This window comes from Juglans microcarpa x Juglans regia, chromosome 6S, assembly GCF_004785595.1.
Source record: "Juglans microcarpa x Juglans regia isolate MS1-56 chromosome 6S, Jm3101_v1.0, whole genome shotgun sequence".
Taxonomy (NCBI): Eukaryota; Viridiplantae; Streptophyta; class Magnoliopsida; order Fagales; family Juglandaceae; genus Juglans; species Juglans microcarpa x Juglans regia.
The window spans coordinates 10,981,425-11,100,275 of NC_054605.1; the positions used below are offsets into that span (position 1 = coordinate 10,981,425).

At 36.2% G+C, this 118,851-nt stretch overlaps 11 protein-coding genes and 1 long non-coding RNA gene across 22 annotated transcripts; 7 read left to right on the forward strand and 5 right to left on the reverse strand.

Moving 5' to 3' along the window:
* The first annotated feature begins 1,391 nt into the window (after positions 1 to 1,391).
* Positions 1,392 to 5,919, forward strand: LOC121237918 (putative disease resistance protein At4g19050). Its single transcript, XM_041134851.1, has one exon. The coding sequence runs from the start codon at positions 1,583 to 1,585 to the stop codon at positions 5,762 to 5,764; it is 4,182 nt and encodes a 1,393-aa protein (XP_040990785.1). The 5' UTR covers positions 1,392 to 1,582; the 3' UTR covers positions 5,765 to 5,919.
* Positions 5,920 to 9,221: 3,302 nt separating this feature from the next.
* LOC121237217 (putative disease resistance protein At4g19050) lies at positions 9,222 to 14,052 on the forward strand. The gene is given in 3 exon segments (XM_041133851.1): positions 9,222 to 9,377; positions 11,130 to 13,389; positions 13,392 to 14,052. Coding segments are annotated over 3 exon segments (2,601 nt in total). The 5' UTR covers positions 9,222 to 9,364; the 3' UTR covers positions 13,720 to 14,052.
* A 772-nt stretch (positions 14,053 to 14,824) lies between these two features.
* LOC121237216 (phosphoenolpyruvate/phosphate translocator 1, chloroplastic-like) lies at positions 14,825 to 19,861 on the reverse strand. Its single transcript, XM_041133850.1, has 9 exons — positions 19,261 to 19,861; positions 18,474 to 18,596; positions 18,067 to 18,219; positions 17,625 to 17,710; positions 17,444 to 17,528; positions 17,148 to 17,267; positions 16,952 to 17,020; positions 15,393 to 15,522; positions 14,825 to 15,268 (listed from the first exon to the last, which is right to left on the reverse strand). Exons 1-9 carry the CDS (start codon positions 19,657 to 19,659, stop codon positions 15,198 to 15,200), a joined length of 1,236 nt encoding a protein of 411 aa, XP_040989784.1. The 5' UTR covers positions 19,660 to 19,861; the 3' UTR covers positions 14,825 to 15,197.
* A 3,824-nt stretch (positions 19,862 to 23,685) lies between these two features.
* On the reverse strand, positions 23,686 to 44,488 carry LOC121237171 (E3 ubiquitin-protein ligase BOI-like). 2 transcript variants are annotated; one of them, XM_041133785.1, is made up of 5 exons: positions 44,469 to 44,488; positions 26,418 to 26,506; positions 25,639 to 25,748; positions 24,533 to 24,894; positions 23,686 to 24,305 (listed from the first exon to the last, which is right to left on the reverse strand). In XM_041133785.1, exons 3-5 carry the CDS (start codon positions 25,742 to 25,744, stop codon positions 23,772 to 23,774), a joined length of 1,002 nt encoding a protein of 333 aa, XP_040989719.1. In that variant the 5' UTR covers positions 25,745 to 25,748; positions 26,418 to 26,506; positions 44,469 to 44,488; the 3' UTR covers positions 23,686 to 23,771. The 2 variants fall into 2 exon arrangements, with proteins under 2 accessions (XP_040989719.1, XP_040989718.1); XM_041133784.1 differs by having other exon boundaries at positions 26,418 to 26,516; positions 44,468 to 44,484.
* On the forward strand, positions 26,265 to 45,176 carry LOC121237173. The gene is made up of 3 exons (XR_005934874.1): positions 26,265 to 26,486; positions 44,471 to 44,481; positions 45,134 to 45,176. It is a non-coding gene; the product is annotated as an uncharacterized LOC121237173 (long non-coding RNA).
* Positions 34,177 to 39,204, forward strand: LOC121237172. The gene is made up of 6 exons (XM_041133786.1): positions 34,177 to 34,679; positions 34,867 to 34,980; positions 36,455 to 36,535; positions 37,723 to 37,895; positions 38,043 to 38,139; positions 38,803 to 39,204. The coding sequence occupies exons 1-6, from the start codon at positions 34,383 to 34,385 to the stop codon at positions 38,917 to 38,919; spliced, it is 879 nt and encodes a 292-aa protein (XP_040989720.1). The 5' UTR covers positions 34,177 to 34,382; the 3' UTR covers positions 38,920 to 39,204.
* Positions 45,177 to 63,522: 18,346 nt separating the features above from the next.
* On the forward strand, positions 63,523 to 89,255 carry LOC121237168 (APO protein 3, mitochondrial). 2 transcript variants are annotated; one of them, XM_041133780.1, is made up of 5 exons: positions 63,523 to 63,671; positions 65,187 to 65,672; positions 66,738 to 67,806; positions 74,757 to 74,767; positions 89,193 to 89,255. In XM_041133780.1, exons 2-3 carry the CDS (start codon positions 65,299 to 65,301, stop codon positions 67,627 to 67,629), a joined length of 1,266 nt encoding a protein of 421 aa, XP_040989714.1. In that variant the 5' UTR covers positions 63,523 to 63,671; positions 65,187 to 65,298; the 3' UTR covers positions 67,630 to 67,806; positions 74,757 to 74,767; positions 89,193 to 89,255. The 2 variants fall into 2 exon arrangements, with proteins under 2 accessions (XP_040989714.1, XP_040989715.1); XM_041133781.1 differs by lacking the exon at positions 63,523 to 63,671 and having other exon boundaries at positions 64,747 to 65,672.
* On the forward strand, positions 63,524 to 71,438 carry LOC121237167 (pentatricopeptide repeat-containing protein At4g33990). 3 transcript variants are annotated; one of them, XM_041133778.1, is made up of 3 exons: positions 63,524 to 63,671; positions 68,483 to 68,545; positions 68,837 to 71,438. In XM_041133778.1, exon 3 carries the CDS (start codon positions 68,912 to 68,914, stop codon positions 71,372 to 71,374), a length of 2,463 nt encoding a protein of 820 aa, XP_040989712.1. In that variant the 5' UTR covers positions 63,524 to 63,671; positions 68,483 to 68,545; positions 68,837 to 68,911; the 3' UTR covers positions 71,375 to 71,438. The 3 variants fall into 3 exon arrangements, with proteins under 3 accessions (XP_040989712.1, XP_040989713.1, XP_040989711.1); XM_041133779.1 differs by lacking the exon at positions 63,524 to 63,671 and adding an exon at positions 67,815 to 67,828; XM_041133777.1 differs by lacking the exon at positions 63,524 to 63,671 and adding an exon at positions 67,821 to 68,312.
* Positions 74,006 to 86,551, forward strand: LOC121237169 (anthranilate phosphoribosyltransferase, chloroplastic-like). Of its 2 annotated transcripts, none has more exons than XM_041133782.1 (10): positions 74,006 to 74,068; positions 81,173 to 81,486; positions 81,559 to 81,702; positions 82,000 to 82,161; positions 82,283 to 82,366; positions 82,986 to 83,174; positions 85,098 to 85,188; positions 85,315 to 85,374; positions 85,469 to 85,587; positions 86,028 to 86,551. In XM_041133782.1, exons 2-10 carry the CDS (start codon positions 81,286 to 81,288, stop codon positions 86,181 to 86,183), a joined length of 1,206 nt encoding a protein of 401 aa, XP_040989716.1. In that variant the 5' UTR covers positions 74,006 to 74,068; positions 81,173 to 81,285; the 3' UTR covers positions 86,184 to 86,551. The 2 variants fall into 2 exon arrangements, with proteins under 2 accessions (XP_040989716.1, XP_040989717.1); XM_041133783.1 differs by having other exon boundaries at positions 74,008 to 74,068; positions 81,179 to 81,486.
* Positions 79,629 to 80,090, reverse strand: LOC121236615. The gene has a single exon (XM_041133059.1). It carries the CDS (start codon positions 80,088 to 80,090, stop codon positions 79,629 to 79,631), a length of 462 nt encoding a protein of 153 aa, XP_040988993.1.
* LOC121237166 lies at positions 87,604 to 95,791 on the reverse strand. 2 transcript variants are annotated; one of them, XM_041133775.1, is made up of 13 exons: positions 95,264 to 95,791; positions 94,579 to 94,714; positions 93,968 to 94,104; positions 93,280 to 93,481; positions 92,584 to 92,822; positions 92,022 to 92,133; positions 91,679 to 91,823; positions 91,293 to 91,435; positions 90,998 to 91,164; positions 90,397 to 90,705; positions 90,249 to 90,304; positions 89,614 to 89,825; positions 87,604 to 89,003 (listed from the first exon to the last, which is right to left on the reverse strand). In XM_041133775.1, exons 1-13 carry the CDS (start codon positions 95,462 to 95,464, stop codon positions 87,841 to 87,843), a joined length of 3,222 nt encoding a protein of 1,073 aa, XP_040989709.1. In that variant the 5' UTR covers positions 95,465 to 95,791; the 3' UTR covers positions 87,604 to 87,840. The 2 variants fall into 2 exon arrangements, with proteins under 2 accessions (XP_040989709.1, XP_040989710.1); XM_041133776.1 differs by having other exon boundaries at positions 94,634 to 94,714; positions 95,264 to 95,324.
* Positions 95,792 to 98,331: 2,540 nt separating this feature from the next.
* On the reverse strand, positions 98,332 to 109,474 carry LOC121236917. 5 transcript variants are annotated; one of them, XR_005934842.1, is made up of 6 exons: positions 109,103 to 109,474; positions 108,202 to 108,265; positions 107,538 to 107,936; positions 106,169 to 106,512; positions 105,619 to 105,904; positions 98,332 to 98,615 (listed from the first exon to the last, which is right to left on the reverse strand). XR_005934842.1 is itself a non-coding variant. In XM_041133427.1 (5 exons), the coding sequence occupies exons 1-5, from the start codon at positions 109,181 to 109,183 to the stop codon at positions 105,689 to 105,691; spliced, it is 1,104 nt and encodes a 367-aa protein (XP_040989361.1). In that variant the 5' UTR covers positions 109,184 to 109,473; the 3' UTR covers positions 105,353 to 105,688. The 5 variants fall into 5 exon arrangements, 1 of the variants encoding a protein (XP_040989361.1); XR_005934840.1 differs by having other exon boundaries at positions 98,332 to 98,627; XR_005934839.1 differs by lacking the exon at positions 98,332 to 98,615 and adding an exon at positions 98,772 to 99,347.
* Positions 109,475 to 118,851: the final 9,377 nt, after the last annotated feature.

Sequence of the window (118,851 nt, forward strand, 5' to 3'; positions counted from 1 at the left end):
TTTCATTACTATTTACAACAAGTCATCTTATTACTATTCATAAAGTTCTCAACTCGGGAATCATTTGCCAAAAATTAAAATATCTCAATACAAAAATAGGCATGCGTAGGAAAAAAAACATAAAAAATGCAAGATATATATGAAAGCTAAACTACAAATACAACTTTCTGAATATTTAAGAAATATATAAAAGATATAAATATATAAAAATTCAAAACTAATAGAATATTAATATTTTAATAGAATGATTCTATTATTATTTAATTCAAGTACTCTCGTAATAAACATATGTGATTCATTAACAAAAGAGTAATTTATTTCCAAGTCGTTTTGTAAAGTATATTATTTACGTTATTTAAATTATAAGATTTGATTTGTAAGATTTAAATTTTAAAATTTATTTTTTAAATCAAATTACATCATACAAAAAATGTGCAATGTAGAAGCTTTAAAATGATAGTATAGTCTTAATAAATAGAACAAAAGGACGAAAAATATTTTTTATTGAAATAATAGAGTTTCTTAAAAAAGTAGTTCCAACGAGTTTCTTTTTTAATTTATAACTTTTACCATTTATATTTTCAATATTTTAAATTCTGTTTTTAGATTTTCTATAATTTTCTATTTTTTAAAATTCTAATTTCTTTCCAGGGCATTTATGTGAGACTTTTTTTTTATGGAGGGATACCCTGAAAGTTTTTGGTAGTTTGGAGGGATGGCTGCCAAATTGAATTAATAATTTAGGGGAGTCATTATGAATTATCGAGTGATAGTTTAAAGAGGGTTTGTGCATTTTATCTCAGCATTTTAATACTACGTACATTACAAGAAATTTGTTTATTTGCTATTAGTTATTTCTTAAGAAAATTACTATTTTCTTTTGAAATGAGTCTATCATTGTCACTGATAGTCGTTTTCATTGCAAATAGTTTGTTATAAATGATTATTCCATTCTATCTCTATTTTAGTTTGATATGACATGCGTATAACTTGTAATTAGTCATGATCATCCAGATCAGTAACAACTCGACTGTAATCACGTTTGTCATATTACCATTCAACAATGCCATTGAAAATCGAGGTCATCATCAACTTTTATATGCAACTCATTCTGTTATTAATTCAGTATTGGTTTTAATTAATTTGTTGCATCAAGTTCAAGAATAGTTAGTTTGAAGAAGGATTCAAACGATCTCCTGATCAAGTGATTGTCTTAATTATTATAATTTTTTTAAATTTTCAAACAAAAAATTATATTATTTTTTTAAATTTTGAAACAAAAATAATATTCTAACAATATTTTAATTTTCTAATAATTTTTTTCTCTCTTCTTTTTCAAAATTCAATAAAATATCTTAATTTAAATGATTTCACTGGTATTCAAATAACTCTTGAGTCTCATTGTCCAAGCATCACAGTATTAGAATTAGATGGAGATTTTTAATGATTTCCATAACACAAGAATATTAATCATGAAATATAGGTTTTCAGCTCCTATATTTGGGAACTCTATTTTCTTTTTATCCTAAATTATGTTGTTTTTTTTTTTTTTTTTTTTATTGCATCAGCCATTATTCCCTCGATGAGTAAAGAACAACTAGAAAAAGAGTTCGAGAATATAATGAAGTTGTTTGAGAAGGAAAATGTGGAAACTATTGCCCTGGCGGGGGATGCAGGAGTAGGGAAAACATGGATGGCTAGAAAGATCAATGATTTTATCATCAATTCTGAGAGCTGCTTTTATGGGAATCTTTGGATATCTATGAACAAAAAGCACGACAAAAGGTTCCTTTATGATGTCCTTGCCCATCAGTTGTCCCTACAAGCAAGTACCGAGGATTATCAAGAAGGTAATGACGGAAAGAAATCGGAAGAGTTGGTAAGCAACATAACTACGAAGCTTGAGCAAAGGGGAATCAAGAAATCGGAAGTGTTTGAGATAACTAAGATGCTCACGAAAATGGAACTCAAAAAATTGGAAGAGTTGGTAAGAGAGATACCTAAGAAGCTCAGTAGAATAGAAAGCTATAGGTCGGAAGCGTTGGAGATAACTGAGATGGTCAGGGAAATGGAAAGCAAGAAATCGGATGAGTTAGAAAGGGAGATAACTAAGAAGCTCAGGGAAATGGAAAAGGAGAAGCTCCAGGAATTGGGGCTAATTACAGATGAGAAATCTGGAGGATCAGATAGACTTTCTGATGACAAAGCATTTCCGCGTAATGATCGACGGGAAGATCAGAGCAAGCAGCCAGCTAAGAAGTCGGGGAAAACAGGGAAAAAGAAGATCAAGGAAATGACAACAAAAACAAAGACCGTGGAAATGATTGATAAGAAATCTGGAGGAGATGCATCATCTTCTAAAGTTGAACTATTTCTTTTAGTAATTCTGGATGATATTCGCAGTGACAGTACTTATGAAGAGGAAACTAGGGCTGAATTGAAAAGGTTGCTGCCAAAGCAATCAAAAACTATGCTCAAGTTTTTAGTCACAATAAGGTCGGACGAAGGGAGAATTGAGAAGATATTGGAGAATAAGCAAGTGATCATTGAGATTAAGTCCTTGCAGGAAAAAGAGTCAGGGACTCTATTTAAGAAACTTCTCAAAACTTCAATTCCCAATGAGGAAAGTTTTGCAACAAGCATTGAGGAAATTGCCAAAAAGAGCAATGGTCTGCCAATTGGAGTAGTCGTACTGGTAGCAGAAGCCTTAAATCTATCAGGAGCAGATGATTTAGAGCTTTCGAAATCAGAAAATGCTCTGAAAGAAGTAGCTAATAATGAAGCAGATAAATGCATGACTTTGCTCCTGTGCTTTGCAATTGACATGTTGCATGGAGGTGATCATGGGTCTTGGAGTACCCCAGGAAACGACACTTTGGTCAATTGCTATTGGCATAGCCGGGAATTCGTAAGCAGACATGGTGCAATAGATTACAATGTGTTGATATTCAGCTGGATATTGGAAGGATATTTTGGTTCTGCTGATCATATTAAGCAGACATATGAAGAAGGGCATTGCGTGCTAATGAAACTAATAGGATGTGGGTTGCTGAAAATGCTAGAAGATAATCTTGTTATGATGGAAGAATTGGTTCTTCCCATTCCAGATTGTCGTCGTGTTGGATATGAGCAGAGATCAGTCTTGGGATTGGCTCGTGTTCTTGACGAAAGCATTTGGAAAGGATTTGGGATACTTGCACCTTCAGATTATATGATGAAGACACCGACAAGAGGCTCAAAACAAGATAAATATATTTCCACTCTCCTCATTCATGGAAGTCGTCTCTGTAGGGAAAACCCAGATTTATACTTCAAGGAGAAGCTGGGACTCCAAAATCTTGCCATTTTCAATCCCAGGTTCGAGTCATTCCCTCCATTATTGTCTAAAATGGAAGAGCTTTGTGTGTTGGTTCTCAGAGGTTGTGATCAATTGCAAGAGATCGATGACATCAAACACCTGAAATCACTGACAGTTCTGGAGATATCTGATGCTGACTTCTTAGAAAGGATCACAGACGATCTTTTTAAGGAAATGACTAATCTTCAGACCCTCAACTTTTGTGCAGTCTCCATCAAAACGCTTCCTTCCTCTCTTTCCAACCTTAGCCAACTACGTTGGCTCATCCTCAGGAGGTGCCCTTTTTTGGAAATCTTGCCAAATCTAAAAGCACATACAAATCTTGAGGTGCTTGATCTTTCTGGTTCTACATCTTTGCTAAAGATTACAGACAAAAACTTCTCTCATCTTAAGAAAATCCAATTCCTTGATTTTTCCCATACCTCGATTAAAAGATTTCCAATCCTTTGCAACCCTGGCAAGCTTGAAAATCTCACTCGACTCTTGCTGCGCGACTGTAAGTTAACCAGATTGCCTTCCTTTAAAGCCTTACCTGCTCTTCAATATCTTGATATTTCAGCTTCTAATATTTTAAAGGAAATCAATGGAGACTTTTCTGAAAATAAGGATAAACTCAAGATCCTTGATTTGTCCAAGACTGAAATCAAACGTTTGCCTTCCAATTTTGGCAACTTTCCAAATCTTGAGCTGCTTGATCTTTCTGATGCCTCCAACTTGGTTGAAATCCCAGAAAATGCCTTCAAAAACATGGGTTGCCTCCGTCATCTGAACCTCTCAAACACTAAACTTGAAAGTCTACCGAAAATCTCCAACCTTGTTAACCTTCGACACCTCTTTCTGAAAAATTGCCCACTACATAAATTGCCAACAATGGAAGGAGTTACAAGACTTGAGGAGCTTCATCTTTCTAATGCTTCGAGTCTGGTTGAGATTGAAGATGAATCATTTGATCATCTGAGCCATATTCGTCATCTTGATTTCTCACATACCAAAATTAAAACTCTTCCATCACTGGCCAACCTCAATAACCTTCATTCTCTCAACCTTTCAGGAACAGGACTTACATTACCTTCCATTTCAGATCTCACCAACCTCACTCAGCTTTCACTTCGAGGTTGTTCAGTCCCAGATCAATCAGAGCCAAGTTTTGGAAAACTTAGAAATCTCGAAGTTTTGGATCTGTCGGAGACAGGAATCACGTCTCTACCATCATTGAAAAATCTTACCAGTCTCCGGGAGCTCAAGTTAAGAGGCTGTTCGAAGTTGGAGCAGCTTCAACATTTGGAATTGCTTGCTCATTTAGAGGTTCTTGATTTGTGGGAGACGGGAATCAAAAATTTTCCCAACGAGATCTATAAGTTGAGTCATTTAAAGCACCTGGATCTGCCAAAGGGTATTCAAGAATTTGACTTGCAGAAGATGGAGCGCCTGTCGGAGGTGCTAAACTGGAATGAATGCTGCAGCTTAGAGAAATGGGAAAACATGCGTTGCATATCAGTTACAGGTACGAAGTTTTTGAAAGATTTGAAGGAAAAATCTGGGTTATGGGAACAAGAGTTCAAAGAATTTCACTTTTCTGTTTGCCCTGAGCAAGGCAGAGCTGGAGACATCCATTGGCACAAATTTAATGCTTTCTTCAGAAGAATCTACTTCAACACTCTATCTTTCGATTCTTTCCGTGATCAGGTGTGTCGCTTTCGCCAGTATTTGGAAATCGTTGGGTTTGATTCTTTTCCTGCTGGGGTTGAGGATGCCCTCAAGAAAGCTGCGTATGTATCTTTGATTGAAAATAAGTTCATCACACGATTATCAGATCTTGGTGTCGAAAATATGGATGCAATGAAAGGTTGTTGGCTACAGAGGTGCACGGAAATGGAGAAAATATCTTTGGGAGAAGAAACAGAAGCCAAAATGGAGGGAAATCTAGAGATTTTGTGGGCATCAAACCTTCCCAAATTGAAGCATGTATGCAGCGGGATACAGCCAGCAGGCGGGGGCTTTAAAAATCTTACAGAAATGTATCTAGACTGTTGCCCATTGATTAAATATGTCTTTCATGTATCCCAATTCCCAGAAAAGCTTAAGATCCTCCAGATCAAATTCTGTGAGGATCTAGAAGAACTGTTTGACTGGAATGTCTTGGATGCTGATAAAAAATGGGGTTTACAGAAACTGCATCTGGTGGAACTGCCCAAGTTGACTGGGATGGGGGTGCCAAAGTCGAAGAAGGTTCGTGATGTATTTCCATCGCTGCTAGCATTCAAAGTCAAGGAATGCCCAATGTTGGAGATCACGTTGGAACAAATAGAGGAGGCAGGTGGACGTGTTGAAAATAGTAACAACGTTGAAGAACATTGGTACGAGAAAACTCCAACTAGGTCCGTTTATGGGCAATGTTCTTCTTAATTAATTGCTACTTCTGGCTATCTCATGGATTGGAAGAGTTACAGAAGATTTTGATTTTCGTTTTCCTTTTCTTTTTTTTTTTTTTTTGGTTGTTGGAGAATTTCCTTTTTCTGTATTAATTGTGAGTGAGATTTGAATAATCACTACTCTCTTGTAGTCTATGTTTTGATTAATATATATATATCTATATATATATTTCTTCTATATTTGTCTCTGTCATTGGATATAAACTTTCTTACATCTTAAAGCTTTGTATTTTTGTGTGATTATTGAATTTTTTTTTTCTTTCATATATTCCTGTGCCTGGATTTTGCTTCAAATCTGCAGCTCTGATGCACTAATAGGATTTCAAGTTTCTCAAATTCACTGAATTATTCCCTATCTTACAACAAATTCGTTCCAAATATTCTCTTCGGCTCATCCCCAAAGCACAAGTTTGAGTCACATTGCATCGCAGCTAGGTTTTAACCAGCTCAAAACGTCTGGGCCCCTTTAAACAAAACCCTAATTTTCAAATTCAACTTGGTGATTCTCTCTACGAATGCTTTTATTTAAATGGGTTTTTTATTTCTATGATTCAGAGTTCCCGAGCTGGTCAATAGGTGCCTAAACGAGCAACTGCAAGCGTGATGACGAGTGCTTGAGCTTTAAAAGAGACACAGAATTCCTTAGATTTTCAGACCAAGATTCTCATCCCATTTTCATTTAGGATCCGGGCCGCCAGCACTTACCGCTGGTTATAAATTTTTTTTTCTTTTTCTTTTGATTTTTTGAAGTGTTTTTTTAACATTCTTAATCATTAAATTTTTTTTAAAAAAATACACAATTTTATTAATAATTATTTCCTTGACTATTAAATAAAAAATTAAAATACATAAACGGTAAAATTAAACAGTAAATTTAAATAGCTCCACTAACATTTTCCTTTCATTTAATTTCATAAAATTTCCCCCTCCCATTTTCGTATCCCTCCTCCAACCTCTAATTTAGCAAAACCAAAACGCACCGTTTCCTTTTGTGGGTGGCATGCCAGGTAGATGGGGGTGTGCAAGGGGTGCACAAACTCGATTGCATTTAGAGTTTTCCTTTAAAAAATGAGAAAGAAGATAATAAAAAAAATTAAAAAATTATTTGAATATAATTTTTTAATATAATTTTTATTTTAAAATTTGAAAAAAAATTATTTTTTATATTTGTTTTGGATATTTGGAAAATTTTAATGATTTAGTACTAATTAGATGAAAAAATTGAAGATTTAAAATTAAAAAATATTTTATATTTGAGTAATATTTAAAAATAAAATATTTAATAATACATGAGAACATTTGTGTTCCCGAACAAGTCATAAATCTCAAAAGTCTTTCTATTTCAGATTCTCAACTTATCATTTAATCATTATTTGATTATTACTCAAACACAAAAACAATATTTACAATTTTCAAAACAAAAAATAATCTTAAAAAATAGTACTCCAACAACTTTTCAAGTTTATCTATCAACTTTTCCAGATTTCAAATACAATACTTATTTTTAAAATAATTTTTATTCAAAATTTTCTCACTTTTCAAAACTCAACCTCAAACAAATTCTCAAATATTTCCAACATTTTTTTTAACCAAACATGCTCATGCTAATGAATGTCATATTTCGTTGTTGGATTATTTGGAGGTACTTCTCTTCGTGATTGGGCCCATCAAGCACTAATAATAATGAAAACATACTTTGATATTTTATTTTAACTCTTGCTAAGAATATTTAAAATATTTATAAATAATAGTGAAATAATTTTAAAATAATAGTAAAATACTCAACTTAATAAAATATCTTAACTTAACCTGAAAAAAATGTTTGGTATTTTAGACTAGCGAAAATAAAATACTCGAGAAAACATCCAAACACAAATGAAACAGAACCCGTTTCAATTATAACACACTTGTGGAATAATAAAGGAAGATTATTAGGTAGTTCGAAAGTATAGATGGTATTACACTTTCATCCTATTATGAGATGTTATGTCATTAAAATTACATATATGAGTAGTGCTAGGTTGCCGTCTAACTTTAACCGATGGACTACTGCCTAGCAGAAATGTGAATTTTTATTTTTTATCTCATTTTTCTTTTCATGTTTTTTAACAAATTTAAATATGTTTAAAAAGTAAAAAAAAAAATATCAATACACTAAAAATTACTTTCTTAATCATTAAGTAAAAAAAAATTAAATACACGAGCGGTCAAAATGAAGGAACAAACTAGCATTTTCCTTCAAACGACTCTTTACTTGGTTGAGCACAAAGACATAATCTAATTAGGTTCTCTTTGGATATAGAAATGGTTTCATCTCATTTCATCTCATTTTTACAATTTTTTTAAATTCTCACACAAAATATAATAAATAATTCAACTTTTTCAAATTACAAAATAATAATAATATTAAAAGATAATATTTTAATAATATTTTATTTAATTTTTAACTTTCATTTAAAAATATCTCATCTCATTGTCGAATCGGAACTTTAGTATGTTGTTGCATATGGAAGTTGGAACACTTTCTTTGAGCGGAAGGCATTCCCTTAATTCCTTGTAGAAAGGAGAAGTTTGGATTCTCAGGATTTCTTTCTTTAAACTGCAGCAACTGAACATAAACATAGTGAAAAACAGTACTTGTCCTGCTGGTTGGGTTGTCTTCTTTGTGCTGTTCATTTCCTTTCATTTCCTTTTTCAGAACAATTCTTTAATATTGTGCTGGCCGGTTGATTCCTTGCTCGTCCGATTTATTTCTGCGTCTTCTCTATTCTTGTTCTAAATCAGCCGTCTTCATAATTTCCCACTAATTATCTTTTTCTTTAATAATGGGCGTCTACTGTCTACTTAGACATAGGAAATTAGAGATGTATGGATATTATTATTATTATTATTATTATTATTTGATTATGGTATTGCATGCCATTAAAACATGGTTAGAAGTATAGTTTTGCACTTCCGGGAAATTGTAAATTCGACTCGAAAATAGTCTTTCAAGTTTTTGTCTGAACTTGAAGATCTCAATTGAGAGAAAATTATTGTTCATTTAATCTGTTTAAAATATTTATACGAGCAACAATAAATATTGTAGGGCTAATTAATTCATGTGTCACTCTCTTTCCCACTTAATCGAACTTGGAAAACCTACACTCCGTCATTCATTTCCTTAATTTTATGCATTATTACAACAAATTCATACTATTATCATTTCAAATAATTAATAGTAAACAACTGACAATCTCTAATTAAACATAATTTTCCTTAATTTTCTGACAGAAAGTTGGAACGTCACTTAATTCCTTTGAACGGAAGGCATTCCCTTGAAAAAGCATAATTCACATGCATGGGCTCTACACGAGTTCTATAAAGGGGTGGCAATTGTAAAGATAATCAAGTCTTATGTGATAAGATTTTTGGCATTAAAGTTCATAATTTCAGATCTAATGCTAGTTGTAACGCCTATTTAAGGAGGAGAGTTAACCCAAGATATATAGGATGTGCATGCATATTGCATTCCATCTACTAAACTCTTACTCATCATCATTCAAAGCTTGCCAACTTCTTCCCTTAATTTCAAATGGAGCCAAAAGGTATGTAGGTTTTTCGAGACTTGTATTGATCGTTGTGATAGAGATAGATACATAAAGTAGATCACACAATATTATATATTGTTACTGTCATTTTAGTTTTTGGCACTTTTTATAAGTTTTATAATATATATTCTTTGGATTTTTATTTTGAAACTTTGTTTCTTTTTATTATATTGTGTCTTATCTTTTATATTTTTTAAAACTATTGCTTTGTTTTAATTATTTTTGATGAATTCCTAAATTATTTAGCACAACTTGGCAATATGCTGATCAGATGGCATAACTCTCATTGTTTGTTCAGACAAAATTGTTAAAGGAGGGACTATTTTTTTAAAAACCCAAAAGGAGAGGGACTGTTTCTCAATTTATATCATTCATGCATGCATATAAGTCTTGGCGGAGTTGATAGCTAGAATCTATAGTATCCGAGACCTAAAAATCACGATCAAATGAAATAAATCCACGATTAGATAAAGATAAGACATAAACCCGTCACAAAGTACTACTCAATTTGCTATCAACCCTAAACTTTTTCATGATTTTTTCAATTTTTAATTTCTTTTAGTTTTTAAGGGGTATTTATTTCAAATTATTTTATGGAGGAGGGTACATTTAAACTTTTTAGTAGTTTTGAGGGTTGATTGCCAAAATTAATAGTTTAGAGGAGTGATTATAAATTGAGTGATACTTTGATTTTTTTTTTTATATATATATATATACATGGGGAGGAGAGATTCGATCATTGGTTCTCTTAGTGAGAAATCAAGGTATTGCCAATTGAACCAAAGGATCTTGGCGATACTTTGATATTTTACCCAAAAAGTTTATACTACTTTAATTCATATGTTGTGGGTCAGGTTACTCCATGTGGTTTCATTTTTTGAACTAATCACTCCCCAAACTTATGCCATTTTGTTTCTCAACTCATTAACTGTGTTATAGCTTGTCCTTGTTACTTCAATTCAATTATATTTTTGAAGAATGTTTCATGGTTAGAATTGAAAAGTTCAAGAATATGTAGTTAGTTGTAGGAGGATCATGACCTCTTCGAGGTCGTGTCCATACAATATTTATTTTTTATTGGAAAATGATAGACATGCAACATTTTTTACAACTTTTTGTATAACTATATTTTAAATGAAGGACATTTTCCTAAAGTAACTTATAAAAAAAATCACTTTACATAAATTCTCTCATTTTAAAACATAGTTGTATAAAAGATCGTAAAAAGAGTTGTACACCATTACTCTTTATTATTTGACAGGTATAAATCTCGCTAGTAAAAATAAATATTGTAAACATTCATTTTACGTTTTTATTTCTCTTCCATACATTACTCCCAACTCCAAAAAACCCTAATCCTTGGTACTAAACGATATCAGTATTTATTTTAGTTATCTATTAGTAATTTGTTTTCATTTTTGCTTTTGGGCAGGCTTTTGTGGCAGGGAAAATCCTACTCTTACCGTTCGTAGCTCTCGCTGGGGGCTACCGTAGGCTTTTTTTTTTTAATTTAAGTATTAAGTAAATATTTTTTAATAATATTGTGAATTTTTTTAAAAAAAAAAATAAAAGTGTTTAAAAAATACATGTAAACGAAAAAAAAAAAAAAAAGTAAAATCAACTATTGGTAGATTTCTTTCTGGTTGGCTAACTTCATGCGACTCTTTTTACAAAGTAGAACCTCTGTTTCTTTTTCTTACCTGAATTATTTTTTTATTATTTTTTTATTATTATTATTTATTGTATCAGCCACAGCTTCGATGACAATGCAACAAGAACAACAATTCAAGAAAATAGTGAATCTGTTAGAGGACAAAAAGGCAAAAAGTACCATTGCCCTTGTGGGGAATGCAGGAGTAGGGAAAACTTGGATGGCTAGTGAGATCAAGGATTATTACATCAATGAATCTATCAATGGCAGCTGTTTTTATGGTACTCTTTGGTTCTCTATGAACAAAAAGTATGACGAGAGGTCCCTTTATGAAGTCATTGCCCGTCAGTTGTCTGTACATTCAAGTCTCGAGGAGAATGAAGGTAATGTCGAAAACAAGATGACTGAGAAAGAGACGCTCAAAGGGTTGGAAAACAAGATTACTGAGAAACTCATGGAAATGATAGATGAGAAGTTTGGAGGAGATAGAACTTCTGAAGATAAAGCATTTCTTCTACTGATTCTAGATGATGTTTGTTGTGAGAGTTATGAAGAGGAAACTGTGTCCAAATTGGAAAAGCTGCTGCCAAAGGAACCAAAAACTGCACTGAAGTTTTTAGTCACTAGAAGGAACAAAGCTCGCAGCAATGAGACTGAGAATGAGGAAGTGATTGAGATTAAACCCTTGTCAAATGAAGAGTCAGGGACTCTATTGAAGAAACTTATAAGAATCTCAGTTCCCAACAAGGAAGGTTTTGGAGAAAGCATTGGGAATATTGCAGAAAAGAGCAAAGGTCTGCCAGCTGCAGTAGTCAAACTGGTAGCAGAATCCTTAAATCAATCCGGAGAACATGATTCAGGGCTTTTGAAGTTGGAAAGTGCTCTGAAAGAAGCAGGTAGTTATGAGGAACTAGACAAATGCATAAGGCCGCTCCTGTGCTATGCGATTGACATGCTGCAGGGTGGAGGGACCGATGCAGTTGAGGCTTTGGTTAACTGCTATTGGCATAGCTGGGAATTCTTCAGCGCACATGTTCATGGTGCAATAGATTACAATGAGTTGATATTGAGCTGGATATTGGAGGGATATTTTGGTTCTGCTGATCATGTCAAGGAGGCATATGAAGAGGGTTATCGTGTGCTGATGAAGCTTATTGAACGTGGGGTGATGAAAATGCAAGAAGGTAAACTTGTTATGATGGAAGAATTGGTTCTTACGGTTCCTGATTGTCGTCGTGTTGGATATGAGCAGAGATCAATCCTGGGATTGGCTCGTGTTCTTGACGAAAGCATTTGGGAAGGTTTTAGAAAAGTTGCACCTTCAGATGATATGATAATGACACCGAGAATTCACCCAAGACAGAGTAATGTTTCCACTCTTATCATTCATGGAAGTCGTCTAAGCGGGGCAGAACCAGAAACATTCTTTAAGCCGATGCAGGGACTCCAAAATCTTGCCATCATCAATCCCAGGTTCAAGTCATTGCCTCCATCACTGTCTGAAATCGAGAAGCTTCAGATGCTGGTTCTCAGAGGCTGTGATCAGTTGCAAAACATCGATGACATCCAACAACTGAAATCATTGATAGTTTTGGAGATATCCGATGCTTGCTTCTTAGAAAACATCAGAGATGATCTTTTTGAGCAAATGACTAATCTTCGGAGCCTCAACTTTTGTGGAGTCTCCATCAAAACGCTGCCTTCCTCTCTTTCCAAACTGAGCCAATTGCATTGGCTCATCCTTAGAGGGTGCTCTTTTCTGGAAAGCTTGCCAAGTCTAAAAGCACATTCAAATCTCGAGGTGCTTGATCTTTCTGGTTCTACATCTTTGCTAAAGATTACAGACAAAACATTCTCCTATCTTAAGAAACTCCATTTCCTTGACTTTTCCCATACCTCAATTAAAAGATTGCCAATCCTTGGCAAGCTTGAAAATCTCACTCGACTCTTACTGCGCGGCTGTAAGTTAACTAGATTACCTTCCTTTAAAGCCTTATCTGCTCTTCAGTACCTTGAGCTTTCAGGTTCTAATATGTTGAAGGAAATCGGTGGAGATTTTTCTGAAAATAAGGATAAGCTCCTGATCCTTGATTTGTCTAAGACTGAAATCAAATGTCTGCCTTCCAATTTCGGCAACTTTCCAAATCTTAAGTTGCTTAATCTTTCTGATGCCTCTAAATTGGTTGAAATCCCAGAAAGAGCCTTCAAAGAAATGGTTTGCCTCAGTCATCTCAACCTCTCAAATACCAAACTTGAACATCTACCACACATATCCATCCTTGTTAACCTTCGTCAGCTCTTTCTAAAAGGTTGCCCATTACAAGAATTTCCAAGAATGGAAGGGGGGTTCCAAGACTTGAGGTTCTGGATCTGTCGGAGACAGCAATCACGTCTCTATCATTAAACAATCTTGGCAGTCTCCGGGAGCTCAAGTTAAGAGGCTGTTCAAAGTTGGAGCAGCTTCAACATTTGGAATCGCTTGTTCATTTAGAGGTTCTTGATTTCAGGGAGACGGGAATCAACAAATTTCCTCACGAGATCTATGAGTTGACTCAGTTGAAGCACCTTGATCTGCCAAAGGGTATTCAAGAACTTGACTTGCGGAAGATGAAGCACCTGCCAGAGGAGCTAAACTGGGATGAATGCGGCATCTCCGAGGTGGGAAAACATGCCTTGCATATCGGTTAGAGGTATGGAGATATCCATTGGCACAAAGTTGATCCTAGATTTAGAAGAATTTACTTAAAAGATTGGCTTTTCCTGAGGTGTGTTCCGTTGCCAATATTTGGAAATTGTTGGATTTGATTGTTTTCCTCGTGAATGGTATGCGTACATGTGTGATGTGTCTTTGACCGGAAATAAGTTCATCGGACTGTTATCACCTACGAACTCTATTTATTTACCTGTTCTAATTTGTTGGTTTGGTTTTCCTTTTGAGGTTGATTAACATGTAATAGTCTATGTGCTACGTATTTGTATATCCAAATCCATTTTGTTATAGATGGTATATAGATTTAGTAATTAGTTATTTGTTTAGTTTATATGTTGCATAGTTTTATGTGATTGGACTTAAAAAATAGGAAAGCAATAAGATAAGTCCCGTAGGAAGAAAATTAGTCATATCCGATGGTACTGACGATGTGTGTGGCAAACATGCCAATAGGGGAGAGGCGTATAGGTGGTCGATTTAGAAATATAATATCTCGGCCGGAAGGTTGAACTAAGAATTCAACCTCGGCATCACATGAGATTCACGCGCCTCTCTTGGGTCAATGCTCATCGAGTACTTTGGGGGAAAGAGTAGCTTGAAGACTTGGAAATGATGCTAATGCACTTCTGGTATGGCAAATATCGTCCTTTAAGTGTGCATCAAGGGGTGTAGCATTGGTGGATTTGAACAGCAAAGTTTCAAATATGTTGTGGAGGGTAACGCAGACGTTCCTTCCATCTAAGTCCGTTCTTCCTAATGATATATAGTCAAACACAACTTGTCATTGTTCCAATTAGTTCTCAAGCATATCAACATGACAAACTTAATGGGAACCCGTCACCAAATGGAAATCTTCTGCACAAGATCTGTCTCATGCGGCCATTTCTGATCTCCCTTGTACTGGGGTGGGGTTAACCGAACTTGGCCTGTTGTAAGAAATTATGGAAGCTTAGAACCTCCCCTATATTGGTTATATGGACATAAAACGCTGCTTGCGTGCTTCTAACATTTGTAATTCCGTCTTGAAGTACTACTCTTTTTCCAATCAACCTTGTTCCAGAATAGAAATGAATAGACTTAAAATAAAAGCTGAACACTTCCTAGATCAGACATGTTCCTGCCTATCTATCTTCATGCACCATGCACCTTGTCAGAGTATTTAGAACCCTACTAACCAAAATTTGATATAGCATGTTCTAATTTCAAATTATTGAAACAATAGAAAGTAGAAAGGAATTTGAGGAAAACCCAAGATGGGAACAAGAGGATGGGTTTCTGGGATTAGAGCATCAGTTGCTCCTGGTCCACGAAAGAATTGAAGTTCTGCCAAAATCAGCTGCATACCATAAAAGAACCAAATTACAGACTCTTACTTCCCAGCCTGACCTAAAAAGAAATTCTTGAACGGATGAAGCTTAACGACCCAAATATGCGAGCAAAAATTTCACAACAAAGCTTAAGCTTTCTTTGGCTTAATGCTCTTCACCCGTGAATACAAGAAGACTCCGGCAAGAGCAACTCCAGTTCCTGCATCAAATCCAAGACAAAGGTATCTCTATGACTGGATAGGAAGGGGTGTAGTAAACTAATACTAACATCAATAAGTCTGACCTCACTTTTCCGGCTACTATAGATCACACAAGTAACTTACCAAGAGAGTTGATAGGTGAGACCACCGTTTTGAAAAAGAGGACAGAGCTGACTATGACCACCACTCGCTTCACACAATTTCCAACGGAGTGGGTAACAGGCGATACCCTCTGCAATATCATGTAGGAAACCTGCACAGTTCAATCCATTGAGTCAGCAATTCCTAGTAAGGAACAAGGTATTAAAAAAAAGAGTAATGCTAGATACAGTCCTTGAGTGTGCAAGCCCCGCACACTCCCTTTAAAAAAAAAGTGGGATCCACCATTAAAAAAATAATTTTTTCATGTGGGTTCTAGATTTACCCACTTTTTTTAAAGGGAGTGGGCAGGGCTTGCATACCCTGAGACTGCAAATATCATTTATCTAAAAAAATGATGCACCCATTTAAACATTTACCGCCGGTGATTTTCACCTCCTATTTTTTTCCTTCAGAGCATTAGTATTGGCTTCTCTATATGCAAATGCAAAATCACATGTTTGGGAGATTGTTTTTGTCATTCAAGAAAAAATCTCACATTGGATTATACATCTTTGAGTCAAAATAATAATAAAATATTATTTTTTTTTATTATTATTAATTTTTTTTGTAAAATTAGTTTTTTTTATATATATTTTGCAATTAGCACCCACTACATACATTTGGCATTAATAATACAAATATAATAATAAAAATGTAATTTTTTTATATATTATATTAAAAATATAATAAAATGATAAAAAAAATATAATATATTATAATAATAAAATGAAGGTGAAGGTGAAGGTTCTGTTGTGTTGTTGAGGGAGGGAGAAGAGGAAAAGGTTGTGAGAGAGTGTGGGAGGAGAGAAAATTAATAAAATAGCATTTGAGTGAATAGTGCATCTCCAAAGATGTATTGACCCTATTCATAGCTATGGAAATATTTCCATATGCATAATCCAATGAAGTCAATTTAATGGTCTAGTTATGCAAATATGTATTTGCATTTGCATATAGATAAACCAATACCAATGCTCTATTTAAGTAAAACTAGTCAGATATTGCTAACATTGGTTTTTTGCCCTTGGAAATGCAATGTGGACAACAAAATTATTGAATTTACCCCTCCTCTCTCTAGTGCACAAGAATGTTTAACTCAATAAAACATGCCACCGCTGAATTTGTAAGAACTCATACATTATAGTACTAAGGGACTGCACTTGTATCACTAAACTGGCACGCTTAGGTATTACTCTTGTATATGTCCTGTATACTAGGACTCTTGCCTATGCTTGTGATCAATAAAATCATGTTAACCGATAAATAAAAAAAGGACTGCAGAATGGATCCTTGGGAGCACAGACAGAAAGGAATGTAGGGTCAATAGTTCAAAAAATCAGAGCATTGTACAAAGCAGTCTGAAAAAGGCTTTACAAGAACCACTAAAGAAACATTTTCCAGTCAATTTGGCCAGTTAAAAAAAAAAAAAAAATACCCCTTTGGACAAGCACGGGAATCTAGATAGGTCATAATTAACATATAAGAAACAAATTAATTTGGAAAAAGAAACAAGAAAAACCAGAGTATGGAAAACGTCTCACCTGCTGATAGGCGTGGAAGCAGAGTGCAGCCAAAAGAGACCTGGTGTATAGTTGTTTAACATTTAATCCCTGGAAAGTAATATGATATATGTTAATCAACTAGATAGACCCATATATTAAAGATGAGTCTGTCTTGAGTGACATCAAGACCGTATGGAATTTGTATCAGCAATTTATCTCTTAAGAATTTACTCACAGCTGATTGGAGATATGCAGGAGTAAACTTGACACCTTCCATGAAGATAGCCACAGGAGCCAACAAGAAAAAGGACATTACTGTTATTATTGAGAAGAGAGTAATGTTGTCCAAAGATTCCTGCAAAGGATAAAGTAATGGTGATGTGCAAATTCCAAAAAGAAAACTAAAAAGCCCATGGCAGAGTGCAGTATGACAGACCAACTGCATGCAACTATTGTATGTTACACTCTTTCATGATCAAGATATAAAAGCAACAGGATTAAGAAGAGATGCATCGCAAAAATGTAGATTACCTCTTTCTTAACCATGAATTTTTTGCTAAGGACATTACGAGATTGATTTGTCAAATTGGAAGCCATTGCACTCGAGAATCCAGCCCTTCTCCAAAGTACAACAATAAGATCATATATCATCTTTGGAAACAACTTGAGTAATACTGAATCCTAAACAATATCATACGCAGACATATCATACCAATTAAAAGATGTCTCTGTGACTGATGCCAGTGCCACTCCACCAACAATTGGTATAAGGGAAGCAACCACCCATGGAGTGGGAATCTGTGTGATCATGAAGACACCAGTTAGAGTTGGAACCACTTGATGATTGATGCTCGTGTACATAATCATAAACAATTCTTGCAAGTTATAAATTCCACCAATTTCTAAAAACCATTTTCATAAAATTTAAGAACAAAAAAGGTTAATTTAATGGATGCTACAGATTTTTTTTATTGATAAACAAAATTTTATTGAGCATAAAATAGGCAAAGGCCCGAGTGTACAGACATATACAAGGATGCTACAGATTTCAATGTTATAATTTGTAGAATAATATAGGCAGTCAGTTTAATTTCTACCCAGGACATCTTGGTGATCCAAATAATTAAAATGGGGCGAGATGCATAAATCCTCACCTCCCCTAGAAACATTGCAGAGAGGATAACTGAGAAGAAGGGCTCCATAGCTTTAATCGTATGAGTAAATGACACTGCAACTTTTCCAAGACTCATATTAGTGAAAAGGTTCCCTAGGGTGTGCACCACTGCCAATGGAAATATAGCTGCAAGCTGTCAAGAGGTTGCATACAGATAAGTAACGCCAACATAAATCCATTACTCTTTTATTAGATACTAATTGAGTTATTCTATTCTCAAGCTGGTATGTAGAGCATGCCATCCACATCACTTAAATGGTAAAATTCAAATTTTAAAATTTTTCTTTCAAATCAAATTATGCCATGTAAGCACCTTATTAAATGTGCCATCCACACCGGCTTATATATAGAATTTTTCATACCAAAATACCACATAATATGAAATACCTGTGAACCACTAATTTTCGGCCTTTTGTAGAGATTAAGACCCCACATCAGCGAAACAAGTACAGTCCCAACAGCAAACTGAACCGCTGTGACAGTGACAGGGTATGGGTACACCTTCAAAACCTGTGAACAAGAAGTATCACAAATCGTGCTCCATGTTCTTTCTTTCTTTCTGAATACCACCATGCAATAAGCTTTACTGGTCAAATGTATGCCAAATTGAATTGAAGTATCTCACCATGCATGCAACGTCTTGATGTGAACGTCTGAACTCAAAGGACCCAACTAGAACTTAATCATGATTTTCCGAGAAATAAATAAATAAACCTCTTAAGGTCCTAGCGATGAAAAAGAAAAGATCTTCCACCAAAAGGGAGTGTTAAGAAAAAAAAAAGTTGCAGGATATTTCGCACCCGGTCCCATCACTTGCAACAACAAAAAAAGTTCATGTTTTTTGTTAAAGACAAAATCGTCATCGCGTTTTCTGGCATCTTTGGCTAGGCGATCTAACTCTACCACTCTAAAAACCATACATTTCCACAAATGTCAATATTCAAAGTTCACAGAGTAAGAGCAAGTCATTCTCTCGAATCCAAATCAAAACCACACTCGAATCAAACGAAATCCACAACCACAGCCTGAAATTTCAAGCACCATCGTTGTTACATAAAGTAGTGGCAACACATTCGGTGAACAGACGAAACAAAATGAAGTCCGCAATCAAATCATCCAATCCAAAACAATCCCAAATTTCAAAAAGAGACACAGAGAGACTAGAACCCCGAACCTGCTTGTTGTAGATATTGAAATAGATGTTGAAGAGGTACCAGAGGCCAAATAAGGCTCCGAGCTCCACCGTCTTCCACATGCTGCTGGACTCTGCGCTCTCAGGCACCGAGGTGGCCTTAAGCTCAAAATTACTCGCTCGGGCATCGGAATCAGGCGCGGGAACAGACGTCCAGGGCCTGAGCTTGAACGAGGAAGACGAGGAGGAAAGAGACCAGGATCGATTAGGGAAGTGAGCAGAGAAGGACCCATTGACGGATGGGGAGAGATGGCGGGGCTTGGAAGAGGAAGAGGCGCGGAAGGGGTCGAATCTAGTGTCGAAGGTCGGGTTCAAAGGGCTTCTTCGGGTCTTGGGGAGTGGGAGAAGCGAGGGCGAATGAGTAAACGCCGTGCTCTGCATTGTCGAGGCCAAAGCTTGAGATCTCACACACACAGAGAGAGAGATAGAGATAGACAGAGAAAGGGGGGTGGCTTTGGGAAGTCCGCAGGGGAAGCGAGGAGGTTGAATTGGGTTGGTGAAGCAGTGAGATTGCGTGCGCCGAGTGAAGAGAACGGAGGGGAGAGGGGGAAAATAATGAATAAAGAACGGGACTTTGGATCTTCCTAACGTTTGACTGTCGTTTCCAACAACCCGCAATTGATCAGCAACACCTAATCGTGATTCTGCTAATTAACACTTGGAAAGATTCTCTCATTATTCCAGCTAATTAACATCTGCTTTTATTTTTTATTTTTTATTTTTATATTTTTTTTCTTAATAAATATATAGTATAAAGATGATAGAGTAAAAAAATTCAATTAATTTAACAAAAATTAAAAAATTAAAACAGATATGATATACGATATAGGCGACTGGATAGCAAAACTCTTACCAGATAATCCCTTATAAATATAGGTTATCAAATGTTATCAATCTCCCAAGTCTTAATTCTTTATTTGGTGGAATTATTTAGAAGCCTGGAAATGTGATGGTGATGAATTCTAGGTGCTTGCAATTCCAGCTTTGACAGATTCACCAACTCATTTGAGCCATCTGGTCTTGTCCTGTCTACTAATGTTATCTCCACACGGCCAAGGCCAGTGGTTCAGCGAGAGCAGGCGAGAGATCATTTGTTGGGTAGTGAAGGGTTACTATTCTATTATTAGTAGTAAGGTACTAACCTATTTGTTGGGAAAGTGTTTGGTTTGATTTATAAATTCATCTCAATTTATTATTAAAATTTTTTTAAATTTTAATATAAAATATAATAAACAATTCAACTTTTTAAATTATTTATTTTCAATTTTTTTAACTTTTTTGTATCAATTCTGCTACAGGTACCCGTCCTCGGGTACCCGTTGAGGTATCGCTGACGTGGCAGCCACGTCAGCTTTATATTGTATTAAAAAAAAAAAGAGAGGGAAAGGAGCCGATTTCAGAGCACCAAATTGATTTCTGATCTTAGATTTCAGAAACCAGAGCAAAAACAAACCAGAAACCCAGAAATTCATGCGAGTTCATCGTTCTCCATCTATCGTTTGTTCCGAAACCCAGAAACCATTTATCCTATGGGTTCGTCGTTCTCCATCTATGGTTTGTTCCGAAACCCAGAAACCCACCTCCTCCTTTGTTTTCCCTCACCCGATTGAATCCTTCAGTTTCACCTCAACAAGGTACACGGGCATGGAACCCCGCACGAAACACAGCAAGCTTCCCAAAAGGGGCGACTTTTTGCTCTCTTATTAAAAATCGAAATTCTCCGGATTCCCTACCTGTACCGACGTGCTCACCTTGATGCGTGTCGGCTGTCCCTCTTCACTTTCGCCTCTCCTCTCTCTGCAAGTCTTTGCCTTTTTTGTTCCACATATCCTGTAGCTTACAGGTGAAATTTAAAGTTGTCATTTTCCTTGGTTTAGTCAAAATCTTATACCAAACCACGTTGTTCACTTCCAAAAGAGTGGCCTATTTATGTACAACTATGTTTGTTGGACGCCTTCACTACTTGGGTTTCACTTTGGCCCTCAAAGTTTGAATTTTTGAAGCTGGTTTGTGTTTGTAGTTTTGGACTGGAAGTGGGTTTTGTGTTGTTGTCTGGAACTGAGTTTGGTATAACCAACGTAAGGTTAGTCTCTTCGTTTTTGTTTTCATTTCGTTTATTTCTGTTTGGTTTCCGGGGAAACTATGGGAAAAGGAAAGGGGATAAAGCCAAGAGAGCAGTATCAATCTCTCAGCTCAGTCTAATACATTAACTTTTCAGTTTTGCATAAGAATTTTCTTTTACTTTACCTCAGTTTTCTCAGCAATTAAACGCCAAACGCACCGTTTCACTTAAGCTGACGTGGAACCATGAGTATGCGGACGGTACCCCTCCCGTATGCAAATAGAATTTTTGTTTTTGTATTCAGCCAACATAGCAAATGATAGAGTGATGGGCCCACTTCATAGAGTCCGAAGTTGCAGTCGGTATCTGAATCTTTCTGACATACTTTTACCAATCATAAGTGCTATTTTACTTTTTACATGCTCATACATATATCTAAAATGTCAAAAAAAAAACTTCTAATTAGAACATTGTTAATGGTCTAATCAAATGCTAATTCAAATCTAAATTTTAGCTAGATGTGAAAAAAAGTTTTCACATTGGATTAGCCAAAGGTCCAAAGCTTAAAACTTGAACTACAATAAATCTTGAGTCCTCTGCAAACATGACGAGTTACTGTTCACAATAGAAAGTAATATTTTATTATTTCATCTACCTCCATCTCTCTTTCCCTCGTTCTTTTCTCTTTCTTCATCCCGAATAGCCCCATTTCCCTCGTCTTTCCTTTCTTCTCCCGAAAGCTCCCAACACGTTGATCCTTCAGCTTCATCTTCTTCAACCCGCCGAATCGCACCCTCGCCGAATCGCACCATTTCTTTCTTTTTCTCTTCCTTTTCTCTCACGCCGAATCGCACCCTCTTGTTTCTCCCTCCCATTTTCGTCTTCTCTTTGCACCATCGCCGAATCGCACCCTCTCTCTGCCAATGCAAGTCCAAATTTTTTTCCGTTCCGCTCATAGAACCCATTTGCAGACCAACCCACGCCTTTTTCGTTCCCTCCCTCCAGATTTTTTTCCTTTCCATTTGCAGAGAACTCATCGAAGGCATCAGCAACACAGAGATTTAGACTTCTCTCCAGCCATGATTTTTGCCCTAGATTGTCGAGATCAACAACGTTATATTCCCTCGATGAACTCAGGTATTTCACAAGGGTATTTCATGGCTACAGTATCTATATTATTGACGGGTTATTGCTTTCAATTTCTTGAATCTGTATTTTGTGACTGGTATTCTGTGATTCGAACTTTTGTGATTGTGATTAGTCTTAGGTAGTAGTCTTAAGAGTGTGTGATTGGTATTCTTAAGAGTGTGTGATTGGTATTCTGTAATTGTGATTGTGGAACTCAAACGAGGAAGAGGAGCAGCCTCATGCCATGTTGATACCATTGGAGTACTTCCTTATGGGATACGGCTTGTATAGACCTATAAAAACACGAATTTCTCTACAAGTATGAAATTAGAAAGATCAAAAGGAGTTGAGGAAAAAAAATTTTGTAATCTATTATATCATAGGGGTTTGCATCTTCTCTTTTATTCGTTGGGGTTGATAAGTGAGAGGGTAACCATGTTGTTGTATAGATAGAGGTCAAGAAAAGGAAAGATGTACTGTGGAGGGGTGGGGATAAAAAGAAAGCATATATTTTCATTCTTTAATTTGTAGCCATCATTGTTAGTTGAGACTAACGAATGATAATTTTCATCAATGAGACTAATGAATGATAATAATAACAATAACAAGCCTTGGATATGACTTATTAAATTAAATTATAATTTTAAGCTTTGGGAAACAATAATTTTAAGTAAAAATTAAATTATTAATTAATATATAGTGTATTTATAAAATATTAAAAGAATTTTTTTTTGTAAAATATTTACAAAATATTAAAAGAATTTTTTTTGTAAAATATTATTAAAATATATAATATTATATTATTATTTTTAATATCAAAAGTTGATATTATAGCTAAAAGTTAAGATTCTAGATAAATTTTGGACTTGGGAATGCCAATGCTCTAACCCCCTATATTTGTGTTACTGTTCGTGATTATTCATCTCAGTTGATGTCAATATCAAAATCAAAATTATTAGAAGACCCCTGATATCAACATCCATTCTCTTCTTTTACACTTTTCTTTTCTTGTCTGTGAGATCAGGAATTCAGGATTCTTTGCTTCCAGTGCCAAAATAACAATGTCTTTTACATATCGATTCAAGTTGTATCCATCACAGTAATATAAGATACCCATGGCATGAGAAAACAAATGGGCTTTGTTAAGGGGGAAAAACAACAAAAGCCCTGGAATAACAGAAGCTCAATTCCACAACCCATAAATCCAGCAGCCATGGTGAAATTAATAAATTAAATTTGTTGCACTCAGGGTAATGATGAATTCAACAAGTGTGCAGATATATGCCTGCATACCATTACACTGCTAAGACATGTATACTTGAACACTTGCAGTCTTCATGACCCGGCAGATAGGACAAACATCAATAAACCCTGCACAATCCTTACAGAGACACAGATGCCTACATGGTAACAACAATACACAGACTTCCCTGACTTTACAAGCCCTGCAATTCATCTGTTTCTTCATGAAGACTGGATTTCCAAAACCATTTACAATGCCCGGGTGATCCAGGTTAGTATAAGAGGCTGCATCATCTACCTCACTGTCTCCATATCCTTCCTTCCCATGGAGTGCACCTTGTGCCATGACTTGCTGCAAATTACTTTTTAAGATGCTTACAACAGACTCATTGTACTTTGCTTTATAGTGCCAGGACTGAACTTCTATGGCAACCTGCTTTATCCTCTCCATTAGTTCCTTGTTCTTGCGGTTCATATTCTCTATTTCAAGCTCCTTTTCAAGTAATTTTCGGTCAACTCCATTTTCTATGGCACTCAGAAAGGAAACTGTGTGTCTTTGCTTCAGTTCCCTGACATCCTTGAGGAAGTTTTCTTCCTGTTTCAAACATACCAGGAAGGAACTGGTTTTAAAAGCCAAGTTTAAAGAGAAGTATCAAGTCTACAGCAAACTAATTTGTAGGACTGCCTCCTAAGTGGCACAACAGTGATAACAGAGGATAAAACATTACTTCTTACTTTTTCACCTTGAACAAAAACGGAGGTATTGTTAAGATGATAGATGTTGACAGCACCACAAGCTGATTGCTAGATTAAGGATATTACCTGAAGCCTAATATAATGATCAAGGTCTTCTTTCTGCCTATCAATTTCAAGCTTCAGATTATCACCCAGGGACAAAATAACAGGGAGAACAGCTGTCATGCTTTCACTTGCAGAAGTAACAGAAGAGTTGTGTTCATCCTCTTCATACGAAAGTTTCAGCCCAGTTGATACAGGGTTAGGATTCAGAATGCTTCCAGACTGACCAGCTTTATCGTGAGAGAAGTTTTTGTTTATAGATAAAAGACGCATTGGTTGTCTCGAAACAGATTCTGCTTCCATGGCTCTTTTAATTGGCTGCTCCATAGCAGTTGTATGGTCATTTCCCCTGTAGTTCAAAGGGCCAAGACTGCATCCAACTGGGACTGTGACAGATTGCAGTTCACTTCATGAAATTAACCACAAGATGCTGAAGATATTTTAAAATGAAAAAAAAAAAAAAAGGCAGGTAATGATAACCAAATAAAATTAAGGCAAGCAAGGAGAGCAACAGAAAGCAACTTAAAGTTCAATTGGTCCATCAATCACTTTCGCAGACTCTTATTGATGAGAACTAAACAGCCACGTCTAATTCCAAGGAGTCATTTCAGTTGCCCAAACTAGATGATCAGTCCAGTTGCGCAAATGGGAGAATATTTACTTTCATCATCTCATCAGTTTTCTGTTATAAATTTTGAAAAATGTAAATAATTCTGATGCCCAAACCATTGCTGGTTTAGGATCTACAGAGTTGGCCACTTCCAAGAGATTCACAAACTCGGTAATGTTGAAAAAGCAAGACTTATCTTTACACATTGGATTCAATATTTACCTAGACTTTCAAACATATTTGATCTAAATAATCACATGATGTGTTGCGAGTATGGCACGGAGACAAGGTCATTCTAATTTATCACAGGTTCAAAACATAAATAGACCATGCATGTAACAATGATCCAGAAAAGCAATTGACAGGACAAGGCAATAAGAAGAGCAACTATCGACATGAATAACGACGATGAAACATTTTGGGACAATGAAACACATATACGACAGTATTAGAAAGTTTGAATCATCCATAATCGGGAGGGTGACAAAATCATAAGTTACAAGTTCGAGGAAAAACTCACAATCCCCAAATAACTGCAGTTGTGGCAATCCACCGGTGACATATTGAAACCGACTTTCCTCAGGGAAAGTGGGAAACATGGGATTGTTACCATCTCCTCCAAACATGTTCCTGTTAGAAACCAAGACAGGCCATCATCATCCCATAAACTAACTAAAATTACGAAGGCTTAACCACATATTAAGAACATAAGCTCATGAATCCCATATTAAAAAAAAAAAAAAAACCATCATGCACAATTAAGCAGCTCAAAATAATAATGGTAATGAGGGGCAATGGATGATCGAGCAAACAAAGTATACCTGAAAAGTTTTTAAGGAAAAAACAACTTCAATGAATGAATAATAGAAAATCACAGACATTCACATCCCAAAGATATGATTTCCACATCTATTTATATACATAATAGATGTAAAGGAAAATCAACTGCCTAAAATACTGATCGATCAATTCAGAGAACCTCAACAGACCCCAAAAAAATCTAACACAAATGGCATATATTCTAATAAAACCAACATGGAAAAGACCAAACAATAACAACAACCTTAGTATAACAATAACCGTCCCTATATTTCTTCAAATCAAACCGTAACAAGGGAAAAAACGCCTACAGAAAAAGCCCTTACTTAAGAAAAAAAGTTAAAAAACTGATAAAACTTGGATCTGTCATCTCAAGAGACTTCCCCATAAAGATCAAACTTCAGTTTCTTATAACTGGCAGCATTTTCTCGGGACCCAAAACGTAACATAACCGGAGACAGACAAAATCAGAATGGGTACCTGAAATCGTGGTTGGGGGAGTTGGGCAGGGTCCGATCGGGACGGAGAAAATGCGAGAGAGAGAGAGAGGTGTGCTAGGAGAGAAAGAGGAGGAAGAGAAGCATAATTATTGTTGTAGGTGGGAGAGAGGGAGGAGAGGCAGTAGTGGCTTGGCTTTGTGGAAAAAGAAAGGAGGGAGCGAGTAGTTGAGATTAAGAAAACCGACGATTCCATTTGTACGGAGAATTCTTGGCATTGGCGTTGGCGTCGTAGTTGTGGGAACAGTAATCTTCACCGTCATCATCGTCATCGCCTCCATAGACTTTCTTAATTTCTTTATTACCACCTTTTTTTTTCTAATATGAATTAAATCATTGAATTCATTCCTTCTTATTCAAACGTCTTTTTTTAATATAAAATTTTAAATATGATATTTTATTGAATTGCAACAAAATTCCATAGACATGATAATTAGAGAAATTACTTGCATTTTGTCAAGATCTTTATTTTTTGTAATTTTTAGGGGAAAAGAATTATCAATAGGCTCTAATCATAAATTTTATTGAAAAAGAAAAAATTATATTCATAAGCAAGTATAGTGTATACGCGTAAGATATTACTTATGTGACAGAATTTAATTTGTAAGAAAATTTTATAGATTTAAATTTTGCAAATCAAATCCTGTAACATCAATAATATCAAGAAAAATTCTATTCAACAGTCTACGCCACATATTTGCTGACTAAAAAAATATAAAATACAAACACACGACAGTAGGTGTGTGATTTAAAACTGTCGAGTAAAAGAACTCTAATATAAATAATGTATTATTCATATCGACTTGTATAGAATAGTTTCAAGAATAAATTCTCGAACCTACTTGCATGAAATTAGCCCACCATCAATCAACGGTTACAAGCTCAAGTTATGATACATACATACATTCATATATATATATATATATATAAGTAAGAAATAAAAACTTATTATGAAGAGAAAAACATATATATTTTTTTTATTTTAAAAACCCAAAGTTTTTAATTTTGGGGGGTGAAAAATTGAGTGGGTGGGTGGATGGGACCGGTAGTGGTCGGTCCGAGGCTAACAGGTGAGCTTAACGAGACGGACAAAACTTATTAATTATTGCTAATAAAAATTTAAAAAAGAAAGCATAAAAGGCGGGAGAATTTAATACTGTTTTAAGTACCGTTCCTAATCTGGAATATTGGGCCCCACCATCCACATGGGTCCCGCCTTTTTTTTTTTTTTTTTTTTTCCGGCGGGTGTGGCTCACGTTTTGCCTGTTGTACTGGAAATGCGGACCGAGTGACGGCCCCCGTAACTCACGGACGGTCTCCCAAAATATATTAATTTATTGTGTTTAATATTAACGTGATAATTAATGATTTTCTCCAATAATTATTAACAGTGATTAAGATCTTCTAGGTTTTTTTAAAATATTTAGGGCTTTAAGAATATATATAAATAGTAATAAAATAATTTATTGAATTGTAATGAATAATTCATAAATAATAATAAACTAGTTTAAAAATATTAAAATATAATTATATTTCCAAATACAAGTTCAAATACAAGTGTCAAAATACAAGTTCTTGGTGATTAAAGATACCAACAAGAAATTCAAATACAAGTTCTTGAAAAATGTAAAAGGTTAACTAAAGTGTCAAAATTTTATTGCACACATTATTGTTAAAAAATATTTTTTTCATTAGTCACTATTCACTACTTCAGATCCTACACTTTATAAAAAAAAAAACTATAATTGTGAAGATATAAAAATGAATAGTAGTTAATGGATAAAATTCTTCATTGCTTAATGGGTTGCCACCAATAATTTAATGGAAAAGTCTATTCTGCCGCTCTCATATAACCGCTCAAGTGTACCGCTTGGAAAAAAATTTTTATTTTTTATTTTTACTTAATGATTAAGGAAGTGATTTTAAATGTATTGATGTATTTTTTTATTTTTTAAAAATATTTAAAAATATTTAAAATATATTAAAAAAATAAAAAAAAAATAAAAACTCAAAAATAACTGTAGGATAAGAACGAGCGGGCAGAGTAGCCGACTCTAATTTAATTGATTGCGTCTCAACATATACCATTCCCAATCAATTAAAATTTTGTACCTGAACCTGCCTTTATTGCCCTCCTATTCTGTTATGTACGTTTGCCGAATTAATATCCACGAATGACATGGACATTAAAGGTGAGAAATAAAGAGGTCTGTGACTCTGTATAAGACCCACCTACTGGGGGTCCACCGACTCATACACTTCACTTTCTTTCTCTCCAAACCCTAATTTTCCTCTCAATATTTATTATCATTTGAGTAGCTCAATCACAAGAAAATTCAATATATTTGGGAATATATATCATTGTTTGTTTATTAGACATAATTTTAAAATGTGTAAATTTTATGTATTTCTTTTATCATATTTTTTAATAAAAATATATAAAATTTACTAATTCTAAAATTATAAATATTATTTATATATATATTTAATACTTTTTTTATCGTACAAATAAAATAATTTATATCAACTCACGTCAAATCTGAGAACGGCCTCGTAGCACAAAAAGGCCTAAAAAAAGAATAAATGAATATAAACATGCCCACGTCAAAATACGTAAAAATGACCTCAGGTTAGAATCATAAAAGCTGGAATATTGGAAACCAGAAAAAATAAATAAATCAAAGCAGTCAAGCCACGTATGTAACTTTATAGACTAAGAGCTGCATGTACGAAGTAAAATAGAGGAATGTCACACCATATGGTGTGTGGTATGTAAGAATGATAAATAGAATTAAAGATAAATTTATATTAATGGTTGCGAGGGCAATTGCTTCTCAAAAATTTTTAAAAACATGTTTTAGTCATTACAAAAAAATTGTTTATTTGTAATCAGTTAATTCTAATAAAATGATTATTTATAACTAAAATTAGTTACGAATAATCTTTTAGTTATAATAAATTCGTCACAAAAGTCCGTTTTTCTTGTAGTGAGTATGTAGTTTTTTTTAAAATATCCCAATATAAAGACAATTTATCTAAAATATTTTCAAAAATCTTATTTAGTACTTAATTGTCTAGGTTTCTTTTAGTTTTTTAATAATTTTTTCATACTTATGCTTATTTTTTGTCATTAATAAAATCTCACATTCTCATTTTTTTTACATCTCATAAGAGGCAAGAAAATATCTTGATCTCTTTTATATGCTATTTAGTAAATTTACAACCTCATTTTTCTTATTTATTTACACTTCCTTTCAAGTCTTCTACTAGCTAGCTTGTTTGGATTAGTTTTGTTCGTAAGCACATATATACTACCATCAAGTTAACAATTATGAGTAAATGCAACAAATCTCACATAGTTATTTCTATCTATATTATAGAGATTTTACCATATTCAATCTTAGATTCAACAAAAACGTTTGTCTTTGTTTACTTATTCTTATCATTTGCTTAAAAAAATCTTACATGGTTATTTATATCTTAATTTTTATTGTTCACTTGAGTCTAATGGAGCACAAGCGAGAGGTTTAGATGGGTGGCTTTAATAATTTAGTTTGTCCATAGATAACAACCTTATATTGCTAATATTAAATGCCAGTGACACACTTTATTTCCTTAAATGTTGGTTACTGTTTACCCTTACATACAATACACTTTACTAATCACCCCTACACATCAAATTCTAATTCCACTACTGAGTAGAATTATTCATAATATATATATGATATGTGAGTATAATAAGTAGAATTATTCATAATAGGAAGACACCTTACCAATTTAGGAAGCTTAGAATGTACTCGGCTTCATCTAATCCAGTCCTCAGCCCGTCGGTCACTCGTTTGGATAATGAGAAGTGTTGAGAACCCAAATGTCTATTCTCTCTCTCTCAAGTGATCCCGTACATCTTCAAAACCAAAGGGCCTAAAATTAACAAAAAAAAAAAAAATCTTAAAAATCTAAGAATTGACAATTGCCAGCAGATTAAACAATGAATTTTGAACTTCAAACAACAGCTCTATTCTAATGGTTTGTTGTAAAGGCTTGCAGTTCGACACATAATGGTTGAAAGATTTGTAGTGTTCAGAGATTAAGGACATTTTGACCCAATGATTATAGCAGCGTGCATTGTAGAAGCAGAATGGACTGGATTAGATGATATCAGTTGCATTCTAAATTTTTTAAATTAATGACGTGTCATCGATTCATTGGAGGGTGTAAACCCCACCTAACACTGCATCCTATTTGAAGTTAAACTCTTCGAATATGTCATTCAATATTGGAAAAATCTTCCTTGATTAATTAGGTGATCAACAGAGGTCAAATCGCTTTCTTTAGTGGTGTGTGACGGTTGTGATGTAGGGCATGGTGAATTTGCTATGCTCTCAAAAACAAAATGAGGATCTTGTTGGATTTGTGGAGTCTGATTTATTCTTATGACGACCCAATTTGATGATTCGACCCAACAATAATTCATTACGGTTTTTTGGTGGATTTTCAACGAGACTTGTGCCATAGAGCAGGCTTGGGCCAATAGGCCCAAGCCAAAGCGACTTGTGGGGGTCCGGAGGGCAACGCCCATGAGAAAGTTTTTTGGCACTGTTTGTGACTTGAGAATCGCTAAGCAGAGAGTTCGTACAATAGGTCACTCGACAAGTTACTTAAATGAACATTAGATAGAGAGTTTGCTAGAGGTGAGTGTCACTCAACATCTCACTCGAGCGAATAACTCAGAAATTGTGAAATTAAGAATTTTGTCGTACAACCCTATATATATGTTTATTATGAACAGTATGACCGTTTTAAGCATTGTAATTTCGTCTCACAGTGTACTTTGACATTTTTTAAAATAATAAAATCCTCTACAATTTTGTAGACATAAACACGTATTCGAGTTACATAAATTTTGTATCATAATTGTTTCTTGTTTGTTTGCTTTTATTTTTTTGTCAATCATTTTCACAACAAAACGAGTAGAGGGAGTTAAGTGTAAGCATAGAGGAGAAATTAATAGCTCACATTTGCAATCTGCGTGGACCATAAAAGTGGCTGAGATCGCATGCTCCCACCCATGTGTGGAGCATGCGTGTTGCAACCTTGTGTGAATTGAACGTTGGTGGGAGCATGCGTGTCTCATGTGTGGAATGTGGATTGTAAACCTAACAAAAATATCAGATAGTTTAGTACAAAGCTAGTGTTGCAACCAGAAGATGCCTGCACTGGTGTTGCGGTGTGGATTGAAGGTAGCAAATTTGGGACAAAAGTGGAAAGAAAAGTGAAGAAGAAAATGGAATAAATAAAAGGAAAAAAAGAGATGAGAGGAAAGAGAAAACCATATATAAAAAGGAAAAGGAAAATGATTCATACAGTCTGAAAATATAGAAGTTCCGTCTACTCCATTTAAGAAAAATGAATAAATTTAAGATCCATATAAAAAAATTAGTTTTTTTAATGTAGATCTCATTCTTTTTCAATGAGAATATACGAGACTTGTATACTCTAAAACTATATATAATATAACTCTTGATTTTTTTAAATAATAAGTGATGATTTAAGGATATTGGAAAATCTCATATTACACAATGTAGAAAATAAAATATAGAAAAGAGAATGGGAAGGGAGAAGGAGAGAGATACTTTTAGGGATACATCTTTGTTATATTGAATTGTTTGAATCAGTGTTTTAAATTTCGTACCGTACCAGCCGGTACGGTCGAAATTTTTCGTTTCGGCCGTCTTGCCGTACCGGTTATACCGGCCTCAATTTCGGCCTGTACCGGCCGATATTTCAGCCTGTATTTTTTTTTTTTTTCGTTTTTTCAAACTACAAACTTATTTTTTAACCTCCAATTCATACTAGACTATTTATAATTTATATATATATGTATTTATATATAATTTATTTATAGATCGACTATCCCGAAATGTTATCCCGAAACGCTATTCCGAAACGATACCGGTACCGAAATATTTTGTTCCAGTGCCTTGACCGGTACGGCGTCCGGTACGGTATTCAAAATATTGATTTGAATACATAACATATGTCTCTATTTATAAGAGAATGAGACTAGAGAAATAATAAAAATACAATCAATCAGTTATATTAATTGATATTAATTGATTTATACAATAAACTGCCCTGGTTGGATTTAGAAATAAGTTGAGATGATTTTAGATGAATTGGATCAAATATTGTTAAAATATTATTTTTAATATTATTATTATTTTGAGATTTGAAAAAGTTGAATTGTTTATTATATTTTATGTGAGAATTTAAAAAAATTACAATAATTAGATGTAATGAGTTGATATGAATTCTGAATACAAACAAAACTTGATGATAGAGAATATGAAAAGTGAAATAGAAATGCAGTATATAGCATTGCTAGATTACAATTTTGGGGGGGGGGGAGGTAACACTCTGCTCCAATGTACATGTTGATTTTGTTATAATGATTATGGATAAATAGTTGTAGAGCGGTGCTACTCTCACTGCTGGGAGCTCTCGCTGGTGATCCTGCTAGGACTTTTGGAAGTTTTTTTTTTTTTTTTTTTTTTTGTATTTTTTTAACACATTTAAATATATTTAAAAAAATAAAAAAATTCATAATATTATTAAAAAATACTTACTTAATCATTAAGTAAAAATAAAAAATAAAAAATAAATAAAAAACTCACAACAGTATAAACTAGCGGTAGTAACTAGCGATAAGAATAGTATTATCCATAATTGTACGATACAATCAAACAATATCTAGCAAAATATAAGCAACATTAATTGAGGTCAAAATATAAACAAAAATCTGCTTCAAATGCGACACGTGTAACCCTCTCTTCCAAGAAAAAATATCTGGTACGGTACCCCTCGGTGACTGGTGTGGATCAGAACACCAACCACATGGACAGCTAAAAGACCCCAAATTTCATATGGTACCAATCTTTTGAGGTATTAAATTAAATTATTAATCCATTTTATGTGATCACTGGTACTTCTGCTTTCAAGCTAATGCATGGAGTAATTAATATCTCTTTCGTGCTATTGTCGTTATAGAACTTAATTTATAAGATATTTAATTTAGTTAATTACTGACATGTGGGTATGGAGAACGCACTCTATACTGTTGACGTGACAGACTTTAATTTGCATATAACGTAAGTGATACAGTGGTTTTGAAAAAAAAAATCTTTTATTAAAATTTAAAAATTTTTTATGTAAATTTCGTATTTGTTTATTTATTTTAAATAATTACTAATGCTTAGACATGAGTGAGGTTATTATGCCGCTCACTCTTAATAGGTGTACCATCTAGTAGTTTTTTTTTTTTCATATTTTTTAATATATTTAAATATTTTTAAAAAATAAAAATAAATATCAATATACTTAAAATTACTTCTTTAATAATCACTAAGTAAAAATAAAAAATAATTTTTTTTTTAAAAAACGGTCAAATAGAACGATAAAAATAAAGAGGTATACTAAGATTTTGGTTACTTTCAGAAAATATTTCATCTCATCTCATTTAATCATTATAACTTTCTTAACTTTTAATACAAAATAAAATAAACAATTCAACTTTTTCAAATCTCAAAATAAAAATAATATTAAAAATTATATTTTAACAATATTTTATTTAATTTTTTAATTTTAATTTCAACTCATCTCACCTCACTTCATTTCATCTTCAAAAGACAAACTAACAAATCTTCTCATTTTGGGAAACAGTTCTACTTAAACCGTACCTTTCCACTATAGATTTTGAAGCAGTGACAAAGGACGTACGTGTACCGAGGCTCCAGAGCTGAAGCCAGAGCGCGAAGTATTCTCCGGCAGTATCGAAGCTTGATCGATGGATGGCAAAATTCTCGGGGAGAATTTCATGCGCTGATTAAGGAAAGCGACGAGAGAATTTCATTATTATTATTATTTCAATTATTATAATTAGTCGAGGAAAATGCAGTCGTTAAGCATTAAGGTTTCCACGGATTTGAATACGGGGATGTGGAAGGAATGGTTGCGGGGCCAAGGAAGCTCTGGACTAGCGGAACTCGAGGCCTCCACAAGGAGGCGATGGTTGAATTGCAGATATTTTGCTCGGAATTGTAGGATTGTAGCGTGTGCTTCTCAGAGGAATAGTGATGGCGGTGGCGGAGCGGGTCAGAGTTCCAGTTCGAGTCCGAGTTCGTTCTTGTCTCAGAGCCAAACGTACGCTCTCTTAAAGCAACAAATGGAGGTTGCCGCCAAATCTGAGGTTACTCTCTCCCACATCTCAGAAAATTTGAACAACCAAATCAATCGAATATTGGCATTCTTAGCAAATGATATGGATTTTGTCCGTTGTCTCAGCAACGAGGCACCTATTACCGTTTTAGGCTTTCTAATGTGGTCGTTGCGGTTGAATGTTACTAATCATTCCCTTTGTTTGTTTTGATTTACAGGATTACAAAGAAGCTGCAAGGATACGTGATTCGTTGAGACTATTCGAGGAAGAAGAGCCGGCTTTGCGTCTGCGTAGATTGATGAAGGAGGCAGTTGCTGATGAGAGGTTTGAGGTATTCAGATTTTTCGTTTCTCTTTCGGATTGATATCTGAACCTTTTAAATTTCTTAGTCTTATTCTGCAATATGAATGCACTTATAAATCAGAATCTTAGGATTATTGTAGTTAATGTGGGCATTTGGTTTATATTGGCATTTGGCTTAGTTCAAGATGGGTAAAATTATATTCTAGTCAATGCCGCAAGCATGCGTCTTTCATAAGTCCATGATTGGCTGGCTGCTGTGTAGTGTTTCGTTGTCCTCTTAGCATAGAGAGGCAAAATGAATAATTAATCCTTAGTGAATATTTTACTATCCAAGTGTCCTAATAGATGTGTTGCGATTTTGTTGCCGGGACTCAGAGGGGTGACCTTAAAAATATCTTGGTACTATGTGTAGATATAGTGTAAAGTTATTGAGTATTTATAGGTGAGTGAAGCCGCCAAGAGAAAAATGGCTATCATTGGGTCAATGTTGAGAGAGAGCTGCCATGGATGTTGGCTGCAGAGTGTTAATGGTATGCCATGATCTAAGTGTCCCGCATGGCTTGTGTAAGTTTAACCATGTGTATGTTCTATCCAATTTTGTTTATTTAATGTTATGTGGAGAGTTTACCAAGGGCAGTAGAAAGAATTCAAAATGGGGCATGAGGTGTTGTCAAGATGTAGCTGAGACAAGAGAACATGCTCGCATGGGATGCACTGCTTTCACTGGCTTCATGCAATAAGAATAAAGTGGCGTGGAAATCAAAATTAAAAAATGTAGAAGATTTATTTTTATGTATTTAAATTATTATTGATGGGTTGATTCTTTAAGATAACTATACGAATAACATAGTTATCAGATTATTTTAGTCTTTATTTAAGTGATGAAGATTGATAAGAAAGACCCTGATGCTTGTGACTATTCAATATATTCACGTTTGAAATTGGGAGCTCTAGAAACCCTTGAAATGTTCTGCCAAATGAGACCCAAAGCTTCTTGAATTACCCAAATCCGTTACACGTTTGATTAGTTATTAGTTAGGCATGTAACATAATATGTTCTCATACAATTGTTATGTTCTAACGTTCCAATGAACAGTGTTTTAGTCTCAATCATTGATATGATCTTCGAGACTTGTAAGTAATATGTCCTTATTAGAATATTAATTAAATATTCGAATTCATCTCTTTCAATCAGCTTAGGGTTTTGGAATGAGTGGTGATGTAACATAATATTATTCATCTTTTAAATAATGCTTGCTTATGCTTTATGTTTAGAATGATAAGAACTGCTGCTGTTGATAACTTAATGCCAATCCCATAGTTACTATCCTAACTCAGTTTGGCCCTTCACTGAATATGTCAAAAAGTCTACCATAATGATCTTTGGTTATAAGCTTTCAATTTTTACCATTTCTTTGTAAGTATGATGCACATTCATCTTAAGCAATTCCATGTACTGATATTCCAATGATTTTGTTTTTGGGGAACTTCTTTTTTGTCAGGATGCAGCCAAATATCGTGATGAGTTGAAGGAAATTGCACCACACTCTCTCCTAACATGTTCCAGTGATGCAACAACCTTTGTATGTCAAGAACTTGATCTTTAATTTTTGAGTCGAAGTTTTGTAAGTTAAAATTTTCATATTTGTGGGTCTATTCATGTCAAGTTTTGTTAAATGAACCCCTAGGGGTTGGCTCAAGTGGTAAAGGCTTTGGGCTTGGGGGTATGCTCCCCCAGGTCTAAGGTTCAAATCCCCTTGGGTGCAAACAATCTTTAGGGGCCATCAGACTGGGAGATTTTTCCCTTAAATTACCCGAGGAACACTTCCGGAAAACTCCTTATTGAGGGCCTGTGCACCCCCGGGATTAGTTGGGACACAGTTTCTGGACACCTGGTGCCAATCAAAAAGTTTTGTTAATTGCATTTGCTTCAATGTAAAATAAGGAAAAGGGAAAAATAGTTTTGGGAAAACCAGGAGTTTAGCATCATTTGTGGATATCTGAAAAATTATTGAAAATATTATGTGGTGTTTGGCTGGGATGAAAATCATTTGTACTTTATGAACACCCATCAGCCCAAGACCCCTGTTCTATCACCCCTATATCCCAGATTGCTGTTGATGCCTGTTCAAGTCAGAAGAAATACAACATGGAGTTGTTGGGGGTGGTGGTTGTGCAAAGGAGCAGCCACGTGGTAAGGGGATTTCTAAAGCAGTCGCTGGAATAGGATTACTAGTGTGTCAAGGTGAGGGTGATGGGGAATTCTGGGATGTAGTGGGGGTGAGGCACCTGGGGGATGGTAGGCAATAGGTAGAGAGGGTGGCATCAGGGGTAAGGGGGCATCTGGTTTTGCTCCATAGGAGTGGGTGGTGTTGTGGTTCACTTGGGGGGGGGGGGGGGGGGGGGGGGGGGGGGGGGGGGGGGGGGGGGGGGGGGGGGGGGGGGGTTTGCTGTTGACCAGGAAACCATTTCCCTATGAACAATATTGAAACGTTTTCTATATAGAGTTCTAGGATGAAACAAAGATGGTTGTGGTTTTGTTTGGTATTCTTCGGTCTATTTAGATTTTTTTAACTTTCTTAAAATCATTTAAAAATGTCAAGCCCCTCCATTTTGGTTTTGTAAGCCCCTCTTAAAGGAATGGGGTATGCTGTTTAAACATTGAAATATTCCTATATCATTGTTCTGATTGGTAAAGTATGGACTGTATATAACAAAAGTGAAAGAAAGATTACGATTAGTGGTAAGTTTAAAATAATTTTTTTCCCAGGGAATCAGGGTTCAAGTCCGAAGTGTTTACATAGAGGGCCGCAGTCAACCTTTGAAGGGGCTGTTCTTCTTTGCATATAGAATAAGAATTACTAATAATTCAGATCGCCCGGTTCAACTTCTCCGAAGACATTGGATTATTACTGATGGCAATGGAAAAGTTGAGAATTTCTGGTGGGTAGATTATTCTAATCTTTACTATCTATGATTTCTAAAGTCATCCTAGATACTTTATTTACTTATATAATATCTGTATTAAACCTTCTTGATTTGTATGCTTGAAAAAAATAAATACATTATGATCATTATCCCTTCATGCAGGGGAATTGGAGTTATTGGTGAACAGCCTGTTATACTTCCTCAGACAGGCTTTGAATACTCATCGGCATGCCCCTTAAACACTCCCAATGGCAGAATGGTAAGATGTGATGGTTTTGCTTTATTCCTTTATGTTTTCCATGGAAAGTTATGAAGTTGGATTCATTGATGTGTTCTTAATTTAAAAATCAGGGGAAGAAATGTTGTCAGTTCATAGAGGTTTGCACCATTATGATGTAGTTATTGGTGAATGGATGGTGTAAGAATTCTGTGTATGAAGCTGCAATGTAATGCGTAATTGAACTTCCAGAAATGAAAAAGCTTTCATATTCATTGTCTCAAAGACCGTTTAAATTGCTCCCATAATTGGAGTTCTGAAAACTTTCCACCAACTTTATTTTTCTATTATTTAAAACAGAAGAACCCAAGATTTTTCCTTACGCATCATGGAGTTTGGATTCTATGACTTGCATTCACACTGCATTACTAGAATGCTCGTGGGGCATGTGGTTTGCTCATGGTTTTCCTGTATTTTTCCTCTGATATAAGCATTTCTGCCTTTGTTATAGAGCTCTGGTGCATAAATTTTGTAAGCAACATCAACAAGAAATGTATTTTAGATTGAAAAGGAAAAGTCCTTTAAACTTATGTAACTAACACATTAACATTCATGCTAAGCTAATCATCCAGTACTAGTTGTTTTTACTTTTTTGAGAATGCTGGATTATCTTATCTAAATTTCTTTGGCTTTATATAAATGCAGGAAGGTGATTTTGAGATGAAACACATCGACAGTGTAGGCTCGGAGCCATTTAATGTGGCTATTGCTCCATTTTCTCTTTCAATATTAGAAGACGAATTGATGCTCTATGAGAAATGAGCTGTGGGCTTGACTTTGGAGAATTGGAAGAATTGCATCAGTAAGATGCATCCATATGTCAAGTTGAAGGGTTGAAAAACTACTTTACTCATATTTTGCAATGCAAAGTTTAAAAATCTGTGTATTTTTCGTGAGTGTAAGGAGCATCTCTATTGTTCTTCTACATTCTAATCCTCATCTTCTGTAGCAAACTTATTATGAAAGAAATGAATTGAAAGGATGAATGTATAGAATACTATCTGAGGTATTTCCTTTTTATCGAGGTATCGATACGTTTAAGTTGTAGTTTCTGGCTTTGTGCATGTTTAGTTTCTTCAATCGAGTTTGGATTAGCAGATATTTTCTTCAATCGAGTTCAGGTTGGAAATTAGGCGGAACCTTTTCAGTTTGGAAATAGTTGTCTTTGAGTAGTAAGGTATTCTGTGAATAATAATGAAAAAATAATGATAGAATATTGAATAATAATGAAAAAATAATAGTAGAATATTGAATAGTAGTAAATAATAATGAAAAATAGATGAAAAGTAATAATAAAATAATAAATATTAGTGAGATATTCTGAGAATACCTAAAAATACTTGATTACCCAAGCTAGGTTGAAAGTAAAATTTTGGCCTTGCTCGGATCCGGGGAACAGTCTTGAGCACAGTGAGCAAAGGGGACCACATGAAGGAAAATATATATATATATATATATATATATATATATACACACACTAGTAAGGCTGCCCAATTGACCAATTTTGTCATGTTTCAAATTTTTAATTATAAACAAACATAATTTTGTCTATATTTTAGAACTTTTTTTCTGTTTAGAACACATTATACATATGATTTGTATAATATTTATAACTATAATACAACGACTTACAAAAATCAAGTCACAACTATATACAAATATTTTAAAAGTATATATTACAAAAGCGACAAGTTTTAAAGGAGATATTTAAAACATTCAATTTGCTGTCTCACGAACGACATTAACAAATAGCACATTCAGTTTGTTTTGGCACAAATTTATAATCATATTAATCAAATTATTAAATTTGTTTAATTATAAGGGATTTTACGAATAAGAACATCAACATCGTTATTAATATCAAATTTATTACTAATATATTAATTGATATTTATTAATTGACATGAGGTGTCTAAAATAATTTCTTTATTATTAAATTATATTAAATAACCTTACATCAAACATATTAAGTGATTTCTTTGGTAAACGTATATCAATTTCTCTTTGAGGTTTTTTCATTTAAATTTTTAAAATGTTTTTTATAGGGAAATTTACATAAGAGTTAATAATGATGATATTTGAAAAATCTAAGTATAATTTTTTATGTTAACAATATCATTTCACCAAATCTCGTTTTCTACGGTAAATTATTGATGTTGCACGAATTTAACAATAAAATATAAGAATTAAATAACAACGTATCAAACATACAGATATACATGCATACATACAATAATATAAACATAGATGATATGGTAAATATTTATATTTAAATCAAGAAAATGAAAGATTTATTTAAAAAAAAAGTCTCTAAACAGGACATTAAATAATTTAAATTAACTAATCTAAATGTGCCATATGAATAAACAGAATAAATATTACAAAAAAATAAAATAAAAAATATACTTCAAGTAAAAGTGATAAAAAAAATACCAAAAAGTAGAGGAGAAATAAATGAACAGTAAAAATAGAGCAGATGAACAGCTATTCCATGACAAAGAACATATCAAGAAACAAAATATAGTTAAATTACAGTTTTATTTATTGAATGACGCTATAATAACAAATTAAGAATGAAAACAAACATAATGAACAAGACAAGCATTTATAAAATTGAAAATTGAAAATTGAACAGAATATAATATTGTAGCAGAAAGAATTACATATAAGAAAATAGAGGACAAATAAAAGAACTGTCCAAATAGAAGAGACCAACATTAGGTAGAATGAGGAAGAGCAAAATAAAGACAGGCTAGAGATCTGTTAAAAAAAAAAACATATTAGATAGAGAAATAAAACACAATAATTATGTAGTCGTATTTGTTAAGCAACACTATATTAATATATTAAGAATAAGAACATATATAATAAATAAATTTAATATTTATAGAATTTAAAACTAAACAGAATAAAAGACTGAAGGAAATGAAATTTCTTATTAACAATGTTATTAATAACAATATTAATAGTATTGTCAATATCACTATCTCTACCGCTTCCACTGTAGGTGGGAATCATAGGCGAGACTTACTACCATCCTTACCGCGTGCACCGTAGGTGGAAATCACGGGCAGAACTCTACTATCGTCTTTGCTTACCATCATCCCTACAGTTTCTTTTCATTTTTCTTTTTCCTTTCAATCCATTCATTTCAAATATACCAAAAACTCATATCTCACATGAAAACCTAGTTTTCATTCACGACACATGAGCATGCATGAAATGATGCAATAAATGTCATGATGCCAAACACAACATAAATGCACGCAACCAACCCCTATACTCCTCGGACTCAAAGTACGGCATAGCCAACCAGACTGCAGAAAATTTGTTAGTGCAAAAATATATTCAAATCTCACAAAGTTCTTTGAAAAATTACTTACAGTAATGAAACATAATTTTTGAATGATTAAGGAAGTGCAAGAGGTGGCGGCACAACAACGTAACAGTGTATTTTGGACTATGGTTGTGTAACGCCCATCCTTGTGGTGGGTCTTTTTATAAAATATTTTGAGAAAGGACGACGGGAATTACCATCTGATTTAAAACTTTTTGCTTCTTCGCAGGGTGCAAGACTTTACGTTTATAAAATAAAAATGTGATTTTACAATAAAAGAGGTTCACAGCGGAAGACATCAATTTTAATAATAAAATGCCTCTTTTACATTTAAACCTCGTGCCTAGACTTCCGTGCTCTTCCCCATGGGCCGTGTCCGTCCTGATGCGTACTTCATTTCCTTCCCTGTGGGGGGAAGGGACATGCATAAAAACTAAAATGAGTCGAAGACTCGTAAGCATTACTTCATGCAGTTAAAATATAATAACATAGGTTTTCATTCATGCATTCATCATTCGTACATACTATACTTACATACATGTGTGCATACGTGCGTTCATTTGAAAACGTCACTGGACAGGATTTTCCTTTCTTTTCGTAAAACGTGTCACCCGTCAGTGCCTTCATTTCTTAAAGTGCATTCGTGCATTCATGCGTACATACATACATTCAGGGGCAGAACTACCTTAGGCAAAGCCCCCCCAAATTTTTTAAAATTTGATGAAAATCAAGTTTTAGAAGGTGTTTTTTAGAGTAGATTATATAAAAATTAGTATCTAGCCCCCATAAAATTATTTTTTCTTAACTTAGTCCCCCAAACTAGATTTTCTAGTTCCGCCCCTGCATACATTCTTTCTTTTCACTTTCATAGGTCGGTACACACTGTTACGCCCCGTGTGTTGGGGTTAGCGGCCCTATAACCAATGGATTCGCCCGTGGCCACGGGTTGGAATCTCATTTCGTTAGGGTGCACTACCAGTACTACTGCCCGGCATTGCAATCTGCCCATTCATTGGTACCCTTTCATTCATTCATGTGGCCGTTACGTATCTTCATACATTTCATGCTTTCATTTCATTCTTTCATTCATGCCAGCTCTAAAGAGCTGGAACTTTCATTCAGTTCTTTCTTTCATTTAACATGAGAAAACATTTCTTTTCATGAGAAAACGTCATTTCGTGAGCATGGGCTTGAACGTCCTCTTTCATGACGTCCACAAGCATCACCTCGCGACATTCACAAAAGTGTCAGTTCGCACCGTCCATAAAACATAAAGCACGGGCTCAAACATCGCTTTTCGCGGCATCCGTAAGCATCACCTTGAGCGTCGGCCTTTGCAGCATCCATGAGCATCACCTCGCGGCGCTCGCGATAACGTCAGTCCGTAGGATCCACGAAGGCGTCGGCTCAAGCTCGTCTTTCGTGCATTTTCATCAGTTCGTTTCTTTGAAAATACATACAATAGATACATTTTATAGTCATCCATTCGCATGCGTACATTTTATAGTCATCCATTTCTACATTAACTCTTCACCCATCGTAAGCCTGACTGTCAGGAACCACGTCACTTCGTGACGTTGCCCAGTCATGCTTCCGCTGCGTACTCTTACACTTATTCTACTACTACACCCATACTTCCAGCCGTAAGTCAATTACAGTGACACTTGTCACCTCAGACTACAGGCTACGCCATAACTACTTCGGGACATTGTTTCACAATTTTCGACATTATTCACCACGTTCTACGCCCATCAACTGCACAACCATCCTTATCTCTGCGACACACCACACGGAGTGTCGCTGCCTCGTGGAGTACACTCTACGTATACTCCCTTTCCACACGCTACAACCTATCGTCAATATGGCATACCAACCATACGATGCATCATTCCATCACATGGAGTACACTCCGCGTATACTCCATACACGTTAAGCCACATCACCATTACGGCATACCCGCCGTATGGTGCATCGCTCCACCATACGGAGTACATTCTACATGTACTCCCTTCATACACACCAAGCCACATCACCATTATGGCGTACCCGCCATATGGTGCGTCACTCCATTACATGGAGTACACTCCACGTGTACTCAAATCACACACCACGCCTTACAAAGTACACTCTACGTGTACTCTTCCCATTCCACAATACGCCAGGAGAGTATATTCTACATACACTCTCTTTATGTCACACTACGCCACACACAAAGTATACTCAGCGTGTATTGTTCCCACTCCACATGCCACGACACCAATACAACGCATAGTTCTCAACCACACTACACCGCACAGTCCACAACACTGCATAGCACAATTCCCAACTACGCTCCACACTTCACAGCACACTACACAGATAAGCCCAACACTTCATTATATAGAATGCCCAACACTTCACAGCACACTACACAATGAGCCCAACAATTCATATACACGGCACATCACATCACCACACTACATAGATATGCCCAACACTTCACAGGGCACTACACAGCGCATCTCCATACTACACCGTCATTCCCCTAATACTAATAGCACTGTCCACAACCTAGTCCACTAATCAATATCTAACATAATTAAAAGGGATAGAGAGTTATACCATCGACGGGATAACCCGTGCGTTGCTCCCTGATCGTCACAGTTGATGACGTCGGAGAGGTCGTACGTGGCGGCTAACCCATGTACGTTGACTGTTTGGGCGTTTGGATAGCTAAGTGTGGTCTTGGAAGGGCTCGTGAAGGCCTTGTGATGGTGGCAAGGAGCGTAACACGGTGGATCTAGCCGTGTACAGTGGCAGTCAGTCACACGCAGTGACTGTCCATCACGTGCAGTGATTACTCACCACATAAAGTGGTGGTTTGACCCTAGGGCTCGGCTAAGGGAGGTGCGGTGGAACTCGTGGTGGCGTCGAGGTGTCGCCACGGTGGCTCACGGCGGCAGATCTGGCCGCACGATGGAGGAGAAGCCGTGGGAGAGTGAGAGAGAGTGTGCGTGCATGGATGACAAATCGGGGCCGTGGGAGGTTGGGTTGGCTTGGTGGTGGCCTGAGGAGGCTTATGACGGTGGTTACCCACCGTGGGTCGTGGTGCACGGCGGTGGAGGAGTGCAAAGCCGTGCGTGTAAGGGGGAGGGAGGCTGTGTGTGGAGGAGAGGCTATGGGCCTCGGGTCCAAGGGAGGAGGAAGGGGAAGGTAAGGGGAGGCTCACGGTGGTGCCTGGTGGCCGTGGGAGTCGCGCACGGCGGCACTAGCAGCGTCGGTAACCTTGAAGCCGTGCGAAACCCATAAATGGGTTTCGTGCGTGCTTGCGACGGAGGGGGAATGGGGGAACTTCCCGTGGCTTGGGTTCCATGGGAGGGTTTCTCCGATGAGAGGGGAGGTTGTTGGTGGGGGTGGTGGCGCCGGTAGGTGGCGCACGGCGGTGCTAAGGACAGCAAGCCCATTCGGGCTTTGCACTTCCAACGGAGAGGAGGAGAGAGCGTGAGGGAGAGATACCGGGATGGGGGAGCTCGCCTGAGTGAGGTGGAGCTAGTGGTGCCGGCGGTGAGGGCTACCGATGCACGGCGGCACCGGGCTGAGGCATGGAGCATTCGGCGAGGGAGAGAGGCCGCATACAATGTACGCTTGAGGGACAGGGAGGAGAGAAAGAGGACTGGGGAAAAGTGAGGGAAAGAGAGAGGGGTCTGGGTATATAATCCAGTCCCTTCGTCTTGGGGGTCCTCAAAACGATCTAACGTTGAGATATTAAAATACTGATTAGAAAATGCGTAAACGTTAACTTAATTAAAAGCACTTAAAAGAATTAAGGTAAATATTATTTTAAACTAACTTTAGTTTATAAAATAATATTTCTTCATCATTAATAAATGATGAAGTTTTATTTAATATATTTAAAAGGATGCATTTAATTAATTAAAGCTTTCAACATAATTTAAATCCCTTAATATATTTTAAATAACTGGAATCATTTTAATAATTAATATTAAAATTATCTCCGACAATTATAATATTTTGGAGCTCCTCAAAATATTATAATTGTCTCATTTAAAAACAAGTTTAACTCAACGATATTGGAAATACCTCATATAAATATTTTCAGTACATTTTAAACACTGGGCGTACTTTAGAAGTCACCTAATATCTCGAGAGACACGTCGTCATGGTTCGGCACACATGACGATGCTCGCAGTCGCCAGAAAGAATGACAGACTATTGCATAATTCCGTCATCGGAATTTGCTTACGTCAGAAAAGGATGAGTCTTACGTAAGAAAGAGAGAAGCTTACGTAAGAAGAAATGAGCAGGGGTTACAGGTCGTGGGTCTCAAAATGTCAAATTTTGAATAGGAATAATTAAGACTTGGGATGGCTAGGAAAGCGCTTAGAGGTGTTAATGAAGCAAATGGTAGTGGTGGTTGGCTGCAGGTGGCAGTGTGGGCGGCGGTTGGGGGCCAAAATACTCAAATCGAAAAATGAGCTAGAGAGGCTTCAACAGTTGTGGATCGGAGCTAAGGATAGGTGGTTTAGGTGGCTGGAGGGCCGATGCTGGTATGGTGAAGAGATGGTGGCCAACGGCGGCACTGGAATGAAAAAGGGCAGCGATTTGGATTTCCTCATGGCAGTTAATGGCTGCACGAGAGGGGTTGAAATTGGAAGGAGAGGGACGCTGGCCAGAGGGGAAGAGAATGGGCAGAGTGGTGTTGGCCATGCCGGTGTATGGTAGCGCACTAGAGGGGACGAAGAAACTGACAGGCTGCAGCTTGGATTCCCTCGTGGCGGTTAACGGCGGCACGAGAGAGGCTGAGATTGGAAGGGGAGGGATGCTGACTGGAGGGGAAGAGAATGAGCGGGGCAGTGTCGGCCACGTTGGCGAGCGGCGGCGCACTACAGGAGACAAAAAAAAATGGATGGGGGAGAGGGGAGCTGGGGCTCGCGCGCGGGAGAAACCAGGGGCAAAATGGAAATTTGTGAATAAAAGCAGGGGCAAAATCGAAATTTGGGAATAGAAGTAGGGGCAAAATGGGAAAAAATTATTAGACGAAAACACTGTTCATCTCTATTCGCACTTATATATATATATTAGATAAATATATATATATATATATATATATATATTATATACTTTACACTCTCAAATTATCCAACCTTTGGCATTTTGTATCTCAAACCAGTAAGGCAATATATGTCATCTTCAAACTATTAAAAATTGGCACTTTACAATTTCTATTAAGATTGGAAATTTTATATTAAATAATTCTATTTAAATGTCTTTATATCATACACAATTCATGTGACATAACTTGATTTTAAAGATAAATTTTAAAATTTAAATTTTATAAATTAAATCATACCATTTGTATGGTTTATGGTGTAAAAGGTCTTCAAATACCATTCTCATATAAATCAAATAATTTATATTACATGTGTAACCTCACTTTTTTTTTTTTAATAAATCTAAAACTCATAATAATTTAAGGGTGAAATGTGCTTCAAAAACATCTAGAAATGCATTACTTATCTTGAGAAGAATTAAATTTAAAAATGATGGCTTGTTTATTTTCTTTTTCGTGGTGAGGCATTTGACACTTTAGTTTAGATCGACGAGATTTGTGGGTTCTTTCTTTTAAAAAAAAGAAAAACACCATTCAAGGTGTGAAATTTATGATTTCTTCCCGTTAACGAGGGCAAGTACCAGGTATAATTTTTATCTTATTTCATTTAATTATTATAATTTTTTAAAATTTTTAAAATTTAATTTTTTTAAATCTTAAAATTAAAATAAAATTAAAAAAATATATTCTAATAATATTTTATTTAACTTTTAACTCTAATCTCATCTCATATGTGAAATGACGCCGGTAGTTTAAGAATAAATTCTCAACTAATCCTAGAGGCGTATAAATTTTCGACAATAAATGTATTTCTAGGAATTTAAGCGAAAATTCTCCTGATTCAATAGACCCAAGACTGTATGTTTACCACTATAGTTTCTGAAAAATAATAAGGATAATTGTTTTTACAACTTCTTACAACTCACTTCAAATGAATAATATTTTTATAAAATAACGATATTAAGATACTTCAGCAACTTTATTTTATAAAACTAGGGATTAGAAAAATTTTGTTCCGGTAGGTGACATCAGTAGGTCAATCGTTCACAACAATAATAAAACAGTTGATCGATCCATCCATGTCAAATTCAGTACTCACAAGGCATGCTTCAGATCTGATACTGACTCTTTAGGTTTGATTTGAATACTAAAATCATCTCAATTTATTTCGTATAATTATTATAATTTTTTTAAATTTTTAAATAAAATATAATAAATAATTTAATTTTATCAAATTTTAAAACAAAAATAATATTATAAGATAATATTCTAATAATATTTTATTTAACTTTCATTTCATCTAAATTTTGAAACTTGCTTTTAAGAAAAACTCAAAATTTTGAAAATTTTGAAAACCTTTCATCTAATCATTACAACTTTCTTAAATTTTTACACAAAATAGAATAAATAATATAATTTTTTCAAATCTCAAAATAAAAATAATATTAAAAATAATATTTTAACAATATTTTATTTAACTTTAATTTTAACTCAACTTAGCTCATCTCATCTCATCTCTAAAAATAAACGAAGTCTTGGTATTTGCATCTGCATTGTGAACTTAATCACCTTGGGCCGTTGAGGGTACGTTTGTGGATAAATGAGAAATTCTTATATATATATATATATATATATATATATATATATATATTTTTTTTTTCAAACATCATTAAAATATAAAATATTTTTTAATTTTAAATCTTTAAAAAAATATAATATAAGAACAACTATATTATATTTTGTTTACAACTGAGTATAAATAAAATTATTATTTTATTTACTTTTGAAATACTGCAAGTATAAAAATTTTGAATTAAAGTAAAAATATTAATATTTTAATATATAATAGTAGTAGAATTGTAATTGATTGTTAGAAAAATTAGATCAGAATACATAATGGAAGCGATATTATCTCGTTGGAAATATCTCAGATCTAGTGTGGTTGTTCCACAGATTCTCCAATGTCATTGTTTGTCCACAATCTTCACATCGATGATAGAGTGTTCTACATGATAATACCAGAGCAACACTCACACGTTCCACAGCCTAGATGCCGTGACTAGAGAGAATCATTTGAGAGAGAGATTGTTCTTGATGCAAGTGTAACATACAAAGGGGAGAAGAGCTATTTACATAGCCCTCTAAGTGTAACCCCCAGCTGACCCTTAATGGCCAGTCATAAAGTCTCATGAAGTGGTTAAAGAACCACTTTATAACCACCAAGAGAAGATGAATGGGTGCCTACTATGGGTGTCCCTTTCTTACATCTCTCACTCACACATAGTAGATAAGACCTCAGGTCTACATCCTTTAATATGTTCTCAATCTTATTCATACTGGCAAATAGGCCGTGCGACCATCGAACAAAACTGTAAAAGAAAATGAGAGCATTATATCAAATCTCTCGAAGAGATGACCAGCATAGTAACATCCCTAAAAATGTCTCATTAGGCCCTGAATCATTTGGTCACATTAGATTAAGCATCCCTAATCCCTCTCGAGTCTGAATGACTCAGAGCAATGCTCAATCTCCATAAAACATAATGTACTCATAGCTATATCGTAACTTCCAAGAAGCAATATAACTTGTCAGCAGTGAGTACACACCATTATCGATTTGTTACCAAATAGTCTTCCTTTTGTGCTCATGTCATTTAGTTTCAGTCCAGCCGTTTTCCCATCAATGCCTCTTAAGACCGCATCATTTGTGGCCATAGATAACATGCCAAAGTAGCAGACACTAAAACATCAACCTCATGACATAGTCAAAGGTCTCCTAAGGGCATAACTAAATTAAGATCATCAATTATGACCTATAGGACTCACACAGTGAGGAAGCAGGGAACCATTCACTCACCTCTACTGTTGATCGCAAAAGTACATGTAGTATAAAATACATGTTACGGTGGAGTTCTCTTTTTGAAGAAAGAGTGTATATCTAATCTCAATACACTGTACATATCTTAATCTAGTTGTTATCTTAGTGCCTAACTCGAGTCCCTCCATTCTCTCACTATCCAAAGCGCCAAACAGAGTCTCGCATCTGGCTAAACCACAGGCTAAATGAATTGTGGGTAATCATGTACAGTTTTTTTTTTTTTTTAAATATGATGGACCTCATCTTAGCTTCCACTAAGGTGACATATCTTTTGTTACAACTTATCCTTCTCTGGACAAGTATCGAGTGACACATTTTCTTATCTTTACTTGCTACTTCATTGTAGCGCCAAAGGCGATCGCTCGTGTGTGTGAGCTGATCTAAGTCTGTCGATATACCTTTTTTTTACTATAACTTATAAATTTATGGTGAATGTGTGTGCTTACCAAAAAAATGATTCCAATCATGCCATATGATTATAGAACACATCAGTATCATGTGCACGACAAGCAATACCATGAGGTACGGAGAAATCACATAGTCAACAATAAATTATTAAACCACAACTCTCAAGTGGTGTTTGATGACCATTTCTCTCCATGTGCATTCTTATGTGTAGTAACTTTTCAAAACATGCTCCTACCAAGAGACTCAACTTTGACATGTAAAAGTCCTTTGCACAACTATGAAGTCAGCGATGACTCATTGCGAATCTCATTTAGTTCAAACTCACAATATAAACCTTAGATTCTAGTCAGCAAGTCCAACTGCAATTTTTAAGAATTTTCAAGGTGACCAAAAATGTCATTCAACAATCTTAATTTGTGACTTCAAAGTTTCATATAAATCTCTTGTACTCAACAAAAGTATGTGAAATAACCATAATTTATTTTTTATTAAGGTTAAAGCGATTAGGGCCTTTGCCTCGAAATACAATTATAATAGTCTAGTCATTACTTTTAACGACAATCGCATCACAAACTCATTTAATCAAGTAAGTCATATTTACTCTCTAACAAAATTTTAACTTCTAACTCTCATGAACAAACCATAATAGAAACACCAAATAGTATAGGAAAAACTAGATTTTTTAGTATTTTCTATCTCATTAATTGTCTATGGATTTTGATCAAGAGTTTTTGGAAATTGTTTTTCTCATAAACAGTCTTACAAGACATGAAGCTTGAGTTACTTTTCACAAACTCAGGTCTATCACCTCGTAGTAGGAAAACCTCTTATTAGGCAACAATTAATTATCTAAAACAACTAGTTCACAATATCTCTTAAGATGACACTTTTTTAAGATTGCCAACAGCGTTCAAAAAACCATATTTTATTCACTAGGTCGTTAATAAAAACGACTAGTTACATTGGGTATCTTTGAATAGATGGTTTATTTAGGCTACATGTAAATAACACTAGCAACATTCATTCGTTTTTTATACCAAAATAGTACTAGCAACAATCATGCGCTCAAAGTACTTCATGCATAAACATTACAAAAACTAACCATTTAATTCTCCTATGAGAAACAACTATTTAACTCTTTCAAGAAAAGTTTCAATAAATATGCAATCAATAGCTATCTAAAGGCAACTCAATTAGTGCCAAGAGATAGATTTATACCTCTATCAACTCCACTTTTCCTTTATCAATTAGATCAACAACCCCAGGTTGAATCATATAAGTGAAACGAACCTAAAATTCTATGTTGAGATTCCTACTATGTGAATTTAATACCTTTAGCGAAGCCATATTATAAATATTCTATTCTAATCTCTAAACAACTAGATAATATTGATATATTGCTTCCACACTATTTATAAGGATCCTTATATTCTATGAATTTTTGGAGTCACTATCACAAGTGGTACACCATCACTCAAATGTATACTCACACTAGTTGTTAAATTACTCATACTATTTTTGGCGATCTTTAAAATTTTTTTTGAAAAAATTAAGGTAATGTGGAATGAAACGTGATGAAAACATTCTTTTCAAAAAATAAGTATTACAAAAATCCACAATTCCTCACCCTTGTCGAAAATACGAGTAATTTTCTTGACTCAACCAAAAACTGATCAAGTTTAGATCCTCTCGATTTTTAATAAAATCCACGTTTGCACAAAATAGTCACTTAGCCTTTCTCAAAAGCGAATGAACTCGATCTAAGGACGACAAATAAGAATTACGGCCGCAACCCCATATTACATCAATCCAAGTGTGATGTAACAACTGATTTGTGCCATAACACCATTCTCAGCAAGTCAATAAACTGCGAGATAATTGTTCTCATCATATAACTCATACGATTGCGATTTTGAAAATATTTTAACTGAAAAATATATTTTCCTAAAATAATTTTTGGATCGCATTTATATGATGAAATAATATTTTTTTTTTATCTAAGTCCTTAGTGTGCATATATAGGAACTTTTACATAGAAAATGCTCATATTGCCTTTTCTCTTTGACTCTTCTAAATCAAGAAGAGAGATCTCATTAGTAAGAAAATCTTCAATTTCTCAAGCTTCACGCCCATCATTCTATGCTTTCATGACATATTTTAGTATATCATTTCCCTATCTGAGAAATAATATCACTGAGTCAATAAGTGAGCATCTAACTTCTAAACTGCTAGGAATTCTCACTATCACTACATTTTTCAATGTGTCTTAAATCAAATTAGGTATAGACTTCTTTATTATCGCATCAAAAGCACTAAAAATATCACTTTGTGCAACAAATGCAGTATGTGACGTTTTAGTCGCTAACTGGCGATATATCCCCATTTCTCGCTTACTCAATATTTTCATATTCTCCAATCCACTATAGGAGAGAAAAGAAAAACTTTACGAGAAATTATTTTAGCCTAAAACCTATCTTGCATCAATGCAATCACAAGTAAGATTTTTAGGCTTAATTTAAGTAATACCTAATTATTCAGACTTTTGCCACAATTACCATGCAAACCTTCGAGGTGCTTGGTATTACTCTCAATGGGTGCTCCTAAGTTCATATTTCTGCAAGAACCTATTTGTTCTTGCTAGAGAGAAATAAAACTTGAGCAATATTATTAGTACTAATACCACAGAGAGATACACTGATAAAACCTTAAAAATAAATATGCCAATCAAGAATATCCTCAACATGCTTGCACACTTAAATTTTAATATCCTTACTCGCCAGACATACTAGCAAGTTTTAGAGAGTATGTTCTTATCTGTGAGTAATCTAAGTTGCTTCAAGATTATAATGCTCAATCTCAAAATATAGGAGGAATTAACCTTTGCGTTACAAAAACAACGCGCAATTTCTACTATTTACCCACTAGATTCTTAAAGGCAAAATAGTGATTTAGCTCTATCTGATAGTTGATCCCATCAACTTCTATAAAAATTGTAGTGCATGCGTCCCATGCACACTTCCAATTTTATTTTAGACATTTCAGAAGTTTCACAATAATGATGGTCTAAGACTATCTGACACTCACAATAATCTTTATTCGTTTCCAACTACTGCTCATGGAGGAGATTAATGAGACAATTAAGTCGCATAAATAATCTCTAGGTTTTCTTCATGGTAATCTCAAAGTTACTAAACTATGCGCGTCAAATTGCACACACATCGAAGAAATTTGCTGTGTTAATCTAAGTCAGAACAAAAATAATTAATACACGTCGCAAGATTGAAAAATCACTAAGCTTCCTAATCATATCTTGCGCCTCAATGCTTAATTATTAATTTCTAAAAATAATGGACTATTGCAGTTTAAATACAAGAACATAGATGGGCTGGATTTAAAATAAAACTGTTTATTGACTAAAACATTTCAGCCCAAGCAAAAAACAAATTTCACACCAAAATGTTATTTTAAAACAAGCCCAAGTCAAGCCCACTGGTTTTTAGCTCAGACCCAAGTAAATAAAATATAACAACCCAATTTTTTTTTTTTTGAAACAAGCCCATAGCTTAAGCCCTATAGATGAAACACAAATAACTGTTCATCTTCTTCCTCAAACCGTAACCTACATATGGTTACTATTCATCCAAAAAAAAAAATCAGCCGCCGCCACTCCAGCTCCTAGCAAAAGCACCGGGCCGTAGCAGCACTTCCACACACGACATAGCATGCTGCACTACTTCTCCATCATCTGTGCTGCGGACTGCACCCAACTGGTGCCCGCACTGATGGATTGCCGCACCGCCGTTACAAGCGGCTCTGCATGCAACAGAGCTTTGATATGCGCATGGCATCAGAATGGTGCCCGCAGCTCAACGTAGTGGATTTGTGCATGAAATCGAAATGGTGACCGCAGCTTAGCGCAACACTGCCATGGTTCGCATTGCACTGCGTGCATCAGAGGACAGTGCCTCCGTGGAGGCGCTCGTAGCTCTGCATGTAGCAGAGGCGGCCATGCCACTCCTAGGTGCTTTAGAGCAGCTATTCATGGTGCATGACATGGCAGTGCCGCCCTTCGTCCGTGTGTTGGAGGGCTGTGCCTTTGCGTGCAGCAGAGGACATCGCCACACTCTGCGCCCGGCCGAGCTTTCTGCGTTGGCCTGTGGTGCAACTCTTCGCAGAGTAGATACAGGAGGTGCGATCTGAACCGTGACAATGTGGCATGCTTTGATGTGCATCGACGTTGCTCGTTGCACCATGTCGATGGGCTATAGTCCATCATGGCAGAAACTGCCGCTTAGCCTGGTGCACGACAGTGGTTGTCGTAGCACCCTGGGTAGTGCAACCCCCTCTGCAATGATTCATAGCAATCACTTTGGGTGTGCAGTGCACACTCGTCAGTACCTGTGGTGGTCACAGCACCGAGATGGTAAACACGCATGGCAATCGTGTGGCAGCACCCAAGCGGTGCGCGCTGCTACCTCCTACAACATAACGTCGAGATCTGCACCTACATATGGACGAGTCCTTGCTAATACGAGTGGCTGGTTGTAGCCATTCTTGAGCGGCGCTACCACTGTAATGGCCAACCTCAGCAGCCCTCGTCGTTGGTAAAAAAAATTTCATCGTGTAGAAAAATTTCAGTAAAATGAAATTATAATGCGCACGTCAAAAAAAAAAATCGAGAACAATCGAGTGGGCTTTGATACCAATGTTAGAAAAACTAAATCAGAATACATAGCAGAAGCGATATTACCTCATTGGAAATATCTCAAATGTAGTGCGGTTGTTTCATGGATTCCCCAATGTTGTTGTTTGTCCACAATCTTCACATCGATGGTAGAGTGTGCTACGTGGTAATACCAAAGCAATACTCACACGTTCCACAGCTTAGATGCCGTGACTAGAGAGAACCATTTGAGAGATAGATCGTTCTTGATGCAAGTGTAACATACAAAGGGGAGTCCCTCTAAGTGTAACCCCCGACTGGCCCCTAATGGCCGGTCATCAAGCCTCATAAAGTGGTTTAAAAACCACTTTATAACCACCAAGAGAAGGTGAAGGGTGCCCACTATGGTTGCCCCTTTCTTACGTTGATGTTTTTATCATTTATCATTTTTAAATTTTTTATCTAATCATTACTTAATTATTACAAATTTATAAACTTCAAAAACAAAATATAAAAATCAATATAAACTTTTCAAACTTCTTAATAAAAATAATATGAAATTATGAGAAATGATAGTTATAATCGTAAGAGCGCGAGTACCACACAAGCACTTTGAAAAAAGTGAATAAATACATGATCTACACACAAAAAATTAATTTTTTAATCATAGACCCACTCTTTTTCAAAAAAAACTGCACGACGCTTATGCACTCCATGACTAAATGTAGCATTATTCTTAAACTATTTGTCTCTCATTCCTCAAACATAATATTAAACTCTCCTATTTCTCAATTTTTTTTTAACTTTTCAAAATTTAATAAAACATATTAAATGAAATAATTTTATTTATTATTATTCACAAAATTATAAAATATTCTAAAACTGGTACTGCACTCTCGATGGATTCTTCATCTCATTCTTTAAAATATATCACTAAAATTCATTTTTTCTATTTTACATACTGACTTTTACAATATACCAAACATCAGTTTATCTATTTTTTCTTTATATCATTTAAATATTATATTTTTAAATATATTTTATTCATTTCAAATAAAGTATAGAGTATAAAGTATAAAGTAGATAAAAAAAATAATAAAAAGTAAAAAGTAGAGAGAGAAATGAATTAAATATTTATACAAGTGTAAATAGTATTTCATAGATGTAGAGATAATACTGTAGCAAATTAGATATTAGTTATAAGGGAAATGCTAGTCATCCCGCCCTTAAGTCTCGTTCTTTCATCCCGCTGGACGTGGCCTACACGTTTGCAAATAAAACACTTCACTTATTTTATAGTTAAAATACACGGAAGCAACATAATGCCCTTAAGCCCCGTGAGATACCTGCTGCTTCTCCTTTGCCCATCACACCCGTTCGGACCAGCCATCAACACCACTGCCTCCCTCCATCTCCGACCTCATCTCCCCTCCCTCCATCTCCGACCTCTCATCTCCAACCTCGACCACAGTTTTTCCTTTTTTTCCCTCCCCCAGACCCCACGCGCTCTCTGCTTCTCCCTCACCCATCTACCTCGTTCGGCGCAGCCATCTCGCCCATCGACCTCGTCTCCCCTCCTTCCATCTCAGACCTCGTCTCCCCTCCCTCCATCTCAGGCCACGGTTTTTTTCTTTTTCTTTTTCTTTTTCCCTCCCACCAATCCATCAACTTTGCCCTCCCCCAGACCCATTTCGCCGTCCTTAGCCCCACGAGTTCGAGCCCCACCAGTCTCTCTGCCATCTCTCCGACGGATCGGACCCAAGGTCTGTTGTTTTTGTTCCCCTTTCTTAGTTAGTTTCCCCTGCAATTGATGTCCGAATATTTTTTTTTTTTTTTGTGGTTTGGCTAGAATTTGTTTTTTCTTCTGAGCTATGTTGCAGTAGTGTTGTTATCATCTTTATTTATTGTACTAAGGAAGTGAAATAAAATGGAAAGATGGAGAAATTTGTGAAACAAGAAATTGCAATTGACATGTTTGTGAAAATGCTTGTGAAAACCGAAAATGGAAATGGAATGGGTAAATTAAGCTAGTGATTTTACTCATTTTTTTACTCTCCCATGTTCAATCTTATGTTTAATTGTTCAATCACTTTGCATCATATATCATGCTTTCTAGCTTGCTTCTTGCTTGAGATAGAGTCGGGTACAAGAGTCTTATGTAGTGGTTCTGTTTAGCATCAATGCATCTACAATCGACCTCCCATTTGAATTACAGGTGAATTGCCATATTTAATTAGTCTTATATAGTCCTTTATAGGAGAAAATACTTCCATTTGAGTTACATTTAGTTGGCAAGCAAACTTGATGGGAAGAAGGTACTATGAGGTGGGACAACCAGGTTGTCTTTCGAACATGTATGTAGGCAAACATGAATCTATTTCGAACTGATGTTAATTTATAAGCTAGTTTTCTTTTAATTTTATTATTTACTTAATTTATAAGCTAGATTTGTTGTCTATTAGCTGATGTTAATTCATGTTGCCAAAAAGATTCGGGTTTATTATTAGCTGATGTTAATTTATAAGCTAGATGTGTTGTCTACTATTTATTCAATTAATGAAGAAAAACATATCTGAACCCGAGGCTAGATACCTCTTCCTGCATGAGGCTAGATATTCTACAATGTCGGAAGCACATAGTAGCACTAGCAATATTTTACGCTCAAAGAACTCTTGCCAAAATGAATACCCAATATGATTTTGTAGTATTAAAGCATGCAGACGAACTGCGCATACGAAGGATATGTTAGGGACCCCAGTCTTGTCCCTAACACTAAGGTCCACTAGCTTGCCTTGGTGAAGATGATGACCGAGTGATCTTGCTATCTTGCTTGACTTTCACCAAAGAAATGGTGTTTGAGTAAGGGAATGATGAAGATGATGCACTTGGGTAGGTTAAGTGTTTAGGCTAAGACAAATCAATGTGGGTGGCTAGACTTGTTCTTGAGTGAGGTGCCAAGATGATGGAGGCTAGGGTTGAATGGAAGAGATGAGGTTAAGGTTTGTTCTTGGAGAGTGGCGCCAAGTTGATGGAGTGAGAGTGTTCTAAGAGTTGATTAGAGTTGTTTGATGCAATGTTGATGGCTTGGGGGTTGCCCTTGATGTTTGGGCCACTTGGATGGAGATTAGGGTTGGTATAGTGAAGTGTAGCTAGGGTTTTGTGGGGTGGCTAGGGTGGATTTCGAGATTTGGATGAGTTGGCTTAGGGTTGGAATTTAGGATGATGCTAGGGTTTGGGAATGAGATGGAAGAGTGAGGCTAGGGTTTGGTGGCTAAGGTGGGCGGATTGGGATTGACTTGGTCTTAAGAAGATTGGCTAGATTTGGTTGGTTTAGGAGTAAATATAAGAAGTTTGGAAGATGGAAGAAATCTTTGAGTGAAGAGGGAAATTTGAATTTGAATTAAGTTGACATGTCAATAGTTGACTTAGAGAGATTGTAGGAAGAGTGATTTACGGAATTGAAGAGGATTTGCAATTCCTTAAATTAAGGGATTTGAATGTGATTTGAATTTGAATTTGAATATGGTTTTGAATGTGAATTTGAATATGGTAAGATGATGGAGAGATTTTAGGAATGTGATTGAGATGAATCAACTTTTCTAAAATTAAGGAAGTTGACTCAAGAGGGACTCTTGATAGATGACTAGGTCAATAGATATGAGGGATGAAGGGCAATTATAGGAATGTGAACTATTATGAAAAGTAGGGCTACACTAGGGTTGGTCGAGTATGGTAAGTGGGGAATATGGCTAGGGTTTGATGGAGATGGTGGCTAGGTATTTCGGCTAGGGCAAGTTGGATGGTGGAAATGCTTTATGTAAAGTGTGTCAATGTATGGAAAGAATGACAAATAAGATGGTGGTCAAGTATGTGATATGGAATGGATCAAATGAGCAATGGAATGAATGAACACCAAGAACAAATGAAGAACACGATGAACAAGTGATAAATAATCAAGAACAAAGTGAACAAAAGATAGCCAATTCAACTATGATTCAAGTCTTGCACATAGATGAAATAAACCTCTTTATTGATGAACTTGGAAATAACAAAGAGAACAACAACTTGGATTCACGAATTGCACCAAGTTGCAAGAACAAGATAGATTGAACCACACGTATTCACGAATTGCAAGGTGTGATCCTCTCTTAGGGGATTCACGTATTGCACCCCAAAGAGCCCAAGTGCCTTAGCACCAAATGGTGATCTCAAAAATAAAATAGTCTACCCACTAGGGAATTTGCCAAAAGATGTGAATGCAAAGCCTAATGGTCCTATATATAAGGATTACAACTTAGAAATCTCCAATAGGTCCCTTGAAAAATAAATAATTAAATAAAAATAAATAATAAAAAATAATATAGTTGGCACGAGCCAAGTTGACCCATGGCATGCATGAGCCCATGGGTGGGCTAGGCTAGCCCATGGCATAGGCCATGGCCATGGCTAGCATGGCTGTTGGCATGGGGCTGACATGGCTAGTGGCTTGGCCATGGGCCACAACACATGGGTTCCTACCAGGATAATGACGGGCGCCGATTTTTCAGTTGTCAAAACTTTCAGGTATCTCAAATTTAAATCTTGTTTGCTATGAAGTGAATGGTAATCCTTGTTTCCTAATGTGTTGGCTGATTTTGTAGGCTGTACATTCTTGCGGATATTTTTGTTGGTATGACCCGAAAATACCACCATATGGCGAGAATAAAATCAACCGTTTAAAAACCGAAATTGAAAAGATACAACTAGCAATGGATGTCCAAACAACTTGACATTGACTAGAAATGGAGATTGAGAGGCGCAAGAGAAATGTTGAGAGAGTCATTGTAGTTTTAGTAATTTCAATGTCATGGGTACTTTGTTTAGGCTTATTTTTTGGAAAATTCTAAGACAATGTGTAATCTTTGAAGTTAATTTCAATGTCATGGATACTTTGTTTAGGCTTGTTTTGAAGTAATTTCAATGTCATGGGTATGATTATGCAATATTGCATCAACAAACTATTATGAAAATGACGATTACAAATGAATGTTCAATACAATTCCAAGATTACAATTAATGATCTAAACACGTCAATACAAAAACAGGTTCAATACAATCCCAAGATTACAATTAATGATCTAAACATGACAATACAAAAACAGGTTCAATAATATTCCAAGATTACAATTAATGATCTAAACACGTCAATACAAAAACATGTTCAATACAATCCCAAGATTACAATTAATGATCTAAACACGGCAATACAAAAACAGGTTCTATAATATCTCAAGATTACAATATAAAATCTCAAGTACAAATTTGTCTCATGGCATCTACCAATCAGAAAGCACTGAAGTCCTGATGGAAAGTCTCCGTAGTGTTGTCCTATAAAGGCATAAAAAATGTTATAAGTGGCAACACAATTCACTAAAAAGATTATCAAAATATTTTAGTTTTACATTACCTGTGAGTGATGAGCAGTCGAAGGAGTTGAAAAAAATTCTGGCACATGTGTCTAAACTTGACTTTGTTGATCCTAGTGTTAAAAGTATTAATTAAAAATAAATTAAATAAAAAACAACAAAAATATTGAAGACCAAGTGAATCGTAAATTTAGTATACAAAATTAATAAAAATGAACCTCAGCTTGGTTGTTGTGCAATCACTTTTTCGTACTAGATTTCTTAATACTTTTCTCAGCAGGGTGCAATTTTCTCTTAGACGGTGGTCTTCCCTTACTCCGAACTATCAAAGGACTAATAACTCTAGGGTTGAAGCTTCCATCGAAAGAGTTGTATCAACTGTGTTGCTAGTATCATGATCAGTGATACCAGGGTACTGTGTCTTCAATTGTTCTATCTGACTAATCAATTTAACACAACTGCTCTCAGCCTTTGAAGCATTGGAACACAGTTCATAGAAACAATTTTGGATCCTATCGTACCTTTGTGCATCGTCGATGCTAATAGTGTCATAACTACTTTTCACGAAGGTGTATTTTTGCTTAATATCTTTCCTCCACTGATCCAAGATGTATTTTTATGGTATTGTATATTGGCCCGTCTGAGTTAAGACACGGAGAGCGTGTCTGCACAAAATACCCCAAAACTCAAATAACTTACAACTGCATTTCACATCAAGGGGATCTTGATCAACTTTCACATTAAAGGTGACACGTTTTAATAAGTCATCACCAACTTAGACCTCATCCACAACAACGAACATATATCTACCATCCTCACACCCCATCTCCTTAGTAGTCAAATATAGAAATTCTCGCAATTCCTCTTGTACCTATTTGAATTTAGTAAGAGTATATGCACTTTGAAATTGCTTCTCAAGAGGATAGCGACTGATGCAAGGAATGTCCGTGTTAAAGGAATTGAAGTTAGCAATTGCTTCATTCTCTACCTTCCTCTTAAGGGCTGAATCATACTGGTCAACAAATTGCTTCAGAGTAGTTCTAGAGTAAACGTAGTTGTAAAAAAATGCATTCATTCCTTCACTTCGCTGTGTGGTTGTCATTCCTGCCCAGAATGTGTCTCTAACATAGGCCGGCACCCAATAATGTCGATCACTATACAATGATACTAACCATGCATTCTCATGCAAATCATATGTATTGAGCATACGACACCAATGTTCATCAAACTCATGCTGACTGAAAGAGTCATATACGCATCTATGTAGGGTACTCTTGATTTCCCCGTATCGACAATGTGAGCTAAATTTTTCAGGAAGTTTTTTCATTATATGCCACAAGCAGAATCGATGCCTAGAAGTTAGAAACACCCTCGATATTGCAATTTTCATGACCTTGTCTTGGTCTGTGATGATTGTATTTGGCGGTTGGTTATTCATACACTGCAACCATGACTGAAACAACCACTCGAATGTATCTGCGTCCTCATTAGAAATCAATCCGCAACCGAGTAGGATTGACTGCCCATGGTGGCTCACACCCACAAACGATGCAAAAAGCATTTTATACGCATTAGTGAGATATGTTGTATCAAATGTAATCACATTCCCGAATGATTCATACATAGCTCTACTTCGGGCGTTTGCCCAAAATACATTCTTTAACCGCATTTCATTGTCAACGTCAATCTTATAATAAAACTCTGGATTTCTTTTTTGCATATCTTTGAAATAGTTACATAGAGCTACACCACCACCAACCCCGAGGCGAAGTCATCGTGCTTTGTCAATGTAGTTTCGACACTCCTTCTTCCCGAATATTACATTCTCATAACCCCTCGCTTCAACAACCACAGACTTAAAAGTTTTAGACAACCTTATACATGCCTCGTCATTTATTTCAAGCCTCTTAGCGATACGAGCATCAACCTTCTTAAAGCATCTGAAATGTCTTGCCTTCCCCGGACTACAGGCGTGGGTGTGATCCAATATCATCTTAGATATAGTATATCCACCTTCAACATTTAATACCGCATTAATTCTAGCCTTACATCCCATATTTACTGTTTGTCTTGGTTTCATAACATTGGCAACCGTACTCTTCGATGTGCCTCCTCGCGCGCATGCCAAGCAAAACCATCATACTGTCCCATCGTCATCCTGTGTAATATTCCTTTTGGATGTCCCAAATCCTTTCTTCTTACCATACTTCATATAATAAGCATGCACTTCTTCCACAGATGAAAATTACATTCCAACCGTAGGTTCTTCAATTGTTTCATCACCTCCAATCTCCTTATCAATTTCTACCTCATCACATTCATTATTTGAAAATTCTATGTCGGCATCCATTGCAACGTTCAAATTCTCTGCAAATATACAACATGTGAATCAAGGATATTAAAATAAAGCATTTGGCATACAAAGATTAAGCAAAGGATTCATATGTATGTCATCGACTAAATTTTATAAAATGATCAGCTACCATCTATTCATGCAATTCCATAAGTCTTGAAATATTCATCAGCTAGCTTGAAGGGTTAACTTCTAGTTTATAACGCTGTGTACGGATCATCTATTCTCCACAACTTATTAAACTTGAATAAAATGGAAATATTACATTCAGCCAAGCTAGAAAGCATGATATATGATGCAAAATGATTGAACAATTAAACATAAGATTGAACATGGGATAGTCAAAAACTGAGTAAAATCACTAGCTTAATTTACCCATTCCATTTCCATTTTCGGTTTTCACAGACATTTTCACAAACATGTCAATTGCAATTTCTTGTTTCACAAATTTCTCTATCTTTTCATTTTATTTCCCTTCCTTAGTACAATAAATAAAGATGATAACAACACTACTGCAACATAGCTCAAAAGAAAAAAAAATTCCAGACAAACCACAAAAAAAAAACAACGTTCGGAGATTAATTGCAGGGGAAACTAACTGAGAAATGGGAACAAAAACAACAGACCTTGGGTCTGATCTGTCGGAGAGATGGCCGAGAGACTGGTAGGGGCGAGATGGCTGCGCCGAAAGGGGTAGATGGGCGAGGGAGAAGCAGAGAGCGCGCGGGATCTGGGGGAGGAACAAAAAAAAAGAAAAAAAGAAGGAAAAACTGTAGTCGAGGTTGGAGATGAGAGGTCGGAGATGGAGGGAGGCAGTGGTGTCGATGGCTGGTCCGAACGGGTGCGATGGGCGAAAGAGAAGCAGCAGGTATCGCACGGGGCTTAAGGGCGTTATGTTGTTTCCGTGTGTTTTAACTTTAAAATAAGTGAAGTGTTTTATTTGCAAACGTATAAGCCACGTCGAGCGGGATGAAAGAACGGGACTTAAGGGCGGGATGACTAGTATTTCCCTAGTTATAAAATACATAATCTAGATTATTATATGAGTTATATTGAATTATTTCCTTCAAATTTTATAAAAATATGATTTTACATATCCCATTAGAAATGCACTAACTCCAGTGCCACCGGTACCACAGGTGACGGAACAGAGACTCAAAATAGTTTATTTCTTTCTTTTTTGATAAAACTGACTCAAATAATTGCCCTTTCATTGCGAACACAAAAATTAAACCCTTGCATAGCCGTGCAGTTTCTCTTGTCTCTCTCAAACTTGCCGCGCTGCCTTCACCGCCGTGCATCTTTCTGGGAGTCACAGATTCTCAAAATCTTGTCGTCTTCTCTCCACATCACTACACAAGTACCCTTCTTTCTCAGTCTTTCTTTCTCGCTCACACTCATTTTCGATTGGCCCTCTATTTCTAGTTCTTCTCTTTAATTTTTTTACGGGCTTAGAAATTGTCAATTGATGAACCTTGTGTTTAAACTGTTCGGAACCGATCGGACTCCACTGACGTGGTGACCCTAGGCCCGCCGGCACGTCTAGTTGCAGGTGCTTGTGGCAGTGGGGCTTGAATCTGTTTTTTTTTTCTCTGATTGGCTTTGATACCAAGGGCCCTGATATTAATTAATCTATGCTACATGTAGGCTTTTATGTTTCTCTCTGGAAGAATTGCAGTTGGACTAGATGAGTGTTCTGTCATCTGTGGACATTTTTTTATAGGCATTGATAGTTTTTTTAATAAGTATTAAGATTTTCCTTAATTTGTTTTTATAGGCTCCTTAAAAAGTATAAAAGACGCAATCCAAGTATACAGATATATACAAAAGATACAAAAAAAAAAAAAAAAAAAATTATGGAAGTTGAGCCATTCAAGTCTAGGGGTGGCAATATGTAACACGACCCTTTAACTCAACACGAACACGACACGATAAAAGCGGGTTAGGGTTTACCCTTAACGGATTTGGGTCAAAACGGGTTGACCCGTTAAGACATGATAGTTTAACGGGTTGATAACGGGTCAACCCGTTATGACCTGTTAAGAAAGTTAAAGTTACAATTATACCCTTATACTTAAAAAATAAAATTGTTAGAATTTTAATTTCGATATTTTTATTGTTTGGATTGTAATTTTGAACTTGTAGTTAGTTTTATATTTTTTATAGATATTGTGATTTTAACATTCATATAAAATTATGCTAAACTTAACTAGATCAAAGGGGTTAATTTTGGGTCTGTTTCAATCCATTTACATAAACAGGTCAAAACGGGTTGATACGACACGACTCGTTATGTTAATAGGTCGTGTTAGGGTTTGAGATTTCGACACGATAAGCTTAACGGGTCGGGTTAGGGTTGACCTATATAGTATAATTTACATGTCTTGACACGACACGAACACGACCCGTTTACACGATTTGACACCCTATTCAAGTCTATAAAAGCTTTACCTTTTCATTAGGTATTGATGGTCATCATGGTCTTGGGTCCTGTTTTTGAATCCATCGATTCTATATTGTGGTTGTGGTTGGAGATTTGAGGTGAAAATTTACGTTTTTTTTCCTCTGGGTTTTGAGCCGTCACATTCTCTGTTATTGTAGCTTTAAACTTTTCTATAGATAGTTTTTCTTGGATTGAAACTGTTATAATTTTGCTTTGCTTTTATGGAAGTATACATTTTTCTTTTGCTATTTTCGGTTCTGTTCTTGGATCCTTCTAGGAGTCAGATTTTGGAACCTGGTCTTAGGACTATTACAATAGTTTTCCCCTATAGTTTTCTAAAATTGACCTATTAAATTGAATATGGATACTATAAACGCTTCATTGAAAAATTTGGAGAATTCTGATCAATTTACCATCGTGAATGGCACCCAGTCAAAATAGGCCCATGGCTCAAAAAAGTTACTCCTACAAAGGTATCTGAAAAGCAGAAGTAGAAAAAGGAAGTTGTTCCTTATATTTTTCCAAGAACCAAATAGAACAATATATGAAGCAGATGGTATTATCAGAAATTTGTAACTTGAAGAAGAGATTGCAGTTCCGACTGCATCAGAGATTGTATTTTGCATCAAAAGCAATCCTTCATGGCGATGATTCACTGTATGCTGACGTACCAAAGCCCCAACATAAAAAGGCAGAGAGGAAGCCATATCCAACGTCGATGAAGGTTCTGATTGCTAGGGCAAAAAAGGAGAGAGAAGCCCGAAAGGCTCAACCTTGTAGAATGCTCGAAGACCCACCTGACAATGGGTTATTGGTTCCTGAGCTCGTAGAGGTGGCGCACCATGTCTACCGTGCCCGACATTCCCTCCTCTTTGGCCTTTCAAAACTTGTCCAACTCATTCCTCTTCAACGCTGCAGGTACTATGGAACAACAACCTTTTGAGTTATTACACCATATGTTTCCTTCTTATTTATCATTGTTTTTCTTATTTTTTATTTTTTCCAATTCGCTTCATATGGATAAGAGCTGGTTTGCATATGGACCCCAACTGGTTTTTTGGTTGCTCACCCAGATTTACTTGCTATTATTTGAACTCTATGGTGCAGCTCAGTGGCTCTATTCGAAACTAGTGCCAAAAGTAATCACAATTTGGTGGCACTATTTGATACGACTGTGCTTGGGACAAGAGAGTATTTATTTGTTGTTAAGTTAAGCATGGTACTTCCATGTTGTCTTTGCATGGTAACAAAGATGGTCTAGTTGTTGTAGCTAGCCATACTCTGTGCCTTTAGTGCCCTATGAAAATAAGGTTCCTCAAGTGTGATACCCCATACTAATGACTAGTGTAGGTGGTATATGAGATCCCACATTGTTTAGGAGGGAATTGTCATTCTCTTTATACTGATTCCAATTGAGTTCCAATTGTACTATTGATTGGTCCTTTTGGAGTATGGCCTAGATGTGGCTAGGGCCTTCCTTTGGGGTGTTACAAATGGTATTAAAGCCTATCCTAACTAGAAGTGTGGGACTTGAGCCGTGCCACCTATGAATAGATGATCGAATGGCATGGTGAGAGAATTGGGAATTTATGGGGTGGAGGTTGTGATACCCCATACTAGTGATGAGTGTAGTTGGTGTATGATATCTAATATTGCTTGGGAGGGAGAATTTTTTGCTCTTAGATTCCAATGGAGCTCCAATTATAACATTGACTAGTCCTTTGGGGGTATGGCCTAGATGTGGCTTAGGCATTCCATTGGATGTAATGGAGGATGATAGGGTGATAACCTTGAAACTATGTTTTGGAAGACAATTGAACACTAAGCAGATTAAACTAAACACTTTTAACTAATTGAGGGCATGGATAAGAGTTAGAGCTACTTGTACACGGTTGTCCTCTATTGGTGTTACGAACTGAATCTTTGATATTTTTATCATTTGAATATTTCTCTATGCACTTAATTGAGTTTTTATTTCTTCAGGTACTGCTCTGAAGTACATGTTGGTTGTGTTGGCCATGAAATCCGAACCTGCACTGCTCCCAAGAGTGGTTTTCGAAATGCTACTCATGTTTGGAGAAAGGGTGGAGTCCATGACTTGATTTTTTTCCCCAAAAGCTTTCATCTTTATGACCGTGTTGGGAAACCAAGGGTTGTGCATGATGAGAGGTATAACGTACCGCGAATCCCAGCCATTGTAGAGCTTTGTATACAAGCTGGTCTTGACCTTGAAAAATACCCTACGAGGAGAAGAACGAAACCTGTGTATAGTATCGAAGGAAGAATTGTGGATTTCGAGTCAATGATAGAAAATGATGGACTGGGAAGAAATGTGTATTCTAAGGAAAATGATGTTGTGGTAGATTCCAATTTGAGGACCAACATAGGGGAAATGACAAAAAACTCAATGTCAGAGAATGCTAGTAATCTTCTGGATCAATTGTACGATGATGGGAAAAATTTAAAGGAGTTGAGCATCAGAACAATGGATTCATGGTTTGAGATGATATCGGGAGTGAAGATGATGATGGAGAGGTACAATGTAATGACTTGTGGATACTGTCCTGAGGTTCAGGTAGGTCCAAAAGGGCACAAAGTGAGGATTTGCAAGGCATCAAAGCACCAATCTCGTAATGGTTTGCATGCGTGGCAAGAAGCAACGATAGATGATCTTGTGGGTCCCAATTATGTTTGGCATGTTAGAGATCCAGATGGGCCTGACTTGGATAACAACTTGAAGAGGTATTATGGTAAAGCTCCAGCTGTGGTGGAGCTGTGTGTGCAAGCAGGTGCACCTGTTCCAGATCAGTATAGGAGTATGATGAGATTAGATGTGGTTCTGCCTGAGCGTGATGAGGTTGATCTTGTTGCTTGAGAAAGTGTTTTTTGATTCAGATGGTTTGCAAATGTTAATGGTGCTCGAGAAAGGTGTTTCTTTATACAGATGGTTTACAAATGTTGATGAATTTGCCCGCCTTTATGCATTTCTATATTCCACTTGTTTTACTATGGGTCCCTGCCCTGCAGTGATTTTCAATGCCCTCATAATTTGGTTTCTGGAGCTTTCCGCAGAGGTAAAATCGAGAGACAACAATGTAGTGCTTTCATATCAGTGTCACATGAAGGGATCAAGTGGCTGAGTTGAGCATCTTGTTGGAAGGCATATCTGTTGGTGTACAACCCTTTTCCAACCTGGTGCTTTAGTTCTAGTTACCTCCCCTCAGCTCCCCTCCCTTTTGAATAAATTGCAGTTTTTGTGGCTAAAGTATGAAATTCATATGGTTTAGCACAATGAATTTATGTGGTTTAATTGTTACAAAGAAAGAATAGAATAGCCGAATTTTTGGTGTGGTGAATTTTTTAGTTTTAGTTTTTTTTTTTAATGGCAAATAACTTGGATGAAAAAAAAAAAAAAAAAAAACTTGGGGGGTGGGGGTGGATGTTATGTTCTAGTATTCATCTGTGAACTGACCAATTTAACTTATGCAAAAGATCATGCCAAAGGATGGATACTAGGTTGAAGTTGAATTCAGGATAAAGGAACAAAAAGAAAACTTGGTGAGACTTGCTTGTTGAATAGCCTTGCATTATTAGTTTATCATGTTGTGGTTGTGCATTTCTGGACTTACAAGTTTGCAATTTACTTTTGCATGATATGTTGCTCTACTTTTTAACAGTTCTTTCTTCATATGTTTGCTTACTAATCATGGAGCCTCCATTTGTTGCAGTCTTTTCTGTATTTGGATTTTGGAATGGACGGTTTTGGACGGTTATCTTGAACTTAATATTTGGTAAGCACTCTGATCTAGAGCTTCCAAAATGCTCATGTACCACATATAATGCTTACGCGAACCTGCAACTTTTGGTCTTGGTCAATTTTTGAAGTTGTGAAAAACAATCGTAGAACTGGGTAAAATAGTAGTGTATTTGAATTTTTGCTTTGCTCTTCTACTTGGCAAGAAGCTATGAACCTAAACCCGAACTACTTATAAAAAAAAAAATAATGACCTAACCTGAACTGAGGTATATCATTTTTTTCTTCTTCCTTGTATGCTCAACATGTCTAGAAAATTTATTTTCAGGTTTATGACAATAGCAAGCAAGCTCTTTTTAAAGCACTCAGTGCCCATTGATATATTGGACTGAAAGCTACATTTATGTTCAGAGTGCTGCAAACCTGCAAAGGTGTGCATCCTCTTAGATTTTGGCCATTCCATCAAGCCCGTTGCACATTTTCTCCGGCTGCTACCACTTCTCTGCAATTCATATCGGATGGCTACGAAAACGAGAACAAAGACCTTGATTTCAAACTTTTATTCTCATCCTGCACAAACGTGCACCTTGCCAAGCGCCTTCATGCCCTTCTTGTTCTATCTGGGAAAGCTCAAGACATCTTTCTCTCTACCGGACTTGTCAATCTTTATGCCAACCTTGGTGATGTCTCATTTGCTCGGCATACGTTTGATCAGATTCAGAAAAAGAATATTTTTACTTGGAACTCAATGATATCTGCTTATGCTCATGTTCGACGTCATCATGAAGCTGTAAACTGTTTTTATCAGCTCTTGTTAACCTCTCGCCTTCAACCTGATTCCTACACTTTTCCACCTGTGTTAAAAGCTTGTGGAAATATGGTTGATGGGAAGAAGATGCATTGCTGGGTTCTAAAGTTGGGTTTCGAGTGGGATGTCTTTGTGGCTGCTTCTTTGGTCCATATGTATTCCCGCTTTGGCTTCTTGGGTGTCGCGCGTAAATTGTTCAATAACATGCCAGTTCGGGATATGGGTTCTTGGAATGCAATGATTTCTGGGTTTTGCCAGAATGGAAATGCTGCAGAGGCATTGGACCTTTTGGACGAGATGAGATTGGACGGCGTTAAGATGGATCCCATTACTGTTGTAAGTATACTTCCTGTTTGTGCGCTATCAGATGATATCTTAGTTGGAATTTTAGTTCATTTGTATTCCATAAAGCATGGACTGGAATCAGATGTATTTGTGTCCAACGCCTTGATTAACATGTATGCGAAATTTGGAAACTTAGGGCATGCACAAAGGGTTTTTGATCAGATGGAGGTAAGAGATTTGGTTTCATGGAACTCAATAATTGCTGCATATGAGCAGAATGAAGATCCAATCACTGCGCTTGGACTATTCAAAGAGATGCAACTAGTAAGGATTCAGCCTGATTTGTTGACAGCAGTGAGTTTGGCATCTATTGTTGCTCAATTAAGTGATCATCGAAATAGTCAGTCTGTTCATGGATTTGTTGTAAGGGGAGGTTGGCTTATGGAAGATGTTATCATTGGAAATGCTGTTGCAGATATGTATGCAAAAGCTGGTTCTGTAGATTCTGCTCGTAGAGTCTTTGAAGGACTTCCTGTCAAAGATGTGATTTCATGGAATACGTTAATCACCTGTTATGCTCAAAATGGTCTTGCAAGTGAGGCGATTGAATTTTACCATATGATGGTAGAACACAGAGAGATAATTCCTAACCAAGGTACTTGGGTGAGCATTCTACCAGCATATTCCCATGTAGGGGCCTTGCAACAAGGTATGAAAATTCATGGCCGTGTGATTAAGAACTGTCTCTACTTAGATGTCTTTGTGGGTACCTGCCTGATTGACATGTACGGAAAATGTGGAAGATTAGATGATGCAATGTCCTTATTTTATCAAGTGCCCAGGAAGAGTTCAGTTCCTTGGAATGCCATAATATCCTGTCATGGAATTCATGGGCATGGTGAGAAAGCTCTGAAGCTATTTAACGAAATGATAGACGACGGGGTAAAGCCAGATCATGTAACCTTTGTATCTTTATTAGCGGCTTGTAGCCATTCAGGTTTGGTTGATGAGGGTCAATGGTGCTTCAATGTGATGCAAGAAAAATATGGCATCAAGCCTAGTTTGAAGCACTATGGTAGCATGGTAGATTTGCTCGGGCGAGCTGGATGTTTAGACCTGGCATATAATTTGATACAAAACATGCCTATACAGCCTGATGCTTCTGTCTGGGGTGCTCTTCTTGGTGCTTGTAGAATACATGGAAATTTCGAGTTGGGTTCGATTGCTTCAGATCGCTTATTTGAAGTTGATTCAGAGAATGTTGGCTACTATGTTTTGCTGTCAAATATTTATGCCAATGTTGGGAAATGGGAGGGAGTGAATAAAGTGAGATCATTGGCCAGAGATAGGGGATTAAAGAAGACACCTGGATGGAGCTCAATTGAAGTGAACAACAAAGTTGATGTATTCTACACTGGAAACCAAACTCATCCTAAATGTGAAGAAATATACAATGAGCTCGAGGTTCTGACTGCGAAAATGAAGAACCTTGGTTATGTTCCAGACTATAGCTTTGTGCTGCAGGATGTTGAGGATGATGAGAAGGAGCATATACTCACAAGTCATAGTGAAAGATTGGCAATTGCATTTGGAATTATTACCACTCCTCCTAAAAGCACCATTCGTATTTTCAAGAATCTGCGGGTTTGTGGTGACTGCCATGAGGCGACTAAATTCATTTCTAGGATTACTGAAAGAGAGATCATTGTAAGGGATTCAAATCGTTTCCATCATTTCAAGAATGGAATTTGCTCTTGTGGCGATTATTGGTGACATGGATTAGATAATATGTTACTTGCAAACTTTTTAGTCACAATAAGAGAGTTGGTTTATCTCATTCATTATTGTAGAAAAGATTCATGTCAATAGTAGTAGGTTTCGTTCGGCAATACAATTATTCGCCGAACACAATTATTCTCGGATGAGTAATGGTATACCTACAAGTATGTTACAACTCATTTTCAAACAACCAAGGAAATCATGCCACTCTATTAAAATTAAATTTTAATATTACAAAACTACTTTCCGTTTTATGTAGAGTTGTAAAATAGTTATAAGGTTATTATTGTTTTTCCCAAATATCTCTCAAATATTAAATATTTTTCAATTTCAAATCTTCAACTTTTTTTTATCTAAATATAAAAAATAATACAACTTAAAATCTCAAAAAAAAAAAAAACATATTAAAAGGTTATATTCAACATATTAGGGCCCCTAATAATATTAAAAAATTAATTTATAATATTTTTATTAAATTTTCTCTCTTTCTCATTTTTCAAAACTCAATAAAAATCTTAATTCAATCATTTCATTACTATTTCCCTACCCAATAAGTATTAGGGGCCTAAGAATCCTAAGAATTTTTGGAAGTCTTTACGTTATAGAATTGCGTATGTTGTTACATCTAACATCACAAGTAAGATTTCAGGCCCCAATAGGTTATATGGCTGTTTTACCGAGTCTTGAAATTCCCAGATTGATTTGGATTTGGGGGAGATTTATTCGATTCGGACAATTCAATTTGTTGAATCGGGTGATTTATAACATGTTTGAATCTGAATCGGATACTTCGGTTTTAATAAAAGAAATATTAAAATTACCTATAATGCAATGCAAAAATTAAAATTATGTATAAAAGAATTTAAAATAAAGTAAATAACTACATGTCCTACTATGTTTTTTGTCATAGCCTAAAAATAGCACATGTCGGAATGAGAGAAAGAGTTATTCTCGATCCTCTGAAACTATTTGGGCATCGATTGATGTTGTATAGAGCTCCTATTGGTGGTCCAGTACAACTGTGCGGTGTTCGTGCTTGTTTCCATGGCAGTGAGCAGTACATAAAAAATAAAGAGTAGACGACATACAGATTTACGTGGTTCTGCGTAATGCCTACGTCTACAGGAGTTTTGGGGAGGAGAAAGTCCTCTATAATATAATTGTTTTACAATATCTCATAATCTCTCATCTTCGCTGTACAATGGAGATCGAAGCTCTATCTTCTGAGAAGATCTTGTCGCTAGAGTCCTTGTCATGAGGTTGAAAAAGTTGAAGGAGAAGTCGAAATCCCCCCAAAAAGTCATTTGGAAGTCCCTTTTATCCTTTGCTCCTTCCTTGTTTTATGTCACATCTTCTCTCATTTACGTCACATTTCTACTTTTCCTTTTGAAACCATTTTCTTTCTCAGCCTTTGCCCTCTCCTTCTCTTTTCTTCATATCTCTTTCTGTTGGTTTTTAGTGGGGGCTCGTTGATAGGTTGTACTTTTTATCTGGAACTGAGATATTTTATCCTCTCCAATTCTATCATATTTTTATACAAGAAAAAAAAATTCATTTCTTAAATACAATAAAAAATATAGTTTGAATAATCTGGAATAAGTTCAAAACTGATCTACAATTAGTTGAATGAATTGGTTTTATGAGCGCTTCAAAATATGCATCGAAATCTATTAAGTTTTCAACCATTTCAAGTTCAATTGGCTGAATTAATTGGAATTGAACCCTTTTTTTAGCCATAATTTTAACCATCATTTTTCCCTACTATTTCAAAAGAGAATAGAGGCAATTGGACTTTGGATGGCCCGTAGACCTCTACAAGTTTGGGCCGTTACCGGATCCAAAGCTACTCCAAGCCCAACCAAATACAATCGGCCCATATCTATTTTTGGAAAAACAACTTCTGTTGGAGAGTTCTGTGACAACGATCGAGAAAAACCAACGTCGGTAGAAGTCAAAACTCGTGCGAAAAGCCCAAGGAGGAAATGCCGCCCCCCTCTTGGATTCCATGATTCTGCTTCTTGAATCATCTCTTCCTGAATGGGTTCCAACCCAATGTGCTAAAGGGTGACATAGTATATATATAGCTTGTGGTTGAGCTTCTTCGCGTTGTTTCATACCTTTAACTACAAACAAAAGTTTTGGTGAGGCGCATACGATCGGTTTGTCGGATGTGAAGACAAGGAGTTGAAACTTTGCACTAGATTTTTGCCCCAAAACCCGGCATCTCCATTTCTATCTAAGCGACTCTCTTGTCTTCCAGATAGGATATGCAGTATGCATTCTTTGGTTTCGTTTACAAGCAGAGAAACTCAAAAATGCTGATTCTCCTCCTGCTTTTTTCTCTTTGTTGTTGCTGTTGTTATTCTTATTGAAATGACGAAATGAATCGCTGCTCATCGAGAACCTTCTCTCTCTTTTTTTGTTTTATTTATTGAAACAAATTGCACAAGAAGCAAAATGTGTTTTGGCTTCTTTTGAATCATTATAGCAGCTCGTCAACTTTATCATTCGGCCGCGTAGCAGGCTAGCAGCCCCTCGATTCTGGGCTTCCCTGTTTTTGTTGTTTGCTCCCTGTTCTTGATTCTTGTTTCCACGTATGTCTCATTTGAACATTTTGATTTTTCCTGTAGGATATAAAGCGATCTTAATTCCCACTTTCACTGTCGCGTCGCAATCTCGTCGACAGAAGTATGTTTTCATTTTCTTCAGAAGATTGCATTATTGCTGATAATCTCGTTAGATATAGGCAATAAGTGTATTGAAGATACATAATTCCATTGCGTTATTGTTGATAATATCGTGAGATATGGCCATTTGATTTTCCCGCATTGTTGTTTTCTTGGAAAAGCTGAAGTGTAAAAAAAATCAAATTATTTGTCTTGCACCTTGAGTCAATAAATTAATTTCACTTTGTGTTTGATTTACAGTACATTGTTATTGGTAATTTCGTGAGATATGGCCATTTGATTTTCCTACATTATTTCTGTTTTATTGGAAAAACAAAAACTGTTAGTGGGAAAAAAAATGTCACTCTAACCTAAACCCCACCTCGAACACCCTCCAGTTGCAAGAATACGACTAAATTGCAGTAGTTGCAACAAATCTCATGTAAATGTCTTTAGGTAAAATTCCATGTACAAGTACCACCATAAATACTTTATTGTGATTGAATTACCAACCATTATTAGATGTTGGGATTCACTCATATCAAGTAGGAACCTGCACAATAATATATGACACCATATTTTGTCAGAATGTTTTTTTTTTTTCCTTTTTTCAGTGGGTAATTTACAAATAGTGAACAAGCACAACTTAAGCTACTCTATACAACGATGATTTATGCAATATTATTTAGGTGGCCATGTTATTGTTGAAGGGGCAATCCTTGTTGGCTGGTAAAAACTATAATCTTCATATGTATATGTATATGTATATGTATATGTATATGTATATGTACCAGAGAAAACTTCTAGGGGTTGGGGGTATGGCGGTATGCTCCCCCAGGTCTAAGGTCCAAATCTTTGGGTTCAAAATATTTCTAGGGGGCAATATCTCATTGAAGAGAAGCCGATGTTTTATCAGGTCCATGTTATGTGGCTTTGTTACTATAAGGTAACAAGAAACGCAGTAGAGCAAGGAAGAAACAGAGAGCCAGTAATGGAGATGGAAAAGATTTCTGTCAATTCACCTTGTTCTTGAATATAGTGGCACAACTTATATACATAAAAGATTCTAACAAACTAACTGCAAGCACCATAGCTTAAATGACAGCCGTGATAAAATACAAATAAATGTAATGAATAAGAAATTATCTACGAAAACTTTGTACAAAATGCATTTAGACAATACGACTTGTAGCTTATCCTTTATCTTCTACGACCCCCTCGCAAGATGGAGAATAGAGGTTAACTATTCCCATCTTGGAGAAATGTGACTGTAAAAGGTAAGCTGGTAGAGCTTTAGGGGCTGTTTGGATTCGAAGGTGACTTCGAATATATGAGGATGACTTCGAATATGTGAGGATGATTTCGTACGGTAAAGTGGTCTGTCAAACCACACTCATCTCAGCAAACTCTCGCATAAGATAAATGTGATTTATGACCGTTGCTTTTCAGCTTTTCCACTTTTGACTGGGCAACTTGACTATTGTAATCCAAAAATTTCATTAGAAAAGACTATTGTAATCCAAAAATTTTTATTATTCACTTCATTAAAAAAAAAAAAAAGTACCTGGGTAATTTATAATTTATTATTACTTCTTTATGAATAATTTATAAATAACATTAATATAAAGTTAAAACCATATCAATTCATAAATAAATTAAAACTATTTATAAATTATTTCAACTCATCTCACTACTATTTATAACTCATCTCAACTCATCTCACTACTACTCAAAACTCATTTCAAATCATCTTAAATTATCTCAACTCATCTTCGAATCCAAACGACACCTTAGTGAAAGTGTCAGCCCATTGTGTTTGAGAGGAGACATGGACAGTCTTGATACTTCCATCTTGAATTTTATCTCTAATTAAGTGGCAATCGAGTTCAATGTGCTTAGTTCTCTCATGGAATATTGGATTTGCAACAATGTGGAGTGTGGCCTGGTTGTCACAAAAGAGAAGAGCAGCTTGTGGATGATGAATTCCAAGATCTTTGAGGAGATATCGAAGCCAAGTTAATTCTGAGCAAGTGGCAGCCATGGATCTATACTCAGTTTTAACAGAAGAATGTGAAACCATAGTTTGTTTCTTGGATTTCCAAGAAACCAATGAGTGTCCTAAAAGGATGCAGTAGCCTGTAGTTGAGCGACGGAAATCTGGACAAGAGGCCCAATTTGAATCACAATATGCTTGGAGCTGAGGTTGAGATGAAGAAGAGAGAAGAATGCCTTGCCCAGCAGCTGTTTTAATATCTCAAAATTCTGTATGCAGCAGCTAGATGAGTAGAACTAGGCTTATCCATAAACTGACTTAACAATTGGACAGCAAAACAAATATCTGGTCGAGTTATTGTGAGGTACAATAGCCTACCAATCAGCCTTCTAAAAATGCTTGGATCATGTAAAGGTGTTCCATCATCTTCGCTAAGCTTGAAATTCTGATCCATTGGAAGTTTTAGTGGCTTACATCCTAGCATGCCCGAATCTGCTAATATGTCTAAAGCATATTTTCTTTGACATATATGAAGTCCTTTAGAAGATCTAGCAATTTCTAAGCTCAAAAAATAACTTAGACAGCCAAGGTCTTTTATTTTGAACTTGTAATTGAGAAAAGTTCGAATAGAGGCATTAGAATTGCTAGCAACTAAAATATCATCTACATAGACTAATAAGGCAATGAAAGAGTCTTCTTCTTGTTTAGGTAACAAACTATAATCAGATTTGGATTGAATAAAATCAAATTCAAGAAGGGAGGATGTCAACTTGGAATTCCACTGCCTTGATGCTTGCTTAAGATCATAAAGGCTCTTAAGCAATTTACAAACTTGATGAGGTTTGCCCTTATTGTATCCAGGTGGTTTCTTCATGTAATTTTCTTCTGTCAAATCACCATTAAGGAAGATATTGTTTACATCAAATTGATGTAAATGTCATCCTTTAATTGCAGCAACACTAAGCAAACATCGAACAGTTACAAGCTTAGCTATTGGTGAGAAAGTCTCAACATGATCTATGCCCTCTTATTGTGTGTAACCTTTAACTACTAACCTAGCTTTTAGTCTTTCCCAAGTTCCATCTGAGTTGAATTTAACTTTATAGACATACTTGCAGTCTATTGCTGTTTTCCCTTAAGGTAAATCAGCAAGTATCCAAGTGTGGTTGGTTTCCAAAGTCTCAAGTTCAGCCTCCATAGCTTTGCACCAAGCAGGATCCTTTATGGCCTGCCTATAAGAGTTAGGCTCGGTTTGCAGTGAAATGGAAGAAGAAAAAGCTTGAAAAGCAGGTGCAAACTTATGGTATGACAAACAATTAGTTAAAGAAGAGGATTTACCATTTGAGACAGGAGCATTCTTGGAGACTGATTGCGTGGAGTGTGTAAGCTTAGTCTGTTGGCAGTGAAAGTCCTTGAGGTATTGAGGGGCTGTTCTAAGTCGAGTGGATCTTCTAAGTGCAGGTGTTGTGGACAAAGGAACAATGGGGTTGAGGAAAGTAGGAGGACATAAAGAGATGCAGTCAGGATTAGGTGAAGAGTTGTTATTAGGAAGAGAGACAAGGGGAACAGAATTGGGTGTGGGGTAGTAAGAGGAGGAGCAGGGGAAGAAGATTGAAACTGAGGTGGGTAAGGTAAGGAGGTGAAAAAAACAAGTAAGTTTTGTGAAGAAGGTAGTGAAGATGAAGGATTGTTTTGAAATGGGAAAACAAACTCGTGAAAAATAACATCTCTTGAGATGAAAATGGTGTTGTTGTGAAGGTCCAAAAGTTTGTACCCTTTAGTGCCAAAAGGATAGCCAATAACAACACACCTACGACCTTTAGGTTGAAACTTGGTTCTGCCATGTGAAAGGGTAGCTGCAAAGCATAAGGAACCAAAAATCCTCATATGAGCATAAGCAGGTTTTTGTTTGAAAAGTAGCTCATAAGGAGTTTTACTATTTAAAATTGGTGTGGGAAGCCTATTAATGATGTATGTGGCTGTCAAAACAGCTTCATTCCAGTAGGTTAATGGCAAACCAGATTGAAATAAAAGAGAGCGAGCCACATTAATCAAATGTTGGTGTTTCCTCTCAACAATGCCATTTTGTTGAGGGGTTTCCACACAAGTTGTATGATGAATAATTCCTTTTTGATTGAAAAATTTCTTCATTTGAAATTCAGCACCATTATCACTTAAGATTTTAATCTTCACTCCAAATTGTGTTTCAACAAGATTATAGAAAGATTCAAGACATTTTCGTGTTTCAGCTTTGGTCATAAGTAAGTAAAGCTATGTAGTCTTGAAAAATCATCTATAATTGTTAAGAAGTATTTTGAACCATTATGTGCAATTGTGGAGCAAGGACCCCAAATGTCACAATGAACAAGTTCAAAAATCCGAGAGGAAAGGTGACAACTATCAGAACAAGGTAGTCGATGAAACTTTGCTAAAGGACAAACAATGCAAGGTGTTTTATTAATGGAAGAGCCGTGAGTCATTACAATAGGACCAGAATTAGCTTGAGCTAGTAGAGGATAAATGACCAAGGCGATAATGCCATAGGTCAGAGGTGGTATCATGCTGTGCTGCAGAGGCAGAAAAGTGAAAATCTGTATGTTGTTTATGTAATGACGTGGGAAATGAGTTGACAAGATCTGTGGAAGAAACTTCTATGCAGAGGAGGTGGTATAGACCATGCTTAAGCTCACCCTTCCCAATCGTTGTCCAAGAGTGCAGGTCCTGAATGAAACAATAAGCTTAAAAAAAAAGGAAACAACAGTTAAGAGATTTGGTTAGTTTTGGTACTGAAATTAAGTTGAAAGAGAATGAAGGCACACAGAGAACTTATCTGAGAATGATGGATCTGGTCAATTGAATGGCACCAATGTGTGTAACAGAAGTTGAGCTTCCATTGGGAAGCTTGACAGAGTATGAAACACAAGAAGTAATTGATGTGAACAAGGAGGTGCTGCAGACCATATGGTCTGTAGCACCTGTGTTAATAACCCAGCTTGTATTAAAGGGATTAAGTGGACTTGGTGTGTGTGTGGAGAGGCAAGTAATTATACCAGTCATCTTGGAAGAAGAATATGGATGAAGAGATGGTTGAGCTGAATGGTTGGAGTGCAGAACAATTGTTGAAATGGGAGGATCCTGAGGTTGAAGCAAAGCTAACAGTTGCTGATATTGAGGCTTTGTCAGCCTCACCTTGTCATCACCAATATCTTCCAAGTCAGTAGCAATAGAAAAAGTAGATTGGTTAGCATGAAAACTATGTTGCTGCTTAGTGTGGAACTAGTTTGTAGCATTTCTCTGTTGTGTGTCCAGTCAAATTGCAATGGGAGCAAAGAGGTGGTTCGACATTGCCAAGTTTGAAGCAATTTTCCATAGTATGGCCTGAAATTTTGCAATGGCTGCAATAGGGTTGATCCTTCTTGGGTGGATGGGGAAATCTTGGAGTGAACTTGGAAGGGATGTGTGGTTTCTTAATAGCCAATGCCATGGTCTCAGAAGAAGGGGAATGAGAAGACATTTGATGGTGTCTCTCTTGCTGCTTAACAAGATAAAACACTTTGGAAACAGGTGGGATGGGGTCCATGAGCATAATCTAGTCACGGATAGAGGAGTAGGAATCATGCAAGCCCATTAAAAATTGGAGAACAGAATCACGTTGATATCTGTCCAGGAGGATTTTCATAGTGCCACAATTACAGACTGGGATAGGGTCGTATATAGCAAGTTCATCCCAAAGTGATTTCAGTTTTCCATAATAGATACTCACTGAATCATGGTCTTGGGAAAGGGCAGCTAAAGCCATTTTAAGTTGGAAAATTCTGGGTCCATTCTGCTGAGAAAAAGGCTCTTGAAGGTCCACCCATATATCCCGAGCATTATCAACAAAAATAACACTAGATTTGAGAGAGGGATTGATGGAATTTTGGATCCAGGAAACAACCATATCATTGCAACACTCCCAGAGGTCAAGTAATGGGTTGTCTGGATCAGTGGGTTGTGAGAGGGAGCCATTTATGAAATCGAGCTTGTTTTTGGCTCGAAGGGCATGACGCATGGCGCTGGACCAAGTAGCATAGTTGTCGGTGGTGAGAAGGTCAGCAACATGGGTGATGGCGGGGCTATCGCCGTGGTCTAGGCGGAAGGGGTTGGTTGGATCAGAGAGGTCTAGGTATCGGGACGAGGTGTTTGTGTTAATGTCTGAGTGAGTTTTAGGTGGGCTGGGTGGGGTTGATGGTTTAGGGTCTCCATGAATATGTGCTCTCAGAGGCTCTTGATACCATGTAAGGTAACAAGAAACACAGTAGAGCAAGGAAGAAACAAAGAGCCAGTAATGGAGATGGAAAAGATTAAGATTTCTGTCAATTCACCTTGTTCTTGAATACAGTGGCGCAACTTATATACAGAAAAGATTCTAACAAACTAACTGCAAGCACCATAGCCTAAATGACAGCTGTGATAAAATACAAATAAATGAAATGAATAAGAAATTATCTACGACAACTTTGTACAAAAAGCATTTAGACAGTACGACTTCTAGCTTATCCTTTATCTTCTAACAGTTACACTGATCTGGGATTTAATCGGGTAAAAGACAAATTGCGTTTGCACGGTCTTCTAGATTCATTGTCATATAAAAGTAAGCCAAAGAAGGTCAAGTTAATTAAAAATTACCAAACTGCTTTTGCAAGTTGGCAATCTTCAACTACAAGCTTGGACCCTTGTATTTTACGCTTCTGCAGCATAGTCTGACAGCAATGGATCCAAGTATACACGGTTTTCCAATTCAAATATCTTGTCCTGTACTGTATTTTTAACGGAAACATCAATTCCCAATAACAAACATAGAATGTAGGTAAGTCTGTCATCATATGAGAAGCTTGTATTGGGAAAAAAATATACGGTGAGGGTGGAGAGAGCTGGAAAGAGTTGAATATGGCAGCAAATCTTGTTGAAGAGTTGAATATGGCAACAACTCTTGTCAACAAACCTCCAATGTATTCAAAATTGTGCCCGCTGGTCATTTCCATTGAGTGATGGAATGTCATGAGGACCCAATATTCAAAATCTGTAATGCATATGTATTAATTGTTAGATACATTTTTATTCACCAATTTGATTCATGACTATATGGCTTAGTCACAGGATAGGGCGAATCAAACACGTGCCTTGCAGGGTCCCTTCACACTAGTGATAATACATTGGAGAACAGGTTCAATTTCATAGGTTCTTTTGGCTTTGTGGACCGTAAAATGGCAGTCACCTCCTACAAATCCCCCATCTCTTTCTCTTCTATAACTTACCATCACAAGCTTGATTCTCGAAATCGCTCTTTCACCCTGCCGATTCTTCACACAAAACAGCAAAGAAACTTGGCTCCAAGCACTCTGGTCACTGCTTTGCCAGTTACTGTTTCCAAGAGCTCAACCCCACCAACTACATCTTTCAATGAGGTACAGATTTGAGGGTAGTTTTTTTGTTTGTGAATTTTGGTTTTTAAACACGTGTTGTTTGTGGCTAAGCAGTTGGTTGAATCATTGATAAATCGAGTGGACTTATCAGAGTCTGAGGCTGAAGCTACTCTGGATTTTTTACTGAATGATCCCAGTGAGGCATTGATAAGTGCTTTTCTTGTGCTGCTAAGAGCCAAAGGAGAGACATATGAAGAAGTAAGAGTTCTCTTTCGTGGGGTCCAAATATAATTAATTTTTACTTGTCTTTAAATGGAATTTCTGAAAGTACATATTCCATTGAAATTGAATATCTGAGTTTAACCTACACAATATTATAATATTTGAGAAATTTTGAGTCCGTCCAGGTTTTCAAATTTTGAATGGCCTAAGTTCTTCGTTAAGAACTTATGTCTATGCAGTTTTTCTCTAATAGTTACAAAAAGCATGCTTAATGTTGAGACAAATGGAGACTTGGCATGAGTGAATAACTATGGGGTTGTACTGATCAAACAGGTTGTGGGATTAGCAAGGGCAATGCTCAAGCATAGTGTGAAGGTAGAAGGGTTGGTTGATGCGGTTGACATTGTTGGAACAGGTGGTGATGGAGCAAATACGGTGAACATATCCACAGGGGCTTCAATACTTGCTGCAGCTTGTGGTGCGAAAGTTGCAAAGGTTGGTATTCTTTATTATTTCAATTTATGCTGTTCTGATGTTTTGTGGAGTGATTCAAGTGAATCTTAAGTTCATATAAAGATCTATGAAACAGTGATTGTTTAAAGTATTTTGCTTTCAGCAAGGAAACAGGTCAAGTTCTTCTGCGTGTGGAAGTGCTGATGTATTAGAGGCGTTGGGAGTAGCTATTGACTTGGAGCCAGAGGTTAGTGCAATTAATTTGGTTTTCAAAGTTAAATTGAGGGTCCAATGGTACTCAGGTAGTGTGAGCTTCAGAGTAGCTTCTTGTGTGGTGAGAAGTACATGCATCATTAGAAGCTTATAAATCAGCTGCTTTAGGCTTTATAAACACTTTAGGAATGAACATAAGTGTATCGTTCCAATGGAAGGCCCAAACCACATGGCCTATACTCCAAAAGGAATAGTCAATGATACAATTGGAGCCCCATTGGAACATTATAAAGAGCAAGAACTTCCCCTTCCCAAGCAATGTGGGATCTCATACACTACCTATCTTATCCTCTTATCATATGGGGTATCACAATAAGTCTGTCAGTATCCGTAAAAGTTGCAATAATAGGATATTACCCCTTTCTTATGATAGAATTTTTGAGTTGTTAGTGCAAATGTAATTAGTTGCTCTTTCCATGGTATTGATTCCAAATCTAGACCCACTGAAACCGCACTACATATGTAGCAGAGAGCAAGAAAAAGAAATGAGATGCCATTTTGCGTTTGTGCTCAACTTATAGAATATGGAAAGAAAGAATTTAGAACAATTGATTTGTCTATACTAATTTGATTTCTTGTTTTTCTTGACTCAGGGGGTGACGAGGTGCGTGAATGAAAGTGGAATTGGATTTATGATGGCTCCAAAATATCACCCAGCAATGAAGATTGTCAGCCCTGTTAGGAAAACACTAAAAGTGAAAACTGTGTTCAACATATTGGGCCCAATGTTGAATCCAGCAAGAGTGTCTTTTGCTGTTGTAGGTGTTTACAAGGATGACTTGGTAAGTACTTGTACTAAGAAGAGTTGAAATAGTATAATTGTCATCTTTTCCTAGAATAGTATTTCCTGATCATTTCTTTTCATTTACCTCTTCTTTGCTTCTTTGAGTTCTATTAGCAATAAACTCTTGGTGGCAGTATGGGCTTTTGTATTTATGATTAATAATTGAAGCTTCATGGACTTGACTGCATGATTAGTATCCCTTAACAACACATTATTGGTATGATCCAACAGATGGTTGTCATTTTTTCTTTAACTACTGCCAAAGGCTAATAGATTTGAATTGTTTACATACTAAAACTGGTACCGGAAATAAGATTATCTCCAAGCAGGTACTAATTTGCCAAGATGGGGTCAGTATATCTTAGCTTTTAAACTACATAGATTCTTAATCATTAGAGTAATTTCCAGTTAGTTTCCAAAGTTTTTAATTTAATCTGGTCCTGCCCGAATTGTTTTACAGTTGACTGAAAACTGCTGAGCATTTTCTCTTGCTATAGGCTCACCATAGCTCTGGAGTATCTGGTACTATACTCAAATAGAGTGTTTTGCTGCCAGTAGAGCCTAGATGACTTTAAATAGCAAAATAGTAGTGTCAATAAGCGTTACTTAGTACATGGTTGTGGAGATATAACAAGGAACCAGAGGCCCTATGGAAAATGGTGATTGAGCACAAATATGGTGGTTTATGGGGGGATGGTGTACTAGAGAAGTTAGAGGGGCTTATGGAGTGGGCTTGTGGAAACACATAAGAAAAGGGTGCGGGGTCTTCAATTGACACTCTAGACTTCAGGTGGGTGTAGGGAACCAGGATTGGATTTTGGAGAGATGTTTGGTGTGGTAATAGTGCCCTACAAGAGCTATTTCCTTTACTTTTCCAGATTGCAAGTGCCAAAGATGTCACAGTGGCGGAAGTTATGGGGTTCTCGAGAGGGCGGATTCACTGGAATATTAACTTTAGTAGGGCGATACATGATTGGGAAATGAGCAGTTTTGTAGATTTTTATAGCCTAATATACTCCATACGACTGAACATGCAGCATGAAGATGGTATGTGGTGGATACCTACAAGGAAAGGAGTCTTTTCTGTTCGCTCCTTTTATAAGGCTCTCACACAAGAGCCTGATACTCAGTTTCCTTGGAGAAGGCTCTGGAGGCACAAGGCACCACCTAAAGCCTCATTTTTTGTGTGGACAGCTTCTCTAGGAAAGATTCTCACCACCAACAATCTGAGGAAAAGGAGGGTAATCATAACAGATTGGTGTTGCATATGTAGAAGAGAGGGTGAGTCGGTGGATCTTCTTTTACATTGCGAGATAGCAAAGGAACTCTGGAATGAGGTGTTTAGTAGACTGGATCTAGCATGGGTTATGTCGGAGACCGTGGTGGCAGCGATGGCGTGTTGGACAAATATCAGAGGTATGCAGCAGATCAAAGCAGTTTGGAAGATGATCTCTATATGCATCATGTGGTGCTTGTGGCAGGAGCGAAACGAGCGGACCTTCGAGGACAAGGAGAGATCGACGGAGGAGCTAAAAGTTTTATTTTTTAGAACTCTTTGTACTTGGGCTATCGCTGTGGACTTTAATGGCATAGACCTACATGATTTCCTTGCTTCTAATGCGCCTACTTAGCTAGGGCATAGGAGTTTTGTAATTGGCATTTTACCCATTCTTTTATTAATAAAATCTGTTTATTTATATAAAAAAAAAAGTAGTGTCGATAGTTTTTGTTTGTGAGCATGTAGAATCAAACTAAAACAACTATGTGTTGTATCTCTCATGTATGAGGATGCACAAATATATACTGTGGAGGGCTTGGGGTTTACTTTTCAAATCACTAGTTGACTACATGCCATTTGTCATTTTTTTTTTCCTCATATATGAGTGCCCAAGAAGAGTATGATATTCTCTCTGTTGGATAGGTCCTCAAAATGGCTAAAGCGCTCCGGCAATTTGGCATGAAAAGAGCATTAGTTGTTCACTCAGAGGGCTTAGATGAAATGAGCCCCCTTGGTAAGATCCTTCTTTTTTCAAATGCTAAAAAATGCTTATTGCAAAGTTAGAGGTTGATATGCTCAATTCTCTCAGAGAGGTATAATTAAATTTCTTCTTAGTCAAAAATAAACTATTTGAATGCAGGACCAGGGTTAATCCTTGATGTTACTCCAGAGAAGATTGAGAAGTTCTCATTTGATCCCCGTAAGAATCTTGTCCCTAACTTTTAATTTGTTATGATTAGTTGCTATGTGTCAATAGTTTCAAATGGAAAAAATATAATGTTCTTTCTGGACAGTGGAGTTTGGCATTGCTCGCTGCACTCTAGAAAGCTTGCGAGGTGGAGGTCCAAAGTACAACGCAGAGGTACTAAAGCGCGTATTTTCAGGGGAGAAAGGGCCCATTGCTGATGCCCTTGTAAGTACTTTGGCAATTTAGTGCCTGCTTGGTTTTGAGTTTGAGAGCTTGAAAAGTACTTTCAACAGTTTCTCTTATAAAAAAAAGTACTTTCAACAGTTTAAAAGCTCTTTTAAAGAAAAAAAATGATATGTTTGGTAAATTTATAAAAAGTGTTTTAAACACCTAGAAAAGCAAAAGCTCCAAATTGAAGTTTTTGTTGAAAAGTACTTCTAGAGAAAATACTGAAAACTAGCGTAACAACTTTAAAAGTACTTTAGGCGTAGGTTTACCAAGCGGTAAACAACTTTTTAATAATAAAACTTTTTAATAAAGCTCTACAATTCAAAGCTCTATTACCTATATCAATCCCAAACAGGCACTTAACTCATAAGGATGCTAATTTCTTAAGTTATTACTTGTGAATGAGAAATCTAATTGTCAACAAAAAAATTAATCAGGTATTAAATGCGGCAGCAGCTTTATTGGTCAGTGGCAATGTTAACACCTTGGGTGAAGGAGTAGCTTTGGCTCGTGAAACACAAGAATCTGGAAAAGCTCTTGAGAAGCTTGATTTGTGGATAGATATTTCCAATGCAAGTAAAACCTGTTTCTAAAGTTAAAAGCTTCATACTAATCATTTTCCTTGGAAGAGAACTTGGAGATTCAAGGTTCCTCCCAAGATCGCTTTCTTTGGTTGGATTGTGTCCCTTGGTAAAATTCTCACCATTGACAATCTGACGAAACTTGATCTTATCATTATGGATTGATGTTATTTATGTAAGAAAAATGGGGAAATGGTGGAACATTTATTGCTACATCGCGAGGTGGCCAGTTATTATGTTTTTTCTGTGGGATTTTATTCTCAGTCGAACTGGTTTGCCATGGGTTATGCCTGAAAGGCTAGTGTATAATTTTTAGTGTTAGAGAGGTCTTCGGGGTAACATTCATATTGCTGCTATATGGAAAATGATTCCTCATTGTATGATGTGGTGCCTCTAAATGGAGAGAAATGGTAGGTGTTTTGAAAACCGGGAGTGTCCCTTGGACGAGTTGAAGAGTTACTTCTTCAACACTATTTTCTTGGGCTTCTGTCATTGATTGTAAATAGGGCTAATTTTCATAATTTGCTTATATCCATTTCTAGTTATTTGCCGGTAGGCAGTACTTGAGGAATGCCTCTTTTCAATCGATAGAACTTTAGTAGAGCTTTATGCTTCAGGTAAAAACTTAAGGAGAGATTATTCTAGAGGATTTCCTCAAAGATGTAAGAGCTCTGCGGTATTTTTATTTTTTGAAATGGTTGATTTATTTTACACTGCAAACTCTATCACTTTCAAACGAGGAATGATCCTTGGGCTGGATAATTATCAGCCAACCTGTTAGGCTGTTAATACTGCCAGATACCTAAGTTTGTGGCAGAGATCATTCATCGTATAAGGAGTGGATCTATCTGCATGCCGTAAGGAAGTGGTCCTAGGACAGAAAAAAAAAAAAAAAAAAAAAAAAAAGGTTCATAGGCCAGACTACATGTGTAATAACAGTAAAATTATACAATAAAACCTTGATGCTTAAATGTTTGAGGTAATGGAATGAAATACATTCTCAGAGTTTACACAACTCCGCTGAGGATTCTTTTTACCTACTAATTTAAGATATTTTTTTATTAGTCATTATTCACTACTCCACACTCCACATCCTATGAAAAACATCCCTAAACTCTAGGAAAAAAAAAAAAAAAGCTATAGATGTGGGTTGTGAAAGTGACTAGTGGCTTATGTATTGAATTTCTCTTGATTTAAATAGCAAATTGAGTTCACGCTCTATTCCATTCCTCAATATGGTTATTGGGGAGCCACTGATCTAAGTTGCAAAATGATTTTCTCTAAGGTCAGAAATGCAAATCAAATTGGACACCTAAAAACTCTTACATCTGATTTCATGCAGTTCCTGCAGCCGAAATAGTTGCAGCTAGCAGCATTGAAAGCCCGTTAAAGAATTTCTTCTAACAATGCTATTTTAAAATGGAAAGAAAAGTTAATCTAACCTTTTGAATAAATTAATATTTGATAATTTTAACTTCCCTCCATAAGGAGATCATTATCTTGCATGGCTGTTCAAAAGCATCACCAAAACTTTTGTTCTTATCAACCCAATCAATGGGTTACAGCTTTTACCTATTAAGAAAAGAAATTGGATTACAACCCCATGGCTCCAAATCTAAACCATCACCCATTTTCCATCACTCCTACGTCATCTGGGAATGATTTATTTTCACTTGGATGCAAAAATGGCTTCTAAATCTTTGTCCAGCTCTCTTTGTTTTGACTTGAAATCAGAAGATGAATTTACAGATGAGCTCCCACTACTTTTATTGCCCCAAAATCGATTCCATCTTGTACGACTGGTTGAGGGATCATTTGGAGCCCTACTCTCTTCTTTACTAAAGCTAGCCTTGGCCAGTTCTTTAAGTTGGTTCGACCGTGATTTATCTGTTGTGCTTAAACCCCTACTCCCAGAATTCCTGGAACTTTCTACTGAAGAACCCGTGACCACATTCTGTCGGAGCCTGCTTTCCAGTTTTTTGATCAACTTCTGTGGAATGAACAGCAGGAGAAATCCGATCAAAGCTATTTTCATACCCCTTGAGAAAAAGTTGTCAGCATTGTCTAGCCGTTTTGTCTGTCTGTACAAAGCATACCATTCATTCATCATTTGTGGTATATATCCAAGTAGAAAAAGTATAAGCATGAAGACCCCAGCTAAGGTCTCATCCCTGTCTGATAACTTCTTCTCCATGAGAACCAAGAAAGTAGCAAATAAACATACTTCACTGGAAACTGAGATGATCTCAATCAACTGAACCTTTTTCTTAATAAATGGCTTCTTAAGAACAAGGAAGAAGAGCTGAAAAGAAGTGATGCACAATAAGGTTATTGTCGGAGTCTTAGAAGACCGGTCACCCTTATAGGCACCGGCAAAAATCCCTAGTGAAACTCGTCTCATGGACTCAAGCAGAGTGTAGTATATCCTCAGTATTCCAAACAGCTTCTGAATCAAAGGCGCTTCTGCATCTTCAGTTTCATCATCAGAGGCAATGATTTGATCGCCATGCATGCTGGGATTGCTCCCTGAAATCTGTGACAGCATGTATTTTGGGGGGCCTCGTAGATCTTCAAATAGAGGGCCTAACTTGATTAGGTAATCAGAGTTGGGTTGGTTTTTCCATGTCCACTGGCCTCTTTTACCAGGACCCAAAGTTACTCTGACTATGTGTTGATACCAATGAAATCTCCGGCCTTCTTGATGTATTTCCTTGTATTGAAGTAGCTTCCCAAAAGTAATGCCTACAGAGAGGAACAAGAACAACGCCAGCAGCAGAAAAAGCATGGCTCCAAGAAGCAGTATGCCAAACATAATGCCCAATGCCGTTCCTCCTAAATCCACAAAAGCGAGACAAGATCAAACGCAAAGATTTGTAGTTAAAGTTTCATAAAGCATGAAAACTGATGGTGAAGAGGATGTAAAGAAGCAACAAATCTGGGTTTTGCCCCGATACATTCTATTGTTACCCTGCAATGACATCGTCAGATAATTATGCTATGATGGCTGCATATCATACACAGGGATGTGATTTAAGTTAGTGTTGAAATTCTTAATATTGGAGGAAATTGGACAGCATAATATGTCTTGTTCTAACCTATATAATAGTGATTAACTCCATAAAACTTACGTGCACAACAAAGGAACATAGTTCACAATTCCATCACCTCTTTGGAAAGTAGGGTAGAAAAAAGATGACTTAATTAACAAGAAAAAAAATTTAGCTAATTCTCTTGCATATCATGACAGCATTGGAAATTCTTTGATCAAAGAATTCAAGTATAAGAAAAGAGTTGAAAGATAGTAATATGGGTTTTTTCATGCTTTCTTTTGCACTGATGAAACAGTTAAAGCAGCATGCTTATCTTTGGAACCTTAGTCTTTGCTTGATAGATGCATAGGTAAGGATTCATATGTGACAAAGAAGAAAAACATTAAATTTACCTCTGATTAGAGTAACAGAGGCCGCACAAATACAAGGTACTGCAAGAATTATCAGAAATATTTCAAATCTTGCGAGTGCGAGTGCTCCATAACTCTGCTTTCCAGAGTTCTTTTTCCTGAATTTTAGGATGACAAGGAGTAAAGCATGCAGCAGTATCAAACTGCCACCAATTGTGGCTAACCAGAACATGCTTCTACCAAAATCCCTCCACCTACGCAAAAGAGTCACAAAAGTAAGTGTCTGTAGCAGTTTAACCTTAAGGATTCCCAACCAATAAAGTTATAAGAAGATAAATAATATGGCATTAAATATTTATCCTTCAGGATTTATCAATAAATTGATAATGAAAAACATCAGTAGATTAATGTTTCATTGCACCTATAGAAAATGGTACAACTCAATGATTTGAGTTCCAAATTGTACATGCCCAGAAAAATCTTTTCTTTCTTCTTTTTAATTCAACATGAATAAATAAACAAAAACCAAAACCTTCAGTTGACACATTCCTTTATCACTGCCCTAGTTTTTCTCCTTTATTTACCAACTCAATATTGAATACTTTCAACCACTTGTTTTGTCTCATAAATTCATAAACAAGTTCATGGACTAGAAAACAAGGGTCCTCATAACCTACCCATTTAAAATATGTGGATCCAAAATATATTCTGCTTTGGGTTCGCTGTTTTGGCTCTGCAGCAATACAAAGGATTCTATCATCAAACTTATTCGTCATCCGATCATAGGAATCAAAGGCAGTAATGGGGAAAAGTACAGTTTCGGACCTCAAAATATGATCTGTATTCCATGGGAGTTAGTGGCAACCCATATATTGAAGCATTCCTACCCAAAATCTCTTCTTTCCATTTCACATTCTGAAAGGTTCCTGAATAATGAACTTCATACATGGAGGATATTGGGTTGTCAGGGGAACTTGAACCCACTATGACTGGCTGAGTGTGCCCAGTTTCCCACGGAAGACTCAAGTATGGAATGCTCCATTGTAAACCCCTTGCAAATTCATCATACTCAACCGGCAATGTCACTGCCAGCCATCTAGACAAAGCGAAAACCTGAATATGGCAAGCAATTCTCTGAATGAACAAGAAAAGGAGAATGCCAATTAGATTTACAATGATGTTGGCATAATTCACAAATTTAGGTAAGTTATTATCAGTTATTCTAAATGATAATAGGCTAAACCAATCTACCCACCACAACCTTTTTTTTTTTTTTGATAAGTGATCTACCCACCACAACCTTAAGCAGATGTTCTTTCAGGTCCATTATGTTTTTCCCCTTTCTATGCAAAAAATATAATAACCCCATAGCCCACAAATCCCTACATATGAGAAGTCAAAAAAGATTATAGGTTGGATATCATACAAAAAGATTCCTTGTAGGATCAGAAAAAGATGAAGATGGTCTTGAAAGTGCCCCAATGGAGTGAAGGCTTGCAATTGAAACCATGAGCAGCCCAGAAGCAAAAGATGTCACCAAAAAAGAAGCAATTGCAAGCTCAGAAATCACTGAAGATATTACAGGTACAGAATCTGTAATATACATTTCAGTACCTTAAATCAGTAAATAACTAGAAAAATCAAAGGTAGGAGTGTCCTCCGGGACTTAGATTTCATAGTAGAATTAAGATGATGCAAGAGAAAAAAGTAAGAATCCTTACAGTGCCTTACTTGTAGAACATTGGAAGCTAGATTTCCGTTTCCAGCAACATCCCTGGTTACGTTTTCAGGAACACTGACAGATACAATATCATGGTCTGCATGTATCTCTATGATATATATGGCTCTACTTATCTCATGAAAGCTGAAAAAGGGTAATAATTATTATTGTAAAGGAGTTAAGAGGACAAATATGTACGAGTAAATGCATTGGCCTTACTAATTGAAATACTGATTCCCATCAACAACTCAAAAAAATGAAGAAAGGTAGCTCATTATCATAGAGTTCCTAATTTGCATGAGTGCTTTATAAACGTCCAGATGTGTATGCTTTTGTATAAGTTAACATATATAGACAGAGAAACACAGGTAAAAAGAAATAACTTGCCTCTGCAAATGCCCTCCATTGATTGATATTTCAGAAGCATTAAAGCCAAATACAGGCTTCATGAACTTTATCAACATTGGTATGCTGGGTTCTTTTGTCCTCATATTAAATGAGGTACTCAATCTCACAGCTGGCCTCAGAGAATCTGGAGGTCACGTGTATATCTATGTCAGGAGGTAATAACCCAATCTTAAAAATTGAAATCCACCCGTAAAGCTTTACTGACTGCGTAGAACAAATGTTTTTATGTTCGAAGAGTTAAGCAAAGAATATAGAAACTTAATTTTTACTTCACAAACAGATGATATCTAATCTTCAAATTGTAAACTAATATAGAACATACCATACAAGAATGTTACTGGTGCAATTGGAGAAACTGGAGTACTTTGTCTGCTTATTATGGAGTTTGAATCAATGCTTAGAGTGACTATAGCTATGCCAGATAGATTTGCGACCTGAAAGGATAGAGTGAAAATGAGGCAAGCACAAAAACGTATGAGAATAGATAGGCACTTAAAAATACACATGCAATTCAAGAACATTAAGGGCCTGTTTGGTTAGCCCTGGAACTTGATAGCTTCATTGGTATTTCAGATTGTCTCCTACTAACAATTCAACAGTATTAGTGGGGATTTCAAGATATGCCAACCATCAAGATAAGAATTCTGAACACAGCAGTTTTTTGGAATTGATCAACTTTTCCTTATAATTAATGGTTGCTACCTTTGTAAGTGTCAGCATTCAAGATGAAGCAGTAGTGCAGTACACATTTATCGCACAAAATATAAATGAAACACTTTAAATTCATATAACAATCAAACAGGCTTTAAAAGTATGGACCAACATCGGTTATCTGGATGTAAAAAACATAAAAAGAAGAAAGAAGATTGCATGAGCCAGCTGACCAGAAAGCCAAATCTGCGATTCCCAAGGTTTTTCCCACTAATGGGAAGAAGTGTGCCCTGACTTGTTTGGAGAGAATTGACAATTTCTGCAGATGAGTTGAGAACAGGCACTGAAAAATACAGATATACTCTCAGTTTATTATATTTGTTAGTTGCCTGGACCAGTCTAGTTTTGCCATTAAGTTGAAGTAGCCTTTCAAGAATGCCAGTCCTCAGGTTGACAAACACGCTTCTTCTATCTGTAGAATAAAACCATCATGAACAGTGAAAGCAAAGAACAGATTGGCAAGACAAAGAAAATCCTATTAATAGAATGTATGAGAGAAAACCCATACAGACGAAAATCTAAGTTCAGAAAAAGATTTGAGTCTACAATAAACACTTTCAACCCAACAATTGGCAAAAGTTATTTAAAATAAAGTTATTTAAAATAGCCGAGATTTTTTGGAAAGCATAAAAATCTGCAGATGATTCTAAATATAAAATAGAAATATTTTATGCAGATAGGGATTAGCTATTTTGGCAGTCTAGATCATTCATTTCACTATGAGAAAAGTTGTCAGGAATTGAAGAGCAAGGTATCGATTAGATGGAAATAGGAATGACTATGACTATATGCATAAAAAAAAAGAGTTATATTGTGAAAATCAAAACAATATATACTATAACAATCCGTGGAATGAACATTAGACTCACCAAAATGCACATAGAAACTTGAATTTGTTGTTCTTGTAAACTTATTCCCAGCACTGTCAGTACAGAAATTCTTATCCATTACCAATATCACTCGCCCATACTGACTGGCAGATGATAAACCGACAAGGACAGAATACTTGAGGTTTGGCTGCAAAATGATGAGCGAGGATGGTATAACTTGGCCAGCACCATAAACCAGAAGCTGTAAAGAGATTTACAAGAAAGAAGAACTTATAAGAATTTGGTTTATTATTCAGTGAACTAGTAATATAACCTAAATTATGGTATTCACTTTACATATGTACTCTGATTGATAAAAGAAAAAACACGACATTTGTCAGTGATTCAAAACTTAAAAGAAATATGACTATATGATATTATATCATACATTGACAGGTGTGTAAAACACATTCCAAACAATATTATTATAAAAGATTCATTTTAGAAAAAATATGAAAATATATCATTGATGAGGCAGATAACCCAAAACTACTGTTTGTGTCAAATGGGACCAACTACATTAGAGAGAACTCTATTTTATCTTCTCAAAATAACAGAGTCATACTTCAATAACAGAAAGGTTTAGAAGTCGTCAACCACAGAACGACCATTCCGAAATATTGTAATAATCCTAAAACCAGAAAGAAAAGTAAGATTTATTTAAATACTTTGTTGGCCACCAACTCACATTGCAGGCTTTCACAGAAGAACATTCAAAACCTCCTCCACCAGTACAGGGTTCACTGAAAGATATATTTACAGAAACATTTAGAGCATTTGTGAAAGGTGTTAAGGCTGTGATATATGCTGTAGGTGGAACTGTATCTGCAAAATTGAGGTATAGTATAAATCAGCCAAGCGACAGTGAAAATATAAGCTGCATAATTGCTACAAAATCTTAATTTCTTTGTTTGAAACATAAATTCAATTTGGGGCTGAAAATCTCAAACCAAACTTCACTTCAAATAGGGTGTATTTGAACATAAAGAATAAAGCCAAGAACTTCAATTTACAATATCTTTGTAAGTAGGGATTTATGATGTGATACAAAATTGAGCCCATAAAACATAATCTATGTATCAAAAGAAGCCGATTCTATTTATAGTAAAGCTCATGGGAGTTAAATTATCATATGCTGAAAAACAGGGAGGCAAAACATTTCATAGCTACACGTTTCCACAAAGACATTATTGAGTTGATGCTAGTGACTTCCAAAGTAAAAGCCGTAACTCAATTTTGAATAAATAATTTGAAGAGAAGTAAAAAAAACTAGAAAAGGATAAAAGGAAGGTTCTCAACCAACAGTCCAGCTATAGTTAGCACAGCCAACTCCTCCAGACCGATTGGTGCAAACCTCAAATGTATGATTTCCGTCCTGCAAGCCTGCATAAAAAATCCTCCTAGCTTCACAATCTGAAGCAATGCCATCATCCAGCTGCATCAACAAAGTTTATTGACCCATAATTTTTTGGAAAAGGGCAAATACATATCAGCGAAAAAAAAATCCAAAGTCAATCCAATAAATAAGACCCTGATTGGGGGGGGGGGGGGGGGGGGGGGGGGTGTTGGGGGTGGTGGGGGGAGGAAGAGAACTCACGCAAGCATGCACATTCATTTGCAGACACGCACAAAGCAAAATCTTATTCCAGCTATGTGCATAAGAAAGAATATGACCACATAGCAAGTGTTGTAATTGTCCATTGTAATTTCAAATAGTTCTCCTTGGTAGTAAGCTCATTACAACCATAGAGCATGAAAAAGAGGTCCTATTTAGTTGAAGTGAAGGAATAGTCTCAGAGCAAGTTCATGCTAACAATCATAACCTCTGTGAAATCCTTCGTGCCTCAAGAACCATGAAGCATGTAACTAAAAACAGTGGGAAAGAGAAAGTCACAAATCATAGAACCATAATCACGCGAGAGAGCGCACCCACAAACAGAGCCAAGAAGAAGTAGCTAAAAGCAATAATAGGAGTTTAATATACCTTACAACTGACGATACAATTTGCGCAAGTGCCATCCCCACCCATGAAAACTTCAAAGACAAATGTTGCTGAGTTGAGATGCGAGAATGCATTAGGAGCCTTCAAGAACTTCACAGTGACCCCTGAGTAATCACAGAGTGCTCTGAAACTCAAAAGATAAAGAACCCAGCACAGTGCCCATGAAAGCTTGAGCAAGCCCATTTGAGAGTAAACCCCAATAGATGTCGGAGACAATCTAGAGGCCAAAATCTATAGGCAAAAGAGGCACATTTGTAAGGTTTGTGTAAAGAGTGGAACAGTTGGAGCTGAGTGAGTATGGAAATGGCGGTGAGACTATAAAGTAAAAAGAGATTTAAGAGGATGGCCTTTTGGACTGTTCAGTGGCAGATGAAGCTTATGTTAAGGATAGTGTACATGAAATAATGCAAGACATGTCCACAGAAAGAGAGAGAGAGAGAGAGAGAGAGAGAGATGAACCTCAGAGTCTGAGACATAACATGAATAAGATATGAAACCAATCATAAGTATTAAGTTCTTCGGGAATATAAATTTTACTAAAGCTTAATGCATCTCCACGCTTCCACAGGGTGTGGGCAAGATTGATCATCACGTTGACATCTATTCATGTGATCGATGCCGGGATGGCATCTGAGGTAATTTCATTAAAATAGTTACATTTTTTTTTTTTTAAACTTACTTGAGATTTAACTTTATTTTATTTTATTTTATTTTTTGACTCATTAATCATATATTATGTTGAGGAATGGTTGTTTTAAATATTTTTCAAAATAAATAATTTCAAATAGCAAATTATTAACAAATGTGATCTCAAACAACGAACTCAATTGAAGCGTTAAACATACAATTACCCCATCACCAAATTAAAGACAATAGTTGAAAGAAAGAAAACAATAGATATTCTCTTTACATGCATGTCCGAATTAGATTGTCTAATTATGAAGAGAGACAAACATATCATGTAAGTCCTACAACATTTAATATTGTTCGTATAATATTTTTGAACAACATAAATCCCATATACCACTTAGGACTGGTTTGGGATGAGATAAGATGATTTTATATTAAAGTTGAAAAAAATATTATTAGAATATTAATTTTTAATATTATTATTATTTTGAAATTTGAAAAATTAAATTGTTTATTATATTTTATGTAGAAATTTAAAAAAATTATAATAATGAGATGAAATACTTTTTAAATCCAAACGAATGTCCATGACTCAATATTAGATTATTCAATTTAGTCAAAGATATTAGAGAGGGTTTGAATTGAGAATGGCAAATGGCAAATGTCACATCTTCATTCTCTTTGACACAGCTTATCCATGGGAAAGACATGTTTATGGTACATGTTTACGTTACTCCCTTTTTTTCTAGTCCATATGTTTCTTACTACAAGTTACATGACTTTGGATGACAACATAAGCGGCATATATAGGCAAGAAAAGGACAACAATATATAGAGCAAAACTTCGAATTTTCTTTTCCCTCTTTTTTTTTTTTTTTTTTTTCCCATCATAAATAGGAACTCTTTCTGGTCCTGAAAATTAATGATAAAGCCCTCAGATTGGACCCTCGATCGGTATTTAACAATTACCACTGCTCATTGGCAAGAAACATTTCCACGTGCATGGTCAGCTTCCAATGACAGCAGAACCATGTTGCCGTTTTCATATATGTTTTGTTTAATGTTATTTAGTATTGTTTTTTCTCTCAATTGTGTAGGAAAAATTCTTTTCATCAGTCACTATTCACAACTCTATACTCCACACCTTATAAAAAAACATCTTCATACCTTATGAAAAACCCTCCCACATCATAAGAAAAAAGTTATAGATATAGAGTGTGAGAGTGAATAATAACCGATGCATGTAAGTTAGTGTCCTCTAATTCGATCCAACGACCTCAGTTGTCCAGCTAATATTCATTTGTTACCCAATTAAGGTATCCTTTCTTGAAAAACATGTCAAGTCCTACATGGGATTGTAACCACAAAATAAAGTGATTTTATGGGACAAACACCGAAGGTTTAAGAATTTTATGTTTTCAAGTGTAATCTCAGCACGTTATAATAAGATCTTGCCGGTTATTTCAAGAGAGAAATTGGGCTGTTTTCAGTGTTGTAGATGAAAAGTCTAAAAAAAGAGCAGGGAAAGGCTTATCATAAAAAAGTTGGGCCGTAGGGACGTATTGTACGTAGTTTGAAATACACGAGGCAATGTTTCATTCATGTGAAGACAGTAAACCAATGTCCATTCCAATCTGGACAAAAACAAAGAGAACACGACAATACGTAAAGTCTCATTATTCTGTCGTTTTGGTTCAAAAAGATAAGAAGCTGTACCTGCAAATTCGTTCCCGTTCTTTACTGCTATGTAATGCCATTGACACCGCAGAGGAATGGTGTGATGGGTTTAAAGTACTTTAAACAGGGAGGGGACCAGCAAAGTTTCAGTAGTAAATGTACAGCTTCTATGAACAGAGAAAGTGTTGGTTGTCTCCAATGGTTTTACCCTTTAGGCCCCACCTAAGCATGGAAGAAAGGGAAGAGACAAAAAGAGTGATTGAAAATGAAAATCTATTATCTTTTTCATATACTGACAAATGCTGCAAAGATGGCTGTAACACAAAAGGGTCTTTGAAGCTCTACCGCATATTCACTATCCTTTCTATGCTCAGCCTATCTCCATCTCGTGTTTTAAGAAGAGAGGTCTTGTATGTGTTCCCCGATACCTAGTGGAAAATTAAGAATATCCTCTCTTATTATAGGTTTTCCTGAATTTGTTTGGTTTGAATTTGTAGAAACATGATGAATGATCTGTTTAGTTCAGTTTTAGGTAGTTGTTCAAACATGATTAGGATCTTCTAGAATTTATATATATAAATAATGTTAGATACAGTCATGGATTGTGCAAATGACGCACACTTCTTTTAAAAAAAAAAGAGTAAATATAAAATCCATGTAAAAAATTAATTTTTTAATAGTAGACTCCACTCTTTTTCAAAAGGAGTGTGTGGCGCTTGCACAACTCATGTTTGTATTTAGCATTACTCATGAACTTTTAGTTTAAAATGATAGAAAGATAGACACATAAAGTGAGTTTCACAACACTTATAACTACTCAGATCGGACAAAATTAAATAATCAATAAATGTTGTAAAATTAATTATGTCTTTCTTATACTTTAAACCCACCAAGAAGTGTAGGAAACAATGAGACTCTCCAATGCTTCCGTTGTTACCATATTGGTATGCAGTTTTCTAAGGAAAAAAAGCCCCCAGTGTCCGCCAATATATTAGTTCATTCCTTGTCATTGAAGTCCTTGCGGTGCCTGCTGCACATACTGGAAGGCAGCATAACTTTGATAGTCTGAATGCACCGACCATGTTAGTTCATTCCAGTCAATCCACGCAGTATTGATAACTCACCAATTTAGCTATATGATGCAGAACAGTTTTTATTTTTGCAATCATGTATAGAGATTGCATTTAGTTAGCAATCAAAAGCAAGCTCCATACTTGCAATCAATTATCAAACGCTTTGAAAATTCTCATGATGCTTAAAATATCATAATAGTTTCTATTACAAATACCAGTCAGCTTTGGTGTCTCAATGTCATTTTCATAGTACTGTTTTACTCTGCGTCAATCCTCAATTACCACTTGTATTCGGCGTATTTCACAGGTATAAACTCTCATCAATTACCAAACACTTACAATTTACATCCCCTTAAAAAAGGATTCAAGGTTAATAACCCTTCGGTTGGCAGTGTCACCACCTGGTTTCTTATTTGTTTAGAATCAAGATTTTTATTTTATTTTTTATTTTTTTTATGAGTAAAATTTTTTTAATCAAATACAATAGGTGAAACCCATGTACACAAGATGTATACAAAAGAAATGCTTAAATACATTCTAATACTAGAAAAACGAGGAATACAAAAAATTTCTAGAGTTCTTCTACATTGCATTCCCTATTATGAAAACACCTCTCATTCAATTCCAACCAAATGCACAAAGGAATCATCTTCCATGCAGCTGCCACTTGAGAGCAAGTATGAAGTCTAGTCCAACATGCGAGTAAGGTTGCGTTCGGGTAGTGAGGTGATATCAGATATTCTATGAATAGTAATGGAAAAATAATGATAAAATATTGAATCGTAATGAATAGTAATAAAAAGTAGTGAAAAATAAGTGAAAAATAATGATAAAATAATGAATAGTAGCAGAGTGTTCTGACTACCCAGACAGAGCCTAAATCTACCACTGATTTTGGTATAACCCAAGTCAGTCCAGATCGTAAACACACCATCCCATAACACTTTAGCCACATCATAATGCAGAAGTACATGATCCACTGATTCTGCAGCTTTCTTGCACATGAAGCACCACTCTATAACAATTATTCCACTCTTTCTCAAATTTTCAATTGTTTTGAATATTCTCAGTTGTTGTTGTCCATACAAATAAACCAACCTTTGACGGAACTTGAGCCTTCCAAATACTCTTCCAAGGAAAAGAAATGTAATGCTGACCAGACAACATCTTATAATATGATTTAACAAAAAACTTTTTCGACGCTGTATATCTCTAGTACATTTGATCCCTCTCATGTCGTTTAATATCTACTGAATACGACAATCTGAAAAAATCAATAACCTCCTCAATTTTCCAATCCTGGACAGGTATAAAAAATCTAACATCCCAATGCACCTCTCCATTAGAGTAACACATCAACTCTGAGATTGAGGCCTACTGATTAATAGCCAACTTGAAACAACCAGAAAAGCTCTCAACAGTGCATTCTCACTACACCAAACATCAAACCAAAAGCAAACTCTTGAACCATCACCTACCACAAATTTGACTTATTTCACAAAATTATCCCATCATTTTCTAATAAATTTCCATAAACTCACACCATAAATCCCCCTACTCTCTTTAGTGCACTATCCCTCTCAATCACTCCCATACTTCTGAACAATCACCCCCTTTCACAACGTTTTCCCTTTCCGATGATATCTCCACAACCACTTCCCCAATGCCGCCTTATTAAAACTACACAAATTATGAACCCCTAAGCCTCCATCAGCAATTGGACAACAAACTTTTTTCCAGGTTACTAAAGGAATCTCATTCTCCTCTCCTAAATCATCCCACAAAAAAGCATTATACAACTTTTCAATACGATTAGCCACTTCAACTAGTAAAGGAAATAATGAAAGAAAGTAAGTTGGGATATTAGAAAGAGTACTCTTTATAAGGGTGATTCTACCCCCTTTTGATAAATATAACATTTTCCATGCCACCAACATTTTCTCAGTCTTCTCAACTACCTCATCTCAAATATACTTTGCCTTGAACAACATCCCCAGTAGGAGACCCAAATATTTCATGGGCAAATAAGCAACTCTACACCCCAATAATTCAACTAATATTATGTACATCCCCCACTGGGACCATCTATGATTTACCCAAGTTCAACTTTAGCTCGGATATGGCTTGAAAACAAAACAAGATAGCCCTTAAAGCTTGAATTTGTTCCTTAACAACATCACAAAAAATAAGAGTATCATCAGCAAAAAGTAAATGTGATATAGAAATGAAGCCATTATTAGTAGATCCCACCGAGAAACCTAATGTAAAACCTCCTCCTACCACAGTCTCCACCATATGGCTCAAAGCCTCCATAACAAGAACAAAAAAAAAAAAAAAAATGGAGATAACGGATCCTCTGACTCAATTCTACATAACTCTGAAAATAACCACAAGGCTACCCATTAACTAAAACTGAAAACCGAGCAGTCGAAATATAATGTCTGACCCAACCACACCACCTGTCACCAAAACCACATCTCTTCTAAGCATGTAGAAGAGAAAATCACAGTATACGTGATCATACGTATTTTCCATGTCTAGCTTACAAAGAACCTCTGGAACACCTTCTCGCATTCGACTATCTAAACACTCATTCGCAATCAGCACAAAATCAATGATTTGTCGGCTTCTAACAAATGCATTTTGGGGTTTACAAAATAATCTTATCCATCACCTTGCTCATTCGATCTACCAAAACCTTCGAAATTATCTTATAAATTTCATCTACCAAAATAATAGGACAGAAATCCTTCAACTCAGAAGTACTCACTCTCTTAGGGATTAGAGCAATAAATGTGGCATTCATCGACTTTTCAAACTTTTGAAAATCATAAAATTCTTGTAGAACCCACGTCACCTTCTCTCGCACAATCTCCCAACAATCTTGAAAAAAAGTCATAGAAAACCCATCTGGGCCAAGAGCTTTGTCTCTTCTCATCCCATATACCACCCAATGCACCTCAAGCTTATCAAACGACCTCTCTAGTCATCTTGATGTAAAAGAATCTACAGCCTCAAAATTCCAGCCATCAATTTTAGGTCTCCAATCCGCTGTCTCAGTTAGGAGAGTACTATAAAAATGCACAACATGATCTTGAATCTCATCAAGTGTAGACAACACATTATTATCAGCTTTAATCATCTCAATAACATTATTGCGCCTATGAGAGCTAGCCATTTTATGAAAGAAACTAGTGCACTTATCCACTCTTTAAGCCATAGAACTCTCAATATTTGTCTCCAAGATATTTCTTTTTGATAAGCAATATATACCTCTTGGAGATAAGAGCTTTAACCACTTGGCCATCAAATCATGGGTTGTTTGTCTCCAAGATATTTCTTCCATCAAAAGTACCCTCTCAAGTTCTAACACCACTTCTTTCTTTCTTAACAAAGACTCCTCACTTTCTCCTTCAACCTCCAAGGTATGTAGCTCCACCCAAAGAGATTTTTTCTGTTGCTCTACATTCCAAAAAACTTCCTTGTTCCACTTCTTCAAATCAGCCTTCAAAGCTCTAAGTTTACTTGCCAAAACAAAGCTAGGAGTCCCCACAAATTGATAAAAGTGCCACCAGCTTTTCACCTTGTCTACAAACCCCCAACTTCAAGCCACATATTCTTAAACTTAAAATAATGTTTACCCTCATGAATACCTCTACAATCAAGTAAAATGGAAAAGTGATCAGAACATACCCTTGGCAATCTTTTTTGACATAACTCCGGATAATGAGTCCCCCAAGAAGAAGAGACTAAGGTTAGGTTTGGATAGTGAGTTGAGATGAAAGTTGAAAATTGAATAAAATATTGTTAGAATATTATTTTTTAATAATATTATTATTTTTTAATAATATTATTATTTTGAGATTTAAAAAAATTTAATTGTTTATTATATTTTATGTAAAAATTTGTGAAAATTGTAATGATGAGATGAGATGAGATGGGTTAAGATTAACTCTCAATCCAAACCGAGCCTAAGAATCTATCCAGCCTTGAACCTCCTCTATAATTAGACCATGTATATTCTCCCCCCCCCCAAAGGCAGATCCAACAATTCCAAATCAAATATCAACTGAAAAAATCCCCCATGGCTGAAGACAGAAGAATTACCCGTCCTCTCACTTGGATAACGAATTATATTAAAATCCCCACATATGCACAAGGCAAATCCCACAAATAGTACAATCTCGACAATTCATCCCACAACAAATATCTATCCTGATCCCTATTTGGCCCATAAACACTTGCAAATGCCCATTTCCACCCATCTTCTATATTTTTTAAAACACAAACCATTGAGAAAACACCAACACAATCCTCCACCATCTCAACAACTCTCATATCCCACATCACCAATACACCACCTGACGAAGAGCTAAGTAGGTCCAACCAACATATGAACATCTCCGCAAGCTAAGAATGATACTTCTATCAATAAAATTCAATTTGGTTTCTTGGAGGCCAACATCAAGCTTCCAACTACGAATGAGAGATCTAATGTGAAGACGTTTATTAACGTCATTGATTCCCCTTACATTCCAAGACACGATTTTAGGCTTCATTAATTGAAGAGGAATCACTCCCTTTTGATCTGTCCCTCCCCATAGTTCCTTCCTTATTATCATAGTTAATAGATCACTGCAAGCATTTTAACTCTCTCCTTCCTCACAACTGACTTCATGGCCGTGGATCGACAAGCTTCTATGGCTACTAGGAGAGCCTTAAATTGTTCTTCATACCCTTCACATGATAATCCCATACAAACTTGTATCTCCTCCACTTTTTTTAACACCTAATCTGAGATTTTCTTGGAAGCAATCTGAGGGGGAAGCATCCGTAAAGGCATCGGACTACCCAACTCCTCCTTAACACTAGCTAGTTCAACTTCATCCATCTGTATATTAGAACCCAACCTCTTATTCTCAAATAAATTGCCCCATTGTAAAGTCTCATCCATATCATTCAAACCAGTCTCAGTTCTTCCTCAAAATCTGCACCTAACTCCCAACGTCCACTCCCCTCGATAGCCAAGAATTGCTTGTCTACCAGATTTATCTCGTTACCTATAGAGTCCAAAACCTCTGCACAACCTTTAGATTTCTTTATGATTTCCCCCTCCTCATTTTCCGGTGCTTGAGGCACTACCACAACGCCACCAAAAACTTCGAATGTACCTGTCAAACTTTTCTATGCCAGAACTAGGACCGTCGACTCGAGTATCGACACTGATACAGATAGATGCGGTAACCTTATCCGAAATTTCTAAAATATCGAAAATCCTCATTTTTCCTTCCAAACCATTACTGGGCTTCTACTTGGGCCTGGCCTAGTCTCTTTATTCTTTCCCTTCAGCTCTTCACTTTCCAAACCACCCACTACGTAGCCCAGCCCACTCCCCTTCTCATTAACAACTTTTTTTCCAGACTTAAAATAAAATGGGTCTAGATCTTCCTTACACAAGCCCAACTCGACCCACTCCAAAATACTCTCCACCTTGTTTTTTATATCCACCAGATAATCAAGCCCACCAATGATGACTTTCATCTTCCCTTAGCGACGTCGTGCTATGAGACTGTTCATCTCCTTTGAGGAAATGAACCGTCTTCTTCTCCAAGATAGATAGTGACTGCAATCTTCCATCCCTTCCGCTTGCCTCCCATATCTTCTCCAATCTTTGTTACGGTGGCTTCTTCAAAGCCTTCACATAAGATTCATTTCGCCCAACAGACACCATAGTAGAGGAACCAGGTTTTTCATGAGCTCTGTTTCTGTCGCCCGAAGCAAAGGAAGACGAAATTACTTCCTTCAACGTTACTCCAAACTTCCTCCAGCCCTCTCTCCCTTTGAACCTTCTGGCACAACAATCGGCCCCCGCCTCTTATCATGCCCAAACTCAGACACCGTCAGAAATCGACCAAAATTGTTCTGATTCCTCTGCTCTACCAAGACTTGATTCCCTTTCCTGCGAGTTATGAAAAACTCAGAAGAACCCCCTGAAGCTCCACATGTCCCCACCACTGAAGCTAACCAATCCATCATTGCAGCATCAATGGAAATAAACTTGACAACCCAACAACTACTCTCTTAATTCTCCACCACAGATCATTTTCACGCTTAAATTCAAATAATTTTTTATCAACAAGTAACTTCTAGCATGGCTCCATTTGAAAACCACTCCGCAGGACCACTAAACTACTGAACTTTAACCAGATAATCGTTATAAACTCCGGCGAAAGACATCAAGAAGAGACAAAGAAATGAAACTCGTTGAGAAAGAGAGATTTAGGAAAATATTTTCAACGAATACTCACACAGACATGTATATTGCTTGCACACGCAGGGGCAAGGAGAAGGGGAAGGAAGGAGGGGGAGAGGAAGAGACGCATGCTTACTTTTGGATGATAGAATTAGAACGCAAAAAAGAATAAATGTTAATTCTTCTTTCCATTGCTGCCACTTGCAAATCACAAACACTTGAAAAAGTTTCCATATATAGAGACGTCCTGCTTTTAACCCCAGAACCAGATTCATATGATCAAGATACCAGACTAAACTAACATAAAAAATAGATTTTGTGTGTGAAAGGTCAAAACAAATAATTCTGGTAGTGTGAGAAATGGATGAAAGAGAGAACATTAATGCTCTTACAAGTTGCCTATGTTCTAACCATTCTGGATGACTTCGGAAATGCAAATTTGTAAGGAAAACGACCAATATATATATATATATATACAAGGAACATTTGTATTTGATGAACATTGAGAAAAAGTGCACATCTATTTTTGCCTCTCCTACACTTGAAATTTTCATACAAAATGTTCTGCAACCACCTTTTAATTTCCTTTAGACAAGTAAAATGCTTCGATACCCATAAGAAAAAATATCCTTTTGGTTTTGAGCTCCCACCAGAACATAACTTAATCGAGAAGGAGTCATGCTCCACCAGATTTATTAAATTACCTGAAACAAGAACACCTGCAGCGATTGTTCCCTGTTATGCGAGATGATAATTTTTCCTGAAACACGTGTCTCACTGCACAGTCATGGCAGTAGGAGGGAAGAACCGCATGAGGAAGCTTGAGAGAGACCAAATGCAAATGACTCCAAGAACTTGGAGGACATTGAGAAGAGTACTCAGAGAGCTGTTTATTGCCAAGTTGTGTGAGGTCATCTCAGCTCCTCTAACTGTAAATGACAAGGCTGTCACCAGTTGTGCTGCTCTGTTCAGTTGGTGTAATCTATAAACCTGCCAAGCATAAAGAACCACTTTACTTTATAGGCTTCCGAATGTTTAATTAAAGATTTCATGCAGGTCATTCCCTAAACTCACTATCATAATTTTCATACGATTATATTGAACCACCAAAATAAAAATCAAAGCCTCTTGGTCAATATAAAAAGAGACATAATTACCCTACCTGAAGGAAAGCCGTAATACTTATCAGGGGGAAAAACGCATAATGCGAAAAAAAAAAAAATATTCTCTCAGTATGAGTCATGATTGCCCCACCTGAAAGATAATTGGAATGACAGCAGATGAAGGTGACTTCTTATATCTCGCATACTGCTCAAATGCAAACTGGACAACAATACCGACAAGGTATGGAGCAAGAGTAGCAGACGCTGCAGGGCCAGTCCACGGCCAGACCAAGCCCATTGTCACCATAGGAATGATTAGACTAAGCACTAGGGCAGCTACAGAAGAGATTCGCTGTCCTAGATGAGAAGCCAGGGTTCTGTCCATGGCTGTAGCAGAATCTGGCATGATAGGTCTCCTTAAGCGGTCAATTAGTAAAAGAAATACAGCAACTCCACAGTAGAAAAGAGCTTCAGTAAAGAACAGTATGAGGAAATCTGCAGATGGAGAACCAAGAGATTGTTAAGAGAACAAAACAATTTAATCCTGTCTATTTGGCTGTGTTTTCAGAAGACAAGTTTTATAACTGTCACCAAGAGCAATTTTTTTTTTTTTTTTTTTTTTTTTTTTTTACAAGGGAAATTTTATTGATAGGAAAAGGCATAGCCCAAGTACACAGGAAGTATACATCCAATATGCCTAAACAGAGATCAAAAAATTAAATATGATATTTCAATGGTTTTGATTTTCCTAACCGAAAACAAGAATCAGAAAACATCGTTTTGAACTTCTAGGAATTCAAAACAGGAACCAAGCAGCTCCTTAGATTCTTGAGCTAGATCACCGCAATAGGATTCAAAGATTAAAGTTAAAAAAGAAAAAGCCACATATCATATGAGCCAAAAAATTCTATCTGGATTCCATAAGGACAAGTCAAGTTTGAATTTCAGAAAATAAATTTCAGAAAATAGTAATTATCCAACCTTTAAACTCATAGGAGTTACATAAAATACAGATGATGTTTTGCCACTCCAGTCCATTTCAAGCACATCCTATATTGCATTTGAAACTTCTATAGCCAGTTTACATTATTTCAATCAGTTCCCATTCATTATCACTCTTTCCTTGTGGAAAGTTCTACTCTAACACTACCCCTCAGTCATACTCCAGATATATTTGAGGTATTCATCTCAGATGAATATCATCTGGATTCAGTTCCTCAGACACTACATAAACTTTTGAAACCCTAGGATCATCATATACACCTAAACCTAAAATAACTTGAAAGATCTTTAGCTATTATAACAGTCTTTCACCAGTAATCGCCTAGTATCATGTGTCCCACTGTTTCTAAGTTTGCAGCATCAACATTCACCTTCTACTGTACGGTGTCATAGAATTGACTGTACAGGTCATCCTAACTCCTAAGGTGTACCTATCAAGATCTATAACCCTGCCCCGGAAAGGAGGGGGGTGGGGGTGGGAAAGGAAACCTCCAGACCAACAAAGAATGTGGGCTTACCGGTCAACAAAGAGTCCTCAAATATAGTGGAGAGCATTCTGCGCAAATAAAGTGAGGGGAAAATGAAAGAGGCTACGAGGACAGATGGACCAATAAACCAGAGTAGGTTGTTCTGATTCTTCTGCGGGCTGGAAATAAGAACTTTGTCCTCTCCTTTATATGGACGGTTATAAAATGAGAGTAAACCGGGTTTTCCACCAGTTCCCTCGAAATGGATATATGAGCTGCTTGCAGGAGAAACATCTTCAGCAAGAGGACGATGATTTCCTAATGGATCTGGTTCGATCTCACTATGTTGTGTCTGTTCTTCAGAAATAGCAGTAGCACAGAGAAGATGTTGCCCCTTCGGGAACCTTCCATTTGACTTCAGCTTTCCACCTATGCACTGAAATGACTTGCCTACAAAAAACTTTCAGAGCAGTATTACTAATGTGGCACTTTTTACAGAATTAATCCATATAAAACCCTTGAGGCAAGAAGACTTGACCAAGAAACTTGATTTATATTAGACACATGAAAATGGCAGTTACAGTCAAATGAACCGTGTTACTGTAATTTAACTCAAAAGTTGCTAGGTGTGTAAGGGAAAAATATGGGCTGATCAGTTTGCAGCTTAAAGCAAATTGTAGAACTTCGAGAATTATCGAACAAACATGGAAGTTACCTTTAGCATATTTTAGCTGAAAATCATGTTTCCGAATCTCATAAAATCCTTCTGATAAGCTCAACTGAACATCAAAGTGAATAAGTTATATGGAGATAAATGTGTAAAGAAAGTGCTCTATGATATACACACATTAGATTAGATTGAACTGGAAAGAAAATAGCAAAGATTCTTCAACAAAGAAGAAACAGATTCTGACTGATAATAATATCCACAAAGCAGGAAGTAACACAATTTTTAATATCGTACAGTCACTAATTACAATATTAGCAAGCGACAAACAGCAGAAAAAATAGATGAAACAAATTATCTCGCTCGTGTTTCAAGTGATGCAAACAAAGCAATGATTTATAATAAATAAAAGAGAGATGGCACACAATGAATCTTACTCCAATACTAGGTCAGCAACACAATCCTCTAGCTTATCAGAAGCTATGCCTTAAATGTAAGTTTGAATGCTGAAGTCCTTAATATCAAACCTTTCCCCCCAGTAATCGGTATAACTTATAAGGTTTGGTAGGTTTGAATGTAACAGACATCACGAGAAAGCAGATTACACATCACATTAGTCATATTAACCATGCATTTTCTACGACAGACAACATGTACCATAACATAGGGTAGAGGCATCTAAGTTGAGCAATGGCTGCCCAGTAGGTCAAATGGCAAATTTTACTTAACCAGTACTATCTAACCCTTCACTACTTTCTACCCTAACATTTCTCCAATCGATAGGTAATAAAGTAGCATTGAGAATCGAACTCACCAGCAAAAACAAAACTTTTTAGCAATTGAAAACCCTAAAAACAGATAAACATAACAAGGCCCAAAAATTTGCTTAAAAATTAGAAGAAGTAAGAAGTACATGTTCCACAGTAACCAAACATGACTAAAATCATACCCGGGAACTTCTCCTCGATTGTAAAGGAGAAGAAACAGAAGCGACCAAACAAGAAAACGAAGAGCCAATTTTGACAGCCATATCCGAAAGCAATAAAAACCAGCAGAGTCTATCACAGGCTAAGCCACTCCATGCTGGTGAGGTTTTAAAGCAGACCCATTTGATTTAAAGGATGTTTATGAATAACCCATTTGGAAATTTTCCGAGAAAGGAAGGAAATGCTGTGAAAATTAAGGAATTCGGAGATTCTGCGGTGTGGATTTTGGAGTTTTAAGCAAGGAAAAGGAAGAGGGCGAGAGCGGCTGGTTTCTGTCTCTCTTGTAGGTTCAAGCGGATGAAGGTTTTGGACAAAGGAAAATTCTTGTTGCAGACTTGCAGTCCCCATTCGGGGATTGCAATTCAAGCCTAAATGAAACGACAGTGTTTCATTACTAAATGAAACACTGCGTTTCAACCATCACCCCATCGCTCTCCCCTCACCCCATCTCAGAACCAACTCATCGCATCCCCTCACCCCATCCTTCACCCAGAAAGCATACCCAGAGGATGCCGTCCCAATCGCCCTCCCCTCACCCCATCGCCGTCCCCGTCCCCGTCCCCGTCCCCGTCCCCGTCGCCCTCCCCTCACCACATCGCATGCTACGCCGTTGTCCCCTTCCTTAGAAAAGAGTAAATCCCTTCCTCCCCCTCGCCCTCGCCCCATCGCCCCATCTCCGTCGTCGTCCCCTTCCTCGAGGAACCAATTTGCCCTAGACATTTTTTCGGTTTTATTCGTATAACTGCAAGGTATAGCTGCAAGGTGGGACTGAAAGGTATAGCCATAAACATTTTTTCATATTTTTCGTGGTTTCCTTCTGGGTTGGTTCTGGAAAATTTGTATTTGGTAAGTGTCAATATATGGTAATTCGTGTTTGGTTCTGGAAAATCATAGATTATGCAGATGAAATGTACGAATAGTCACTTTGTAAATTTGTGAGGATGTTTTCAATACTTACGGTTTGAGTTATCTGGTTTGAATACATTTGTCTGGTTTGATAAATCTGGTTTGAATACATTTATCTGGTTTGATAAATCTGGGTTCCATATGGTAATTTCAGTGTATGTATTTGAATACATTTGTGAATTGCACCATTTATCAACATCAGTAGTTTTGTGGGCTTGGTACGAATTGCACCATGATCTGTCCTATCCATATGGAACTCATTTGTGAATCAGTTATCAACATCATGTTATTATTGATGATTTTGTGCAATCTACTTGTTTGTAAAAACATGTGAATGGGTTCCATTTGGTGCACTCTATGAATTGCAAGTGGTGTCCATAATGTGATTATTTCTTGTATTGCAAGTGGTGTCCGTAATCTGAAAAATCCATGAACAAACAAACACTCTGCTTTATATACGGCATTAGAAGCATCCCAACAGTCATAATCTTCAAGAATGGTGAGAAAAAAGATGCAGTTATAGGTGCTGTTCCGAAATCCACATTGACTCTTAGCTTCCAACAGTCATAATCTGCCTTGTAGTATTTATTTCGTTGCTTCTTAGCTTCTGATCTCTCAAGATTGGTGCATTCTGTTACCTTAATAGAATCTACTTTCAAATATACTTGTTTGAAATGGCTATTTTAGAGTTCTTATGTACAAGTCACTGCTGACTTATGTTTGCTTGTTGTAATGTCGGAGATCATTGCATGCATTACTTCAATATTATCTGCTGTAGGCATAACTCAGTTCAAGCATAACACAGTGCTGAAAACTGTTTCTGGTTTTGATATGCAATGTCTTCATCTTGTTTGGTTGATCGTTTTTCGAATTATGCTCCAAAATGTTTATGCGGAGAGATGACACGTCTAAAATTCTCGAACACTCCAACAAATCCAAGGCAACCTTTTTATTCCTATCCAATATAGAAATTAAAAGATAAAAAATTGTCCCAAGTGCCTTTTGTTTTCCTTATGACACAATTATGTTTTCTCACTAACCAAACAGGAGATAATCTCACTAACCAAAATATTTGAGCACAAAGCACAACATTTGAAAATACTTTTAAGCTGAACATGATTTTACTCCTACTCACTAGTTTTGTCTACTGAAATAAATATTATTTATAGAAAAGACAAACTCTAATATTTAATATACTGAAATTCATGTGTTAATATACTGAAATTCAAGTGTTGATAGACTTTTAAGCAGAACACGATTCTACCAACCACCAACGGAAGAAAAGAGTTGATGCAAACAACCACCAAAACAACTACAAACGACCAAAACAACATGTACTTTTGGGTTCTACAATAAACAACCAAAAATAGGAAAGAAAACAAACCTTGAGTAGATTGGGTTGTTCCGTCGATGGTGGAGGAGACTGGGTTGTGGTGGTCGACGATGGTGGAGATTTGGTCAGGGGCGCAACAGAGGCGTATTGCATAACTCCATTCAAATGTTTTCTTTTGTTTTGCTTTAGGTTGAAAAGAAGGGTAATGTTGTCATTTTTTGCTGTAAAATGGGGACAATCTAGTCATTTTACAGCTTGGACAAATCCCATTTCTACGTCTTTTATTAAGGGCTTCCCACCACTATTCACTTATTCACATTCTTTCTTTGTTTATTTTTTATTTTGTATTTTTTTAAAGAGTTAATCTACATACCGTCCCTAAATGGAGATTGCTTATGCAAGCTTGCCCAGTTATGTTTAAAAAAAAATTAAAATTACAATAATATCCTTTTTAAAATGATGTTTTTTTTCCTTTTCACTCTCATTCATCAATGAGACTGCACACGCAGTCTCTCACTCAGAACTGCAAATAGAATTTCTCTTTGTTAAAATGGTAAAGAAGAATTAGAAAAAATAAAATAAGTATTGTTTAAATTAAGAAATCATCTTCCAATTAGCCTTTATTTTCTTAGCATAATAGCATTTGTATCAATAAATTATGAATCATTGAATCAAATTTCAAAACTTTGTTCCCTTCCCTTCCTTTTATATCTCTTAACTTTATTTAGAAAAGTGTTACAATCACAAAAAAATTTTATAAAAGTAAATTCACAAGCTAACGTGATTTCATAGAATACGTTAGATTTACTTTACAATATATACAAACATCAAGCCACGTGAGTTAACATTATATGTTTTTTATTCAAAAGAACATCCTTGCTTTATCATTTCCAAGATGCATACAATATTACAACATGACCATTTTGAAAAGGCGAAATTTGATAAACATATTTGTAATTTTATTGGACGCGTTCTGCGTGAGATGGAAGAAAACAAACAATTTTTATTTCTCGGAAAATGCTAACTTGCCTGTGGTTTTGTCCCTTACCGTTCATGTATTTTATTTTATTTAATAATTATAGAATTAATTATCAGTGACTTTGTATATTTTTTGCCCAGCAGCTGACTAGCACTGTCCAAGCTAGTTTTTGGATGCGGAGTCAATAAGCTTCGAGGAATGCACATGGAGGCTGAAGAAAATGACATGTTTTCGTGTAATCGATTGCACATGGACCAGGAATGCAGTACACCTACAGTTTTGGTATAATACTTGCAAATATGGTAAACGCAATGCAGCACTAATCAAAAAGTGCAGTCAATGGCCAGTCAAGTGGGTTTTAACTTCTGGGATCCATTGAGATCAACCAAGTGATGAATGATTCCCAAAACCCTAATACATCAGAAATGGAAAAGAATAATATGAAAACACTCTGAAAACTCTTTGATGAATCCGTACTAGAGTTGGAAACCACTTCCATCTACCTCAAGAGCTAAGCAGCGAGTGAATGCAAAAAAAACAAAACACTAGGCCCCTCATCCAAGAATAAGCACAATGCCTTGTACATGCGATGAAAATCGATCTACCTAGTTTTGATCCCGACTTGTATGAGACAACCCTTGTCTAAAATGGGGTTGACTGTTTGGATACAAAGACATTTCATTTCATCTCATCTTATCTAATTTTAATTAATAATCTCATTACTATTTACAAACCATCTCAACTCATTTTATCTCATCTAATCTCGCTATCCAATCTCAACCTTTTGGAACATGGTCAGAAGCAATTCTGATTTGAATCTTTTTCTTCTGACTCGACTTTACTTAAAGAACCATTCCAAAATTTAAACGAAATTAGCACTCTTTAGAAACCTAATTGTCTGACAGTAGTATGGCCATATGGATTCCACAAAATCAAGGTACCCCTCCACCATCCGCTCCTGCAATTCTTTCAGCTTTTTTCTTGAGAAATCTTTGTAGCCTACGTTCGTCATAGTCACTACAGGTTGCAAGACACGAGCTTGTACATTTTCAGTAAGCTTCCCACATGCAACATAGCTATACGCCACCCTGTAGTAAGTGGGCATATTCTTGATTACTTCAACAGTCAGCTTGAAGCTGAAAAGATAGAGAGTGGACAACCAACGAAACATCTTGACGTAGAGAGCTATGATAAGGGGCCCACAGATCCACATAGGTGTCAATTCTTTTGAAACTTCGGCCCCAAAAACCACATTAACTGCCAGGTATAAAGGGATGCTGCAGAATAAGTAGAGCAATTAGAATCGACAAAGATGTACCCTTATGAGTGAGTTTGCAGGACACTTCGTTCAAACCTAGAGACCTATATGTGATGAGAACACTTGTGCAGCGTATGGCTAATGAGAAAATAAAAAGGTGAAACGTCTTTCGAAAACAGACAAATATGACATTTAAACATTGGCCCACCAGCAATAATATCATGATAAGTGAGTGTCTCGCAAGTCAAGCAGACCAACAGAAGAGAGAAATTGTGGCAGGCCAAACCGTTATACTTACAACATCAGTAACGGTATCTTTACTGTTGCATCCAGACCTAGAAAGTAGCACCAAGCTGCCCTTAGAATCTTCTCTCTTTCCTTGTTTTGAGTAACCTGTTGAATTTTTGATAACTCACTTATAGATGGTTCTTCCAAAACTCCATCCACTACTTGACTTGGTGATTGTGTGCGCAGCACTGTCAACCATTTCAAGAATAATTTCTGAAAAGCAGGGGAGGATCGAATGCTCTCGTTTGCTTCATAGGTATAAGAAAGTGGAACATCATTTGCCTTTGGAGAGTGTGTTACGTGATCCTCGCTTCCTTTTAGTTTAACAGAATTTGTTGGAACCTTTGATCCACTTGCCCTGCCTGGTGGTTCTTGTTTTGGGCACAGCCTTTGAAAGCTGATATTCTCAAAGGCTTGAGTTTTTCAAGTTTGCAAGAAGCCCCTACACTGTGGAAACAAGTTTTCTGAATTTATATGACCAACATAAATGAAAAATGTTGGCGTGTGTGGATAGTACTTCTAGATAATTTAAATCTAATTACACTTGATTCTTTCAAACCATGCGAGGGATTTCATTTGCAAGATTACTTTTTACAAATCTTGTAATGAATATCTTTCATATCAATTGCACTTTCATTGGAATAGCTTTTTTTATTATTACAAGTCAGAATATGATTTATTAGAACTTAAATCGAAAACTCAAATCAGTTTATTAGATTTTTTTTTTTTTTTTTATTATTGGCACCGAGCATCTGAGAACAAATTCCCGATTAATCCTAGGGTTGCACAGGTCTTCGGCAAGGAGTTTTCCGCAAGTGCACCTCAGGTAATTCAGGGGGAAGTTCCTCTATTCCGATGGCTCCTAGAAATTGTTTGCATCCAAAAGTATTCGAACCTTAGACCTAGAGGGAGCATGTCACCAAGACCAAGGCCTTTACCACTTACAGCCACACAGTCTATCCAACTGAGCTACTCCAGCTGTTTTATAAGAATTTAAGACAGTTGTATAAAAGATTTCATTGTATTTTTGTGTTTTTGTTTTCTAACAAGTAGCAAGGTGAATCTCAGCAGTGAGCCTGCAACAGACTTCTTCATGAACCAGTCAACTTGTCCAAAGTTAAATGCAATATGAAATGAGGTGCCTTGGTTCTCCTCCAAAACAATTTGGTTCTTGAAACAACATATTGTCTTTGCTAGCTTATAAGAAATTTTGGCTCAGCTAAATGCCTATGTTTCTAACATTTGCAATCAGTTAAAATAATGTCGTCATCAAGAGCAAGGCATTCTCTATATATCTTCCATGTCGTAAATTTCTATCCTAACAAAAAACCAATGTCTTTCTTAGCTTACATCGAGTTGCCTCTTGCAACTTGTATATATTAACCTTTATAATCTTGAACAGGTCTCCACACATCATCTGCTTTTACTTATTTAAAAAATATCTCTTGAACTAGGAAGACATAGTCATATATCTTGTTTCTTAACCATGTGGCATTCAAGTATATGGTTATGGAAGTGAACCCTTATCAGAACAATAGCATATATACAAGAATGGCAACAACAGAGTCTTAAGAAGATAAATTCTCACCTTAAACAAACATTGCGCTTTAATATGAAACACCTATCTGCTTTCGCAACCACATTTACATACCGCTTCATCTTCAACCCTTTGTCCCATAATAAGGGTCTCGAGATGAATGTGGAATAAGAACCCTGATATGCATAAGCAAGAGAAATATTTACACCATTCAGATACATATAATATTTGGAATATGTATCTACGAAATTGCTGAGAACAAATTAATCTAGATTGTACATGGGATGCTAATACAAGGTAGGAAGGTCACATACTTTAATGATGTTTATCTATAAACGGGAGTCACTGGTGGCAAAACTGCTAACTGATAAGAGCACAAGGCATCACCATCAACTTAGGGTTTCAGATGCTTAACCAAACTATGAAACTAGAAAAAAAAAAGGTTGAAATGCTAGCGAAGTGAATATATCTATTACTTTATTAAATGTACTTCAATTTTAATTAGTGCAAAATAGAATTCCAAATGTACCACACAAATCTAAATTGCATTCTTGGGCTGCTTAGATTGGTTATTTGCCAAAACCTAGAATAGAAAAATAGAAAACTACTGCACATACCAGGTTTATGAAAGTGCATATAAAAAAAGAAGGATACGTGCTGGAGTGGTACTAATGTGGCAGTTAAGCTAATATAATTTTAACTCTGTTTCTCAAACAATTATATTAGTAAATTACCTGCATTTGATGGGATACCAAGGCCATTGTCTCAATCTTAGCCAGCCGATCATTTATGCAGAACGGCCTGGTTCGAGGAAAACGAAAACACATACAGTAAACACTCATTTATCCAAAGAGGTAAGAAAATGGAGAAATTTCTTCCAGATTCATAACACAGTCCTAAAGCAACTTGGAGAATATATAAACAAGAACGAAAAAAAAAAAAAGAGTCAATAGCCCATCTCAATATTATTACACTACAAATTCTCACATAAGCAGAATTCACAACTAAACATCTACATAGTTTTCAAAATTTAAAAAATATATATATATATATATATATATTCAGAATAACGAATGCCAAACTCTGACAAAATTACGAACTTCCAGACAACAAAACGCATAGAATGCCTAGCTTTAACTTGGAAGCAAAGCAACCTCACGAAGACGCAACAGGGGTTTGTGTGCAACAAAGCATCGGGAATATCTATCCAATCACCAATTATAGAAGCAGAAACGAAAGCTGAGCTTAGAAACCCAAAACATGCAGCACTTCAATGCTGTTTCCTGTCCTTTTTCCTCAACGTTCTCGGCAACCAAATAGAATCAAATACATTCCCAGCACCCAAAAGAAACAAACAGAAAGCAAACCTCTAACAAAGCTAAAACCAAAAAGGCTTGAACAAAAATAAGCTTAAATTCCGCAATTGAGAATGTGATTTTATACTTAACCTGTGCACTTGAATTCATGAGCTCCTCAAACCTAAATCTTTCTTTTCTTGGGGGGGGGGGGTTGGTGCGGGTGGCTAAAAAACAAAGCTTTGTATAATTATGGGTAAACAGACAGCTAGAAGAAACCGTTTTAGCTTTATCCACAATTGAGTTTCAACGTATAGAATAAATAGATAGCAAGAAAAACGAAAGCGAGATGGCCTTTTTTGTGGGTGAAAGAATTTAGGAATCCTTTGCACAGTATGTCAGTAAGATATGACGATGACGAAACAAAAAACACCAAGGGTGGCGTTAAGAAGGACGGTTGAAGAAATAAATCAAATGGAGAGAGAGAGAGAGAGAGAGAGAGAGGAATCGGTTGCCCTTGTGAAGTGGAGTGACCCGTTTCGGCCTTTCCGTTTTGGTGTGCGGTAAAGTGTTGGATCAGGCGTGCCTTTGTTGCGCTTTCGATTTACCTCTTCAAATCTCCCCCCGCCCCCCGTTTGTTGCGCTTTCGATTTACCTCTTCAAATCTCCCCCCGCCCCCAACGGGGGGCGGGGAGCAGAGCAAAAATAGTAAATATCACCAGAGTTTTATATAATCAGAATAGTAGTAATGGACTCAATAAAATTATATTTTGGTCAAATTTTAATTAGATTGTATAAAAATTTATTGTAGTAGACTCAACAAAGCTACAATATTTTTAATTTTGATAATTTTCATTCGCCAAATCTGTTAAGTCTAAGTTATTGGCTAAATATTATTTTGGAATATAAAATTCCCTCTCCCGCGTGCTATTTACACGAGTTCACAATTTAAAAAAATTCATCTTCATCTCAAAAGCACGAAGCGCCTTGGTACAATTCTAATTTCCTTTGCAGTTCCAAGATCAGAATGTTATTACTAAGATGTGTCAAGAATTCAATGAAGAACTTGAAAACTGAAAAGCAGTAAAGTAAAGAACACACAAGAATTACGTGATTTGATCCTAATAATCTATATCCACGGCAGGAACCTCTAAAAGTTTTCTGATTTCATTGATCATGATGAACAATACAATATTGAGAATTACAAGATATGACCCTTGCTTCCCTTTGATCTCTTAAAGTCTCTCTCGGGTTCTACCTCTTTGTTTCTCCCTGATCTTTCACCAATTTACAATTTAGTTCTCTCTTTTATTTTTATTTTTTAAATGAACTACATTAATCCTTTTATAGTTACATAAATGCATAACAAAAGAAACTACAGCCCTCCACCTCAGCAACTTGAGTATCACTTGGCTGTAAGCCTTCTCTGTTTAACACATGTAAGGATCTCAATGGTTGACATTTTATAACAATTCTCCACCTTGGCAAGCATTTAGTCCTTGCAAGATGTATTCTTCTTCCTCTTAGAAAGTTCTTGCAGGTTTCCCCTAGTGGGTACTTAACAATTTCTCACATTAATTAAGCTTAGACAGTGTCTAAACTTGGTTGTTAGTAAGGATTTTGTCATCATCTCAGAATGGTTGTCTTCAGTAGGAACCTTTTCAACCCCAATCTTCCCAGCAGATATGATGTCCTTCACGAAATGAAGCATGGCATCTATATGCTTGGATCTCTCATGATATACATTATTTTTGGCAAGATATATGATGCTTTGATTATTACAGTGAACTGTGACACTACATTTGTACATGCCTAGTTCATGATAGATCTCCTTTAGCCATATAGCCTCCTTTATTGCCTCAGTCATTGCCATATATTTAGCTTCAGTTGTTGATAACGCTACCACTAACTGTAGGTTTGCCTTCCAACTGATAGCTCCTCCAAAAATGGTAAACACGAAACCAATTAGTGATTTTCTTGTGTCTATGTTTCCAGCATAATCTGAGTCAACAAAGCCTTGTAGATCTGATCCTATTTGCACATTTTCACCAAATTTTAGTCCTAAGCACTTAGTACCGGATAAGTATTGGAATACACATTTAAGAGCATGTCAGTG

Coding starts and splice junctions, on each gene's coding strand:
- LOC121237918 (XM_041134851.1), top strand. CDS start 1,583: ATGAGTAAAGAACAACTAGAAAAAGAGTTCGAGAATATAATGAAGTTG.
- LOC121237216 (XM_041133850.1), bottom strand. CDS start 19,659: ATGCAGAGCACGGCGTTTACTCATTCGCCCTCGCTTCTCCCACTCCCC. Junction 18,220..18,473: donor CGAAAATTAGTGGTTCACAG/GTATTTCATATT, acceptor ACCTCTTGACAG/CTTGCAGCTATATTTCCATT. Junction 15,269..15,392: donor CTCACCTATCAACTCTCTTG/GTAAGTTACTTG, acceptor GATTTGATGCAG/GAACTGGAGTTGCTCTTGCC.
- LOC121237171 (XM_041133785.1), bottom strand. CDS start 25,744: ATGTTTGGAGGAGATGGTAACAATCCCATGTTTCCCACTTTCCCTGAG. Junction 24,895..25,638: donor ACTGCAGTTATTTGGGGATT/GTGAGTTTTTCC, acceptor AATCTGTCACAG/TCCCAGTTGGATGCAGTCTT. Junction 24,306..24,532: donor ATCATTATATTAGGCTTCAG/GTAATATCCTTA, acceptor TGTTTGAAACAG/GAAGAAAACTTCCTCAAGGA.
- LOC121237172 (XM_041133786.1), top strand. CDS start 34,383: ATGCAGTCGTTAAGCATTAAGGTTTCCACGGATTTGAATACGGGGATG. Junction 34,981..36,454: donor TTGCTGATGAGAGGTTTGAG/GTATTCAGATTT, acceptor CTTTTTTGTCAG/GATGCAGCCAAATATCGTGA. Junction 36,536..37,722: donor CCAGTGATGCAACAACCTTT/GTATGTCAAGAA, acceptor TTTTTTTCCCAG/GGAATCAGGGTTCAAGTCCG.
- LOC121237168 (XM_041133780.1), top strand. CDS start 65,299: ATGAAGCAGATGGTATTATCAGAAATTTGTAACTTGAAGAAGAGATTG. Junction 65,673..66,737: donor ATTCCTCTTCAACGCTGCAG/GTACTATGGAAC, acceptor TTATTTCTTCAG/GTACTGCTCTGAAGTACATG.
- LOC121237167 (XM_041133778.1), top strand. CDS start 68,912: ATGTTCAGAGTGCTGCAAACCTGCAAAGGTGTGCATCCTCTTAGATTT.
- LOC121236615 (XM_041133059.1), bottom strand. CDS start 80,090: ATGCGTCATGCCCTTCGAGCCAAAAACAAGCTCGATTTCATAAATGGC.
- LOC121237169 (XM_041133782.1), top strand. CDS start 81,286: ATGGCAGTCACCTCCTACAAATCCCCCATCTCTTTCTCTTCTATAACT. Junction 82,162..82,282: donor GTGGTGCGAAAGTTGCAAAG/GTTGGTATTCTT, acceptor TTTTGCTTTCAG/CAAGGAAACAGGTCAAGTTC. Junction 85,375..85,468: donor GAAGTTCTCATTTGATCCCC/GTAAGAATCTTG, acceptor CTTTCTGGACAG/TGGAGTTTGGCATTGCTCGC.
- LOC121237166 (XM_041133775.1), bottom strand. CDS start 95,464: ATGGGCTTGCTCAAGCTTTCATGGGCACTGTGCTGGGTTCTTTATCTT. Junction 91,436..91,678: donor AATGGAGGGCATTTGCAGAG/GCAAGTTATTTC, acceptor ACCCTTTTTCAG/CTTTCATGAGATAAGTAGAG. Junction 90,305..90,396: donor AATACAGATCATATTTTGAG/GTCCGAAACTGT, acceptor GTATTGCTGCAG/AGCCAAAACAGCGAACCCAA.
- LOC121236917 (XM_041133427.1), bottom strand. CDS start 109,183: ATGGCTGTCAAAATTGGCTCTTCGTTTTCTTGTTTGGTCGCTTCTGTT. Junction 108,266..109,102: donor AATCGAGGAGAAGTTCCCGG/GTATGATTTTAG, acceptor TTTGATGTTCAG/TTGAGCTTATCAGAAGGATT. Junction 105,905..106,168: donor TCATTCCAATTATCTTTCAG/GTGGGGCAATCA, acceptor TATGCTTGGCAG/GTTTATAGATTACACCAACT.